We start from the raw sequence: 144,179 nt of genomic DNA, 5'->3' as shown, positions 1-144,179 counted from the left end.
GTGATATTGTACCTATAATCGTGTACTGATTTGACAAATCCTTGTTGATCATTCCACTTTCATACATGAATATCTACAATCAATAGCTATATTTCTATCAGCCCCAATCTTATCAGAACTTCATTTGTCACATGCACACAAAATATGTCAGTGTAACATGAAAAGACCAGACATGATATTTTTACTACATTGAAATTGCGATCTGACATTACAACACTTACTTTACGAAGGATTACCCCCACTCAATTGATGCATGACACTCAAGTGGAAGTTAATTGTTTTGTTGCAATGTAATGGCTTCATGTTAACTGAGATCCAACGGTGTCGAAAGAATGGGATATTTGGACATCCTAGCTAGTTATAATAAATATTTTCTCGATAGCTCACAATGCAATTTTCTCACTCAATATCTTAACTAAGGGTGTAATAAACGCATCAAGTAAAATATATTTTTGCAGGTAACATCACGTCCTCAAAGTCATTTAAAAACCAAAATTGTCATCTCCAAATAAGACCCATTTCAATTCAATCCCTCCAATTCAGTTTATTCTCTGTCGCAGCACAGGATTACTGCAGAAAGTTAACTCGGAAAGACATCACGTGGCACCTGTGAAGACAGTGTCCTTTCACACACACATATGTCCTTATCCTGCTGTTTTGGACTGAAATGGGAAAATAACGGTTATTCTACAAAAGATAAAAGGAAAAGTATTGATGAAGGGTTGCTGAAATTAAAGTGACTTACCTAACTCTGGGTGTAAGTGCTTGGCACACAATTCCTTGTTATTTTAATGGTTTATAAGGTTTTATTCAGGAGTGGTGGGATTAGGCCAGGTGGGCGGGTACCAAGTAGCTGGTTGATTTATGAACATTTATTAATAACAATGAACTACTGCTTTTTTATACTGTTGGAGTTCCACTTTTGGAGGAAAAATGAATTTTGGAACAATGAGTAATATATCAATTAATTTCAATAGGCTCTGTATAATCAGATAAAAATAATACAGAGAGGTATAAATTCACATATCTTAGTCAATTTAAGAATAAATCAACATCTGTCATATGCAATTCTTTTATACACCACTTGATTAGAGTTCAGGACTGGCTAATTCTTCTGAAAATGAAGAATGGCACGATTCCGGAAATTTGAAGGTCAAGTGAAATTGTGAACACAGACAAAAATGAGGCATGTATAAGTTTGAGGAAGCAGATGACAGACAGAGCTAACAAATAAAATAGCAGGAAACAATTTAAGCAATGCATTAGGAAGGCTAAAATGAGTCATGCATCATCCTTGGCAAACAGGATTAAGGGACACTGCAAGGAGGCTTACACGTGTATCAGGAGCAAGATGGTAGCTAGCTATGAGTAAGTCCACTCCAGGATCAAGGAGGGATTTGTGCCTGGAGCAAGAGAAAGTGAGTAAGATTCTTAAATTTTGCTTTGAATTAGTATTCATAAAGATGGACATGGTGGATGCCGGGTAGAGAGTGGTATTTGTGGACTTTCTAAGGCGGGTTGAATTAAAATGAGAAGAGATATGGAGTGTTTTTGAAACGCGCTAAGTCAGACAAGTCTTATTGGGATCTATCCCAGAATACTGAAGAAAGTGCCTGGCCTGCGGGGCTGGATGGTGGGGGTGGTCGTGGTGCAGTGGACTTGTTGCTTTTGTTTGTATGAAATCGTTGTATCCCCTTTAGTCACAGAAGATGTTGCAGAGGGCAAGAGCATCGCCCATATTGTCCTGTCACTTAAGAAGGGCATCAGGTTTATTCTGGAAATTACAAAACATTGAACTTTATGCCAGTGATGCCAGGCTTTCACTTCAACATCGGAGTTTGATGGGTGCCCTGAGAAATGCTAACAAAATGATGAAAGGCTTGGATACCCGGAATCTTTTTCCCACGTTAAAGAATTGTCACGCACTGAAGGACATAGTTTTAAGGTTGGAGGTGGAACCTTTAAAGGAGATGTGAGAGGCACGTTTTGCCAGAGGAGGTGATAGAAACAGGTACAACAGCAACGGTTAAGAGGCTTCTTGACAGGTGGACGAAGAGATAGCAGTCTCGGGATGCGAATCATGTAGACGTAAAAAAAAATATGAAAAGGCGTTATCAGTCAAAAGAACTTTGGTGGGCTGAAGGGCGGGTTCATGGGCTGTGCTGTTCTGTGCTTCTCGCTATTTTTAAGAACTATTAAGAACACCTCACATTAAATATTCTAAAATCGTTTTACGAAAGCCGCATTTCCACCAAACTTTTCACCTCACACTCATGGTGACTAATCAGAATATAATCATACATTGGATTTTTTTTTCAACTGAACAAAATTCGTGAGCTTCTTTCGTCCAGTCTGTTCCATTGATTACAATCAACGTTCGCCCGATTTAAATATAAATACGTCATGGGCTGTAAATATTAGCTATCTAACGGGCATTGTCATACAGGCAACGGATTTCCAATTCGTGTCCATTTGTCAACAAACCAGCGCATAATTATTCTGCAATATCAGAATGTACTCACCCTTCACATTGTTAAGTCTGCTGAATACTGTGAAAAGTGGAGAGGTGAAAACTTTGGCAAAATCTACTTTTTTCACAATTACATGAAGGAATATGATAGCAAAACACTTGCCAGACCAGAGAGAACTTAAGCAATATCTACAAACGGATAGGGAGGAATTTGTTGGAATAAAGCAAGTAGCAAATAATGCAAAGAACTTTCAATACTAGAAATAGTCACTGTGTCAGCCAATATATGTGGTTTGGTAAGTAGCGTACTGTCTCACACTGACAAACTTTCATGGCAACTATCAGACCTTTGAAGTTTATCAAAGTTTTAACAAAGTGTGGATGGGAAGCGTTAACAAGTGTGATCTGTTTTGCATCAGTTACATGAAATATATAATGTTGCAGCAATTGTTTAACAAGACTAAAGTCGATGTTACATGAGGACACAAAGTACACTTCATATAAAAAAAGTGGGAAGAAATAAAGGCAGAAGTAGATAATTCCATCAATCATACCTGCTCCACCATTCATTTATGATCTTTTTGTGGTTTTACGTTGACATTCCACACTTCTTGATAGTGTCTTGATAGCTTTTTCAATTAAAAAAAACAATTACAACCACTCAGAAAACTCCGACAAAAAATAGTTTCACCTCATGCTCCAATTCACCTGGGCTAACCCCAGTTTTTAAACAGTGGCTCCTAGATTCTCCGCACATGGAAACATCCTATCTATGTACGAATGCTTCAGTACCCCAGTAGTGAACTGAGTCGGTATTGAATGTGATGGATGGGGTATTAATCAAAGTGCTGATCTGTCCTGGATTGTATCAAGCTACTTGAATATTGATGGCGCTGTCCATGACAGAAAAGTGGAAAGTTATCCAAGACATTTATGACTTGCGAAGTTTAGATCATACACAGACTGCGGTGAGAATGAAGATTATCTATTCACTGCAGCATTCCCGAAGTCAGAACTGATCTTTCAGTGAATCTGTTTTCCTGTCTGTGGTCAAGAATAGTTCCTATATAAACGAGGTGATGCAAGGATGCTATTGACATCAAAGGGTGTAGATACAGTTCTTTTTTAAAATAATTATCATTGCCTATCATTTTATAACGTAAGCATTTTATTTTTGGAGGACTGTTCTATACCATACTGAATCAAATGCTGCCTTGATGTCAAATGCAGTCTTTTGTAGCTTTGAAGTTTAGCACCTTTGTCACAGTTTAAAGCAAGGCTGAAAATTATATCAAGTGGGGAGGGATATTGGCGGAGCCCAAGCCGAGCGTCAACGAGCAATTGTGCAATTGTAAGTGTCATTTTACAACAACTTTAACAATATTTTCTTCAGAGCTATCTGATATGTACATCTTTTCCAACAACGCCTAGTTTAACTTTTTAGTTTGTTATGGATTCTACTTTTCCCTGAGCCACACTTGTTTCTCATTTTTCAACCAAAACATCTTAGGGCTTTCAAACGTCTTGCCAATATTAATTCATGTCTTCTCTTTGCTTCCTGATTTCTTTTCTAATGTGAGGGCACGTTTTGTTTTAAATCTACATTTCTGCAATGACAAGTTCCCTTTGTTTGATTCAGCTTTTTTCTTGTCTTATCTCGCCTTATAACAGCACTTTAGACCAGGCCACCCCTTCTGTTTCCCTCATGGGAAAATGTATAATCTGATCGAAAGGATCTTCGTTTTCGAAATATCCCACGACTCTTTCCCCGATTTAGCTTCCCTTCCCTGTCCCCAGCCATCTCTGTTAAATCATTATTGTATTTTTTAAACTTGGCATTGCACAAATTGTCTGCGACAATTTTGATCCATCTCTTATCTTTTTTCTTAGTTCTTTTAAAACAAAGCTAAATGTGACCAATTATTAATGAAATGCACCATTCTGTCCACTACCATTAATTGCGTACCCCTGTAAATACTCACATTAACCTTGAAGTGAGAGTCTCCACTGCTTTACTTGTCACAAATTAGTCATATCAATTCCTGCTGCATGAAAGCTATCTCATTTAATATTGGTGTCGTTATGGCCTCCTAAGCTTTATCTTTCTCAAAGTCAGCCATCTCTTTATTCTGACATTTCTGCGTGACTGTTGCAGGTCTATAAAGTGTCAAATGACTTTTGTTTTTCTCCTTTTGTCAACTCGCATCTTCTCGCCAGCGTATCAACACTTCTCAGCCGTTTTGTTTTTGTTGTTCAAGTTTCCCACCAACTTCCTCTTTTATCCATCTCTCTATCAGGTCAGTCAACACTTTTATTCAGGAATATTTAGCTGTCATTTCTAGCCCTACTGAGTCTTTGTCTATAACACAGGATGGCTATCCTTGTTTTATCAGTACTCCTCTAAGTAACAGCTTGTTATTATTGACTGCAGTAATTTATCCACGATTGAAAGTCGACTGACTGTCTGGAATTACTCAGGCTATCGAATTAGCATTCTTGAAAGAGGAATAGTCACCAGGGGCTTATGGTCTATAACTCAAGCTAAAAGAAACGTCAGGAATCTGCGTCCTCATCTAGTCTGTTTTAATTTCTATAATTTCAAATTGAAGTATATTTAATTAAAGGCAGCCATTTATTTGGTGTGTTTTCTCAGCTTTGAATCTTCGACTTTTCAGGCACAGACTATAATTTCTTGCCCTCTATTTCGTGTCACTTTTGTTCCAAATTCATGAAGCCTCCGGTTCTAGTCACGTGTGATCAACGAGTCTTTCAAGGAAATCACTCCAACTCTGTTCAGAAGTCGTTCGTGTAGCTTCTAACTGCTCCATGTCCCTCACACAAACGAATGAACATCTATTAAACCTTCTCCTGTACCACTTTGCAAGTCCGGCAATTATCTGACTTTTTCTTTTACTTAAGTATTCAGCCGTACACAAGCAGCGTTGTAATCTGGACAATACCACTTTGAGGTCAGGCTTCTTAACTTATTTTTTCCAGCTAGTTTCCTGAGTACTGAGTGCGTTATCACATCCTTCATTCTGATAATATCATTCGTAATGTTGTGGAATACATTAACTACTGTCTGCCCACCATTAATTGTCAGATGCTCTGCAGCCATGTCGTTACATCCTTGTACAGAAAACCCGCACGCAAACAATTGTTGCATTATGTTTCGGAGGTAAATTTCCTTCAGTTCAATTGATTTTTGTGCGAAACATGACCAGTAAATTATTTAGTTTAAAAATCTCAATGATTATTTTTTGCAGTTCGGGTTGTTCGTTCGATCGCCGAGCCAGTTGCGCCCTGGCGTGCAGTCATTTCATTACCATTCTATGCAACATCGTTAACACGCCCATTAATCAAAGCCTTAGTGTTCGGCTCCATTCCGTATTTAAATGATCGTCTGGTGTGGTGGGTCTTGTCACTTCCTGTTCTGTTTGTTTTTTAACAGCGGTATACGTGGCCTATATCTACGCCTTTGTAAATTGAGTCGGGTGTTGAGAAGCAGGCTTCCAGAAATTCTTTTGCATTTCTGTTGTTTGCTTGTCCCAGTATAGTCACGTTGTCCCAGTCGGACTGATGGCCTTCATTGTTGTTGTGTATCGGGACAAGTGCCTATTGGTCGTGCCTTTTTACTGCCAGCTGGTATTCTGTGTGCTGGTCGCCAGTTGCCTTCCTGTTTGTCCAATGTGATGACTGTTGCGCTTGCTGCATGGATCCCTCTATATCACGTTACTGATTCATTTTGTTCATTTTAAAATAAAGGCAGATCTTACGACAAATATCACAACTGCAGTATCCAACAGATATAGGCGCAAAAAACGTTCTGCAAAGCAGTGGCATAGCTGCATTATTTTGAACACTTCTGGCACATGCCACTGAGAGTCATCTTTATGGTCAGCTTTAATTGAATGATGCAAACTTATACCCGTATCAATGAAATGAACAGCTCTGAATCGGAAAATGTGCAAGGTAATCACAACATGACTTACCTTTCTGAAAAAAGTCCATGTTGTTAATAGAGACAAATCGTCAAATGCACCTTAAAAAAATAAACTGGGTTGGTTTGGGAAGGAACGTTGTTTCCAGAAAAAATTCAAAGAGTTGGAAAAATACAAATCACTTCGGAGTTCAGTGTCAGTGTCAATGTCTCGGGGGAATCGGGGAGTTACCTTTTGAAAAGAGGTTTGGTAGTTTGAGACTGAAAGATATGGAGTTTAGAAGAATGAGAACTTAACTTCTGGCAATATATAAGATTCTGTGGAGGCTTTACAGAGGGGATTCTGAAACTGTGCTCCCCTTTCATGTAGATAATAGAATTAGGCTAATGCAATTTAAATAGAAAAGGTCACCATATAAGAATGAAATGAGTAGAAGTGCATAATGTCTAATGGTACTTTGATTTTGTAGAACCAAAAGGCAGAGAATTAAATTTTCTACAGACCATGGGCCTGTAGAAAAGGAAATTGGGCATTTGAATATATTTTATAAAGAATTAGGTTGACCATTAACTAACAGGTTAGCCGAATGTCGGGGCTTGGTGGGACGGTACCACACAACATCAACAAATTGCTCTTGACATGTTTGATTTGCAGAGGAGTTTTGAGGCCCAAATAAGCTAATCCTGAACCTCACGCGCCAGCTCTTATCTTATTCTGACAGGAAAAGTCGGTTGCTGTTATTTTGAAAGGAATGTATGTGTTACTAATATGCATATCATTCATTGGTGTTCTCTATTTGCTCTGGCTAAGACAACGGTGAACCCACAACTTCATAAAGTGGTAGGTTCTATATGGTGCGGACAGACCTACAGCACAGTTAAGGAGGGAGTATTTTATTGTATTCGTTTTAAAGAAAACACACAAGTAAGTTATCCTAAACCCACAATTGCTATCAAGTAATAAGACAAGGGATAAGTTTCCTGCATGCTCTGCTTCTCGACACACAGCACCCTGGCCTGCAGCTATACCCCTGTTCCCTTACATTCTCTGGTTCAATAGTACTGGGTGTCTGACTACACTTGAATATCTACAATACTTTAATGGCATAATTTATGTTAATAAATAAGTTTTGAAAATCATGTCCTATGAAAAATGCAATTTGTAATTTTTTAATCAATAATAGTTATAGATATATACCTCAATTAAAATATTGTCTTCCATTTAGTACTTTATGAAGTGTACCAAATCCTTGAATGTTATGTTGAGATTTAGTGGAAGACAGGGTCGTCAATGGAAGAAAATAAAGCCTGGGATTACGTTTTAGAAAGAAGTAATATCTAATGGAGATGTAATTGATTGCTCATAATGCTCTTAGATAACTGATTAAGATTGAACTGCTTTCAATTTCAGAAGTTCTATAATCAAAAGCCACATTTGGAAGATTGATTTAAAAATTATGAGCTGGAGCAAAGGATCCAGAAAACATTTTGGGCCCTGACTTGCCATTTGTTTAGCAAGTGCTGCTTTAAGACTGCTGGAACCAAATTATTCAGTGCCAGTGCAAGGAAGTCTAGGTATGGAGTTGTAAAGGATTATCTGCAGGATTGTCTAAGGGACAAATGAGTTGTAACTCCAAGACAATTTTACTTTTTATTTGCTGACTTGTTCATGAGCAGCACAATTAACAATCCGTATGGGCATCTTTCAACTGATGAATGAGGATGGGCTGACAGCTATCGATTCATTTCCATTATGTCAGATGCAACTTTTCTCAGGGATGTGAAGATCAGTCCTTAAGAGACGTGGTCTGCCACAAACGCCACACATGAAGTTTCTTATTTGTGGCCTGCTGTTTTCACTGTTGACACCAGTTGCCAAACAGCTAGTGTGAATGAGCAACACGGGCCTGTGCTTCAGTCCATAACAGCTGCTACTGTTTTTCACTTTTGGCAGCTGGTGTCTGAGATGCATGAGAGGTGCTATTCAATGTCCACATATCACCTTTGTAAGCATCTTTGAAGTGGACTCTCGTGCATCCACTCGATCTCTGCCTGTCTGGCCATGCATGAGATCCTTGTATCTGTGATCAAATTCTAACTCGTGCAAGTGCTCGCACATTGACACCACACTTCCTTAATTTGCGACTTCACATTCGGTAAATAGATTTTGAAAAAGTCGTTTAATATGCCAACCATGATCTGCATCTAATATGTCAGTGACAAGTATAGTATTCATGCAGTAAGGAATCACACTGTAAGGTCGAAACTATTGTCATTTTGGCTTATTATTCTTCTTATTCTTTTCCCAAACATGTCTCAAGTCTGTTCAAGATATTGGCTATTTTCATTATCTAAACATACAATACTGGGGGAATTAATATTTCCTGTATGGACAAAAAATCAGACAAATCCGCTTGCACTTTTATCAGAAGCAAATATCACTACTTTGGTCCTGACCACGCAGTTTAAATCATGATTCTCTTACAAAAAGGAATTCTAATCATACCTAAATGGAGTGAACATTTTGATTTAATGCAATGTTCAAATGCATTAAAAAAAACACCCATAACTCTATCAAAACACAAACAACAGCACAAGAATCAGCTGCACTGATCTCTTCATTCACCAAAATATATTCTTTTTTAAATGCTGGCAATTATCCCCCGGATACAGGCATCTGTTATAATTATAATTTTCTTACACTGTGTGACAGAATAGTTTTGAATCAACTCGTCAAAATTCATATAACACCAACAGGCCTCGTGTATGTTATTCGCTATCCTATCCTTGCAGTTATTGGTATTCCAGGTAAGCTGCTTTATTGAATAGTTGTGCCCGTTCATCATTACAAATATTGCCATTTTAACATCAGTGCGAACAGCACAAAGTTTCATACGTAGCAGGGTGTAGAGCTGAATTAACCAAGCAGGCCCAGCAGCAATTTTTGGAAATATCTGAAGAAAGGTCCAGGCCCAGGAGGTTAGCTTTCCCGCTCCTCTGATGCTGCTTGGCCTGCTGTTTTCATCCAGCTCTACACCTTGTTATCTCAGATTCTCCAGCATCGGCAGTTCAGGCCGTCTCTAAAGTTAATATACCTTTTTTTTCAATGAAAAATGCATTTCTTTTCGACTTCTCCCTTGCCCTTTCACATTTAACTGTTAAAATATTATTTTTCTAATATGTTGCATTTGTTGCTCTTACAATAGGAATGTCATATTTCAACAATAGAAATTGTGCTCTTAAAGAGCATAATCTGTTTTTCCTAATTTTATATCTTCGCAATTCTTTTACCGCCTCCAAAATGCATTTCCTTTCCATTATCTGAGTAAGAAGATGCATCAGCTTTAAAGGGGCTGTTGATTTTTCTTTTTCTTATTGTCGATCTGGTGGCATGTCCTTAATTATTTAATTCCATCATTTGCTATAATCATCTCACGAGGTCAATGTGTTCTTACTGCTTTCATTTCTGTGCATAAAGCTGCATTATATTGTTTCAACATTAAAGAGGGCTTGCAATTAGGATATTATCGGATTGCTTCTGTGGGTGAAATGACATGAGTGCGTATAAACGTTGATGGAATGCACTGGTGACACTCGTACCATGTATTTTGTTGCAACCAGGAATGAAAAAGTTCTTGTGTTGACTTACTGCCATTATCACTGTGAATGCTTTCTTTGAAACAAAATTAGCTGGTACGCCATAACCAAATCATCCTTTATTCACGTGTACACAGTACAGCTCCCTGCCAGCGCCGGATGTGGGGAGGTTCTGAATCCCCCGTTTATAGCTATTAGATTTTCCCAGAGCATCCATGTTTTCTCAGAGTGTATGTGCAGTCACTCAGTGAAGACACCATTGCGTGAAAAAGAAATTTATTCTATAATCCCATCTCCTGGAAAATGTCCATATGGCCAGTGAACTGGTAAAAAGCAACACCTCATAAGTGCAATAATTGTGTGAAGAAACGAGAAGGGCAAGATAGAGATTAAACTAAAATCGAAGTGAAGGTGGAAATGAACCAGTCCATTCCAGTGGTGCCCACCTCTGTGGATGCGTTAGTATATTGTTGTGACAGCACAAGTGAGGATCTGTTGGGTGTTGAAATGCAGAATGCACAGAATATTTCAGACTACTGAGATTGTTTGAAAAAATGATTATTTTCCGATTGAATTTAATTAATGTATTTATTTAAGCGATAGAATTAAATTCAGAGGTGTTTACAAGCATACATGCATTGTGACGGTTACCATTTGCAGAATAATTATCATTAGACCTCATCTTAGCGCTTTGGTTCTGAGCAGCTTCATCATTGTTGGACTTCCAACAGTGTATACATTTATATTAGCTGAGTGGGCATATTTTTACACAAACTGGTGGAACATATTTTTTGTCATTTATTCCCGCATTTCTGTTTGTGTTGGTCCAAACTAAAGTGTTTTCATTTGCTGTTATGGATTATGAGTACCATCCGATGCGAAGGTATAGGTTTGCATGTATTTCCGACAATGTGTCATTCTCTCCTGGTTGCTATAACTTATTTCACTTTCTTTCACAACATACTGTGGCTTCCCTCCAATGTGGGGTGTTGTTGTTTAAAATATAAAAACCCATTTTTCATCGTCTAAAGTGAATTTCTCACTCAATATCAACATACAATGTTTTAAATTCAATAAATCGTCTAAAACTGATGACTGTCTTTTGTGTGAAACGACAATGTTTTGATCTTGCTCTCACTGAAACACAATTCCCGACTTGCTGTCTCGATCTTTCTTTCCATTACAGCTAACCTGGCGATACTTGTCATCCTATCTCGAAGAAGATGCCGTCTGTCAGGATGTAGAACCTATTACTTGGTGTCCATGGCGGTGACAGATCTTCTGGTCATGATCACAGCTGTAATATTGAGCCAGATTGTTGGGATTTACATCCCATCCAGTTTCCTTTCCATCACACCACTGTGCAGTCTCCGTTCTTCCTTAATTTATGCAGCTATTGATAGTTCTGCCTGGTTAACTGTTGCCTTTAGCTTTCATCGATTTGCTGCCATTTGTTGTCAGAAGCTTAAAATTGGATATTGTACCCAGGTGACAGCAGCTCTGGTTATAGCTATCGTTTCCATTTCAAGCTGCATAAAAAACACATTCATGTATTTTATATACGAGCCTGTGTGCATTGTTAACAACGTTCCCTGGTACTGCGGCATAAAACTTGAATTTTATACATCGATTGCATGGGCTGCATATGAGTTGATTCGTAGTATTTTAACACTTTGTTTCCTGTTTATTCTGATTTTGCTGCTCAATGCTCTCACCGTCAGACACATTCTGGTGGCGAATAGAGCCAGAAAGAGACTTCAGACTCAGAGCAACGGAAAACGTCAGTGACACGGAAATGGAGCAACGAAGGAAATACATGATTTCACTCTTTTCTGTATCAGGAAGCTTTATTCTCTTGTACTCTGTATTTTTTTTTTGCCACGGTTCTCTATGTCCAAAATATGAATGTCGCATATTCTTCAGGTTCGGACTTTTCAGAATCAAAATTTATTCTCGAGGAAACTGGGTGTACGCTTCAGTTTTTCAGTTGTGCATCAACCCGTTTATTTATGCTGATACCCAGGGAAAGTTCAGGGAGGAATTGAATGAAGGAGTGAAATATCCATTCAGCTTAACTGTTAAATTATATCAGTTCTCAAGATAAGGAAATGAAAATCTATCAAATTCAACTGTATAGTTTCCCGATAAGAGCAGCTCAAAGGCTCGGAATCCTTGAACCAGCAAATTAGTTGCTGATGCCCAAAGCCAGCTCAAACACTGAATAAGGTATAGTCTGGACTGAGGTCGAATTTTCTCCACTTGCCTCAATGAAAGCAATCTGAAATAATTTCAAGAATTTTAACAGCATCTGGGAGAATAATCCACACTTTTTTGGCAACATATTCACACGTTCTTTCCCTCACTACAGCAGCAGCGCAGTTGGACGTCTGCAAAATGCATTACGGACGTTCCATGGAAGCCGTTTTCATATTCACGAATGTTGCTGTTGAGATCCACGTAGGGGTCGTATTTTTGAGAACTGCCACTGCAATTTCGTCTTCATACCGTTGAACAAAGTGCAGTCTGAGGTAAGAATCACCATTCCTTCAGTATCTCTGGGTCAAAATCTTGCAACTCTCGCCCAACCAACCCCTTTTGATATAACTTCTTCACACGGACATCTGTGTCTCAAGAAAAGAGCTCGAGTTCAAACACATGAAAAGTTTTTTCAGCTGTTCTGTTTTCTACTCAAATACCTCAAAATGCATTTAATTTACACTGACGAAACGATATTTCTCTGTGTTAGTCTAATTGAACAATTTTCACCAGCTGGATGTTTTCTTTCTTTCTTTGGGGTAGCACGTTTGTTGTCTATTTCCCAGTCAATGATTTTCAGTGGCCAGGCAATAGAAATCGTGAATAATTTTAATGCATGAATAAAACAAATTGTCATACACAAAATTGAATTTAGATGTCGAAAACGGTTTAAATTCTCATAAATCTTTTCCCAAGAATTTCTGCATGTTGTCTTCTTAAAATAATGGATTACATCCCACATTTGGCATCTACATGAGAATATGAAATCTCTTTCTCGATTTGACTCACTTAGAGTAACATTGCTCTTTCTTTGGAATGTGCAGCTGCCCAGAGACAATAACATAGTGGTGCAAGTGTGTCTGGATTTGTTGGAGTTTTATTGGAAATGATGTCTATGTCACTACCAGGTCAATCATGACAGACAGACTCCCAGGTGCATCTGTCAACGTCAGCATAATGCAAAGTAGGGAGGACTTGTCTCTTAGCCATTTTGCTCCAGCAGTGTTCGACCAAGCAGGAAGCCTGGATTACCTCTGGTTCAAGATGAGTCAGGTGATAGTAGGGGAGTCATTTTTTTTCTTTAATTATGATCTGCTCTGAGCAAATGAAATGTGCCATGACTGTAAGCCATGTCTTCAGTTAAAGAAGCAACTGAAATTTCACTCAATACCAAATGGTCCCAGTTCCTGTTTGATTATACAGCAACAAAGGCAGCTCCTGCCGAGTTCCACATGGAAAGAAGACTCCACACTGTGTGAAATCTGATCTTCCTGGGGCTGGAGCAGAGGGTGAATTTGCATCAGAAATGCCAATGACAGACACAAACTGCTCTAAGCTAGAGAGGCCGTTTCCTTCAGAGGACGAAGTTTGGTATCAAAATCAAGGAAATCCATGTGAGGATCTTTGACAAAATTAAGGCAGATGCATGTGACTTTGGTTTAACCCTAAGTAAGGTGCTGTGTGAACGTTTAGTATGTGAGATTAATGATGTGGCCATGCAAAATTTCCTACTAGCTGAAGCCCAGCTGGACTTCAAACAGGCTTTTCAACTGGCTTTGTCACTAGAAAATGCGGCAAATGGAGACAATGAGTTACACGATATGCCAATGGAAGTGGACAACATCACCAGTCTGACGGAGCTTGGGGAACACTACCTGAAAGAGGCAATTGCATAGACTCACTCAAGAAGTATCCAGAACAGAGGGTCCCCTCAGTCAGCCCACAGTAAAACCCCAAAACAAAACCAAGCCCCTGTCAAATGGTTAATAATTTCACGATTGAGCCGGGCCAGCATGCCATTGTAGTTGCTGCTCGTACGCAGACTCGAGACATCAAAAGAATCCCGTTTGTCCAGAATTAAGGAAGTGAACTCATAGGTCGAAAGAATCCACCTGTTTGGTTTTGGACATTTAAATTGGTTAGTAACATCCAAATCAGGGAGGGATAATGGCCTATACGTATTTTTTTTTCATTCATTCACAGGATGAGGGTGTCGCTGGACAGGCAGCATTTGTTGCCCAACTCTAATTGCCAAGAAGGCAGTTAAGAGTCAACCACATTGCTATGGGTCCGGAGTCACATGTAGGCCAGATAAGGAAAGGTTGGCAGGTTTCATTCCAAAAAGGACATCAGTGAACCAGATGGTTATTTCCTGACAATCAGCAAGGGTTTCATGACTATCACTAGACTCTTAATTCCAGATTATTATTGAATTCAGATTCCACCATCTGCCATGTAGGGTCTGATTCCAGAGACCTAGCTAATGTTCTGAGGACACAGGTTTGAATCCTGCTACGACAGATGATGGAATTTAAATTCAATAAATATCTGGAATTAAGAATCTCATGATAACAATGAATGCATTGTTGATTACTGGAAAAAACCCGTTTGGTTCATTGGCTCACCTAAGTCCTTTCGGGAACGAAACTGCCATCCTTTCCGGGTCTGCTTACATGTGACTCCAGACCCACAGCAACATTGGTTGACTGTGAACTGCTTTCTGGTCAATTAGGGATCGGCAAGAAATGCTGCCGAGCCAGCAGTGTACTTGTCCCATTAGTTTTTTTTTTAAATATCAATCATAGAATAGGATGGAAACAGGTCCTTTGTCCAACCAAGTCCACACCGACTCTCCGAGCACCCACACAAACCCATTCCCCGATAACGCACCTAATCTACACATCCCTGAACACAGCACAGAATAATGCACAGAACAGAATGCACAAATACGCACACATAAATGCACAACCAGAAGTGTAGAGACGTGAAATCAAATCAGCAGAGTTACAAAAGGGCACAGAGAAACACAACTAAATGTTCATTTCATCGGTGGTCAAGTCTTTTTTTCTTATTTTGCTGTAAATATGTTATTTTTATTAGAAGCTAACGAATCATTCGCACATATTATCAAACAAATCATGTCGATTTCAAGTCAACCTGAACGCACACACATGAACAAACATGCATGAATGTGTTGGACACGCATTAACAAACCCAAATGCACTCAGAAAACACAAAAATGAACAACAATATCATCAATAAAAGTACAGAAGAAATCAAAATCAGTATCATGCTCATACTTTTAAGAAAATAAGCACACATAAACAAATGCACATGCAATTACTAAAAGCAGGCGGTGAAGTACACAGATGGATACGTAAGTATGCATACAAACATACACAGAGGTAGTAGGAATTGCCGATGCTGGAGTCGGAGATAACAAGATGTGAAGCTGGATGAACGCAGCAGGCCAGGCTGCATCAGACGAGAAGGGAAGCTGACTTTTTGGGTCGGGATCCTTCTTCAGAAGAAAACACCGACAAATGTATACAAATATCACAAACACAGGCAATTTCGCATGCAAGTACACGAATGCATGAATACAACAGCAATTTTGTACTTGCGAATGCAAAAATGTGTACACAAGGACACAGAAACGGACATCAAAGTATACATATAAACGTCAATAAATGTATATATTCACAAACTAAAAAAAACTTGTTGCTTGAACATATTTACATTCTCGTGCCTGCAAGGAAAGCCAACTTAGCGAGTGTAAATTCATAAACACAATTAACATAGAAAAGAATGCTCAACCAAAGACCATAAAACTAAACACAGGCGTCAATATATGCACGCATACACTTGAAAACTTGAATTAAACAAACACACGTTCACAACTACAGAGGAAACACATTGAAATTAAATCACTCATGATTTAATTGATTTACCTGATTGGTAAGTAACAAGTTAATTTTTATTCTTTATTTTTTAACAGTCTTGGGAATTTAGAATAAGGGGAACGGAGGTCAGGGCAGTTGAATGTTCCTCCTGCAGAATGTGGGAGGTAAGGGTCACCACTAGTGTCCCTGATGACTACATCTGCGGGAACTCCAACTCCTTGAAAACCGCGTTAGGGAACTGGAGCTGGAGCTGGATGAACTTTGGATCATTCGGGAAGCAGAGGGGGTTATTGAGAGGAGTTATAGGGAGGTAGTCACTCCTCAGGTACAAGAAAAAGGCAGATGGGTTACTCTCAGGGGGTGGAAAGGGAACCGGCAGGCAGTGCAGAGATCCCCTGTGGCCATTCTCCTCAACAATATGTATACCGTTTTGGATACTGTTGGGGGGGCCGACTTACCAGGGGAAAGCAGTGGGGCACAGGTGCCTGGCACAGAGTCTGTCCCTGCAGCTCAGAAGGGAAGGGGGAAGAGGAGCAGAGCAGTAGTCATTGGGGACTCCATAGTTAGGGGGACAGATAGGAGGTTCTGTGGGGACGAGAGAAACTCACGGTTGGTATGTTACCTCCCAGGTGCCAGAGTGCGTGATGTCTCTGATCGTGTTTTTGGGGTCCTTGAGGGGGAGGGGGGGCAGACCCAAATCGTGGTCCATATTGGCACCAACGACATAGGTAGGAAGAGAGATGGGGATTTAAGGCAGAAATTCAGGGAGCTAGGATGGAACCTGAGAGCTAGGACGAAGAGAGTTGTTGTCTCTGGTTTGTTGCCTGCGCCACGTGCTAGTGAGGTGAGGAATGGGGAGAGTGAGGAGTAGAACACGTGGATAGAGGGATGGTGCAGCAGGGAGGGTTTTGGATTATTGGATGATTGGGGCTCTTTCTGGGGTAGGTGGGACCTCTACAAGCAAGATGGACTTCACCTGAACCAGAGGGGTACCGATATCCTGGGGGGAAAATTTGCGAAGGCTATTCGGGTGGATTTAAACTAATTCAGCAGGGGGGTGGGAAGCAAAATTGTAGTTCAAGTACAGAAAAGGTTGAGAGTAGGGTGGTCCGAAATAAAGTTTAAGGGGCGTAAGATGGCACCAGCAAGCAAGAAGTTGGTTTGAAGTGAATCTACTTCAATGCCAGGAGCGTCCGGAATACGGTGGGTGATCTTGCAGCATGGCTTAGTACCTGGGACTTCGATGTTGTGGCCATTTCGGAGACATGGATAGAGCAGGGGCAGGAATGGTTGTTGCAGGTTCCGGGATTTAGATGTTTCAGTAAGAACAGAGAAGATGGGGAAAGGGGGGGGAGGAGGTGTGGCATTGTTGGTCAAGGACAGTATTACAGTTGCAGAAAGGATGTTTGGGGACTCGTCAACTGAGGTAGTATGGTCTGAGGATAGAAACAGGAAAGGAGAGGTCACCCTGTTGGGAGTTTTCTATAGGCCTCCGAATAGTTCCACAGATGTAGAGGAAAGGATAGCAAAGATGATTCTCGATAGGAGTGAGAGAGACAGGGTAGTTGTCATGGGCAACTTCAACTTTCCAAATATTGACTGGGAACACCATCGTTCGAGTACTATAGATGGGTCAGTTTTTGTCCAGTATGTGCAAGAGGGTTTCCTGACACAGTATGTAGATAGGCCAACAAGGAACGAAGCCTCATTAGATTTGGTACTGGGTAATGAGCCTGGCCAGGTTTTAGATTTGAAAGTAGGTGAGCACTTTGGTGATAGCGATCACAATTCTGTTATGTTTACTTTAGTGATGGAAAGGGATAGGTGTATACCACTGCATAAGAGATATAGCTGGGGGAAAGGCAATTACGATGAGATTAGGCAAGATTTAGGGACCATAGGATGGGGAAGAAAACTGCAGGGTATGGGCACATTAGAAATGTGGAGCTTATTCAAGGAAAAGCTCCTGTGTGTCCCAGATAAGTATGTACCTGTCAGGCAGGGAGGAAGCTGTAGAGCACGGGAGCTGTGGTTTACGAAGGAGGTGGAATCTCTGGCCAAGAGGAAGAAGAAGGCTTATGTTAGGATGAGATGTGAAGGCTCAGTTAGGGCGCTTGAGGGCTACAAGGTAGCCAGGAAAGATCTAAAGAGAGAGCTCAGAAGAGCCAGGAGGAGACATGAGAAGTAGTTGGCGGATAGGATCACGGTAAACCCTAAGGCTTTCTATAGATATTTAAGGAATAAAAGAATGACGAAAGTAAGATTACGGCCAATCAAGGATAGTAGTGGTTAGTTGTGTGTGGAGTCAGAGGAGATAGAGGAAGCGCTAAATGAATATTTTTCAACAGTATTCACTCTGGAAAACGACAATGTTGTCGAGGGGAATACTGAGATACAGGCTACTAGACTAGGTGGGATTGAGGTTCACAAGGAAGGGGTATTAGAAATCCGACAGAGGGTGAAGATAGATAAGTCCCCTGGGCCGGATGGGATTTATCCTAGGATCCTCTGGCAAGCCAGGGAGGAGATTGCCGAGCCTTTGGCATTGATCTTTAATTCGTCATTGTCTACAGGAATAGTGCCAGATGACTGGAGGATAGCAAATGTGGTTCCCCTCTTCAAGAAGGGGAGTAGAGACAACCCTGGTAACTACAGACCAGTGATCCTTACCTCAGTTGTTGGTAAAGTGTCGGAAAAGGTTATAAGGGATAGGATTTATAATCATCTAGAAAAGAATAAATTGATTAGGGATAATCAGCACGGTTTTGTGAAGGGAAGGTTGTGCCTCACAAACCTTATTGAGTTCTTTGAGAAGGTGACCAAACAGGTAGATGAGAATAAACTGGTTGATGTGGTGTATATGGATTTCAGCAAGGCGTTCGATAAGGTTCCCCACAGTAGGCTATTGTACAAAATGTGGAGGAATGGAATTGTGAGAGATATAGCAGTTTGGATCGGAAATTGGCTTGCTGAAAGAAGACAGAGGGTGGTAGTTGATGGGAAATGTTCATCCTGGAGACCAGTTACTGGTGGTGTACCGCAAGGGTCAGTATTGGGTCCACTGCTGTTTGTCATTTTTATAAATAACCTGGATGAGGGTGTAGAAGGATGCATTAGTAAATTTGCAGACGACACGAAGGTTGGTGGAGTTGTGGATACTGACGAAGGATGCTGTAGGTTGCAGAGAGACATAGATAAGCTGCAGAGCTGGGCTGAGAAGTGGCAAATGGAGTTTAATGCAGACAAGTGTGAGATGTTGCACTTTGGTAGGAGTAACCAGAAGGCCAAGTACAGGGCTAATGGTAAGATTCTTAGTAGTGTGGATGAGCAGAGAGATCTCGGTGTCCATGTACGCAGATCCTTGAAAGTTGCCAGCCAGGTTGACAGGACTGTTAAGAAGGCGTACAGTGTTTTAGCTTTTATTAATAGAGGGATCGAGTTCCGGAACCAAGAGGTTATGCTGCAGCTGTACAAAACTCTGGTGCGGCCGCAGTTGGAGTATTGTGTGCAGTTCTGGTCACTGCATTATAAGAAGGATGTGGAAGCTTTGGAAAGGGTGCAGAGGAGATTTACTAGGATGTTGCCTGGTATGGAGGGAAGGTCTTACGAGGAACGACTGAGGGACTCAAGGCTGTTATCATTAGAGAGCAGAAGGTTGAGAGCTGACTTAATTGAAACATATAAAATAATCAAAGGGTTCGACAGGTTGGATATGAGAGCCTTTTTCCTAGGATGGTGATGGCGAGCAAGAGGGGGCATAGCTTTAAATTGAGGGGTGAAAGATATAGGACAGATGTTAGAGGTAGTTTCTTCACTCAGAGAGTAGCAAGGGAATGGAACGCTTTGCCTGCAACGGTCGTAGATTCGCCAACTTTAGGTACATTTAAGTCGTCATTGGATAAGCATGGAATAGTGTCGGTTAGATGGGTTTGAGATCGGTATGACAGGTTGGCACAACATCAAGGGCCGTAGGGCCTGTACTGTGCTGTATTGTTCTATGTTCTATGAATGCACAAATTCACATGTGTAGACACCCATGAGCAAAGAAACGCAGGGTTATGAAAAGCAGCAGACAGTCCTGCTAAGATAATAAAATGTGAGGCTGGATGAACACAGCAGGCCAAGCAGCATCTCAGGAGCACAAAAGCTGACGTTTCGGGCCTAGACCCTTCATCAGAGAGCTGACATCAGACAGTCCTGCACATACTTGTAAATATTGAAGCACATATATAAATGCAACATACAAAGTGATAGTTTGCCCTTTCAGGATGTATTCCCCAACAATAGTTTATAAAAAGTGTAGATCTGGAACGTTTACTTAAGTTTTCTTACAGAGAAGAAAGTTATTAAGTTGGATCCAAACCTGGCTGAATGGCAGACTTGTGTGACCTAAGGCCACTGTCCATTGGCTTAACAGTCAGGGAATGGTACGTGTCATGAACAGACAAACCATCTCAAAATATATTAAGAAGACAGCCTAGACACGAATCTGCTTCGAACCTCTGAACAAAACTCTCCCCATGAAAAAAGGACAAAATGCACTTATTTAGCCATAGCTGCTTCACACCACCCCATTAAAATTGAATGATCAACCTATAAAATGGCTTCATTTTTTGAAACTTGTAACATTATGCTATTAATACACCAAATTACATATACATTACGTTGACTCTAAGCATGCAAACATTCAATGGTGCAGCCTATTACTGGTCGCATAAATGTTGAAATGTTGCATTGCCAATACCAAACTCAAGGAGGTCTCTTTCTCAGTTGTAGCGTGTTGTTGATGATGAATATTCAGCTAGAAAAACCAAATTGGCCTTTCTATTTTCTCGCTGTTCCCTCTTGCAAGGGAACATCACTTGCATTGATACCCTCCTTTGTGTAATGAGCTGTTGCTGACACTGGGGCAATGGTTATTGCAGCTTTCAGATTCTCAAATTCCTGCTGACACTCTTCCATCCACTGAAATTTTCTGCACTTCTTCAAACGGTCAGTTGGTGATGCAACCATACTGCCAATATTCAGTCCAAACTTTCAATTAAAAAAATTCAGTTTCAGAAATTGCAGTCCAAGTAAGCATAGTCATTCCCTTTTTAGTCGATTGTATGGGAAACTTCCAATAGCCTTTGTTTTCACATCCTGTGGTTCCATCTGCCCATGTCCTGATGTTTATAGCTTACAAAACACCCTCCATTGCTGAGTCAGTAATTCTCGTTTTGAACAACACATAAAGAAATCACTGAGGGGTGCAATGTACAATGGTGGAAGATTTTAATGTCCTCAAAGAGAACACCACAGCAGAACTATTGATCAAGCTTTCAATACTGAAAGACCATCTTGGTGAGACTGAGTTAGCGGTAGGTGGTGAAGGAATCAACAAGTGGGATAAGTCGATGAATGCCTGGACCAGTGGGACTCTGATGAAACTTGACAATCCATTAGACAAAACAATTTGACTGATGGGCATCTCAGCCATAAACACACATTCCCTCTACCTGCGACCTGCACGAGCATTACTTACCAGATGCACTGTGGAAAATCACCATCCTTGTACAGCATATTTCAAACTCACTACCTCTTCCAACTTGAAAGGCAATAACAGCAGAGATGTAAAAGCACCGCCTCCTGCAAGTTCCCCCACAGCACACTCACCAGCCTGACTTGGAAGTACATTATCGTTCATTCAGTATCATTGGATAAACATGTTTGAACTCCCTCCCTGACAAGGTTGTGGTCTACCCAACCCACATTGACTGCAGCAATTCAACAAGGAAACTCCCCAACACCTTCTGGATGGTCAGTAAGTGCAGGAAAGCCCACGTTTCACAAGTGAATAATAATAAGGAAACATATGTTTGGCCTCATCTTCATCAATCTGACTGATGTAGATACATCTATCAACTGTTATTTAAGTCAAAGTGACAACTGCTCACAATGCAGTTCTATCACTGTGCTCAATAGGGTAGATGTGAACAATTCTCGAAGTTGAAGATTGGGCATGCACGAGGCACTGGGGGCATTTGCTGCAAAAATGTGATCCTCCAACACGATATGCACTAGCATATTCTCATCTCTCTTTATCAACAAGCCAGGGGACCTACCCAGGTAAAATGAAGAGTACAGAAAGACATGATAATGGCAGCATGAAGCATAACTAAAAATGAGGTGTCAAACTGGTGGAGCTACAAGAAAGGACTGTGGCTGCACCGTGGCACAATGTTTAGCACTGGTACTTCACAGCACCAGGGATTTGGGTTACTGTCTCACGTTCTCACTGTTTCTGCATGATTTCCACACGGTTCTCTGGTTTTCACCCACAGTCTAGAGATATGTGGGTGATGTCAAATGGCCATGTTAAATTTCCACGCATTATCCAGTGAAATGCAGCCTAGGTGGATATGCCATGGTAAATGAAAGGTTATAGGGATATAAATCGCGGGGGCGGGGGTGGTGTGGTGGAGGGGAACGTTATTCAGAGGATCAATGTTAATTTGGTGGGTTGAAAGGCCTCTTTCTTCATGGAGCTCATGAAAACCTGAGAATGTGGGTATTTAAGGAATAGTTCTCTGCTGGTTGACTTTATACATTGCAATTGTGGGGAGTCAGCCATTTCAATTTCAGGACACATCTGCATGAGTTCCTCAGGATAGTATAATGAGCTCACCATTTTCAACTGCACCATGAAGTATCCTCCCTCCACTATAATGTCAAATTGGTAATTTTTTTGACAATTGTGCAACATTCAGCACCAAACACAACTCCTCAAATACTGAAGCACTCCATGCCCAAGTTCAACAACAGCAGGCCAAAAATCAGGCTTGGGCTGACAAGCAAAACAAAGCAGTCATGAAGCACAAATGCTAGAAAATGACCATTTCCAACAAACACAATCTAACCATCGCCCCTTGACATTCAATGGCTTTACCATCAATTAATCCCCTACTACAAACATCCCACTGTATTCCTGTAACCAGAAACTACTGATCTAGCCATATAAATGCAATGGTGACAAGAGCATGACAGAATCTCGGACGACTACAGCAATAACTCACTTGCTGAGTGCCCAAAGCTATTGTACCATCAACGAAGCACAAGTCAGAACAGTGATGGAATATTCAATATATATCTCAAAGAGTGCTGCTCCAATAATATTCAAGAAGCTTGAGTCTTGATTAAATGGGCCAATGTTCTGAAAAATGGCAGATGGAGTTTTATATGGATAAATGTAAGGTACAACAAACAAGGGTAGGACTTGTACAGTTAATGAGAGAGCCTTGGGTAGTGCTGTAAAACAGAAGGAACTAAAAGATTCGGGTACATTATTCATAAAGATTGCATCACATAAAGACAGGATGATTAAAAAGCACACTTGCATTTATTCTTCAATCCTTTGACTGTTGACTTTGGTAAGTCCTGTTGAGGTTGTAGAGGACATTGGTAACGCTTCTTCTGGAATACTGTTTCCAGTTTTGGTCACCCAGTTCTCAGAAACAAATTATTAAGCCAGAGACAGTTGAGAAGAGATTTACCAGGATGTTATCGGATATGAAAGATTTGATTTATAAAGAAAGGCCGGACAGGCTGGAACTTTTTTCACTGGAGTGTTGGGCTTTGAGAGGTAACTTCATAGAAATTTATAAAATAATGAGGGGTATAAATAGAATCAGTGGTACTTGTCTTTTCCCTAGGATGATCGAATTCAAGACTAGGGGCATATTTTTAAGGTGAACGAGAGAGATTTTGAAAAAGTATATAAAGAACTTTTTTTACACAGAATTGAAATGAGCTTCTGGGGTGGTCGGGGGGAGATGTGTCACGTCATATGAAAGTAATGAGCTGATGGTCAGGTAAGAGTACGTCATTAAGAATTCTTTCTCATTCACAGTCATACAAAAAGTGCAAAACAATTTAGGGATATAGTTACATTTAGCTGGTAGGAGTGAAGGAGATATCGGAAGACAATAGAATTGCGTAAGGAATTGTAAATCATGATAGACGAGGGAAACCAAATGGAATTTATCTCCTGTGATATGTGAAAGACCAGGTACTACTGGATCCCAGGTGACCAAGTGTGCAGGAAGTGATTCCAACTGTACAAGCAAGAGTTTTGTGTTTCAGAGCTCGAGCAGAGGCTGGAGACACTGTCACAGAGGCTGACACTGTGACACATTCGTGAAGCTGACAAGCACATAGACAGCACTATTAGAGAGGTTGTCAAACCGCAGCTGAAGGGGCTGAAAGGAAGAAATGAATGGTCCACCACAAGACAGTGAAGGAGAAACAGGCAGGTAAAATGGGAGACCCTGTGATCCCCCTGACAAATAGGTTTTTCACTCCAGGCGCTGAGGATGGTGCTGGCACCTCAACAGAATGCAGTCAGGGTCATAACCAAGCTTCTTGCACCACGTTTGGTCAGAATGGATAAGAGGGACTGATGAAGGAGACGCAATTAATAGGGATAGGGCATTCATCATTTTGGGAACCATACAGGCTTTTTCTGTTGTCAGAGACGTAGGTCCGGGATGGTGCGCTACCTCCCAGGAATGTCACTGCGAGGCTCCAAGCTACCCTGAAATGGCAGGAAGATGAGCCAGAAGTCTTTATTTTCCTTGGTACCAACCACATAGTTATTACAAGGTATGAATACTTGTATCAAGCAGTCTGGAGGCTAGGCAGCGGATTCAGTAGCAGTAATTCAAAGGTTGTGATCTCAGGCTAGCGAGTACAGAAATAAGAGAATAGAGTGAAAGAAAATTCTCATTAATTGGTGCAGAGGGAGGGTTTTTGATTCCTGGATTATTGAGACTGTTTCTGTGGAATGTGACACATTTACAATTGGAAAAATCTGCACCTGAAACAGAATGGGACCAATATTGTTTTAGAAGAGTTTGCTGGTGCCTCTAGGGCGATTTTAAGCTAGTTCAGTAGTGGCAGCAGTCGCAGAGGTTAGTCCAATAGTAACATGGCACATCTTAGAAAAGGAATCAGTACAGAGTAAATTCAGCCATACAGTTTCTCAAGGGAGTAAGCAATGCTGGATAGCCTTGACATTAATAACAGGATTGTTGGAGATAAGTCAGATAACTCAGGGGCGTGAATTGACACGTAGAACGCCAATATTTCGGCCGTCACAGAGGCGTGGTTGAGAGAGGGGCAAGACTGTTAACTAAATATTCAGGGGGACAGGATCTTCATTCAGGACAGTGGAGGGTGTAATCGTAGAGGCTTCTGTCTCATTGTTAGAGGGTCAGGCACTGCAGGAAGGAGAAATGGTAGCCTGGAAGAATCGTCAAATGAAGTCTGTGTCAGTAGTACTGAGTAATAAAAAGTGTGCAGTTGCAGTGTATTATGGGCCTCCAGACAGTCAGCGAGAAGTTGAAGAGTAGACTTGTAGTCAATTCACTCATGTGTCCGCTTTATTCATTCATGGGACAAGGTCATTGCTGACTGGACCAGCATCTGCTGCCCATTCCTAATTGCCCAGAGGGCAGTTAAGAGTCAACCACATTGCTGTGGGTGTGGAGTCACATGTAGGCCACACCAAGTAAGGAAAGCAGTTTCCTTCCCTAAAGGGCATTAGTGAACCAGATGGGCTTTTCCCCAACAATCAACAGTCGGTTCATGGTCATCATTAAATTCTGAATTCCAGAGATTTATTGAATTCAAATTGCAGCATCTGCCATGTCAAGATTCGAACCCAGGTCCCTAGAACATTATCTGGGTGCCTGGATTAATAATTCGGCCATAATACCACGAGGTCATCGCCTCCCCTGTACAAGTAATAATAGTGTAAGTACATCAGTAGATTTAAATTGCCACAATATTAATTAGGATCATCATTGTATAAAGCATATAGAAAGGGACATTTTCTTGAAATATGTGCGGGGAGTTTTTTTTAACGTGTGGATGGTAGTTCAAGGACCTGGTATGCTGGAACTAATTCTGAGAATATAACCAGTCACATGTTCGAGATGACCGTAGTTGGGCGGGTGGGGCAATGGGAGGCTGGGGTAGATAAAGGCAGAGCGGGGAACAGCATTTTCATAGTAACCAAAATGCCAAACCTTTAAAGTATGCTTTGAAAAAGCAGAAAGATGGAGTGGAAAGGGGGTTTTTGGGCTGTACTAAGGCAGTTTTTATTAAAATGAAGCAGGATCTGGCAAAGATCGACTGGATACAGATAATTCACAGTGATTACGAAGCAGAACAATGAGAGGCTTGCAAAAAGATATGGTGGGAATCTCGGCTCACCATGTTCCCTTCACGGTGATATTTAGGGGCAAAAGCCCTGAGAAACATAGGTGTCTAGAAATAGACGGGATAAAAAAGGAAAAGAGAAGTGTCTAAGAAGTACAAAGTGAGCAAAACAATGAAGGTCCTACATGATTGTAAAAAGAGCAGGGTGAGCTCAACAAAGCAATCAGAAAAGCAAAGAGGGACCATGAGAAAACACTATCGGGCAAGATAAAGGAGAAGCCAAAGATAGACTACAAGAATCTTAAGGGGAATAAAATAACAAGGAAAAGAATAGGGCCAATGGGGTACCAAGTGAGGGGGAGCAATCAGTGCGTGGAGACAGAGTACGTTCGTAAAGTGTTAAATGAATACTTCATATCTGTCTTTACTCACGAGAAGAATGATGCAAGTACACAATGTAACAAGTTGGTTTTTGAAATTCTTGAGCAGAGTGTTATATTATGTGAGTAGGTTTTGGTGGATTAAAAGGGGGATAAATTCCCAGTTCCAGATGAATTCAATGCCAGACTGTTGAGAATGATGATGGAGAAAATTACAGGGGATCTGACCCAAGCTTTTTTAATTTTCTCCAGCCACAGGGGTGGTGTCAAATGACTGGAGGACAATTAATGTGGTTCCAATTTACAAACAAGGTCTCAGTTTAATGCTAATAAAACAATTGGTGGAATTAACGAAGAAAAGTGTCTCATTCGGACAAGGCTTGATCAGGGATAATCAGTCTGGCTTTGTCAAAGGATATGGCCATATAGTTGGATGATGGACTTCAGCAAGGTTTGTGAAAAATTCCACATGGGAACCTGAAAAAGAAGTTAAGGTTTCATTCGATCCAGGGTAACGTGGCATGATGTATCAAGCATTAGTTTTATTTTTTGTTTGAGACAGCGAGTCGGAAAAGATGTTTATTTGTGTGAATAAGGCCAAGTGTGATGTGGCATACCACAGGTATCAGTGCTTGGTCCCTTAATGTTTGTGATATTCTTATATGAGAGTGCAGGGAAGATGGTTAGTAAGTGCACCAGTGACGCAAACTTTGGTTGGGTGGTTGAAAGAAGGAGAAAACTGTTAGGTCACAGGAAGAACCAAACAAGTTGGTCAGGTGAACAGATCAGTTGTAGGTGGAATTTCAACCTTTAAGTGAGGTGGTGCACTTTGGGAGAAGCAATAAGAAGTGACAAGTAATTCACTAAATGGCAAGACACAGGGCAAGTTGGGGGAGCAAAGGGACCGAGGGATACATACTTACAATCAACTGAAGGCAGCGGGTCACTTTGAAAGGTAGTTGAGAAGTCAAATGAGGTACCTGCCATTATAAGTAGATTGCAAGTATGGCAGGTTTTGATGGTTTTGTATAGGTCTTTGCTTTGGTCAAAAACTGGAGTACTCTGTGCAGTTCTGCTATCCAGACTACCAAAATGATAAACTTGCACTGTAGGGGCTGCAGACTCGATTCACTGGGATGTTCCTTGGTGTTGGGCAGTTTAACTGTGAAGACAGGCTGGAAAGCTGAGGTTGTCTTCTTTGGAGCAGAGAACTTTGAGGAGATCCTGATAGGGTTGTATAAGATTGTGATAGACATGAACGGAGTGAATAGAAAGTGTCTGTTTCAGTGAGTGGAAGAGACAATAACAAAGGGTCATTGTGTTAAAACGAAAGTGGGTTTTTGAGGGTTAGATTCCATTGTCTCTGAGGGGAATATAGGTGGGAAACCTCACAAACTTAAAAAATGCTTGGGTAAACACTTGTAATATCGTACTATTGAAATCTATGAATCTTTGTGAGAAAGTGGGATACGTGCAGTTCGCTGTTAAGTTTTGGCAGGACAGTCTTGGTGGATTGAAGCCCTCCTCTGCACAGTAGTATGATTCTACGATTGTCTGACCACTTCCAGCATAAGGATAAATGCAGCCGATTCATAGGTACACCACCAACTGAAAATCCCCTACGAGCCACTTCACAGCCTGGCTTGAAGCTATATACCTTCCTATATTTGTAGTTGGATCAAAATTCTCGAACTCCATTCCTAAAGGCATGGGGGGATCTACCTGTAGGGCGTGAACTGGGGCATTTCAAGAATGTGGTTCAACAACATCTCTCTTGTGCACCAATAGGTGGACAATATATTCTCAGCCAGCCAAGGATGTCCATGTCCCAAGAGAGAGAAACGGAGGACTGGCACTATGTATACTAAATACATGTGTCTATAACTGGGCTTTGCTTCACAGAATGCAACAAAAACATAAATATTGGAAAGGCCTGGAATGACTGACAGCTTCTGTGGGAAGAAGACAGAGTTAATATTTTGAGGCTGGTGACACTTCTTCAGGTCATATTGCCAAACCTGTTGAGTTTTTTCCAGCAATTTCTGCTTTTGGTTCAGATCTCCGGCGTCCCCAGTTCTTTGTTTTATTTGTGCGTAACTTGGCCACGCCATTATGAATGAAATTATTGGACTATGTCACATTGAATATAGTTGTGATTAAATAAACCTTGCCGCTACAAATGTAATTATATTTAACGAGGCCATGCCACACTGGCAGCTTATTTTTAGCCAAACCTTATTACGCTGAAATTCATTAGGCCTCCGTCAGCTTTGCTGCAGCAAGCTTATCTGAGCCATGCCAGACTGAATGCAATTGTGTTTAAATGCCTTTGACATACTTAATGCGAAAAATTATGATGAACTTCATTCACAATCTTAGAAAGATGTGGAATGATGTTCCACACCACCCGTGGACATGGAAACTGAATGAGGAATCGGCTGTGTTCACGTTTACAAACCGTCTATTTCTTATTAATTGCTGTCTTCAGTTGAAACCAAGGAAATGAGCCCTTACGACGGAGGGACCTGTCAACTGAATTTTGTAATATGCCGCAGGATGTTTGATTTTCAATTTTCTGCTAGTTCAGATGTTAATTTTAAATCTAAGATAGCTTTGCTTTGTTAAGCAAAGGTATTAGATGATATGGCCAAAGCAGGTCTATGGAGTTAGGCCACTGATCGGCCATGATTGCATTGAACCGCAGCATATGTTTGAGGGACTGAATAAATTATTCCCGATTTCATTTTCGACCTGTATATTTTGAAGAGCTTCTATTCCACCAAAACATAAACAGGATCCCAGGAGTAGCTGTGTTTTTTTTTCCAATTAGTGTAAATTGTGTTTTGTTTTCGAAAATGCAACAGGCTAATTGTTCCCCTAGAGCCTGCAATTATGGATAACCGTGGCTTGCCTTCTACACATTATAGAACTTACGCAGAGCAGCTGGTAGATATGCACGGAATACCAAAAGGTTTGCTGTTTGCTATTTACTACCCTGTCATTGCAACTATCGGAGTTCCAGGTAATGCATTCAATTATGGTGAAGGGAATCATGCTGAGCTGTATGAATGTTTCAAGTTACCAGTTGAATTTCCTTATGTGAGCGACATACCGTTTAATTGAAAACTTTCTATTCTATGATGTGACAGTTTCACCTCATTCCAGGAATAAGTTATGCATTACGAACATCTTAAGTTAAACTCCACAGAAAAGAGTTTCCAACATTAGTGGTATAATTTCTTCACTTTCAAAGTGGCCATGCTCCCTTTCAGTGATTTGGATTCTGTGCATTATCAATTCCATCAATTCAACCATTGGGTCACTTCCTACATGGGCACTCGGCATTGATCCAATTGTTTTATGTTCGTGTTCTTACTGAAAGTGAGGGTCATTGAAAACAATATAATCAGCTAAAAAATGTTGGTTTATTGTGATATCGGCACTGGGATACTGTAGTGGCATATCACAGTATAATCATTTTGTAAACATGTGAGTGAAATATCATTGGTGTCATCAAGTCTGGAGAATTTTAACATTGCAAACCAAGTGTGTTATTTTTTATGTTGCTTCTGCCGGGAAATTCGAAATAGCAGTGTAGTGTAAATGTTGTTCTAATTAACTACTGGCACTTTCCATTTGAAAATTTCACATGACAATCACACTGATGTTATTATTCAATTGGCATTCGTGATGAGATTAATTTTAACAAATAGTTCATTGATCGAGCAATAGGAGATATGGGATATTTTCTGAATTAACCCACTGATTTAATTTATTTAATAGATAATATTTAAAGTTGAGTGTTTGATTTAAAAAAAAACACGAGAAAAAAATTGTCATGACCATTTTGGAAGTGAACTGCATTTCTTGGAGTTTCTGTTCTCAAACCATGATGCTCGCAAGCTCATTTTAATTCTGAATAGTTTCGAAGGCATTAATGATCATTGTTGAGTATTATTATAATGCTGAATCTTACCTTCAACTAATTGGTTACTATGAACACAGAAGCAAGTGTATAGTGAAAACAAAAGGTTTCAAATGCAAGATGATGGCTCAAAGTAATGATGCTCACAAAGATCCTTTATAAAGGTTAATCCTTCTGGGAGTCAACTTCCTCTTCCTCTTTTTCTCACACCCAAGCACATACATTTTTGTCTTGACCCCATGCATCTCTTTTTCCCTATTTCCTTTGCACTGACTTTGCTGACTGCTTTGTGATCGTGTTTGTGCCACGGTCTGGTTCACAGAACTGTCAACCTCTAAATGAGTAACCACTGACCATTCCACAGAAAGTTCTGCTGTCACAGATTTTTCATTTCATTCCTGCTGTGCTCAGGATTATCTCTTTGATATTGTATGCCTTGCATAATTCATGTTGAATCTGGTATCTGAGGCAAAAGTTCTGATTTAAGCATCTAGTGTTTGACAATGTCCATTGTCACTGTTCACATTTCTGAATAATAATGAAGAATCGTAGAGTCACACCGAATGTAAGCACGGAAACGGACCCATTGGTTCAACTCATCCAAGCTGACAAGTCATTTATTCTGACTTAGTCCCATTTGCCAGCATTTGGTTCATCTCTCGCGAAACCGTTCTCATTCACATACCCGTCCAAATGCCCTTTGAATCTTGTAACAGTACCTGCCTCTACCACATTCTTTGGCAACTTGGTCCATGTGCAGATCACTCTCTGCATGAAAAAGTTACCCCTCAGTTCTTTTTTTATATACAATCCTCCTCTCACCTTAAACCTATGCACTCTAATTTTAGATTCTACCACTCTGGGAAATTGCCTATTCACACTGTCCATGACCTCTTGATTTTATAAACATTGATAAGGTCATCCCTCAGCCTCTAACGCTCCAAGGGAAAAAGTCCCAAGCTATTCTGCCTCTCCCGATGATAAAAAGCCTCCAGTTCCAGCAGCATCTTGTAAATCTCTCCTGCACGTTTAACAACATCCTTCCTATAGACGGGCGACCAGATTGGTATACAATCTTTTATAATCATACTCTCACCAACGTCCTGTTCAGGTGCACATGACCTTTCAGCTCCAACACTCAATGATACGACCAATGAAGGCAAGAATATCATCATCACCATGTCTACCTGCAACTCCACTTTCAAGGAAATATGCACCTGCACCTCTGAGTCTCTTTGTTTGGTAATACACCCAGGGCCCTAGGATTATCTGTGTAAGTCCTGCCCTGGTTTACCATACCAAAATACAACACCTCACATTTATCTAAATTGAACAGTATCTGCCACTCCTTGGCCCTTGAGCCATCAGGTCAAGGTCCTGTTGTACTCTGGGGTAATATTTTTCACTGTCCACGACACGACCTACTTTGGTGTTTTCTGAAAACTTCCTAACCGTGCCTCCAATATTCACATTCAAATAATTTATATAAATGACAAAAAACAGTGCACCCAGCATTAATCCTTGTGAGGCCTTTAATTTCTCGGCATCCTTTCTCTGAACGGGTTTCTACCTTTACCTTTTTTTTGTTCAAATTTAGTCACAGTGAGAACAAAAACTCAAATGATCAACAGAAAAAAAGTGAGTTAGTGTTGCAGGTTAACAAACTTTTTTTTCAGAACAATGATTGCCCAATTCCTCGTGAAGATGAGATATATTTTACCAAAAGCTCAGTGATCAGCACTACTAAATCACAGAGCCAGGAACGTAAGTTTTATTTCATTCCCATTTGTGTAGAGTTTGCATACTCGGCACGAGTTTCCACGCAGTGTTCAGGTTTCCTCCCACAGTCCAGGTGGATTAATCATAGCATACAGAAGTTGCCATCGTAGAACCCCTACACTGTGGAAACGGGCCATTCAGCCTGATGGATCCAGGCCAAGCAAGCCTCCGAAGTGCATCCCACTCAAACTCATCCCCATCATCATTCCCCTACCCTATCCCTGCATTTACCATGACTCATCCATCTAACCTGCATGTCTTTGTTCTGTGGGAGAGCACTGGAGTGCCCAGCTGAAACCCACGCAGACTCAGCTCGAGCAAGCAAACCCCACACAGACAGTCACTCGAGGCTGGAATCGAACCCAGGTCTGTGGTGCTGTGATCCATCATGCAACCAGTTGGTGGGAAATTGATGGCTCAAATGGCCGGCTTCCACGCTGTCGGGATTATATGATTAAAGTGATTGCACAATTCTCTTAAATGGAATGATTCTCACAAATTTTAATAGGTGAGGGCATGTTCTTACCTCAACATTGTATTAACCATATTTGTTTTTATTTAGCTATACCACTTATATATTGTATTATTATTTCATCTTTCCTACTTGCTGTCATCATTTTCTGATTCACGATTTTCTTGAAGACTTTGATTTGATTTAATTTGACTTGATTTAGTTTCATTTATTATCGACAGATGTACTTAGGTAATGAAAAGTTTTATTTTGCAATCAGTAAGGCTGATCACAATGCTGTGTATCATGGTAAAAAAAAAGTTAAGGAATAAAATGTTACCACTGCAGAGAAAATGCACAAAGATCGACATTAACATTAAATTTAAGATTTGAAGGGTCAACTTGTTAGTCTGTTAGTATTAATATTTAAGCTTTCGTACATTATGCCTGAAGGAAGAGATTGTAAGAGATTATAACTGTGGTGGGAGGAGTCATTCATCTATCACCAACGAAGATTTCGACCTGCTTCTGGTGCAATATTGATCTTTGTTCGATTTAATTACATTGAAGTATCATAGTTTCATCTCACGGCTATTATAAACAGAGAAACAAGGTTGTACAGCAAAAAGGACACTTTCTAACGCTCTGAGCAAATTTCAGTCAGATACTCTCACAGAGCCAATCAAGTTTTTTTATTTCTGATATTGCTCCCGTGATCTCACGCGCAAACAGTGAACGTTCCTTTCTCCACAAGCTCTTTTTCTCTGTATCTTACAGCGAATTTTGCAGTTATTGTGATTCTATGTCGAAGCAAATGCGGTCTGTCCAGATGTATCATTTACTACCTGGTGTCTATGGCAGCCACAGATCTCTTGCTTATTATCTCTGCTGTAATATTGAACCGGATCACTGGAATTTATTTCCCAGCCAGTTATTTTTCTATCACACCAATATGTAGTCTTCGTATTGCTGTAATCTATGCAGCTATTGACAGTTCTGCCTGGTTAACGGTTGCTTTTACCTTTGATCGTTTTGTGACCATCTGTTGCTCGAAGGCAGCAATGCAGTACTGTAGAAAGAAAAGAACGCCATGGGTAATAGGAACAATTTGCATATTGAGCTGTCTAAGAAATTCATTTTTGTACTTTATATTTGAACCTTTGCATATCATTAACAATGTTGGCTGGTTCTGCAGAATAAAATTAACGTACTATACATCAACTGCATGGGCCATATATGACTGGCTTCTTGTCATTTTGACTCCTTGTTTTCCATTCATTTTGATTTTGTTGCTCAATGCTCTGACTATCAGACACATTCTAGCCGCCAACAGAGCACGAAAGAGACTCCGGACCCCAAATAACGGAGAGAAACAGAGTGACACGGAGATGGAGAAGCGGAGAAAATCTATCGTTTTACTCTTTGCTATCTCTGGCAGTTTCATCCTGTTATACACCTTATATTTCATGACCATAGTTTATGTACGAATTGTAAATGTTTCTTATTTCACAGGTTCTGACATCAGTGAGGCAACATTTAGTCTCGAGGAAATTGGATACATGCTTCAGCTTTTGAGTTCCTGTGTAAACCCATTTATTTATGCAGGAACTCAGAGTAAATTCAGAATGGAGTTAAAGAATGGACTTACCTATCCATGCGGTTTAATTGTCAAACTGTTTGAATGCTGTAAAAGTGGTGTGAAAATGTAATTCTATGTTACATTCTGCATTTTAATCTTCTTTCCATCTCATATGTGGAATCCAAACCCACGTGCATAATTTGAAAATATTAGCCTTTTTTGATGTTAACAATATCTTTAATCCTCCACAAGTTCCCTCCATAAGTCATTCCCATTTAATTTCTGGTTTCCTTCTGCACCTTGATTCAATTCTGATGCAAACTCATGAACCGAGAGGATTTAGTTTTGTGGTGGTAATAGTCAATTCAATCGGATCGGTTACGCATAACAAGAAATAACGAAAGTATAAAAATTTCGACCCATCGGAGCTTTGATTTAATCTTCAGTGCTATGTATGCTGTGAAATGGGAAGGATTTCTTTCATATCAAAATATCCTTTGTTCAATAAATTTGCCCAGAACCACAGGACTGTCCACAAATAACAACGAACTGAGAAAATAGTGGAGGACAAATATACGTTCGTTTCACTCCTCACCTTTCTATCTGCAATTAGTAGGTTATCTGTACTGTTAACAAGGGTGATAAATTGGATTTAATAAACGTGTTCAATTTTAAATGGCAACAAATGATAACGAACGTCATGATAGTGAATAAATTCTCTCTTCCAATTTCTTGAACGTGTGATGCCCACCAGTGACTTTGCAGTAATTGAATTTCGTCGAGAAATGACTTGAGGAAATAAAACGTGGTGGACAGGCGTAGGAATGAAAAGGACACTTTTTTGTAGGTCAATACACAGTAGTGTACTGCTTCTCTGCCGCATGCTATTATTTTACACGCCTCCTGCAGGGTCTATTTCGGAAAACACGCTAAAAAAATTGATCTGCGACGTAGGACAAACACTGTAAAACAGGCTGACTCAAATTCACTCTAATGTGACTATAAACAATGTTTGCTACTTAAACGTTTTGGAGATTTAATGATTTAGGATTTTTTTTAATATACGCTGTGAAATCTTCCACATAGGCTTCTTACATTCTCACAGGAAATGCAACATATTTGAGATCAGTAACGGATAAAGGGAAATGGTTGCAAATTGAGCATCCTAACAGACAGAATGGATGAGCGTTTCCAAAGAGGAACATATCACGTCACGCTCTGACAACTTGGAAGAGAACGTGTCGGTGCTTTCTGACAATAAATGTGCTTGACTGGCAATATATCAGATTGATGTCAGTACGAATCAGAGAGCAAAATGGGCTATTATATCAATGGTGCAGAATTGCAGCATGCCACTGAGTGCCCGTGCGCATGAATCACAAAAAGTTGGTTTTACAGGTGCAAAAATAATTAAGAATGCAAATGATACATTATTGTTCATTGCGACAGAGATGGAACTTAAAAAAGAAAGGTTATGCTGCTACTGCATAGAGTGTTGGTGAGACCACACCTGGAGTACTGTACACAGTTTTCGTCTCCTTCCATGAGAAAGGATTTACTGGCAAAGGAGGAAGAATAGGGGAGGATCACTAGCTTGATTATGAAATTGTGAAAGTTTCCTTATAAGATAAATTATGTAGACTGCAACTGTACTCATTGGAATTTGTAAGTATTAGGAGGGATCATATGGAAACATATAAAATTAGGAAAGGAATAGCTAGGATAGAAGCAGGGAGGTTTTTCCACTGGGCAGTTGAAACTAAAACTAGGGAGATAGGCTCAAAATAAGGGTAAGCAAATTTAGACTAGATTGAGGAGGAACTTCTTCGCCCAAAACTTTGTGAATCCGAGGATTTCCCTGCCCAGTAAAGCAGTTGAAGCTAACGAGTGAAATAGGTTTAAAGCAAAGATAGTTTTTTTTAACCGAGGGAATTCGAGGCTATAGTGAGCAGATGGCTAAGTGGACCTAGGTCCACAAAAAGATCACCCATGGTCTTAATGAACAACAGAATGGGGTGTGATAGGCCAGATGGCCAACTCCTGCCCCTATTTCTTCTCTGATCTTATATGTAAATGGATTTACACAGGAATACAGAATAAATTCAAACAGAAATGACAGAATAGAATGAAATATCCACTGAGGCTAATTGTTGTATCTTTCAAAACAAGAAAGCAGTAAAAAATCAATGTGAATTGAACATAAAGTTTTATACCTTACTGTTATTCCTGAAATTATTCATACCCTCCCTTCCAAGAGGCATTATTTTACATTTTCAGGTCCATTTTTACTGTGAACTTAAGAATTTTAAAGGAATGTTTCATTGGCGGGCCATTCAGTTTTGTTCCTATTTGGCACAGTGGCTCCGCAGTTAGCACTGTTGTCTCTCAGTACTAAGGACCCACGTTCAATTCCAGCCTCTGTCAATTCTCTGTGTTGTGTTTCCATATTCTCCCCAAGTCTGTATACCTTTCTGTCAGTTTTTTTGCACAGCCCAGATATGCATAAGGTAGGTGAAATGGCCATGCCAAAGTGCCCATAATGTTCAGGCATGTCTAGATTAGGTGCATTAGCCATTGGAAAATGTAGGTTTGGGGAATGGGTCTGGGTGGGATGCCTTGGACGGTCGGTGTAGACTTGTTTGGCTGAATGGCCTGTCTCCACACCGTGGGATTCTATGAAGTTAGATTCAAGTTCTCTTCCCTGCTGTGACTCAGGCATGATACTTTTGAATTATCAAAAGATATTGAGGTACACTGATCTCCCACAGAACTCCAAGTTTCACTTTTTAATCAAGGACCATCAACATACATCCCTCATGGTATTGTTTGGATTTTGAAAGTGGGAATGGATTTTTCATGAAATAACTTAACATCCCTACAATGCAGGACTTTACAGCATAAACACATTCCTGTAAACATCACAATAGGAACAGAGGAATACTGGAGAGAAATGTACATAATAATTCTCACCTTGTACTGCAGCACAAAGGAGATGTTCATGAAACACAAATGTTAGCGCCATAGACACAACAGGTATTCATAAAGGCGAATGGATTGTTTGCCCTTACTTTAAAGGAGCTGGAGCATAAGAATAGAGAAGCCTTACTATATCTGTACACATCTGGAGGATTGTGACAGTGGGGATCTTGTATTTAAGGCAAGATGTCACTTCATTGCAGGCAGCTCAGAGGTTTTTGATGAGAATGATCCATGGTATGGAGGAGTTGCCTTTTGAGCAAAATCTATATCAGTGACATTCTGCTCATTGGAGTTCAGAGATGATCACATTGAATAAGATTCTTACAGAGCTTGATGTTAATTGTTCCTCTTTTGGTTGCAAACATTTCATCACCCTGCTAGATAACATCATCAGTGTGCCTCCAGTGAAGCGAAGGTGTTCTGTCCCACTTGTTATTTATATGTACCAGTTTATTGGGGTACTTGGGACCACCTCTGGTTCTGTTTCTCAATGGTTTGCACGCAGTGTCGAAATCAATGGGTTTTTTTTGATGGAGTACCAGTTAGAACACAGCACCTCCAGGAATTTAAACAGGTATCTGTTTGGCCTGTGTAATTATGGATGGGTTTTCCCAGTAGAATTCATTTCAGAGATAGTAGGAACTGCAGATGCTGAAGAATCTGAGATAACAAGGTATAGAGCTGAATGAACACAGCAGGCCAAGCAGCATCATAGGAGCAGGAAAGCTGACGTTTCAGGCCTAGACCCTTCTTCAGAAATGGTCTAGCCCAAAATGACAGCTTTCCTGTTCCTATGATGCTGCTTGGCTTGCTGTGTTCATCCAACTCTACACATTATAATCCCAGTAGAATTCATGTTCTTCATTGTCCATGTGCAGGCCTGGTGTTCTAGCCGGAACTACATCAAAAAACATATTGAATTAGATACTGTGTGCAAACCACTGAGAAACAGAACCTAAAATGGTACCAAATGCCACATCAAACTGAGGCATATAAATAACAAGTGGGACAGAACACCGATGCTTCACTGGAGGTGCACTGATGACGCTACCTGGCAGGGTGACAAAATGTTTGCAACAAAACCCACTGGTTCAGCAAGCATGCCTACAACCTCAGGAATTTCTTCTCTCAGACGGGAATGAGGCTTGCAACTCCTTGCCACAGACAGTTGCGTGGGCAGAGTCCTTATGTACATTTGAGGCCGAGATAGTTTCTGGATCCATCGGGGAATTAAAGTTTATTGAGAACGTGCAGGAAAGTAGACATGAAAATGGTCGGATTAGCTATGATCCTATTCAATAGTGATACAGGCTTGAATCTTTGAAAGACCAGCTCCTTTGTGGATTTATTGCCTTATCCTAATTTCTAAAGATTATCTAAGACCTGCTACTGTTCTTTTTTTTGCGTGGTTTTATTGCAGTATCATAATTTCCAAAGATTATTTTAGATGGTGAGTTTACTGACTCAAACAGGAGGAATATTAATAAGTAAGCTAAACTGTCCCAGAAAAAATCAGGTTAATTCAGTTTGAAAATCAAATGGTACACAAAAGCTTGTCAAATATAAAGATGACATCACTTTCATAGTTGACTCTGAAACATCAGTCAGCTCTCGCAATCCTGTCTTACTCCATCCATTGATAAGTAGTTTGTTGACTAATTGCACTCAGGCATCCAAAGCAATTATTGTGCGATAAAAGAAGACGTTTGGTCAGCGAAATCCAATTGGTGGAGACAGATAGCGACTAGAGCCAGAAGATTAGTTTAGGGCTTTTGCAGCATGGTGATAGAGTGTCAACCCCCAAAACAAGAGACACAGGAAAGTGTGAGGTATTTCACTTTGGGAGAACAAATGTTAAGTGAAAGTATACCATTCTTGGCAGGACCCTGAACAGAATTGTGCAGAAGGATCTTGCGGTCCTTGTCTGTAGCTTCTCAAAATTGGCCGCACACGTAGGTAGGGTGGCAAAAAAGGCATATGGTATGCTTGCCTTTATTGGTCTGGGTAGTGATGTCATGTTACAGCTTTATAAGTGTTCAATGAGTGTTCAATTCAATTTGCTGCACTACAGGCTGTGGAGTGTTTGGAGTGGGTACAGAAGAGGTTTACCATGGTGCTGTTTGTATTTGCTGAAATATGAATGTTTATTAAGTAATAATAATTATACTTGTAATATTAAATGATTACAGTGGTATTAATAAATGGAAGAGAAAAGAGAAAAAGCAACTCATCTCATACCATCCAGGGCCCCTCAATCGATGGCTGGTCTGAAGGCTTAGGTTCATTCCTGGCACTTTTCGCAATTCCAAGTTGAGATGAACAAAACTCTGTCTCTCTTACATACAATAAAAACAAACAGCCAGCACAAAGAAAGTAGATACAGAAAGACAAAACTGCTCACTGATATGGCAAAAGCAAGATGGGAAAAGAAACTGCAGGTGTCGTCTTTGGCTCATAAAGGAATGTTCACAAGGCTCATTCAAAATCATGTGGCTCATCGAGTATCATTAACAATTTTAGCCCATCAGCCCATCCTATACAATTTATTTTCTCATCCAGCTGTCGAATATCTTCATTAACTTTTTAGCCCTTTGGCTACACAGTAGCACAACCAATATGCTCCCACGTGCATGAGTAATACTTTCCAATAGTGCACTAAATCTTGAAATCCTTGTTCATCCATGTAATTTGTAAAGGTTGTCAGTTTTCCCGCCTCTGAGGCAATGTATTCCAGACCCCATCAGTCTCGATGTGAAAATCTTATTTTTTTTCTCTCAAGTTCAACTGTTTTCGATTGATCATATCCAGCCCTCTCGTAATTTTGTACACCTCTATCAGGCTCTCCCTCCAACTTCTCTGCTATAAAGTTGAAATACGCCATGCTAGACACCATTCTAGATACATAGTTCCTTCCTTTTTAATTTTGCCTCTCCCTCGATTTTACTTTTTATTTTCTTCTGCTTGTTTTCTCTCTGAAAATCAATACCATTGGGTTTGTTAATTAGCATAGAAACTTCACGACTGAAATAATTTTCAAGAATTTGTGGTTTCCTATATGCTTACTCTAATAGTTTCTCAGGTCCTATTTCCATGCAAACACCATGTTTCTTGAAAGATAGAGGCACTTTCCTTAGTGGAGATGCCACCTGTTTTTCAAGTTTCAATCCTTCTCATAGTGTAGCTCAAATGTTGTAAAAACTGATATTCACCAGTTTATGACACAGAAGAGGAGGAATTGTTAGAATCATAGAATGGTGCAGGCCATTCGACACAGCATGTCTGTACTGGCTCCCAAAAGATCTACCATTCACCAACTACATCTCCATAGCCCTCCAATTTCATCACTTACAAATATATATCCAGATCACTTTTGAAATTTTGTATGAAATCCACTGCTAGCATTTGCCCAGGCAGCGTATTCCATATCCTAGCAACTCTCTATGTAAAATGTTTTTCTTCATCTCACTCCTTACTCCCTTGCTAACAGTTTTGAAATTGTCACCCACGTTGCTGAGATGCCAACTGGTGGAAATGGAAAGTCCTCCTTTATCCTGTCAAAAATTGTTCATCATATTGAACACCTCAATAAGGCCACCTCTTAATCTTCTCTACTCCAAGGAGAATGAGCACAATATGCCTTAACCTCCATTGCATCTAAAATTCCTCATCCATGACATCATTCTAGTAAATCTCCATTACACTGTCCCCAGAGCTTTATCATTTTTAAATAAGGTGCCAATAACTGAACACAATATTCCAAATGTGGTCCGATCAAAATTTGTGGAGCTGTAGCGAGTGTCGTTGCTTTTATTCTCTATGCCTCTATTTAAAAACTCAAGGGTCATTTTAACCTTCTTAAGAGCGGTTTCAACTGTCGAAGCCACATGACAGCATTATGCACATGAAACCCAAGGTCCCTCTGTATCATTGAGCCTGTATGGTCCGTGCTAGTTTTGTTTTTCTACAGAAATGTGTTACCTCACATTTCTTTGCATTAAACACCATCTTCCAGGTCTCTGCCCATTTGGCCAACTTGTCAATGCCTCTCTGAAGTTGCTGCGCATCATCTTCATAATTCATTCTTCTCCCTACTTTAGTATAATTTGCAAATTTAGATATTTTGCCCTCAACACCAATCTTCAAATCATGTATATATATCAGAAGAAAGCAAGGGCCCAACATCATCCCTAAGAAATACCACTTCCAATTCGGTTCCAATATGAAAACTGCCTATCCATACTTATCTGCTGCTTCCTATTTTTAGTCAATGTCTACTCAATACTGCCAAGGACCCATCAATCCTCCAGCCTGAAATATGGGCATAATGAATCTGGGAAATTCTTGCCTGTAGAGGGTCATCAAGGCTGGCTCGATAAGTATATTCCATACTGAGAGATATTTTTGTGATTAAAATAATCAAGGGCTATTGTGAAAATGCCTGAAAGTTCAAATTGGGATTATCACAGCAACTATGAGCATATGAAATGCTAGAGAGCAGGCTCATTGGTTTGAATAACCTACTGCAGCCCTTACATCTTATGGCCTAATAGGAAATTAGCTGAATTAAAGAATGCAAGACGGCATGTCCTAAACTGTCTGCTACATTATAACTTATTGAAGGATATTTCTGCTTCTAAATTAATTTTGTTTCAATTACCATCCATAGAGCTCAATGACATTGAATTTCACCTGCATTAGGCGAGCATTGTTATAAAGGAGTTATGCATAATTTGGAATCAGGTAATGTCAAAAGTAGTGAGAGTGCAGAATTATAGAATGGATTAAGGTGAACTTAGTTTGGCCATTGCACAACAAATTACACTAAATCAGGTGAAGTTCTGCACGTATGTCTATGAATTCAAAGCAGTTGACTCGGTCACATGGCTTTTTTATGTCACTGATTACAATGCAATTGGACGTAAAACAGTTTTAAAAGTATAAAGGTGAACAAAGGGCAACATGTTTGTACTGGATAAAGACCATACATCATAGAGTCATCAAAGTCAAAACACATGAAAAAAGACCCTTTTTCACATCAAGGCTGAGTTGGCCAAAAGCAAACCACTTAACCATTCTAATTCCATTTTCCAGCATTTGGCCCCATGGCCCTGCATGCCTTAACATCGAAGAGTAGATCTAAATACTACTTAAATGTTGAGGTTGTCTGCCTTACTACCCTTATCTGCAGTGACTTCCAGATTCACACCACCCTCTAGGTGAAAGAAGTATTCTTCACATTTCCTCCAAACTATCTGCTCATTACTCCAGTCATTCAGTCTTCCACCAAGGGAAGAAATTTCTTTCTATCTATTCTATTTGCAAATGTTATACATCTCAATCATTATCCTCTCTGTCTACATTGTTCCAAGAGAAACACCAATATCTCTTCAAAACCAAAGTGCACCAGGTCAGAGAGCATCCTGGTGAATCTCCTTTGCACCTTCTCCAGTGCTGTCACATCCCTCCTGTACTGGCTTACAGATTGGCACACAGTATTCTAGCTATGACATAATTACTGCCTTATAGAGGTCCAGCAACATTTTCCTGCTCCTCAACTTCATGTTTCAGCTAATAAAGGCAGGAATGCCTTGTGGCTTCTTAATCACTTTATGCTCCAGTCCCATCAACTTCAGAATATCCTAGATATGAATTTCCCTCTGATCCTCAATGCTTTCCAGGATCCTACCATTAATCATGTATTCCTGAGTCAACTTGAACTGTTGAAGTCTGTCACCTGTAGGTAGACCCACAACAGGAGGGAATTCCAGGATTTAGACCCAGCATCAGTGAAGAACAGAAATACTTCCAAGTCAGGATGGTGAGTTGGAAGTGAACTTGGAAGTGAAGCTGTCCACATGAACTCGTAAGTGTTCACGGGTTTGGAAGGTGCTACCTGAGGATCTTTGGAGGATTGAACATATGTGGTAGTTCACATAGCTGCTCCTGAGCAGTGGTGATGGGGAGAATGGATGCTTGTGGTTGTGGTGCCAATCAAGTGAACTGCTTTGTCCTGGATGGTGTCAAGCTTCTTGTGTGTTGTTGGAGCTGCATTCATCCGAGCAAGTGGGGAGTATTCCATCAGACTTCTAACTTTTGCCTTGTAGGAGAGGCTTCAGCGAGTCAAGAGGTGAGTTACTCACAAGTGTATTCCTAGCCTCTGACTTGCTCTTGCAACCACTGTATTAGCAAACATTCCACTTCTGACTTTATGAAGAAGGGAAGGTCATTGATGAAGCAGCTGAAGGTATTTGGGCCTGGGACACTACTCCTGCAGAGACGCCCTGGAGGTGAGATGACTGACCTCCAACAACCATCTTTCCGTGATCATGGTTTAACTCAGTGGAGAATTTGCCTCCGAATCCCATTGATTCCAGTTTTTCAAGGAACACTTGGTCGAAAGCAATGGTCAACTATGGTCATTCCTTGGCATATGTGAAATGCGAATGCCACTCAATTCAGCATTTCATTTGCAAACTATATTTTTATTTTTATTCAACATTCTATACACTCCAAAAAATGCGAATCCAGTTAACTGTATTTGCACCAACAGTATGAGGTGATATTATATGCAATATTTCTTCATACGAAAAAGTAAGGGAGAGCAAGAGCACACAAACCTGTTAATATCGTTAAGTCAACTGGATGAGGGACCATACTGAGCCATATACTGGCTAATGAGCCTGGAGTGGTGACTGATCTTTCAGTGGGAGAAGCTCTTTGGAAACAGTGATCACAACTCCTTAAATTTTAAGAAAGCTATAAATAAGGATAACCCAGGACATTGTGACAAGGTACTAAATTGGGGTAGGGCAAATTATGTCAGTAACTGGCAGGAGCTAGGGAGTGTTAATTGGGAGGAGCTTTTATCAGGCAAATCCACATTTGATATATGAGAATTGTTTAAAAACCTGCTAATGAGAGTTCAGGACCAGCACGTTCCAGTAAGGGGGAAGGGCAAGTTTGGAAAGGTCAGGGATCCTTGGATAATGAGGGAGGTTATGAATTTAGTCAGAAGTACAAACGGACAATGTCTAAGGTTTTTGAAGCTAACATCAGACAGAGGTCATGAGGAATATAAAGAAAGCATGAAGAAACTCAAGTGGGGAGTTAGGAGAGCAAGAAGGGACCATGAAATGACATTGACAGTTAGGATTGAAGAGAATCCCAAGGCAGTCTATATACACATTAAAAACAAAACAATAACCAGGAAGAAAGTAGGATCATTCAAGAAGAAAGGGAGGAACTTGTGCTTGGCTGCAGAGGATACCAGTCAGATCCTAAATGAGCACTTTATGTCAGTATTCATCCAGGGGAAGGTTATAGAGGATGGTGAGATTTGTGTGGAGCATGCTAACATAGTAGGGCATTTTGAGATCAAGAAAGAAGTGATGTCAGGTCTCTTGAAGAGCTTTAAGTTGGATAAGTCCTCATGGCCCAGTGGTAGCTATCCCATGTTATTCAGAGAGGCAAGAGAAGAGATTGCAGGGGCCTTGACCAAGATCTTTGTATCTTCATTAGCCACTGGACTTGTCCCAGAGGACTAGCAAACAACTAAACCTGTTCCTCTGTTCAAGAAGGGAAATAAGGATACTCCAGAAAATGGCAGGCCAGTGAGACTCACACCTATGACTGGGAAGCTATTGGAGAGAATTCTCAGAGATGGAACTTACATGCATTGAAAGAGTATGGCCTAAGTAGGGACAGTCACCATGGTTTTGTGCAGGGTAGGTCATGTCTTATTGTCTTATCAACTTGATTGACTTTTTTTCAAGGAGGGAACAAAGGTAATCAATGAGGGCAGTGGATGTTGTCTCTGGTGATTTTAGTCAGGCTTTCGATAAAGTATGCTCATCCAGAAGATTAAAATGTGTGGAATCCATGGTGACTTGACTGCGTGGATTCAGAATTAATTTGTCCATAGAAGGCAGGGAGTATTGGTGGAAGGTTGTTTTTCAGGCTGGAGGTCCATGACGAGTGGTGTTTCACAAGAATCCATGCTGGGACCTCTGCTGTTTGTGATATATATAAATGACTTGGATGAAAATGTAAATGGATGGGTTAGTACTTTTACAGAAAACACAAAGATCAGTAGAGTTGTGAATAGTGCAGGGGTGTTGTCAAAGGATACGGCGAGATATAGATCAGTTGCAGGTATGGGTGGAGAAATGGCAAAAGGAGTTTAATCCATGTGCGTGTGCACTGCTGCACTTTGGAAGATTAAATGTTAAGGAAAAGTATACAGTTAATGGTAAGACCCTAAAAGCATTGATATACAAAGAATCTTGGGGTTCAAGCCCATAGTTCACTGAAAGTGACCATAAAAGTACAAGAAACAAAGAACAAACCAGCACAGAAACAGAACCTTCATCCCTCCGAACCTGCACCAACAAATTTTTCCCTTCCATATTAAAATTATCTTCATGTACAGGATCTATATTACTCTATTCTCCTCCTATTCATGTGTTCATCCAGGTGTTTCTTGAATGCTACCATTGTGCTGGATTCCACCAGCTCCTCTGGAAGCACATTCCAGGCACTCACCACCCTTTGTGTGAAACAACTGCCTCACACACATCTCTTTTAATCTTTCCCACTCACACCTTCAGCCTGAGTCCCCGAATGATTAAACCCTCCACTCTCGGAAAAAAGACTTATACTTTGCATTCTATCCATGTGATTCACAATCCTTCTTTCAGGTTGCCCTCAACCTCCTGCATTCTCGTGAAAAAAATCCAGTCTATCCAAACTTTCTTCATAGCTAAAATCCCCCATACCAGGCAACATCCTGGTAATCCTTTTCTGTAGCTTCTCCAAACATCCACATTCTTCTGGTAGTATGGTGACCAGTACTGTACACAATATTCCAAGTGTGGCCAAACTAACTTTCTATTAAGCTGCAGCAAAACTTGTTTATTAGTCCCCCTTCCAGACAAGCATGCCTTGGCCTTTTTTACCATCTTATCCCCAAGTGCTGCCACCTTCAGTGATCTATGGACCTGCCTACCCAGGTTGCTCTGCGTATCAATACTCTTAAGGATTCTGTCTTTCATGGTGTAAGTAGACAGGGTAGAAAAGGAGGTGTGTGGCATGTTTGCCTTTATTCGTCGGGGAACTGAGCACAAGAATAAGGATGTCATGCTGCAGCTTTATAAGACTCTGATTAGACCACACTTAGAGTATGGTGTTCAATTCTGGTCACCATATCACAAGGTGTTGGACAGGATGCTACCTGGGTTAGAGGGCATGAACTATAACGGGAGGCTACAAAACCTTTGGTTGTTTTCTCTGGAGTGGCAAAGGCCACAGCGTGATTTGGTAGAATTCTATGAAATTATATAAAAATTGAAGGTCAGAATCTTTTTTCCCAGTGTTGAAATGTCTAAAACTAGGGAGCACACATTCAGGGCGAGAGGGAGAATGCTCAAAGGAGATGTGAGGAGCGTATTTTTATTTACGCAGGGAGCAGTAGGAGTCTGGAATGTACTCAGGGGTTGTGGTTGAGGCAGATACAACAGGTGTGTTTAAGAGGCTTTCAGGCAAACACATGAATATGCAAGGAATGGAGAGATGTGTACCAAGGGCAGGAGGAAGGGATTATTTTAATTTAGCATCATGTTTGGCACAACATCATGAGCCAAAGGGCCCATTCCTGCGCCGCACAATTCTATGTTCTAAGTATTAAAGTTGTCATAACTGTTTGGGATCAAAATGTAAGCAAACTTTACATTATTCCAAAGTTTATAAAGAAGGAAATTAAGTTCAAGAGCATGAGGTCATGCTGAATTTTCAGAATGCACTATTTAAGCCTCACCTCGAGTATTGCATCCAGTTATGGGCTTTACATTTTAAGAAGTAAATAAAGTTATTTGGAAGACTACAGTTGAACAGGAGAGAGGCAGGAATCATAATAGAATTTAAAATAGTGTATTATCTGAATGTTTCCATGATTGAAGACCTTTAGCAATGAGGATACAGTGGAGAAGTTGAGATTGTTGTCTTCAAAAGAAGAAAGCTCAGAAGAGGCCTAATGGAAGCTTTCAAAACCGTGAGTGGGCTCAACAGAATAGATGAGAAGAAACTGTCTCCAATCATAAAAGACCAAAATCAAGAGGATATTAGCTTCAATTATTCTGCAAAATAATCAAGTCTGAAGTGAGGGAAATATTTTCACTCTGTTAGTAGCTACAATATGAAATGTACTACTGCCTGTTAGTGTGGTGAAGGCAGGTCCATTGGAAGCATTCTGGATAAAAATATAGTGGAAGGATATCGGAAATAGCAGGAAATCCAAACGAGGTAATGGTGCTCACTTAATTAGCCATGCAGGCACAGTGGGTCAGATGGGCTCTTCTGTGTTCCAACACTTCTGTAATTCCACCAGAATGCTGCAGTTTATCACAAGGAAGCTTCAGAACACAAGTAGGGAGGGTACTCTTCACTTACCCAGGGCACTGGTGAGACCACAGTCAGAGTAGTGAACACTATATTTCTCACACGTTTTAAAGGTAGGCTGTAAATTAATTGGACCCAATGAAGAGAAGTTTCCCAAATGATTGGGTTGTCTCATGAGAAGCGACTGGACAGTCTAGGAGCAAAAGAACAGCATGAAGGTAACTGCAAGAAATACATAGATTTTATGGGCATACTGTTTGGAACAAAGAATTTGAAAGAATAACATAAAAACAAATATACAACTCAAAAGACAGAGGAGGAGCAGCAGCATGTGGATTGAATGTGAAAAGCAACCTTCAGCTGCAAATGCTACATGGATGATCATCTCCTCCAGTTATCCCCAGCAATATAGATACTAGTCTTCAACTAATTTGATTTAACTCCATATGACATCAAAAAAAAGTTTCAAAGTATTGATTACTGGAAAGGCTTATTGGCCCTGAAAACATTCCAGCAATAGTAATGAAGAATTGTGCTCCAGAACTTGCTGCTCACCCAGCCAAGCTCTTCCAGGACAAATGATAACATTGGCATCTACCGAACAATGTGGAAAATTTCCAACCTATGTCCTGTACCCAAAAACAGGAAAAATCTTACCTGGCCAATATTGCCTCATCGTCCTACTCTCAATCATCAATAAAGTGATGGAAAGTGTCATCAACAGTGCTATTAATCATCACTTGCTCAACGAACCTGCTGAGGGATGCCCAACTTGGGTCCCACCAGGGCTACTCAGCGCCTGGCCTCTTCGCAGCTGTGGTTCAAACCTGGTCAAAAAAGGCTGAATTCCAGAAGTGCGGTGAGAGTGACAATCTTTGACATCAAGGCTACATTCAACTGAATGTGACATCAAGGTGCTTAGGCAAAAAAGAAGTCAATGAGTATCAGAGCTAAACTCTGTTGTTTGGAGTCATAGTTGGCACAAGGGAAGGTTATTATGTTGTTGGAGGTCAGTCATTCCAGATCTAGGACATCTCTGCGGGAATTCCTCAGGATAGTGCCTGAGGCCCAGTAAAGTCAGAAGCAGGAATGTTCACCAATGATTGCATCATTCAGCTCCATTTGTGACTCCTCAGAAACTGAAAAAGTACATGTTCAAATGCAACGAGATCGAGACAATATCCAGGTTGGGCTGAAAAGTGGCAAGTAACATTAACACCACGTAAATGCATGGCAATAACCATTTCCAATAAGAGACAATCGAATCACCACTCCCTGTCATTCAAAGCTGTTACAATCACTGAATACCCCACTATCAACATCCTTGACCAGAATCTCAACTAGACTTGTCACATAAGCGCAGTGGCTACAACAGCAGGTCAGAGGAATACTGCGGTGAGTAAACTTCACCTCCTGACTCCCCAAAGCCTCCCCACCGCCTATAAGGCACAAGTCAGGAGTGTGATGGAACACTTCTGACTTGCCCAGATGAGTGCAGCTCCAGCAAAACTGAAGAAGCTTGGCAAATCCATGTCAAAGCAACCCAAATGACTGGCACCGAATCCACACAGATCCATTTCCTTCACCATTGAGCAGCAGTCTACTATTCACAAGATGAACAACACAGAAATTCACCAAAAATCCTTAGTCATCACCTTCCAAACCCGCAACCACTTCTATCTAAAAGGACGAAGGTAGCAGATACATGCAACATCATCAACTACAAGTTTCCTTCAAAACATTCAACATCCAGACTTGGAAATATATATCGCAACCCTTTCATTTTACTGGGTCAAAATCCTGGAATTCCCTCCCTAAGGCACTGAGTCAACCTGCAGCACGCAGACAGCATTGGTTCAAGAGAACCAATTATCACCACCTTCTCAAGGGCAACTAGAGATGAGCAATAAATGCTGTTAAGCCAGAAGTGCTCACGTCCCATGAGTGAATACAGTTTTTAAAAGATTCCTCAAATGGGTGATGTAGAATGTGTATAAATCAAAGGATGCCCATTTAAAACAGCTATTCGTTGTATTCTTTATTTTCATCTCAGAAATTGGTGATTCTTTGGAACTCTTTTCCTGAAAAGTGGCTGAAATAGAGGTCTTGAATAATTACAAGGCAAAGATAATTGGCTTTGTGTTATAGGTGAAAAATTACCACATGTAGATAGAAATACAGATTTGAGGTTTTGATCAGAACAAGTTTGATCTTATCAAAAGATGGAAGCACTCAAAGGGCTTAACATCCCACTTTTCTTCCTTATTGATATGTCTTTATGTTCATATATTTGCCATGTTAACATAGAACATAGAAGTGCAGTATAATACAGGAACATGCCCGTTGACCTACCATAATGCCAGAAATAAAGCTATTTTAAACTAATCCTATCTGAATGCACATGGTCCATATCCATCTGCTCCCTGCCTGTTCATGTGTCTTTTGAAATGCCTCTAAAACATTGCTATTGTATCTGCTCCTAATACCACCCCTGAAAGTATGTTGCAGGTACCTACCACCCTCTGTATAATAAAAACATGACTCACACATCTCCTTTATTTGGCATAACCTCTATTTCCGCTTCAGTCACTCCACATGTTGACTTACAACTCTGGTTCCCACCGCCCAGCCACACCAGTTAAAACTATCTGGTGGCACAAGTAAAATTCCCTGCACTAGTTAAGGTGCAACCTGTCCTTCTTGTACAGGGCTCATCTATCCTGGAAGAGACCCCTATGATCCAGATATCGATGCCCTCCCTCCTCCAACAAACTTTTAACCACGCATTCAACTGTCTTATCTTTTTATCTCTGGCTTCTCTAGCTCATGGCACAGGGAGTAATCCCAATTACTCCTGGGGCCTTGCTTTCCAACTTTCTACCAATCTCCCTAAATTTCTTTGCAAGACCTCATCTCACTTCCTGGCTATGTGGTTAGTACCACTGTAGACGACACCTCTGGCTGCTCACATCTATCATGATACAATGGCTTAAAGAGGTGTACTTTGTCCCTTTTTTTCTATGAAGGAAGGTTGAGGCCAAGGAGATTATCAGTCTGCTCCAAATCCCATAAAGTAAACAGCTTTTTTTTTTCAAACTTGGAACAACAAAAGCAGCCTGAATGGGCGGGGTCAAACTCCCACAGATCTAAGATTTTTAGTTTAGCTTTTAATAGCAGTTTCTGGACTCTTGAAGCTAGATATGGCAGTTCTTTTTACTGTCACAGGTAAAAGCTGGGGTTCTCTTCTTCTGTTAGAACTGCTGGTGACAGAATCTATTTTATTGATATTGCCTTTGCCAATGGTGTGCTTATGGAGTGTTAGTATATTGGAACAGTTAATGAGCTGTTTGTTATTTTGTTAAGTATTTCAATACAGTTACAGTTCAGACAATTATTTTATTTTGCTTTGATTTTTTCTGTATTTCATTTTGTTGTTTTATTTTGTTCAAAAAGCACACAATTTGTAAACATTCCACACTGTAGGTAATCGAATCTAAAAAAAATTCCTACTTTGGAAACAAAACCAGTCTGACTCCAAGTTAAAATATGGACAGACTGTCAACAAGGCCTCACACCTAAAATGCATTGTCTGACCTGAGATGATACCTCTGGTCTACTAATAAAACCTTTAGTTATCGCGGGGTAGTGACTTGAGCAAAATTCTGGGATTTATACATTAATTGATCAAAACCTGCATTTCCTTCCGAACTGATGAAAGATTTAACAGACATCTTAGGTTTGCTCAATAAAAATGCATCAGTTCTATGAGTCTTTGACCTTCTACTTGTAAAATCTGTACCTGACGCCACCTCTCCCACTATGTGATTTTTGACGCTGTCTAGTCCAGTTAGTTTTACAGGTTTATATATGATTACCACTCCTAACTCCCACACCCTCATCATTCTTCTAAAGCCCAGTGAATACAATACCAAGGGTCAATTTGGTAAACCTTTGTTGTGCTACCTACATATCAAGAACATCCTTCTTCAGACAAGGGGACCAAACAACACAACATTCCAGGCATGACCTCACCAATACCCTGTATAATTGAAGCAAGAAATCCTCTTCCTGCACTGAAAATTTCTTGCTATAAAGGCCAACACGTACTTCGCTCTCTTTACTGTCTGTGACACCAATATTGTTACTTTTAGTAATTTGTGTATGAGGGCACTTCGGGCTCATTGAAAATGCCCCTCTTTCAACTTTCAGCTATTCAGTTAATAATCTGTCTTCCTATTTTTGCCACCAAAGTAAATAACCTCAAATGCATCCATATTAAACTACATCTGTCATGTATTTGCCCCCACAGCCTTTCCAAATCACACTATAAGATCTCCACATCCTCCTCACAGTTCATCCTTCTATCCAGCTTTGTGTCATTATTCCTTAAGTATTGCAATAATACCAGTGTAAGATGGCCTTATCACTGCTTCTTCAATGTATTGATCGTGGAATCCATCCTTTTTACACTCTAGAAATTCCTTATGTATGGTATTGTGGCCAATTTGCTTTGTCCACTCGATATGAGGATTGAAATCATTCATAATTACAGATGTTCTTTTAATGCATGCATCTCTGATTTCCTGTTTAATGCCATTGCCAACATCACAAATTCAGTCTGGTGATCTATGCATCACCAACTCTCTTCTTTGCCCCTTAGCATTTCTCGGTTCTACCTAAGAGATTTTACATTGTCTAAGCTAACATTTTCCTCAATATTGTGTTTATGTTCTATTTAAACAGTTATATAACTCCACCATCTTTTCATTTTTGTCTGTCCTTCCTAAATAAGGAATAGCCCAGGATGTTTAGTTCCCATTTCTGGTCACCCTGAAGTCATGCTTCCATGATACGAACTCATCTATTTGCATGACTAATTCATCCACATTATTTTGAAAGCTCCATGCATTCGGGCACATAGCTTGAGGGCTTGTCTTTCTAATGTTGCTTGTCCTATCCCCATTTTTATTTTTACCTTGGCCTTAAATTATCCTGGCCTTTCACTCCTCTGCCTATCGTTCTCTTACTCCCTTTTCTCTCTTTTGATCCTGTCCTCTTTTAATCCCCTTCTTACTCATTGCCAATTTAGATATAATCAATACCTTCCCCTCCTCCCAGCCAACCACTCACGCAAATATCCTAGTCCTGATCCTGCCTCAGTGTAACACTTCCAATCCTGGCCCCAGGATTCTGAAATCCATCCGTTCTCACAACATCTCTTCAGCCATGTTTTTATCCAATATATCCTGTTTTATCTATTCTGACTAGCAGTAGCATTAGTGATAAACCCCTATATTCTGCTTTTCGAACCTCATCATTTTTTTTCACCTATGTCCGCACCACCTCCCCCCCCCCCCCTCCCCCGCCACCTCCATTGGTACTGGTGTATCATGACCACAGGCTGATGCCCCTCCACTCCAGAATATCTTGTAGATGCTCCGACATAGTTTGATCCTAGCATCAGGGAGGAAACATACCATCTTAGTTACTTCTGTGTGCACAAATGATACCCTATCTATTCCTCTTGCAATTGAATCCCCTGTGACTATTTTATTTCCATACTTTTTGATCCTCCCCTTGCAGCAGAGCCAACTGTGGTGCCATGAATTTGGCTACTGCTACTTTCCTCTGACAGACCATTCCAGCTAACAATCTGCAAAGCAGTATATCAAAGGTTTCTTTATTCATTCATGGGATGAAGGCATCACTGGCCAAGCAGAATTCATTGCCCATCTCTAATTACCCAGAGGGTGGTTACACGTCAACCACATTGCTGTGTGTCTGGATTCACACTTAGGCCAGACCAGGTAAGGATGGCAGTTTCCCTCCCTGAAGGGCATTAGTGAACGAGGTGGGTTTTTCCAACAATCAAAAAGGGATTCATGGTCATCATTAGACTCTTATTTCCAGATATTTATTGAATTCAAATTCCTCCACATACCCTGGCGGGATTCAAACCAGGGTCCCCAGAACATTATCTGGGTCTCTGGATTAACAGTCCAGCAATCATACCACGTGGCCATTGCCTCCCCATCAGTTATGGGGTTAAAGGGAGAAGGTTATGGGGGGAAGGCAGAGGAATAGGCTTAAGAAACATATCAACAATGAATGAATAGTGGACCAGGCTCAATATGTCAAATGGTCTAATCTTGCTCCTATATCTTATGGTCTTATGATTTTTCAGTGGAATGGGCACAGGGGGCTCCTGCACGTCTGCATAGTGGTCACTCATTCCCTTCCTGCCTGTGGAATTTTAGCCTGCCATATGCCCACGTCTCTGTATATGCAATCCACAAACTATCCACCTCACAGATGCTCCCAAGTGTCACCAGTTGTCACTCTAATTCTGAAACCAGCTTCCAGGAGCTGCAGCTGGAGACACTTCTTTTAGACATGTTAGTCCCGGGCACTGCTTCCCAAAGAGAGGAGGAGGAGAAATTTACAGCTTTGAGCTCTCCGATCATGACTTACTCTTTTAACTTCAACCTTTTGGAAGATGCTTAATATGAAACAGTACAAATTTCTATAGGGTGCTTTGTTACTGTTGCACGTTACTACAGAATACAGCTGTTAGAAACTTTAAACCACAAAAAAGACCTTAAGAAGTATAAGGATAAAAGTTGAAAACATTTACCTGACCTTATCAATTATTTACCAACACGTCCTCTCCTTTGGATCCCGACTATTGTTAAGAGGTAAGACCACTTTATTTTTTCTGTGATGTCACTCTTCCAATCAGCTCTGAGGAATAGCTGAGATCTTATTCTCCAACGTTCAATAAGCTGATAATGGGAAGATAACCAGGAAGAAATCAAACCTCCATCCTGCATCTTTCTCAGGTATAATCCTTTTGATTTAAACATAGTTTAAAACCCACTACAAACTTATTTTTCTTTGTTAGACTGGTTGTCTCCTAACATGGCACCAGTTAACATTTAACATTTGGGGTGGCACAGTGACTCAGTGGTTAGCCCTGCAGCCTCACAGCACCAGGGACCCAGGTTCAACTCAATGTGTGGGTGACTGTGTGGAGTTTGCACATTCTCCCCATGTCTATGTGGGTTTCCTCTGGTGCTCCAGTTTCCTCCCGAAGTCTAAAAATGTGCAGGTTAGATGGATTGCTCATGAAAAATTGCCCATAGCATTGAGGGATGTGTAGATTAAGTGGGTTAAAAGGGGGATGGGTCCGGGTGGAACGCGCTGACAGTCAGTGTGGACTTTTTGGGCCAAAGGGCCTGTTTCAACACTATAGGGATTTAATGATCCGTCACCTGCTTCAGCATAATGCCTTTATATATTACTTTAAAATACAATCAACTTCCAGACTTGTCTGCATAAGCAAATATCAGTTTGTTTATTCTCCTCTCCTTTTCCTTTAAAAAAAATTTCTGTTTGCAGTTAAAGGCCACCTTCAGCTCACAACTCACAGCTAAACACTCCCAACCAAACGTCTTGCTACTGAAATGAAATAATGAAGGTCTCAACACCTTATACACACAATTATTTTTAACTGGTCTCTGTGCAATTTGGGATAGACAATAAATAGTTAGCAACACCCTTATTCAATGCATAAATTCATATATTTTGAATATATGATTAAGTTTTCAGCATTGCTACCAAGAATTTTAAGCTGGAAGGCAGGAAGCTGTGAAGGGATTTCAGGACATGTTTTCCAGCAGAGGGCAGTGAGGATTTTGAATGCACTGCCTGGGAGGGGAGTTGAGGCAGGTAACTTTGCAAGCTTTAAAAAGCACTTGGATTAGAAATGTTATAACATTCAAAGTCTATGGACCTTGTGCTGGAAGTGGGACTACTGTAGATTTAACACTGTTTTTGGGGTACGGGCTCTTCTATCCTGTAAGAGTCCATGAACAATACATATTGCCAAGCCCAGATCCCAAATTGTGTGCACATAAACATAATGTGACAGGAATTACTGGATTTCTCACCCTGCAAACAATGTGGCCAATATAACAAAGTGACTTTGCATTTATACAGTGCCATTCACATAATAAAAATTATAACTCATTTCTTGGGACTGCTATAAAAGCAACATTTGACACTGAACCACATAAGCCAATTTTAAATTTGCAGCCAGGAAATCGAAACCAAACATCACTTCAGCAGCAGATGGAATTACCAAAACTATCACAAACTGAATGTAAGAAGTGACTCACAGTAAAAGTAGAATTTGCTCAGTAGGTCTGGCACCATCTGGATTTAACATTTCAAGTCCAGTTCTGGACCCAAAATATTAACTCTGCTTTCTCTCTCCAGATGCTGCCAGACCTACTGAGTTTCTACAACAATTTTTTCTTTGATTCAGATTTCCAGCATCTGCATTTCCTCATTTTGTTTTACGTAAGAAGTCGTTGACACTAACTTGTTCACATTGATAAGTGACCATTTATATATTCTGAGTTTGAGAACAGCAAAGAGACCAAAACACAGACAGCAATGAGTGGCTTCTTACCTGTTTCATGCACGAGGATGGACCAATCCTTCGATTGAAAAACTAGCAGGTTCACAAATGACAACAGGAGTTTGATTCTGCTTTAGTTGCCTCTGTTAAACATCTTCTGTGTGTTGCATCCAGGAACATAGAAACATTAGCAGGCCATTCACAATGTTGAAATTGCACTGCCATTCATGACAATTATGGTTGACTGAATACTTAATGTCTTTTACCCACCCTCTCCTCAAATGCCTGTACACCACTGATAATCAAAAATCAACTGTGAACGTACTGTAAGACTGAGAATCTGAAGTTTTACCAATTAAGCTATATTTTGCACATCTACTAAACTCTGAATTCCTACAAAAATGGATAATGTGTCACTTTCCACATCATTTTCAATCTTCAGTGTTCTTGCTCATTCACTGAGCCTGACTAAATCCCATTGGAGTTGCTTTACGTTTTCCTTCCAAAGCAAAGTGGGACTGCATGTTTACATCATCCATGAATTTCAAAGTGTTATATTTTTCCCCAACTTCCAGATCATTGATATACACAATGAACAGCTAAGTTCCAAGTTTCATTTCTTGAGGCACCCCACTTGTCAAGGTGTGCCAATGCAAGAATGATCTATTCTGGCACAGTTAGTTTACCCAGTTTATATGCACATTAAAGTATCCCATGATACTACAATCTTCCTTTATCTCCCCACACCACCATTACTATTTGATGGCTCATGAATAATACCAAGTGCTTGCCCCTGCTGTTTTTCCCACCCAAATAAATCCACGCACCATTCTTCTGATCTATGATCCTCCCGCACCAATGGAACAATCCTGTTCCTTATTATCAACACAACTCCAACTCCTTTTCCCTTCCTACGTGTCAAATATTCGTGAAAATTCAATTCCTAGTCCTGATCGCTATGCAGTCTTGTTCTTTCGATCATTCGGCAGAGACAATGACAGCACAACTGAAAATAGGGGAAACGTTAAACAATTATGTAGATTCATGGAGAAGACCAAGGGGGAATGTCACAGATAGCTTGACACATTAGACCAGAGGAAGGGAGATAGCAGAGGGCACTGATCGGACTGCCTCAGTCTCAATTACTAAAAGCAACAACTCCCTGAGCTCCTGCTTGTTTCAGGAAAGAGGGTATGGCAGAGAAGAGTCATTTGAAAGAAGCTAAGTTGTCTTAGAAATTCCACAAAGACTCAACACACTGTGTTTAACAGAAAGTTGATTTATTTGATTTGTATCTCAAATACATAATCAAACTGGAGTTTAAAAACATCACAGACAGGCCCCAGAAAACATGGTTTAAGAGCTGGATGGTCACTCCGACAGTGACTCTGGAAATTTCACCACTTCAAAATGAATCAGGAAATTTCATACACCATACAGGTGTTCAGTTCTCTACTCAGTATAAATTCATTAATATACTGTGAGTTGGGATTATATTCTCCACTTCATCCTGTAGATTTATCTTTATATTTGAATTGTATCTACATTATGATTTAACTCATCCGTAGAAACAGATCCTAATGGCTGACATTCATTACTGGGTATGCTTAATGACAAAAACTGCAGTTACTTGTGAACTCGCTGGTGTTTCAGCAGGTGGGATGACTGAGTGAACCTCTTCCCACATTTGGTGCAGCTGAATGGCCTCTCCCCAGTGTGAACCCGCTGGTGTTTCAGCAGGTCAGATGACTGTGTGAATCCATTCCCGCACAGCGAGCAGGTGAAGGGTCTTTCCCCAGTGTGAACTCGATGGTGTTTCAGGAGGTTTGCTAACTGAGTGAATCCCTTTTCACAACGAGAGCAGGTAAATGGCCTCTCCCCAGTGTGAACTCGCCGGTGCGATAACAGGGTTGATGACTGAGTGAATCCCTTCCCACACACAGAGCAGGTGAATGGCCTCTTCCCAGTGTGAACACGCAGATGAGATAGCAGTGTGGACGATGCAGCAAAGCCTTTTCCGCACTCGGAGCAGATGAATGGCCTCTCCCCAGTGTGACTACGCTGATGAGTTTCCAGCAAGGATGGATATTTAAATCCCTTCCCACACTCCTGACATTTCCAGACCTTTTCCATAGTGTGATTACGCTGGTGCATGGACAGATCAGATGAGTGATAAAAGACGTGTCCGCAAACCAAACACGTGTAGAGTTTCTCCCCATTGTGATCTGTGCTTTTTCCTTCCATGGTCACAATCGTATGATAATCAGGTTACAAAAAATTTGAGTGACTCTGTCACAACCAGGAGCAACGTCTGAGTTGAGTCTCCTGACTGAAAATCCACCCCTCTAATTTCCTGCAAAATTGATTTAAAACAGAAGAGGACAAAAGTGAGAGAGAACCCACAAAAAACACACACAGGTTGTGAAATCGAGGTTATGAATCTAGTAACGTGGAGTCATGAAAGAAGCCCAGCTCCTTTATGAATGTTCTTCAGGGAAGGAAACTAGTCTATGGGTGCCAATGACTATCAGAGGAGATAGTGAGGTGAAAGAGGCAGGTGATAAAGGGTTTAACGTATCAACAACTAGGCCAGACCTTCAACACAATCTTCCAAAGGCTCACTCCTACCATCTAGATGGACCAGGGTAAGTGCATGTGAACGCCCTCACCGACAAGTCATACAACACCCTGGCTTGTCTGCCATCTGCATAAGCAGAATCTTTCTGTATTTCAATACTGGGAGGGCTGAAATCACAGTCTTCAGTCCAGAGATAGAGGGTGCTGATTTAAAATTATAGTTTACTCTTTCAGGGCAGTTGGCTCTTATTTTCTCCCAGATGGTTGCATAATTGTGGAACTCAGTGGAGGCATAGTGTTTGAATATTTTGAAGGCAGAGGTGGATAGATTCTTGGCAGACAACAGAATCAAGGGTTATTTGGAGACACATGGGAATGTAAAATTCATAATACAAACACATTAGCCATGACCGTATTGAATGTTAGAGAAGGCTTGAAGAGTCAAACAGTCCACCTCTGCTAGTAATTTTTATGTTCATATGGACCTTGGAATGAACATGAGGCCATCCAAATAAATCTGCAACACCCTCTCACACAAGGTTCCCTTCATCTAACACCACACAACTCACTGAATGACACAGAACCCAATGTCACTCAGCTCACTGAGTTTTAGGGTTCAAAAATAGGTGGAAAGTCAAGTTACAAAAAGATGCAAGCAGTATACTAAGAGATATTGATAAGTGGGCAAAAAATTGGAAAATGGAATATAATGCGATTCCATAGAATCCCTACATTGTGGAAACGGGCCTTTGGGCTAATGAGTCCACACCGACCCTCCAACAGCATCCCATCTAGACCCACACCCATCCCCCTACCCTATTCCCTGAAACCATGTATTCCCCATAGCTAATGTACCCAACCTACACTTCCCTGAACACTATGGGTAATTTAATATGGCCAGTCCACTAAACTTGCACATCTTTGGACTGTGGGAGAAAACCAGAATACCTGGCAGAAACCCACGCAGATGCGGGGAGAACGTGCCACCTCTACACAGTCACCCGTGGGTGGAAACAAGTCCAGGTCCCCTGCGGTGAGTGAGGCAACAGTGCTAATCACTGAGTCGCCATGCTGCCCATTCCTTTTGGAAGGTAGAACAAAAGGAAAGATATTATTTAATGGAAAAAAAGACTACGGAAAGCTGTGACACAAAAGGTACTCGTGCATAAAACAGAAAGCTAACACACAAGTGAAGCAGGTATTCAGGAAGACTAATGGAATGTCGGCCTTCATTTCAAGGGTGTTGGAGTATAATAGCAGGGAAGTCTTACTACCGTTGTACTAGATGCTAGTGAGGCCACATCTAGAGCGGTGTGAGTAGTTTTAGTCCCCTTATTTAAGGGAATATATCATTTCATTGGAGCTCAGGGAATTTTCACGAGATGATTCTTTGTATGGAGGGATTATCTGATGAGCAAAGGCTAAACAGCTTGGGACCCTACTCACTAGAGCTCAAAAGAATGAGAAGCCATCTCACTGAAACATTTAAGATTCTTAAGATGCTTGGCAGGCAAATGCTGAGAGGATGCTTCCCCTCATGGGAGAGTCTCGAACCAGAGGATAAAGGAGCATCAATTTAAGACTGAGATGATGAAAAACTTCTTTTCTCTCAAAATTGAGAGTCTTTGGAACTCCTTGCCTCAGAGAGCAGTAGGTCTGTGTCCTTGTGCATGTCTAAGGTTGACATAGATAGATCCTTGATCAGCAAGGGAATCCACAGTCATGAGTTAAAGGGCAGGAAAGTGGATGTGAGAAGCATCAGATCAGTTGTGATCCTATTGAATGGTGGAGCAAATTCAAGGGACCAAATGCCCTACTCCTGCTCCTATTTCTATCATGTTATGAGTTACACAGACCTGTTCATCCTACATCACTCTGCTCACTGTGTGATACAGGCTTTTGATGAAACAGAGCTTCAGTTTGAAAATACCTTTCTTTTTCCCCAAATCCTTCAATGACCTCAACACTCATCATCTCTAAATTCCTCAAAGCCTAAGTTTTGGACCACTGATTTTAATTGACCCATTATTGGTGACCATGCTGGGCTATAAGCTCTACAGGCAGTTCCCTCCGAAGACTTGCCCTGTCATTCTTTATGATTCTCCTTTGATGTTGTCTCAAATTGCATAAAATCACTTCTTGTGAAATACATTTGGACCTTCTGTTAAATGCAGGGCAGTAGAAAAATACAAACTGTTGAGGCTATTCCTTCATCACCTCTTTATCCATTACACCTCAGGAAATACAGTGATTCAAGATGTGGTCCTATCTCACCTTCTCAATGCGAAACCTGGCAATAATGTTTGCTTTGTTAGCCCTACCCAAATCCCAAGAATTGAAGTAAATGATCTATACATGAAAAATGGATTAAAATCTTCTATGAAGGTATTTGTGATCAATAAGAATATGGTTTACAATGTTTTGACACTGTCTGACTGGATTTCTAAACTTGAAAACCTACCTACCTTAATTCTCACATGGGAAATCAACAGGTCAAACTAATTTAAAATTCCTCCCGGAGACACCCAGCAATTTCTCCTCTGCTTCCACTCCAGTTCAAACTGAAATAGCAAGAAGACTGACACAAAGTGTCAAGGACTGACCTCCTCACCCAACACCCATGCAGATTCAAACCACCTCCTGTTGTGTACAGCCGTATGTCTGTTCTATTAAACAAACAAACAAAACAAAACTTGTCAAAGGCAGGATCTGAAACAAAACATAAAATACTATGAACATTCAACAGATCCCGTGCCACCCATGGAGTGAGGAAATATTTAAGGGTTCATGTCATTGACTGGTCGTCAGCCTGCAATAAGAAACTGATTAACAGCTGCTGTTATAAAACAGAAACAGAAAGTATTATAGAAGCTCAGAAGATCTGCGTTCACCTGCAGACAGAGAAAACAGTGTTAACGTTTCAAATTCAGCATTCCCTCATCAGAACATTCTCCCTACAGATGTTGTCAGACCTGCAGAGCTTTCCAGCACTTTCCGTTTTTATTTCAGACTTCCAGCATCCACAATTTTATGGAATTTTTAACAGCAGCTGAATATTGGTCAATAGATTTTCCACAATTCTCTGCGTCTCAGCCAACACTCACCATCATTTACTAGCCTGCCAAATCACATAAGTGTCATGGTGCACAAAAAAGGCTGTTTGACCCATTAAGTCTAGGCCACCCTTCGGAGCATTTTAACTTATTGCCAATACCTTATCTTTTCCCTATGACACTGAAAAGCTCTTCCTCCTGAAATAATCACCCAAAGCACTCTTGAATGCCTCACTGAACCTGCCTCCACCACACTTCCATTTAGTGCACTGGAAATCTGAACCATTTTCCATGTGCTAAAAGTTTTCTTTCCTCACATTTGCTATTTTTTGCAAAACACTTTGAAATGACTTCACCGATGCTGGTATCCTGTCACCAAGCCTCTCTTTATTGATACGTAGAGAGTCCTTGACATTGAGGCAGCTCCGTCAGAACCTGCTCTAAGAGTCAACTGAAGTTCTGACACTCCAGGTTAACAGCCCCAATCAGGAAACTCATATCTATGAGGTCCACCATTGCTGAACTCACGACAGCTTTAAAGTTCTAAAAGGAAATTGAGAAGCAAATACATAGAGAAGTCTCAAATGTACGTAGGAATAATACCATTGTAATAGTTCGAGAGTTTAATTTTCGAAACATCAACTGAGACTGCCATAGTATTAAACGTTTAGGTGGTGAAGAATTTGCTAAAAAGTATTCAAGATAATTTTCTTTATCAATATGTAAATGTTCCTACTTGAAAATGAGCAAAACTTGGTCTTTTCTAGGAAAATAAGACAGGGCGAGTGACTGAAGTGTTAGTAAGGGAACACTTTGGAACTGTTAATCATTACACTATTAGCTTCAAACTAGTTATGCAAAAGGATAAGCACACCATAAAAGTTAATGTTCTGAATTGGAGTAAGCCAAATTTTAAGGGTAGGAAGCAAGAATTTCAAAAGGTAAAGTAACAACGGACAAGTGGGAGGCCTCCGAAAGTATGTTAATGAGAGTTCAGAGACATTGTCTTCCTCTTTGAGAGAGAGGAAGGCTGGTAAGATTGGGGAACAGTGGATGAATAAAGATATTTAGCTTCTAATCAGGAATAAAAAAGGATTGTGTATTACATAAAGAACAAAGAACAACACAGCACAAGAACAGGCCCTTTGGCCCTTCAAGGCTGTGCCGACACATTTTGCCCTTCTGTACTAAAACTGCCTTCACTTACAGGAACTGTATCCCTCTATTCTCTTCCTATCCATGCATTCGTCCAGGTCCTTCTTGAATGCTGCTATTGTGTCTCGTTCCACTGGCAGCACATTCCAGGTATTCATCACCCTGTCAGTGGAAAAAAAACTTGCTTCGCACATCTCTTTTAAACATTCCCCCAGTTGCACCAAGAACCTTTGTCCCCTAGTAATTGACCCTACCACCCTGGGAAAAAGACTTATACTTTCCACTCTGCCCATGCTATTCACAATATTATAAACTTCCATTAGGTCGCTTCTCAACCTCACATGTTCCAGCCTTTTCCAACATTCCTTCAGAACTAAAACCTCCATACCAGGCAATGGTAAACTGTAGCCTCTCCAAGGCATCCACATCCTTCTGATAATGTGGTGACCAGAATTGTACGCAATATTCTAGTGTGGCCCAACTAACGTTCAATAAAGCTGCTGCACAACTTGCCTATCGTTACATTCAAAGCCCCTTGCAATGAATGCAAGCATTGATAGGCCTTTTGGACTATCTTATCTATCTGTGCTGCCACTTTTAGTGCTCCATGGGCTTTCATACCCAGATCCCTCTGCATATCAATAATCCTGAAGGTTATGATTTCTACCTGTACTTGACCCTCCAAAATGCATTACCTCAGAATTGTCCGAATTAAGCTCCATATGCCATTTTTTGGTCCATGCCTCCAACTGATCCATACTGTGCTGTATCCTCTGACAATCCTCCACACTATCTGCAACTCCACCAATCTTGGTATCGTCCACAAACTTACTGACTAAACCAGTTATATTTTCCTCCAAATCATTTATGCAGACCAAAAACAGCAGAGGTCCCAGCACTGATCCCTGCAGAATAACGCTAGTCAAAACTCTTGCCCTGAAGAATCTTTTCCAAAATTTCCACACCACCGACATGGGGCTCATAAGCCTGTAATTTCCTGGGTTTTCCCTGCAACCCTTCTTAAACTATGGAAAGGCTTAAAAACTAATAGCATTGTCTTTGTGTTAAATCTCAGGAGATGGGAGAGATAATAAATGAATAATTTGCATCAGTTTTTACCGTTAAGATATGGAGGTTAGAGAATTCAGGAAAATAAATATTGATGTTTTGAAAACAGTTCACATTACAGAAGAGCAAATGTTGGAGGGCTTTGAAAACAAAGGTAGATAAATGTCCAGGACCTGAGCAAGGTGCAGCATGTTGGCTCAGATCCCCTTTCAGGGGAGGCAACGGCCTAGTGATAGTATTGCTGGACTGCTAATCCAGAGACACAGGTAATGTTCTGGGGATCCAGGCTCGAATCCCACCATGGCTAATGGTGGAATTTGAATTCAACAAAATGTCTGGAACTAAGAATCTAATGATAACCATGAACACATGGTCAATTGTCGGGAAAAACCCATCTGATTCACTAATGTCCTTTAGGGAAGGAAACTACCATCCTTACCTGGTCTGGCCTACACATGCCCCCAGACCCACAGCAACATGGTTGACTTGTAACTGCCGTCTGGGCAATTAAGGACAAGAAATAAATGCTGTGTGGCCAACGACACTCTCACCCTGAGAATGATTTTTTTTAAATCACAATGCTAGGAGATTCAGGTTCAATTCCAGCCTCAGGCATCTCTGTGTGTGGTCCTTACACATTCTCCCTGGTTTCCCCTGGGTGCTCTAGTTTCCTTCCACAGTCCAAAGATGTGCAGGTTAGGTGGATTGGCTGTGCTAAATTGCCCATGATATTCAGGGATATGCACACTAATGAGAAATGCAGCGTTACAGGGATAGGATAAGGTAGAGGGGGCGGGGGGGAACGCAGGGTGGGGTGCTCTTTGGATGGGAGGTGGGCTTGATAGGCCAAATGGCCTGCTTCCACATTGCAGGGATTCTATGGAGTGTATCCCAGGAAGTTAGGGAGGAAATTGAGGGGTGATTATCAGAAGTATTTGCATCATCTATAAACACCGGTGAAGTACTGGAAGTTGACTAATGTTATGCCATTGTTCAAGAAAGGTTGTAAGGAGAAGCGTGGAAACTACAGAACTGTGAGTCTGACATCAGAGGCAAATAGGTTATTGGAGGTGATTCTGAAAGATGCGATTTGCATGGGCAAGGATTGTTTAGGGATCGTCGGTATAGTTTTGTGTGAGAATATGGGACACATGGTTAGTAAAGTCTGCAGATGACACCAATTTTAGTGGTATGGTGGACATCGATGAAGGCTGTCTAAGATTACACAGATCTTGATCAATTGGGTTGGGAAGTGGCAGATGGACTTTAATTTGCATAGATGTGAGATATTGCATTTTGGTAATACAAATAAGGGCAGAACTTATACAAATAATGGCAGAGCCCTGGTTAGTTTGTAGAACAGACAGACCTAGGTGATGCGGTATATAATTCTTTGAAATTTCTGTCACAGGTAAATAGGATGGTTTAGAAGGTGCTTAACTTGCTTGCCTTCCTTGCTGAAACCTGGTGAGTGTAGGAGATGGGAAGTCATACTGAAGTTGATAAGACCTCTTTTGGAGTACTATATGCAGTTCTGTTCACCCTTTCTTGAAAGGATATTATTAATCTGGAGAGGGTTCAGAAAGGATATTTACCAGGATATTGCCGGGAATGGAAGGTTTGAGATATACAATTACACTGGAAAACTGGGGCATTTTTCATTGTAGCATAGGAGGTGGAGGGGTAACCTGCCTGAGGTTAATAAAATCATGAGGGTCATAGATTAGGTGAATGTCAAGGGTCCTTTCCTTAGGGTGGGGGAGTTCAAAACTAGGGGGCATGTTTTTAAGATCAGAAGAGAAATATTTAAAAAGGACACAACGGGCAACTGTTTTATACAGGAAGTGGTTCATGTGTGTAATAAACTGCCAGAAGAAGTGGTGGATGCAGGTACAGGTGCAGCACTTTAAAGACATTTGGATAAGTTTACGAAAAGGAAAGGTTTGGAGGGAAATAGGCCAAGCACAAGCAAATGGAACAAGTTTAGCTTGGAAACATGGTCAGTATGGACTGGTTGGAAGGTCGGCCTAGATTGGCTGGAATAAAGGGTCCGTTTCCATGCTGTATGATTCTATAACTCTAACCTGTTATTCTCCAAACATCTTTGAGTGGGAACTGTTACTCTCTAGACATTGTGTCCAAACCCTTCATAACTTAAAAACTGTCATCAAACCTCCTGTTCGCTTTCTTCAATCCAGACCAAACAGTCCCAACTTCTCTGACTCATTCTTACTACTGAGGTAAATTTGAAGATTCTTTTTCCTCAAAAATTTCCTCAACCAATTAGATGGTTATAACTAAGAATGTGGAGAAGAGTAAAAAAAAAGCAATAAAAACCAAATGAACTGTGGATGCTGTGAATCAAAAACAGAAATTGCTGGAAAGGCAAACAAGATTTACCAAATTGGTACCTGGAAAGGAAATTTACTTACAAAGTTAGATTGGAGAAATGTCTGTTCTCCTTAAAGAAAATATGATGAGAGGAGGTTTGATTGAGCTGTAAAACATTATAATAGATGGCGATAAGGGAGACGAAGATAAGGGAGACAAAGAAACCGCTGTGTCCAATTTAAAAAAAAATGATACTGGGAGGAGAGGAGTTAGACCTAAGGTTCTGTAAAAGAGATGGCTGAACAAGAGTTTTTGTTAAAATGGTGATGGCTAATATGGATAAAGCTCTGCCTGTGAGGGTGGTGAAAGTGGAGATGATCAGAGACAGGTCAAGGAAAGAACGATGCATTAGGGATTTAAGTTGCAGGATTTTGGCGATAGAGCAGGGAATTAAATGGACTCTTTCACAGAGAGTCAGCAAGAATTTGAAAAGGACAAATGGCCTCTTTCTGTGCTGTAAAAAAGTTCAATTATCCTTCTTTTTAAAAGAACACTCTGATCATCCACTGCTTTTTGTCATTTATATCAACGATTTGGCCGTGAATGTAGAAGGATCACAATTCCTTGCAGATAGAGTCGCAGATCGACAGGATAGTGAAGGTGTCGTTGGGTACACTTGCGTTCATTTGTCAGTGCATTGAGTTGGGATGACATGTTGCATTTCTACAGGACATTGGTTGGGCCACTTTTGGATTGTTGTGTTCAATTCTGGTCTCTGTGCCATAGTAAAAAGATTGGTAAATTTGAAAGGACACAGAAAAGATTTACAAGGATGTTGCCTGGACTGGAGGGTTTCAGTTAAAGAGACAGACTGAATAGGCTGGGGCTATTTTCACTGGATAGTCAGAGGCCCAGGGATGACCTTAGAAAGGTTTATAAAAATCATTAGGGCATGGTTTGGGTGATTGACCAAGGTCTTCTTCCAAGGGCAGGGGAGTCCAAAACTAGAGGGGCATAGGTTTCAGCTGAGAGGGGAAAAATATCAAAGGGATCGAATGGGGCAATTTTATCCAAGCAGAGGGTGGTGGATGAGGGGCCAGAGGAAGTGATGGGGCTGGTTCAATTACAATATTTAAAAGGCATCTGGATGGATACATGAAAAGGAAGGATTCAGAGGGATATGGACCAAATGCTGGCAAATGGGACTAGATTAATAAAGGGCATCTGGTCGGCATGGACGAGTTTCGATGATGTGTTTCTGTGCTGTATAACTCTATGGATCTATGACTCTGTTTAACTCTTGGAGCCAAGATATCATTGATGTAAATATGTTCTGTGCTCCCTGTTAGGTTAGTACCACCTCAAAAGGTGTCTAACCAGGATTGCGAATATCTTGCAGCGTTTACAGCCACGCTAATACCTGAAATCTTTTTTTCCCACAAACAGAGCTAACGATTTTCTTTTCCAGTCAAAGGCCGATGATTTTCAAGTCCGAACGAAACGAGACTATCAGATCTTGACGCTTACTCCGAGTATCCAGTCTGCAGACTGTTCCCATTTCATACGCCTGTAAAAGGTGATTGCAAAAACATCCATCGCAATCAGAAGAGACAATAATTTTTCTTGGTTTGAGTTAGCTGGGCGCAAATCCTCCCTTCCGATCCCTGTCAAGCAGGCTACGCATGCGCCCTGCTACAAATTGACGCCGCGAAAGGTGACGGCCGCGCATGAGTCCCTCGGACCATTACCCTCAATAAAGATGGCGACAGTAACCTGGGACTCTCCGCTCCGTCGCCGTTTTCCAGATTGCTGCCCCCTTCGTATCAAGTGTTTCTATTCTTTCCTGGCACTATACACCAAGTGTTTATGAAAGTGGGATTCCACGCTGACTCCATTTCATAATTCTACCGTTTGCACCAGTTCCGGCAGCCACCCAGAATACAGCCAAAACGGCAGTGCGCCTGCGCGAATGACACTAAACTGAAGGAATATTTACGTTGCTGGTATCTGGCCGCCAAGTCCCACCTACACAACTCTTATTGGTTGGGAGCTGCCGAGGCCGATTGTGAGCTGGTCCACGCGCAATGCTTTTCCTCTGCTCTTCGGCTCATCAGAAACATCAGCTCCTCTGCCATGGTTCACAGCTGATTTACAACTGGGTTCAAAGTCAGCAAGAACATTGGAGAATACTGCAAACGTACTATCAATTCAGAGACTGGGGTCAAGTCGGATCCGTTCCTGGCTGAAGGTCAAACGGCACGTCTGAGTTTCCAGCCGAACGAATACAGTCGGTGGATTTATATGTATGTGAGAAATTCTTGATGCTGTCAAGATGAGGCAACAAAACCATCTTGCTTTCCTGTAAAACCTTTCACATTGTAAAAGTCCAAAGCTAGAATCCCTACAATGGAGGTAGGAGGCCATTAATCCCACTGAGTCTGCACTGGCTGTCTCGAGGGCTGCACACTGGCGCACTGAGTTAGCAACATCTTTCCTAGAGTGGGGAAACAAGAACGAACGCAGTATTGCTAACCAATGTTGGGATGCCACAACATGACTTCCCAACTCCTACACTCAATTCACTGACCAAAAAAGGCGTGTACAAAATGCCTTCTTCACCATTGTGTCACGCCATTTTTAAGGAATCTACGCCCCATGGTTTCTTTGGCAACACTCCCCAGGACCCTACCACGAAGTGGAAAAATCATGCCCTGATTTACCTTGCAAAATGCAAAAACTCAAATTTATCTAAATTAAACTCCATTGCTGCTCCTCCACTCTCATGAGCAAGGTCCCATTGTGCTCTGAGATAACCTTCTTCACTGTTCATGACACCACCAATTTTGGCATCATCTGCAAACTTACTAACCATTCCTCCTGTATTCACATCCAGATCAATTATGTAAATTTCCTCCCTGATGGCATTGTGGGGCAACCCACAGCAGGTGGACTGCAGTGGGTGAAGAAGGCAACTTAGCACCACCTTCTCAAGAGCAACTCGAGATGGATGACAATGCCAGTCAGCAAGCAAGCAATGCCCACGTCCAACAAAAATGAATGAATAGAGTAAAATATAAATGACAAAAAGCAGTAGACCCGTGCAGCACAACTGCTGGTCACAGGCCTCCAGTCCAAAAGCAACCCTCCACTCTTAACCAAAAGGTGTAAACAGAGAAAACCAAGGCCCTCCCATCATTGTGCATGTCAGACAACAATCCTCCACCACCACCCCGTCTCATTCCTTGAAGCTAACTTTATATCCAAATGGCTAGCTCTCCCTAGATTCCATATGATCTAAACTTACTAACCAGTCTACTGTGCAGAACTTTGTTGAATGTCTTGCTGAAGTCCGTATAGACAACATCCATCACGCTTCATCAATCTTCTTTGTAACTTCTTCAAAAAGCTCAATCAAGTTAGTGAGACACGATTTCCCATGCACCAAGCCATGTTGACTCCCAAGTCAGTCCTTGCCATTCCAAATTCATGCAAAATACTGTCCCTCAGAATCCGTTGGAACTTGTCAAGTTTCCCTGAACTCCATGTCCTTTAACCTTCTCAATCAGTCTTCCACGTGGGACTTTATCAAGAGTTTTGCTAAAATCCACAAACTGAACCTTCCCTTATCCACACACTTGATCACATTTTTAAAAATTTCTAAAAAATTAGTTAGATGTGACCACTCTCTGACAAAGCCATACTGCCTATCCCAAATTAACTCATGCCTTTCCAAGTGGGTATTTATTCACTCCTTCAGAATTTTCTCCAAAAGACTCCATACCACTAACATGAGACTCACTGATCTGTAATTCCTTGGTTTATCTCTACCACCCTTAACGAAAAGTGGAACCACATTAGCTGTGCTCCAGTTCTTTGGTACTTAACCCATAGCCAGACAGGAATTAAAAATGTGTATCAGAGCCCCTGCAATTTCCTGCCTCACCTCCCACAGCAGCCTGGGATACAATTCATATAGACCAACCCCAACAAAGCCTCCACTACCTCCCCATTTCCTATGTCAAACCATACAAGTTCCTCACAGTCCTCTCTCCTGAATTCCACACGCAAGTTCTCCTTTTACAGAGTGAAGACCGAAGAGAAGGATTAATCGAACACCCTTCCAATTTTTTTTTAATATTATTCATTCACAGGATGAGGACATCACTGGCATTAATTGCCCATCCTTAATTGCCCAGAAGGCAGTTAAGGGTCAACCACATTGCTGACAGTCTGGAGTCAGACCAGACCAGGTAAGAATGGCAGTTTCCTTCCCTAGAGGACATGAGTGAACCAGATAGGGTTTTCCCTGACAATTGGCAATGGTTTCATGGTCATCAGTAGACTTTTATCAGTAGATTTTTATTGAATTCACATACCACCATCAGCCATGGCAGGAATCCAACCTGGGTCCCTAGAACATTACCTAGTTCCCTGTATTAACACTCCAGTGATAACATCACTAGGCCATCATCTTCCAGTATTCTACAGCTTGACATACAGGTTGCCCACTTAGACCCTAATGTGTCCTACTCTTTCCCTGTTTAACCTCTTCCCTTGAATGTATTTATAAAATATCTTAGGATTCTCCCTAATACCAGTCCTTTCTCGTGCCCCCTCTTTGCTCTTCCAACTGCTCTCTTAAATTCCATCCTGCACTTCCTGTATTCCTCTAGGGCTGCAGCTAAATTGCTCCTTTGGACTTGCTACCTTCTGTTCTTCCTCATCCAGTCCTGAATTGTCCTAGACATTCAGGGTTCTCTGAACTTATTGCTCCTACATTTTACTCTGAAGAATGTTGGACCTGTACTCTCCCCAATGACCCCACTGCTCCACTATTGACTTAACCGCAAGGAGCAGCTCCCAGTCAACTGTGGCCAGATCCTGCTGTATTTTAATAAAATCTGCCTTCCTTCAATCCAAAGCCATCTTTTATCTTGTCTAGAACAAATTTGAGCTGTACCGCATTGTGGTCACAGTCACTAAGATGTTTCCCTGCTGCCACATTGAACATTTGTCTGGCTTCTTTCCCCACAACCAGATGCAGCACTGTGCCTTCCCTCGTTAAACCTTCCACATATAGATACAAAAAGCTCCCCTGGATACATTTTAAGAAATTTACTCCCTCTAAACCTTTAACATCATGCCTATCCCAATTTATCGAGGGAACGTTGAAAACCCTAAGTATAATTGCCTGATTATTACTCGTACACACTTCTGAGAATTGTCTACGCATTTGCTCCTCCGTTTTCTGCCGACTCTCTGGGGCCAATAATACACTACTAGTGAAGTAATCTGATGGAGGTAACCAGCTGAGGATGGTTGGGCCTTGGACCTTACCCTATGGACCTCTTGCAGTGGTGTTCTAGAGCTGAGATAATTGGCCTACAGAAATCACAATCATCAGTTTGTGTACTCCAGCCAGAGGAATGTTTACTCCCTGATTCTGATGGACTTCAATTTTGCACTTTGATGTCATACTCAGTCAAATGTTACTGCAACAACAAAGGGTGGAACCAAGACAGGAGAATCCTGAATGTCAAGAGATGGAAATGCAAGAATTAAGATAAAAAGAAGTCCCAAGGGAAGTACAAAAAATATAGGGGGAACTTAAAAGAGGAAATTAGGAAAGCAAAATGTTCATGTAAAAGTACTGATGGCTAGAACAACAGAAAACCTGAAGTGTTTTTTTCTAAAACATAAAAAAGCAAGGGAAAGAGTATGGCCATTTGGGCAGCAGAGGTATGGAAGATGTGGGCACAGTCCTCAATGAATACTTTGCATCAGTCTTCTCAATGGAAAAGAATTACAAAATACTAGATTATATTAATATAAGGAGAAAGATACTTGTGGATTTAACAGCATGAAAAGTGGATTCATCAGCAGCCCTGGATGAGACGTATCCAGGCTATTGAGGGAAGGAGAAAGGGAAGGGAATAACAGGGGCCCTCTCAGTAATTTTCAAAGCATTGTGGGCACAGGCGAGGTGCTTAAGAATTCGAAAACTGATACTGTTCCATTATTTTTAAAAAATGCCTGGACCAGGAAATTACAAGCAAGTCAATCTAACATCAGTGGTGGACAAGTTAGAAAGTTATCGCAAAGAATTTTGGGGTATAAATACATCTGCACTTGAAGAAACATGGATCAAACAGAGATCATCAGCATTGATCTGTGAAGGTAAGGTGATGTTTGACAAATTTGATTTTTTTTAGATGAACAGGAGTTTTGATGCAGATAATGCATTTTATATGAGGTCTGCCTGGACTTCAGTAAAGCTTTTGATAAGGTACCTCATGGCAGACAAGTCAAGAAAGTGACAAACGAGATTCAAGGCAAAGTGGCACTTTGGACCCAAAATTTACCAAGAAGCAGGAAGCAGAGGGTGCTGCTCAAGGAAAATTTGATTCCAGTAGGATTCCACGGGTCTCAGGCTGGAGTCATTGATGTATATCAATGATTTGGACATAAACATAGGAGTACATTCAAGAAGTTAATAGATAGCACAAAACTTAGAGCAACAGTAAATCGTGTGAATGACAGTAACCTGGAGGAGGAGGATATCAACAGACCAGTCAGTGAGGGAAAACAAAGATAAATGGAATTCAAACTGTAAATGCAAAATAATGCACTTGGGGAGGGCACACAAGACAAGGGATTGCACTAGGAATGGGAGTACACTGGTAAGTACTGAAGGTCAGAGGAACATTGGTGTATATATCAGTATCTTCCTGAAGTTGATAAGTTGGCTAAGAAGACATCTTGGAGTAGATTTGTAGCTTGGGTTGTGGATGTTGAGGTTGGTTGGCTCGCCAAGCTAGTTTCTTGTATTGCAGGTGTTTTGTTGCCATGCTGGGTAACATCCACAGTGCAGCCTCCACTGAAGCATCAGTGTGTTTTCCCGCCTGGTTTTTAAACTCTGGGGTCCGTTGAGATGGATTGCCTCACTTCCAGGTTTCCTACATAGTGGAATGTGTATGGGGTCAAGTTCAATGTGTTTATTGAAAGCATGCTTCATGTAGTGCCAGGCATCTAGGAATTCTTGTGCCTGTCTCTTCCCAGCTTGTCACAGGATCTTGGTGTTGTCCCAGTCAAAAAGGTAGTTCTCTTTGTCCATGTGGATTGAGATGAGTTGAGTATTGGTCGTGTCTTTTTGTACCCAGTTGCTGTTCATGTACTCTTGTTGTTAGTTTCCTTCCTGTTTGTCAGATGTAGTGTTTCTCACAGTCTCCGCAGGGGATCTTGTAGATGACATTGGTCCTGTCCATGGCAGGGAGTGGATCTTTAGTTCGGGTGAGCAGTTGTCATAGGGTTGAATTGGGCTTGTGTGCCAAGCGCTCGTAGAAGTCTTTTGGTGAGTTCTGATGTAGGTTAGTGCGATGAGTGTTTCAGGGCATGTAGTACTCACAGACAAAGCTGCATGAGATCACTGTTTAAAAGGACAACAACACGGAACTACACCAAGAGGAAGAAGAATACCTCTTCCAGGCTTTCAGAGATGATGGATATCCAACAAACTAGGTCAGAAGATGCCTACACGAACAACATAAGGAAGGTCAGTGTGACGAGTGTGTCAGGATGTGTAGTACCTTCCTTGTGTTGTTCGTGTGGGCATCTTCTGACTTAGTTTGTTGGATATCCATCATCCCTGAAAACCTGGTGTAGTTGGTGTAGTTCCGTGTTGCTGCAGTGTGTTGTTGCCCTTTTAAACAGTGTTCTCATGCAGCTTCGTTTGTGCGTACTACATGCCCTGACACACTCATCGCACTAACCTTCATCAGGAACACATTGGAACTCACCACAAGACTCCCATGAGCGCTGGGCATCAGAGTGGCACACAGGCCCACGTCAAACCTACAACAACTGCTCACCCGAACTTAAGATCCACTCCCTGCCATGGACAGGACCAGTGTCATCTAAAAGATCCCCTGCAGAGACTGTGAGAAACACTACATGGGACAAACAAGAAAGAAACTAACAACAAGGGTACATGAACAGCAACTGGGTACAAAAAGACACGAACAATCCTCACTCATCTCAATCCACATGGACAAGGAGAATCACCAATTCGACTAGGACAACACCAAAATCCTGGGACAAGCTAGGCAGAGACAGGCACGAGAATTCCTAGAAGCCTGGCACTCCACAAAGCATGCTATTAATAAACACATTGAACTTGACCCCGTATACATCCCACTACAGAGAAAAACTAAAAGTGTGGCAATCCAGCTCAATGGACTCCAGAGTTTAAAAAACAGGTGAGAAAACACACGATGCTTTATCAGAGGCTGCACTGATGATGTTACCCAGCATGGTAACAAAACATCTGCAATACAAGAAACCAGCTCAGCGAGCGAACCAACCTCAAGAAGGCATATTGTTACAACACAGGGATAGTATGCCTAACCAAAATCAGGCTCCCAACTGCTATAGTCACAACACAGTGATATTAAAATATTCAATGCCGCTGAGAAATTTCTCAATTATTCCGAACCAAACTTCACAAATAATAGATCTTCAACACAGAGTTTACAACTTAACTGAAGTCTAACAATTTAGTGTTAAGAATTAATTTTAGCAGACACAAGGCAAACTAATTAGATCTACAACATAAACTCAATCTTCTTTGATCACAAGCCCATGATTCTCACACCAACAGACACATAATTGAGGGAGAATTTTTTTTTTCCAAAAGTCAATGTGCCACTTTCAACAATAAATACCAGGCCTTCATTAAATCGTTGGATAATGGGGTGTGTCACAGGCACATAGGACTGTGCATCTTGCTTGAATTCAGAAGTCACTAACTCATACAAACAGCTTGTGCAGACCTCTGGAGACTTTTAACATGTTTCTTATAAATTCAGATTCTTTTGTTCGAACTTTAGTCAAGTCAAAAACTGGCGAATAACTTGTCAGAGCAACTACAAAAACAGCTTCCCAGTCTGGCAGCTTCTAAAGCAAAGCTGCCTTCTGCCCAAAGGCCTTGTCAGAGTGAGTTCACTTTTTGCATTTGCTTTCTTTCTGCCTGGTTTAACCAATTCAACATTGAACCAGCTGCCATTTATTTAGCATAGCAACATCTTGATACTGAATTGTCTACAATGTCCTTAAACTAGTAATTAACCTACATTATCTTTCAAGGCCAGTTCCCAGAAGCAGACAAGAGTCAATTTTTAAAAACAAGCTACTGTTCAAAGTTCAGTTCTCAACTCCGAATGAAAATAAAAGTGATGTCCCTAACAATTTGGGATACTTGTCTTTATTAGCCAACGCGCGGAACAGAAATGTAGACAAATTAAGCCAGAACTATACAAAATACAGGTTAAACCTCAACTAAAGTGCGGCATGCAATTCTGGGCACAATTTTATAGGAAGGATGTGATTTCACGAGAGAGGTACCGGAAGAGATTTACCAGGATGCTAACTTGACTAAGGAGTCCGAGCTGCAAGGAAAGATCGTTTAGGTGCAATTGTTTTCTTTGGAGCAGGAATAGTTTACAGGGGACATAATAGAGATTTATAGAGTTGGGTAGATAGGGAAGGCATTTTTTTTTCCCTTTGTGTAGAGGGATTAATAGCCAGGGGCAGAGATTTCAGGTCATAGCAGAAGATTAAGGGGTGAATTGGAGAGAACTGTTTTTCATCCAGAGTTTGGCAGGAGTCTGAACCTCATTGAAAGGTTGGTTGTCTCATAACATGGAAGCAGTATTTAGATATTCACTTGTGTTGCCATAACATACAGGGCTGTGGATCAAAAGCTGGAAAATGGAATTAGTATATCAGATCAACATAGAAAGTATGAGCAAAATGGCCCCCTTCTGAACTGTAAACATCTAAGTCTACAATGTCTCAGCCTTGGATGCACTGGTGCCCTGTTCAAGTTCGATGAACCTTCGGCTCTTGTATTCTATTCCCTGCTTAATACAGCACAGGATGTGGTCTGTTTTCCTTATAGCTCTCTCAACCTATCCTGCTACCTTTAATGCCTCATGCACACGTACATCCAGATCTACCCTTGAGATGTACCATTTACGTTACATAGCAACTCCACGTTTTCTCTCCCTAAAAGAGTCACTTCACACTGTGCCCATACTGAATTTCATCCGTCATCTATCTGCCCACTCCACCAAATCTGTACCCTTTCAAGTTCCACTCAAATTGACCTCACTCATTATGGAGACCTGCGCACAACGTCTCGATCATTTTTCTATATCAGGAAAAGCAAAAGGTCCAAATACTGACACCCGAGGAGCTCCACTGCAAACCTTCCTTCAGCCTGAAGAACAATGATTAACCATTACTCTTGCCACTACACACCCCATGTTGTTCGTCACTAACAGTCCCCATTAACAATAATTCACCCTCCCACCCGATCGTTGGCAACTCTTTTGTCTGTCCAACTGTCTTTCTCTCTCTTTGGGCTCTATCCTATCATTTACTCCCTGCCCTACCCAGCTCCCTATTTTCTACAAATAAACTGACATTTTCCCAGCCACCATCAGTTCTGAGGAAGGGTTACCGGACCCGAAACATTAACTCTGTTTTCTCCTTCACATATGCTGCCAGACCTGTTGAGTTTTTGTAGCTACTTTGTTTTTGTTAACCATTACTCTGTTGCCTGTCACTCAGTAAATTCTGTCTCACTGTTGCTTTTGTCTCTTCTTTCCACAAGCTTTAACTTTGCTCACATTCCCTGTGTCAAATGCCTTTTGGAAATCCATGTCCATCACATCAAAAGCATTACCCTCGTTTACCCTCTCTTACCTTAAAGATTCTAGCAAGTTAGCTAGTCATCATTTTCCCTTAAATTAACACTAACTTTCCTTAATTAACCAGTGTTTATACACGGAATGATTCATTTGTCTCTGAATATCGTTTCCAGAAGTTCCAAACCACCAAAGTCAAACTGATCGACTTGCAGTTGCTGAGCTTATAATACCACATTAAGTACAAAGACATGTGGCATGACCCAAGCTGATGTTACTACTGGACAACTCAGATTGGAATCTGGTTTGATAATAATTTTTGTGTTATTTTCATTCAACAAGTTGCTACTTCACTGAGATACAAGTATGCAGGGCTGCAGATTTGGTTTGAACAATAAAACAAAAGTTTATTATGCAAAAGAAGTGAAGGTAAAAGAGAACAAACCAAACATTTTTACATTTAGCACAATTTGAAACACACAAAGTACAATTCCATTTATTCCAACACCACCTCTTTACAGAGTTCAAAAGTTCTCTTCCCTATCACAACTGGAGGTTTGACTTAACCAGTTCTTTCAGTTCTCAGTCTTGGGAGTTTGATGGCCTCTTTCTTGATGATTCACACAACTGAAGTTAACTGTCACAGCTTCATATTACCCCTTCAAGGGTTCAAACAAAACACTTCTCATCTGGACTTTCAAATGAAAATCTATTTTCTAACCATTCACAACTAACTCCTTACACAGGAGAAACTATATCTAACTTCATACAGAATTTTTGAAAATTGAAACCAAAAGTCTCCTGCTCTATAGGTTTTTCTCCTGAGCAAAAGAATTAATTCCTGCTGCTGCTAAACCAGAAGGCAGTTCATTTTTTTTCAATATTTACTCTGATTACAGAATTTTCACAATGCCAACAAATACCCATTATCATTTCAGGAACCTCCAATTCTCACACTGGTTTAAGGAAAAATCACAGCTCTAGAAAATCTGACTAGTCATTTAAAACATACCTGCGACTAATCTAATTTATTTTGCATTTTGAACTAATGCGTACATATAAAACATGCACTATTGCACCTAACATTTTCAATTCTCCAGTCCTCTGGACCACACCCGAGTGTAACGAAGACAAAAATCATGGCCACCGACTCCATCATTACTACCGTCACTTCCCTCCATATCCTTGGATGCAATTTAAATCATCTGGCCACAGCGCACAAAACAAAAAGCAACCTATCCAATACACCATAGCATCAATTCTAAACCCCTCTGGTGCCCGAATTAACCAGAAAATCCAATCACCGTAGTCACTTGTGAATTCTCTGGTGTTTCAGCAGGGTGGATGACTGACTGAATCCCTTCCTACACTTGGAGCAAATGAACGGTTTCTCCCCAGTGTGAATTCGCTGGTGTTTAGTAAGGTCAGAGGATCGCCTGAACCCAGTCCCACAATCAGAGCATCTGAACGGTCTCTCATCAGTGTGAACACGTTGGTGGGACATCAGTTCCTTGGAACATTTAAAGCTCTTGCCGCATTCTGGACATTTGAAAGGTTTGTCTCCAGTGTGGATTCGTTGGTGTACCGTGAGGTCAGAAGATTGCCTGAACCCAGTCCCACAGTGGGAGCACCTGAATGGTCTCTCATTGGTATGAATACGTTGATGGGACATCAGTTCCCAAGAACTTCGAGAACACTTTCCACAGTCAGGACATTTAAAAGGTCTCTCATCAGTGTGAACTCGCTGGTGTCTCAATAGGTTGTATGACTGTGTGAATCGCTTCCCACAACAGGAGCAGGTAAATGGTCCCTCTCCATCGTGAACTCGGCGGTGTCTCAGCAGAGTGGATGACTGAATGAATCCCTTCCCACACATAGGGCAGGTGAATGGCCTTTCCCCAGTGTGAACTCTCTGGTGCACAGTGAGTTGAGATGATCGTTTGAACCCAGTCCCACAGTCAGAGCACCTGAATGGTCTCTCATCCGTGTGAACACGCTGATGGGACATCAGTTCCCCGGAACTCTTATAGCACTTTCCACAGTCTTGGCATTTAAAAGGTCGCTCCCCAGTGTGAACTCGCTGATGTATGAGCAGATGGGATGGCTCAGTAAATCCCTTCCCACACACTGAGCAGGAAAATGGTCTCTCCACAGTGTGAACTCTCTGGTGAGAGAGCAGGTGGGATAACTGAGAGAATCCCTTACCACATTTGGAGCAGATAAATGGTCTCTCTCCAGTATGAATGCGCTGATGAGTTTCCACTTTTGATGGTGAACTGAATGCCTTCCCACAGACCCCACATTTCCATGGTTTCTCCTCAATACAACTGCAATTGTGTCTTGACAGGCCAGATGATCGGCTGAAACCTCGTCCACATAGAGAACACGTGTACAGTTTCTCTACATTTTCAATGGTGCTTTTACTTTCCATGTTCAAAATCCAAGGATGTTCAGCTCATCATAAATTGGGCAACATCGGATGCTTGTTTTCAGTTTTCCAACTGCAAATACTTCCCACCTAATACCCTGCAAAACTGATTTAAAGTAGAAAAATAGGAGTAAGAGAGAACCCACAAAATCACAAAGGCAGGGTGTGTGTTAGCTGAATGAATCTGGCAATTTGAGAGGCTGGTATGAGGAAACAGAAAAACTACGACCATAAAAGTTGTTGTCCTGTCATAAAAACCTAACTGTTCAGGGAATGTTCTTCAGGGAAGAGAATCTGTCACCCAGTCCAGACCTACGTATGACTCTGACCTCAATGAGAGAGAAAAGAAGGAGGAGAGTGTATGAAAGAAAGAGGCAGCTGAAAGACAGGGATTTTATGCTTGGCTAGTACTTTGTCAGAATCTCCAAAACCCTTAACATCCACCACATTGAAGGACGAGAGAAGCAGCTGTCTGTGAAAATCATCTTGTTCGAGTTTCCTCCAAAACACACACTGTCCTGCCTTGTCTCAAACCCTGTACAGAATGGTAATAAGCTTGCTCTATTTAAATAATGCGAAGACTGAATCCACGGACTTCCTGCTACAAACCCAACTTCCTCAACAAGTGACTCCACCCCTGGCAACTGTCTTGAGGCTGATCCAGAGAGTTCAATAATGTTCCCCCTAGTTTTTAAAATTGAAATTAAAGTTCCTTCACACTGCCCCATCAAATGTTCACAGGACAGGTACAACATAGTGTTAGATACAGAATAAAGCAGACTCAATTCTTTTAAACTGAAATTTAAGCTCCCTCTAATCTTTTAACCTGACAGTAAAGCTCCCTTGTCAATGTCTCCATCAATCACCCCCAGATAGCATGGGATTAGAGTAACAAAATACAAATTAACACACGCAGAAATTTAAGGAAATGGAAACCTACTAAATTAAAATAGCATTTTCTACGGTGATGATGGAGTGCCCATTGTTCTCTATAAAGGCCTCTATCATGCCAGTGAGTACTGCACACTCGCTCTCCAGGAACACCCAAGGGGGAACATAACTGCCGAATATTCCCGCTAACCTGAGAAGTTGTGCATGTGTGCAGCTACTCCAATGTTCTGTGCGCAGCAATCAGTGTCAGCACACTTAATCACGGCAATGGCTTCTGATTCCTCAGAAGCCCACCCCGCTGGTAAAAAAAAATGCAAGGGCACACGGGTGTTCACAACACAGGGAGACATTTCACTCCAAGATGAGTTTCCATCCACGTATCTCCATCATTAGAGCCACCGATTTACATCACCCACACCATTCTTGTATCACAGAATAGAATCCCTGCAATGGGGAAGTAGGTCATTCAGCCGATCAAGTCCCCACCAACCCTCCAAAGAGCATGCCACCCAGACCCTGTAATCACCACCTCCCCCTGCAAAAAATATCTATTCCTGTCACTTCCATGGCTAATGGACAATATAGACAATTCAGCGTGGTCAATTCACTTAACATGCACATATGTGGACTGTGGGAGGAAAACATACTGGGAGAATGTGCAGTCACCCTAGGGTGAAATCAAACCCAGTCCCTGGCACTGTGAGCCACCTTCCCACCCAAATTCTCAGCTCATCTTCTGATGAAACTCTCATCCATTCCTTTGTTACCTCTAGTCTTAACTATTCTAACAAAGTCCCACCAGCCTCCCACATTCAACCTCACTGTAACTCATCCAAAACTCTGCTACCCATACCAAGTCATGTTCACACTTCACCCCTGTGCTCACCAACTTATATATTTGTTGAGTGAAGAAGCACCAAGTTATTGAAATTCTTATTCTAAAATGGTTTTTTGGCTCCTTTTTCTCTTGGTAGTCTCCTTCAGCCTCACAACTCCAAGTTATCTGCTCTGCCTAAATTCCAACCCCCTTAACCTCCTGATTTTAACTGTCTTAGCTCTAATACTGTCCTTTCAGTTTATAACGCTATAAGCGGTTCAATCTACTCCCTAAGCCTACCTGATTTTCAACCACTCATTCTTTATTTAAGATTGTCCTCAGAAACTTCCCCTTAGATCCAGTTTTTCACTTGTCCTAATATGAAGTCTGGTGTCAGATGCTGATTTATGACATTCCTCTGAAATATCTCAGATCATTCTATTGAATTACAATTTGGAAAAAATACCAACTGTTGCTTGTTTTGGACATCTATCACTGTTTCTTCATAACCATTTGTTGAATAACCTGTAATTCCTTACCTAACAGCACTGTAGGAGCACCTTCACTATGCAAACTGCAGTGGTTCAAGAAAGTCAGACATGTTCTCCATTGGCAACTAGGGATTACCAATTTTATTGACATCTGCAGAGAGAGATAGAGTTAATGCTTCAGGATATTCAGAATGAGTTACAGGGAATAAACATGGTGCAGAATTTGATGGTTAAGATAAGCAGAATAGAAAAGAACTAAAGTGCAGAAAAAGTAATTCCTGACTGAAAGATATTATGGAAAGATGAAGCTTTTAAGTCAGTAGCATATGGTGAAGGAATGGGCAGTGATAGAAATCTCACTGATACACAGTTGGCTAAAGTAGCGAGAAATACTAAACAGCCAAGTATTATTAACAAAGGGGAAAGATGGAAGTAAAACAGAGAAATGTAACAAAATCAATTCAGCACCTGTGTAAAGGAGACCTGTTGGCCCTTAAGTAACAGAACACTCACAGGTAAGAGAGCACAGTGCTAGAAGCTCAAAACTGTCGATGAATGGTCAAAAATGCTCAACTCTGGAATATACTGCTGGAAACTTCAGCTGGAAAGATATCAGAAGAAATGCCCGGGAAGAGGGTGATATCACCTTGCAATTGTCAGGAACAAAGAGCATCTGGGTACATGCAAACCAGAGACTAACACATTGTGAAGGACAGGAGGATGGCTAAGAGAGGGCAGACTGGTTCAGGAATGAGGGATTTTAGTTGCGAGCGAAGGTGGGAGATTTCACAGAGTACAGGTTTATGATTAGTTTAGATAAGGTAGATAAAGATGGTGACTGGGAAGCCCGGGTTCAAGTTTCATCACTGTTGAATAACATCTCTGAACAGGTTGATTAAGGTAAAGATGATGTCTACATTAGTTGATAAGAAATAGATATTTGGATACAGATTGAAGATTTTAGACAAGGTCCTGGGGTGCTTCTCCTCAAATCCCTGAAAGTGGCACAGAAGGTTAACAGGATAGTTAAGAAGGCATATGAGTCACTTACCTTTATCAATCGAGGCATAGATTATAACAGCAGCAAGATTACGTTGGAGCTTTACAGGACTTTTATTATGACACAGATGAATTACTGTGTGCAGTTCTGATCTCCACATTATAGGAAGCAGGTGATTGCAATGGAAGATGCAGAGGAGTTTCACCAGAATATTGCCTAGGCTGGATCGTTTTAGCTATGGAGAGAGGCTGGATAAGCTCTGGTTGTTTTCTTTTGAGCAGAGAAGACTTAAGGGAGACTTGATAAAGATGCTTCAGATTATGAGGGGCTTCAACAGGGTGATTAGAAAGTAGCTGTTCCCCTTAGTTGAAGGGCCTGTAACAAAAGGGCATAATTTTAAAATGAAAGGCTGGGAGGTTTAAGAGGGGATTGGCGTATTTTCATTTTCACCCAGAGAACGGTCGGGGTCTGGAACGCCCTGCCTGTGAGAGTAGCTGAGGAGGGTAACCTCACGAATATTTAAAAAGTACTCGGATGAGCACTTTAAATGTTATAAGACTCAATGCTATGGGCCTAGTACTGGAAAAAGACTAGTGTAGATTTAGGGTAGCTTTGGCTGTATAGACACGACAGGCCTCTTCTGTACTGTATAATACTGTGATCTACAGGAGAATACGATGAAGAAATTAAATGTAAGAGTGGTAACATAAGGGAGCTCAATACTTACACTCAAAAGCCAATATTATCCAGGTTCTAATGACTCAAGTGACAGTAGTACAATTTCATGTGAGGTTTGTTTGGGGTACATGACTACATATCTTCTTTAAATATCTGTTAAAAAGTTTAGAACAGTCAATGTCAGGGCACATTAGAAATTCAAACATACAAATGATTCCTTTTGAGTTTTCTGTGCATACATCCACCCTTCCATGCCTCAGTAAAAGAAGTTTCCAAAATATATTATTGTTAATACAGGATAGAAAAGAGTCATAAATGTTTCTAAACATTAACACGAGATTTCTGTGACCACAGAGGCTGCCCAACCGATGGTGTTTCTCCAGCACCTTGTGTTATTTTAGAAATTCACATTGTTCTGCACCCCCGTACCAGGATAACCATGCATGCTCCCTGATCCACACTGCCACTTATAGTAGTCCCTCAATTCGAGGATGATGTCTACTTTCTGCACTTGATCTTCATGTAAGTAAACAGAGCCGCATGGGGCTCACTGGATACATGGGACAGGACATTCTGCAAGGTAGTGTATTGCAGAAAGCAGGATTTTCTTCCCTGTCCAATAAGACACTGGGTGTGAAATAATACACCCTTCTGGACAAGTTGTCTCCACTCTGAACAACGAGCAACATATTCTTCCGTGTAATTCCAAACATTGCCCTAAACAAACATGACGATCGCAAAACACAGTCTGCCCATAGTAAAGATGGCGTCTGCTACCGGGCCTGCTATTAAGAGGAAGCCTTTGGTTGCGTAGTGATCCCGCTTGGTTCAAACGGGGTAAACAAGACGTTTTTATTCGGAATTTGCGATGTTTACAAGATGTTCGCAGAGCCTCTCCCTGCACCCGCCGGATCTATCGCTCTCGCCACATTCCCTCAATCTTACCGTTTGCAGAGCCGAAACGAAACCAAACAATCATCGCCATATCCCACTCTGCTCCGTTTACCTTCGGTATCACGCCTGCGCACTGCTCTTGTGTTCTGTGGATAGATGAAATTCTCCACCGCGCGGAACCCTGGGTTAACGAACCGCCATGGTTCCGTTTCTTCCCCCCGAATATCTTACTGTTGTACTTTGAGTGTCTTTTGTATCACCCACATGCCATGCAGTAGAAGAATGGAAATTTAAACCTTGGAATGGTGTCTTCTCCAGAGTTTGGTGAGCTACTGCTTCCAACTTTGTTATTCCCCTACAACTCACTGCCTGCTTCACATGCAAATAAAATGTTATAACTACATTACCATTTTAAATGTCAAAATCATTCCCAGTGCAGAGTAGAGGATTTTAATAATAAAGTGATAAAATGACGAATCTTTTGGAACCTTACGAACAAGAAACTTTGCATCTCTCAGTACCTTCACAGTACAAAGCAATAGATATTTAATTTTTATTTTAAACTACTCCCGATTTTCTATCATATTTTTACTGACACAACTTTACACGGCCTTCAAACAAATTATTATTTAAAGATGTGTTAACATTCAATATTTATATATAACACTTAAGATTCTGAAATGTGCAAGGGCCTCAGGTTTCTGAAAATGCAAATACACAGCAAGCCCAGAGAAGGGTTGGAGCAGATCCGGACTTTACTTGTTGAGAACAAAGTTGGACAGTGGAATGGGGTGTTTTGTACTCACCCAATGATTCCCAGCATGGTGCTTGATGCATGACTCCCACCACGCCTGCCCTTTTACGCACAATTCTCCCTTCGCCCCATTCCTCCCTCTCAGAACTATGATATGGTTTCCTTCGTCCTCATTTTCTACACTATCATGCTTCATATTCAAAGTCGTGGCGATCTGCAGCACAGGGAAAAGACCTTAAGATCCATCATGTCTGTGCCGTTCAAAGCAACCATCAAACTATTCCAAACTCATTTTCCCAGCACTGGGTTGACAGCCTCAGCATCGCAGTTGCACATTTAATACTTCTTATAAATTATGAGTTTTTCAGCATTGACCACCCTTACAGGTAGTGAATTCTTGTTTCTCAACACCTTCCGGATGAACAAGTTACTCCTTACATATTCTCCAATCCTTCTGTCCCTTACTTAAATAAATGCTCCTGGTCATTGATCCCTCCATCATGGGGAAAAGTTTTTCCTGTCTACCCTATCGGTGCCACTCATAATTTACTACAGCTCAATCGTGTCCCTTCCTTGCTCGAATGTTAACAATGACAGTCTGTCCGATCTCTCTTCATAACTGAAACTCTTCAGCCCAAGCAACATCCTAATAAGTCTCCACTACACCCTCTCCAGTGCTATTAAATCCTTCCTATATTGTGGATTCCAAAACTGCAAATAATACTCCAGCTGTGGTCTAACCAATGGTTTATATTGTTCCACCAATACCTGTAAATCTTAAACTCTATGCCTCAATTAATAAAGGCAAATGTACCATTTCCTTCTTAACCACTTTAGCCACCTCGTGGGATTATACCTTAAGGGACCATTTTACATGAACACCAAGGTTCCACTGATTCTCAGTGATTCCCAGGGTTCTATCATGAATCGTGTATTCCCTTGCCTTGTTTGTCCTGTCCAAGTGCATCACCTCACATTTATTCATACTGAATTCAATTTGCCACTGATCATCCCATCCTACAAGCCTGTTTGTATCCTCTTGTAATCCAAGGCTATCCTCCTCACTATTTGTCAACCCATCAATACTTGTATCATCCGCAAAAATTAACAAAAGACTTACTGAAGTCCAAGTAGACTGTATAAAATGCATTGTGTTCATCTACACACTCGATCACCTTTTGAAAAACTCAATCATGTTGGTCAAATATGACTTACCCTTAACAAAATCGTACTGTCTGTTCTTAACTGATCCCTACCTCTCTAAATGCAGTTAAATTTCTGAGAATTGCTTGCAGCAATTCTTTTCACTGAGATCAGACTGACTAACGTGTAGCTTGCTGGTTTATCCTTTCCTTCTTTCTTGCATAATGTTATCTCATTGATTTTCCTCCAGTCCTCCAACACCTCTCCTGTGGTCAGAGTGGAATTGTGCCCCTGCTGTTCCGTCCCCTGCCTCACTCAACCTGGGATGCATTTCACCCAGCCCATCAGACTTATTTTGATTAAGACTGCCAGACTGCTCGGAACATCAAAAAATAACAGAAGAACTACAGATGCTGAAAATCTGAACCAAAAAACAGTAATTGCTGGAAAATCTCAGCAGGCCTGGCAGCACCAGTGGGCCCAAAATGTCAACTCAGATTTTTCTCCACAAATGATGCCAGACCAGCTGAGATTTTCCAGTAATTTATATTTTTGTACAACAAACACCAACTCTGTCTGTACTAATTTGTTTAATTCTATTATGGACCTTCTCCCTGATTCCTATACAAAATTGTCCCTCTCACTAGTGAACACCAACCCAAAGTATTGATTAAGAACCCTACCTACTTCCTCTGGCTGCACGCATAAGTTACCATTGTAGTCCGTAATGGTTCCTATTTTTCCCCTCATTATTCCTCACCCTCATTGTGACTGTAAAACAATTTAGGATTTTCCTTTATTTTACCTGCCTGTTTTACTTTCATATCCCCTTTAATACCTCCTAATCTTTCTTTTAAGCTCCCTTATGCGCATTCTACATTCCTTGTAGCTCTGCTGTTTTGAGCTTTTCTTTAAAACAAACTCCCTTGTGCCTAAGCTGACATAAAGGCTGTTGCTCTGCTATTTCTAAGATGATGCTAAGGTCACATATAAATTTTCATACCTGCTATAAGCGTCCCTTTACTGGAAAAATATTGGAGCCACATGTATATATATATATATATATATATATACAGATCAAAGCCGGAAATGGTAATAGTCATCATAATGGACCAGGCAGTATAAATTCCAAGCAGAGTAGAATAACATCACTCCTTTGTCAGTTCCACTGATGATGTCATCTAGCATGGTGACGAAACGTCTGAAAAAAACACAAGCCAACTCAGCGAGCAAGTCAACAACCATATTTCTCAACGACGGATCCTTGTACCTCTTTTGTATCATTTTAAGATGCCAAAATCATAATGTTCAACAAATGTTCCCATACTGTCGCAGGAGGTAAAAGGTTTGTGCTTTTATATCCTCCTTCCTCACTGTGCAAGTCCGCAAATATTTCTTCCATGTAATTTAGCCTATTATATTTGCAGTCACAGTGCAGTCTCCCGTACACTGGTGAGCTGAAATAGATATTGGTAAGTACTTTGCAAAGAACATGGACTGATATGCCAGCTTTCTTTCCAACAACCAGCTGCACATTTCCAGAATTTTGTTTTTACTTCAAATTTCCTTTACCTACCATTTTTTATTTCAGCAAACATCATGTAGAAAGATACAAAAAATTGCATCTACCACAGTGTATGTTTTGACAATGTGAGTTACAGTTACAGTTATTGGAGGTATGGATGGAGCAGATGAGAAGGAAAGCCCTTCAAAAAGAGTTAACTTGAGTAAGAGATATCACAGGCTCCACCCGTCGTATGTTGAACAAAAGACTAGTTTAAATGAATTAATAACCAAGCTTCAGCCTATTAATAGTAGAATAAACAAAGCCCAATGAACATGAATCAGTTTGGATTTCATTAACAGCTAAATCCAACACTGCAGTCAGTGATGAACTTGCTAATCTTTAAACTGGTAGGATGATGGAGTGAATGACAGAAGGACAAAGGCGATAAGACTTCATATATCTTCAACTTTATCATAAAGTTGTCAGAATATCCCAAGTCAGCAAATACATCATTTATAAATAGCTGATATCCAGAAAACCCATCGCCATTAAGACTATGCACCAGCAAGTTTGCCAGCAACTATAACAGTTGTATATTGCTGTTAATCAAATCGATGACTGGATCAGGATGAGATTTATTTCTGCTGATGTTAAAAATCCCCGTACCTGTGGTAGAACTCAATATTTTCCCAGCCGGGCTGTGTGGCAATTCTGAAAAAAAACTGAAGAACCATTTATTTGCACTTGTTGCAATATATTTTCTGTATTTACTGTTCGTGATTCAGTCTGATCTGCATTGGTGACTGAAAATATGTTTGAGCAATCGCTTTGTGAAACAACCTCCACTCAGTTTGTAAGATGTTTTCTATTCGGAATCAGGCTGCCACGAGAGTGAGTTTAGAATGGGAGGGTAGTTTTGCTTGACCAGCACACACACAATGGACTAAATGGCCTCTTTCTGTGCTGTAACTTTTCTGTGGGTCTATCTATTTCTGCCTTAAAAACAAACAAAAGCAAATGATTCAGCCTTCAACACCTTCTGGGAAGAAAGTTTCCAAGCCTCACCATCCTCAGAGAAAATCAACTCAATTTTCACCTCAAATGGACGAACCTGTACATTGATATATGTTCCCACTTCTAGTATCTCCCAAAAGGGAAAGCATCTTTTCAGCAGCCAACCTAATACAAGTTTGTTTTAAAGTGAAGAGATTGGAATTTCAAGCGACAAGGGAAGTCTCAGAATGCAAAACTTACCAGTGCTATTGCCACAGGGTCTTCCACCAAACATCTTTGAAGACGTGTGAAAGATGTTTCCACTTATGGATAAATGAGAATTAATCACCAATAAATATAATGTTCATTTCACAAGCAACTTCTTTAACCAAATTTTAAAACAGAAAATCTTTGCTTGGCATTGTTGATTTCAGAAAGGGTGTATTTTTTTCAGGTTTGGCCATTAACAGTGAATTTCTGTAATTCTCCACAATCGCTGGCAGATCTGTTAAATGCTCCTACAGTTTTTTTTTTAAATTTAAGATTTACTGCATCCACTTCACTTTAACTGGAGAATACTGAGAATGTGGGAGCTATTACTAGAGAGTTTAGCATCCCAAACTAACCTGGAAACACGTGTGATGGTTCATTTTGCAAAAGTGGCAAGGATTTACCCAGCCATTGTATTTGGTGACCACGCATTGCAGTCAGATGGCGAGAGACCATTCAAAAACTTTACGCATTTGAAAGCATTTAGTCATTTCCCCAGCTGTAAAATGTCAAAGTGTTTGAAGGTGGCCCTCCCCTGAACCACGATATCCAAGGTCAAGTCCAACCAACTCCAGAGCTGTGTAATAGCACCTCTGAACAGGTTGATTGGGAAAAATGGGTTAATTAAGAAAAAAACAAAGCTTCTGAGATACTATCAGTACTTTTGTAATGGAAAGTTACAGCTTTGATGCTAAGCATATAGATAAAAAATGATTTCAGAAATAGGACTAGGGGTAGGCCATTCAGTCTGATAATCTAACTCCGTTCCCTGACCTCGCTTTCTTCCCTGCCCTCCAACCCCAACCACATCCCTACTCCGCCTATACACTTCGGTCCTTTACCCCTTAGAAGTACATATAACCCCTTCTCGAAAAAAAAATCAATGCAGCCACTTTCTATAGCAGAGAATTCCACAAGCTCACCATTCTCTGGGTGAAGAAATATCGCATCTCAGACTCAGTTGGCCTCATCCTAATCTTTCCACTGTAACCCCCTGGTTGTGAACTCAGAAAACAAGGTGTAGCGCTGAATGAACACAACAGGCCAGGCAGCATCAGGGGGGCAGGAAAGTTGACGTTTCGGACCTAGACCCTTCTTCAGAAATCTGAAGGGCCCGAAACGTCAGCTTTCCCGCTCCTCTGATGTCGCCTGGCCTGCTGTGTTCATCCAGCTCCACACCTTGTTATCTCAGATTCTCCAGCATCTGCAGTTCTTACTATCTCTGGTTCTGAACTCCTTGGTTTTCGGAAATTTATTCGCTCCACCTACTCGCTGCGTCAGTTCTTTTGCTAATTTTACATCTTGATTTGACAACAATTTTTTAAGCAAAAAAAATGTAATTTTCCAATCTTCCACAGTGCAATTCAGTATCAGACTCCCCACTCGCAACGAGCGAAGTTATTCTCTGTGCGTGGCGGAGATCCAGACGCATGCGTATTGGGGAACACTGGTGGAGCATGCGCGTTGCCAAACAGCGCGTGGAGCTGCACGGAGCGGGGGAGAAGATAGCTGCTTCAACACAATAACGAAGTCGGTGGTGGCTGAGAGGAATAGAGTGAGCGAGGTGGGCCAGAAAGCTTCATGAAGATGCATTGCAAGCTGCAGATCCAAGTAAGAAAGTAATAGCCTCACTTTGAAGTGAAAGGCTACAATTGCTGAGTTTGCCCATTTGCTCGAGATCTGAGGAACAGCTGCCATCTTTATTTGGGGCCACGAGGAGCAGAACGCATGCGGAGTCGCCATCCTTGTAAGAGGCAAGGAGGAGGTGCATGCGCTATCGTACTGGGCCGGCAGTAGAGAATATTTTGAATTTATATCCTGGATTGACAGAGGGCATTTTGACAGGGGGTTGGAAAGGGAGGATTTACACACAGCAAACTCAAACCAAGAGAAAAATTGGTCTCTCTTGATTGGCTATCCCAGACTGACAGTGATGAACTTTGTTGTTATAGGATTCTGCAAGTGGAAGATTAAAGGTTCAATCCAAATATCGCATCAATCCCTCGATTTATTAGGATCTGAATCAGATGGACATCTGAATATGGAAGGATTAAGGTTAGTCTCTTGTGTCAGCAAAGCTTTTAGGTATCACTGACTGGAAAAATACTGAGATTCACAAACCCTGGTTAGACCACTGCTGGAGAACTGCAGTTAAAAAAGACAGAAAATGCTGCAGAAACTCAGCAAGTCTGTTGAAAAAGTAACAATTAATATTTCAAGTCCAGTACAACTCCCTTTTGGAATCTGGAGAATTGCGTTCAGTTCTGGACAACAAATCTCAGGAATGATCAATAGGTTTTCAATGAGTGTAGCACAGGTTTCCTAGAGTGATATCTGAATTGCAAGAGTTACATGAGATCATGCAAAAAAGGCAGGGTCATTATGACAGAGAATGCCTTTCAGCCTTAATTACACACCAGCTCTCTAGACCAATCCAGTCTATCACATTCACCTGCCCTATCCTCAAATTCTGGTCAAGTTATTTCCTTAAAGTGCTGATACAGTTTCCTTTCAACAATGATCACTTCATCTGTTTCTACTTCCTGGTTGGCAATAAGTTCTACGTTATCACTACTGTCCATGTGAAAATGCTCTAATCACATCCACAACCACTGATTAACTCAAAGCCTTTGATCCATCCCTTGCCCATGTATAGTCAGATAATGAGAACAGACTATCTCTCCACCCTATTTAGGTTTGTCATAAATCTCACACATTTCAAGCAAATTTCTCAACCTATTTACTGGAACAATTCTAAGAAATAGTTCTGCACCTTCTCAAGAAGCCTCACATCCTTCCTGAAGTCTGGTCACAATACTCGAATTGCAGCGTAACCAGAGCTTTATAAATGTTCACAAGACATCCCTACTTTTCACCAATTAACAGTTATTCATGAATTTCAAGATTCAATTTGTACTGCTTACTACTGTAGCTCTTAATATAGCTTGTGACTTGAAGGATCTGTGCACATGAAGTCTCCGGTCCCTCTATCGCTGAATATTCTTTAGAATTGTACCATTAATTATAAATTTTCTTTTCTTTCCGTTCCCTTCAGCTAAAATGAATGGCCTCACTGCAAGGGGGGTATTCTGTGCAATTTAAGACTAAGAGCAAATGTCATCAAAATTTTCAGGATATGAAATGGGAACTGATAGAAAGGACCTATCTCCAGCAGATGGGGGATCATGGCATGTAGGACACAATCTAAATTTGGAATCAGGTTTCAGAAATTATTCAGCTCTATTCTAATAAATTTCCTGTTCACACTCTTGAGGACTCTCACACTGTTCTTAAAATGTGGTGACTAAAACTGGACACATCACTGGAATTGTGGCCTTACAAGAGCTTTATAAATGTTCAACATGACTTGCCTCCTTTTCTTTTCAATAGCAACATTTATTAAGTTTGAGATCCAATTTGCTTTGCTGACTAACGAATATATTTACCTACCTTCAAAGTTCAGAACACAAGAAACACAAATTCCTTGGCCTACATTCTCTTTTGGAATTGTACCATTAATTATATATTATCTTTTCCTTTATCTTCTGCTTAAAAAAAATCACCTCGCTATTAGAGAGGTATTCCCTTGAACTCAAAGACTAAATGGTGATTTTGATAGAAGCTTTTTGGAAGCGATTGGCAACTGATATGGGAGTTGGAGAGGAACTATTTCACCTGGGTCGGGAATCTCGGATGAACAGGTTAAATGTTGAATCAGGTTATAGCACTTTTTCAGGCCAAGTATTCTGGATCCTGACAACTATACTAGTGCACATGCTGGTAAACTGTATGTTGAGTTTGGAAGGTTTTAAAGAAAATTCATTCTCTAGCTACGTCTCTTCGGGAAACTGATTGAGGCAGAATAGCGAACAATCCCTGTCATATTTGACTTTGAGATGAGTTTCAGATGACTTGACCACATAATCACTGATACCAAATAATTCAATTGCCATGTCACCATCTCCACCCAACCCGAGCTAGTCTGATTGTGGAACCATCATGCACTCCTGTGTGACCTTTAGATTCCAATACATTCCTCGCCAGCCTCTCTCATTCACCTAATGTTGTGTATGGAAGGTTTTGAAGTGCTGAATTGAAAGTTGAGCTGTTGATTTTCAAGTTCCCATTGTGCTTCTTTGGAATAGTGCAGTAGAGTGATGACAGAAAGGTCACAGAGGGAATGATGTGGAGAATTAAATTGACAATTGAATGGAAACTCGGGATCCAGCTCACAGACTGAACAGAGGCTCTGCCACACTGTGTTGACACTTCTCAATGTAGACTACATCATGATCAGCAAATGCAATAAATTAATTGCAAATACAAGTAAATAACCATTTGTGTGCTATCGTTAATAATCTTGAGAACAGCCCGAATAAACATATTTTTATGGATGTGTAAATGTTGCATAATAAACTAATTGACAGAATTCCAAATTCTAGTCTAATTGTAGAAATCTTTAACATCAACATCAACTTTTAGAGTATTGATGGTTCAGTTCTGGATGTGGTCAATAGCAGGATACAAAGCCTGCAACTCCTGGCAAACGCACCAATATCTGAGCAACTGGGTAAATCGATTCAATCCCTTCTGCCTCTGAGCCACTAATCAGTCTCTTCCTAGCATGGCCTCATTAGTGTTTGCCTTAGAAGGGATGGTTTTTCATGTGCAGCAGCTGGTCTTTCCAGGTGGTGGGGATTTTGGGTTTTGGAGATTCTGGTTGAATTGCTGTGAAAGATGTCCATCTCCTGTTTCATTTCTCCCCCCACGCCCCTCTTTGTCCTCATTATGTCCTTCTCTTCTTGCCTAGACAGGCCAGTATGACAGCAATCACGGATCACTGAAGGATATGACTAAACCAGTTGGATTTTTACAGCTCTTATGACCACTATCTCTTGTTTGAAATATGTTTTATAGGGCATTGAAAAGGGACGATTTTCAGATAGGAAGCTCAAAGCAAATACCACGTCTGGACCTGACCGAGACACTCAATTCATCAGGACCTGAACGTCATCAGATTTTGAACATGGAAGGTAAAAGCAGCGTTAACAGTGGTGAGAAACCATACTCGTGTTCTGTGTGTGGACGAGGCTTCAACCAATCATCTGGTCTGTCGAGACACAAAGTTAGTCACAGTGAGGAGAAACCATGGAAATGTGGGGACTGTGGGAAGGGATTCAATTACCCTTATGAACTGGAGACTCATCAGCGAGTTCACACTGGGGAGAGACCATTCACCTGTAGTGAGTGCGGGAAGGGATTCACTCAGTCATCCAGCCTTCTAACACACCAGCGGGTTCACACAGATGAGAGACCTTTTAAATGTCCAGACTGTGGGAAGTGCTTTAAAAGTTCTTGGGAACTAATGACCCATCAACGTGTCCACACTGAGGAGAGACCATTCAGGTGCTCTCACTGTGGGGCTGGATTCAAGTACTCATCTCAACTCACTGTACATGAGCGCAGTCACACGGGGGAGAGGCCATTCACCTGCGCTGAGTGTGGGAAGGGATTTACTCAGTCATCGATCCTATTAAAACACAAGCGAGTTCACACCGGAGAGAGGCCATTCACCTGCACTGAGTGTGGGAAACAATTTGCTCAGTCATCCAGCCTGCAGACACACCAGAGAGTTCACACTGGTGAGAGGCCATTTATTTGCCCTGATTGTGGGAAGGGATTCACTACCTTATACAACCTGCTGATACATCAGCGAATTCATACCGGGGAGAGACCGTTCACCTGCTCAGAGTGTGGGAAGAGATTTATTAACTCATCCCACCTGCTGAGACACCAGCGTGTTCACAAGTAAATTCACAGATTGGATTTTGTCGTTAATCACATCAGGACTGAACCACGTTCATTGGGGTTTGTTTCTGCTGCTGTTAATAGATACCACTCCAGTAATACATGTCAACATTCTGGATAAAAGTAGAATAAACAAGTTTCAGACACTGCGTCAAGTATTTTCTAATATTTCTGACACGCATTAGTTACTTCTTAAGTGACCACCATCCCCATTTCCTCCATCTTCACCTCCAACAAGTGCAAGAAGTTCTTGGAATTTCTTTGTCACTAAAATCTCTGCCTCGGTTGCACTAGCTGACTGGACAAAATATCCTCTAATCTTTGCCCGCCTCCATTCCTGGGCACTCAGTCTCTCTCCCATTTCACTCCTGATGCCCTGTCAGTGCTCAGCCTGTCCACTGAGCTCCTGCATCCTCCACCCAATTCGCAGAAAACTACCTATGTTTGCTGCTGCTGTTAATGGTTCACACTCTGTCTCTTCTGGTTCTGTCCCTCTCACTTTTACATCCATAATCCATTCTAAAATAAAACTTGAACCACCGTCCTTTCAAACCTCTGCTCCTTCTTCACCCTCTCTTTCTTCTCTAAGGCCTTGATGTCCCCCAAGGATCTATCCTTGGTCTTTCCTATTTCCCATCTTCATGCCATCACTTGTGAAACCACTGTGTTAGTTTTCACGTGTACACTGAAAGCCTCCAGTTCTCCTCATCAACATCCCTCTCCATTCCTCTGCTGTTCCAAATAGATCAAATGGCCTATGCCACATCCAGTACTTGAGGAGATGAAATTTCCTCCAGTTATAAATTGGGATTATCAAGGCCATTGTCTTTGTTCACCCCTAAAAATTCATTCCCTCGGGGTGTCTTGGAGAAAGTGCTTGAGGCTGAATAGCACAGCGAGCAATCTGTCCTATTTGACTTCAGGATGAGACTACACGCCCACACAGCCATCGGTACTAAATAATTCAATCACCCCTCTCCACCCCACCCTAGTTAGTCTGCTACTGAAATCTTCATCCATGCCTGTGTTATCTTTAGACTTGATGATTCCAGTGCATTCCTCGCTCATTCATCCCTCCTGTCTGGAAATACAAAATCATACAAAATTTTGCTGCCTGTGTTCTTTTCTGCACCAAATCCTGTACACCTATTTCCCCACATTGCAACATTGCCTGTCCTGGAGCCAAAGTTCAAAATTTGCAAACATTTTTTCAAATCCCCCATGGCCTTGTCCTTCCCTATCTTTCTAATCTCTAGACATAGAACCCATAAAGTGTCTAAACAGGCTATTTGGCTCTACAAGTCCACTGACTCTCCAGAGAGCATCCCACCCAGACTCACTTCCCTACTCTATAGCTGAATTTGCCGTGGCTAATCCATCTGACCTCCTCACTACGGGAATTTAGCATGGCCAGTCTGCCTAAAGTGCACACCTTTGTACTGGGGAGAAAAACAGAGATTTTGATGGAAACCCACACAGACATGAGGAGAATGTGCAAATTTCACATAGACAGTTGCCCAAGGTTGGAATTGAACCCGGGTCCATGGTGCTATAAGGCAGCAGGGCTAACCACTGTGCCACCGTGCTGCCCCCAGTCTCTCAATTCTCTTGAGAAATCTGCCCACTCCACATTCAGTCCTCTTGAGTCTCCCTGATTTTAATCACTCCGTCACTGGTGGCTGTGCATGGGTGGGAAATTCTGATATTCAGTTCCTGAACCTTTTCATTTTCTCTCCTGATTAAAGATTCATCATTAAAACCCTCTCCATTTAAGAATGTCCTTCATGTTGCCCTATCTAATTGTCAAATGTTTATTTTAAAACATTTTCTCTGAAGCCCCATAGGACATTTTACTGCATTAGGCATATTACATAAATACACGTGGTTACTGGTTCACAACACCAGTTTGTGCACAGTGATACTCCACAAAGAACAATTAGATGAGTGACTAGTTAAACCAGGTTTTGTTGGTGCTAATAGTTAAGACACATGTGCTAGTCCTGCTGCATCAGAATTCCTCTGTGAACAGTCTGTGAAGGAGCTTTGGACTCCTGAGCTGAGAGTGGAGCTGAATGAGTTGTCAAACCTGCAGTGAACCTTGAAGAACCACTATGTGGGATCTTTCCTTTTTATTCACCAACTCCCAGGTGAAGTTGACTGTGCAGTAAAACAAATCAGTTTGAATCTCTGTCCCCACGTAATCCTCAGAGAAAAAACTACAACATTCTTGCATTCATTTCAAATCTTTCTCACCCTCAGAACATACCAAAATGATTGACAATCAATGATGAATTTGGAAAGGATAAATGAGGTAGAATAAACTAAACTCTACAGTTTTAAAAATAAAGAGTGCAGAAACACAGTGACCTGTAATTGTATGAACACTATTGTTTGTTTGTGACAGGATAAGTTGATCAAGCTGTGTTTTGTAAAATCTTAACAGGTCCTTAATTTACATGAGATGTACTAAGACATGAAGTTCTCCTAAATCTTTCTAAATCACTTAAATCCTGAATTGAATTACTGTATTCATTTCTAAGCACCAGACTTTAGGAAAGATGTCAATGCCTTGGAGAAGTTGTGGAGACAATTTCAGAATAATATCAGGGATGGGTGGTTTCAGTTCATTTGAAGAGACTGGAGAAGCTGGAATTTGTTCTCCTCACAGCATAGAATGTAAAAGAGTGATTGACCAGAATGTTTGAAACATCTGTAGGAGTATTTTCTCCACCCAGGGAGAAATGATTTGGGTGTTCGGGATGGTTGATGCCCATTGAATATCATTGGCCTTTGACCATGGAAGGGAAAACGTTTCCTTGTAGCAGAGGATTTCAGATATGGGTGTGACTGTAAAAGCACAGAAATTCAAAATATTGGGCAGACCACACCTTGAAAGTGCACTCCATTCTGGACATCTAACTGAAGAAGGATGGACTTTATTGGCCTAAGAGGATGCACACAGCAGACTTACTTGTATGATAACTGGGACCAGAGGATGACTTATGAGGGAAGGCTGCCAAAATGAGTCAGCATTATTACAGCATAGAGCAAGGCTAGTTGATTCATTGATTGGTATAGCGCAAATAAAGTAAATGAGTTAACTACACCACCGAAACATTAGTCGAGGAGGAATGGGGCAATATTATCAGTACTGGGGCATAGGGAGCTGCTGTAGTGAAAAGAACTTCATCTGAACTGTGCTGGGAGCAGCGTCTGGGCAAATTGAATAACTAGGTTTGTAGACTACAGGGCTTTAAAGTAATGACAGGGTGCAGAGGGGAGTTGTTAGAGGACGCAGGAGGAGGGAAATGTAGGCTGCTAAATCACAGCAATATGGTAGCATTTCAAGGCAACAATTTTGACAATCACACCAAAATGTGACAGGAAGGGACAAGAGTACAGCAAGCATATAATAAAAACAAATCAGCAAAATGAGACAAAGAACGAAAGATAATAAGACAAAGGTTAATGACTCTTTACTTGAATGTGTGTAGCATATATGCAACAAAATAAATAAGTTAATAGGATAAAATTGGGTTAATGAATATGAACTTCTAGGTGACTGATTAATTATTACTGTTGCCAGGACCTGAGTTTGATTCCAGCCTTGGGAAACCGATTGTGCAGAGTTTACACATTCGCCCTGTATCTGCATAGTTTTGTGCTGGATGCTCTGGTGTCCTCACACAGTCCAAAGATATGCAGGTTAGGTGGATTGGCAATGCTAAATTGTCCTGTAGTGTCTAAGGTTGTGTAGGTTAGGCAAATTAACCATAGGAAATACAGGGTTACACGACTAGGTTAGAAGGGTGGGTCTGAATGGATGCTATTCGGAGGGTTAGTGTAGGATGCAGGAGGATGCTATTCAGTGGGTCAAATGGCGTGTTTCTGCACTGTAGCAGTTCTATGATTCTTGATTCAGTTATTCATTACAGATACACGGGAGACCAAAGCTGGAAGCTATAACATTCAAGTCATGTGACCTTTCAAAAGAACAGGCAGGAAGGCAAGGGTGGCAGGTTGGATTTGTTGTACAAGATGGAATTAGTACTTTAAGTGAAAAATGCTCTTGAATTCGGTGGTATAGAATCCATAAGGATGGAGCTAACAAAACGCAGATGCAAGTTATCGAAAGACCCCTGAACCCTAGCTTCTCGATAGGTCACAGAATGAATCTAGAGATAATGAGGGCTTTTTGAAAAGGCAACACATTAATCATGGATGATTTTAATCTTCATATATCTTTGGAAAAACAAATTGGCTGAGTCAGCCAAGGAACAATTCATTGAGTGCATTTGGGACAGTTTCGTTATCCACAATATGTTGTATGTTCTCTGACTAAAAGATTCTCCTAGAGAATAGTGATCATAAGTTGGTAGGATTTAGCAGTTTGAGAGTGAGAAAGCTGAGACAATAACAGTTGTGTTGAGCTTAAATAAGGATAATCACCTGGGAATGAGGAATGGTGCTTGCCTGTGACCTAGGAGCCCTAAGTACTCATCCCACCTGTTCCAGAGACATGCAATAACATAGACCAGTATAACACAGGAACGGGCCGTTCGGGCCACGATGTTGTGCCAAACAAAGTGCTAAATGAAACTAATCGCTTCTGCCTGCCCTTGGTTCATATCCCTCCATTCTGTACGTATTCATATGCTTATCGAAAAGTCCTTGAAATGCCCTTATCGTACTTAACTCAACCACCATCCCCTGCCAGCATGTTCCAGACTCCTACCACACTCTGTTTAAAAAAAAATTGCCCTTCACACCTCCTTTTTACTCTCCCCACTCACCTTAAATTCATGCCCCCTAGTATTAGACGTTTCAACTCTGAGAAAAAGACTCTGTCAACTGTATCCACACATCTCTTAATTCTATAGACTTCTATCAAGTCTTATGTCAGCTTCTGCTGCTCGAGAAAACAACCCAAGTATTTTTTAGCCTTTCCTTATAACTCATACCCTGTAATCCTGGCAGCATCCTGGTAAACCTCCTCTGCACTCTCTCCAAAGCCTCCACATCCTTCCTGTAAAAGTGGTGACCAGAATTGAACGCAGTACTGTAAGCGGGGCCTAACCAAAGTCTTATAAAGCCACATGATGTCCAAACTTCTGTATTCAATTCCCCAACTGATAAAGGCAAGCATGCCATCCGCCTCATTTACCACTCTCTCTACTTTCAAGGAGTGGCCACTTTCAAGGAGCTATAGACTTGAAAACCAAGATCCTTCTGTACATCAGTGCTGATCAGAGTCCTGCCATGAACTCTATTGTTTGCCTTAACATTTGATTTCCCAAAGTGCATCACCTCACACTTATCCATTAAACTCCATCTACTATTTCTCCGCCCTTGCCTGTAACTGATTTATATCCTGCTGAACCCTTTCACAACTTTCTACACTATTGACAATTCCACCAATCTTTGTATTGTATACAAACTTACATCTGCAAATAACATCTCTGAACAGGTTGATTAGAAAATGTCTTCGATGGGAATGGGCACAGAATTGGCTGAAGTAGACTGGGAATGGAGTTCAGAAACAGGTAACCATAGGACAGTAAGATGAATATAAGTCCTTCAGAAAATGTTAAGAATCTATTTTAAAGGATGTTGTTGCAACGCATTTAGAAGTACATAATATAATCAAGCAGTCAACATGGCTTCATGATGGGGAAATTGTGCCATTCAAATTTATTACATTTTAATTTTTGAAGACATCACAAGCAAGGTAGATAAGTAATATTTTTGGATATCCAAAAGATATTCAACAAGGTACTGCATAAAGCTACTTAATAACAGTCCATTGTGTTGGCAGGAGTGGAGGGGGGTAAACAGCATATTAGTATGTATTGCGAAAACTTTTGAATAGCACTTTCAGCATGGCAATCTGTAATTAGTGCAGTGCCACAGGGATCAGTGCTGGGGCCACAAATGTTCACTAAATATTAAATGGTTCAAATGATAGAAGTGACTGTACTACAGCCGAGCCTGCAATTGATACAAAAATAGGTAGGAACAAGTAGTGAGGATGACACCTGTCTATATCTCTAGGGAGTGGATAAAACCTTGGCAGATGGAGTATATGTGGGGAAAACGTGAGATTATACATTTTGGTGGGAAGAATAGAGTATTGTTTAAATGAAGAAAGACTGCCAAAAGGTTCAGTGCGGAGTAATTTAGGCATTCTAGTGCACGAATATCAAAAGAAAACTGGTATACATGTTCAGCAGGTAATCAAATGGAATACTGGCATTTATTTCAAAGGGAACGGAGTATAAAAACCAGGATGCATTTCAAAAACTGTACAGAGCATTAGTTAGACTACAACTAGAATACTGTGAACAGTTTTGGTCAACTTATCAAAGGAACAATATACTGGTGTTGCAGGCAATCCAAAGAAGGTTCACTAGGTTGATCACGCATATGGCCAGATTTTTTTCTGTTCAGTAGTTAGGCTTATACTCATTGAAGATCAGGAGAATGAGAGGAGATCTTAGTAAAACATGGAGGACTCTTAGGGGGCTTGACAAGGTAGGTATTGAAAGGTTGTACAAGAGGGCGTAATCTCAGAGTGCTCATTTAAGACAGAGATGAAGAACCACTTCTTCTGAGGGTAGTGTGTCTGTGTAATTCTTTACTACAGAGGTGTACCTGCAATGGCAAGGCATACAAGATTATGGACCAAGCATTGGAAAGTGGGATTAGAACAGTAGGTGGTTGTATTTGACCGATGAGGACAAGAGCTGTCAAGTCTCGGTCGTTAAGTATATTCAAAGATGAGACAGTTGGAGTTCTAGGCAGAGGGCAAATTAAGTGTTATGGGGAAAAGGCAGGAAGGTGGAGTTTAGAATTGTCAAATCAGTCATGGTCTCATTGAAAGGTTGAGTTGACTTGATAGGCAGACTAGCCTACTTCTGCCCCTTACAAATTACAGTCTTGAAAATCACTCATTTACCACAATTTCTGGTTTCTTGTTGCTAAGTTATTTTTGTATTTGTGTTGCTACTGTTCCTGTTATGCAATGAGCTATACATTTTCTGAAAAGTCTGTTGTGTGCCACTGTATTAAACGTCTTTTTCAAATGCCACAAACTATAACATTATCGTTATCGTCACCAACCTGTTACCTCTTCAAATATTTCCAGAAAATTAGTTCAGCACAACTTTTCCTTGAGAAATCCATGCTGCCTCCTCTTAATTAACCCACTTTTGTTCATGTGACTATTAATTCTGTCCTGAATTGTAATTTTGAGAAGTCAACTGTTAAATTGACTGGTCTGAAACTGCTGGGCTCATCCTTATACCCTTTTTGAAGGAATGCGTAAAGCCTGCAATTCTCAAGTCCTCTGACAACTACCCTAAATGTAAGGAAGCCCCATCAATAATGGCCAGTACCCCTGCAGGTTCCACCGTTACTTGCTTCAGTATTTTTGGGTGGTTCTCATCTTGTCCTGGTTACTTTGCAACTTTAAGGGACTGATCGTTTATCCTTCACTTGCTCCTTAAAATTTCAAACACTACTAGTGACTGAGTTACTCATTGTCATCATGATCTGGGTAATAGCAAATACAAAGTATGATTGAATATCTCAGCTATGCTGTTTGCCACCATGTGTGAATCCCCTTTTTGATGACATTTTTTAAATTCAGTCATGGGACATGGGCACCACTGCCTGGCTGGCATTCATTACCTATTCACAGTAGCCCTCGACAGGTGTTGAGTTGCCTTCTTGATCCATTGCAACATATGTATAGTTAGACTCACAATGCTGTTAACAAGGGAACTCCAGCAGTGAAGGAACGGCGATAAGCTTCCAATTCCAGCTGGCAACTCGCAAGGGTGGTGTTCCTGTGTATCTGCTGCCTTTGTCCCTCTAGTTGAAAGTGATTGTGGGTTTGCAACATGTTGTTGAAGGGGCCTTGGTGAATTTCTGCAGTGCATCTTGTAGATAACACACTGCAGCTGTGGAGCATCGATGGTGGAACAAGTGGATGTTTATTGGATCTGGTGGCAATAAAGTGGGCTGCTTCATCCTGGATGGTGTCAAACTTATTGAGTGTTGTTAGAGGGACACTCATTCAGGCAAATGGGGAGTATTCCATCACACTCCTATCTTGTGTCTTATAAATGGTGGACAGACTTTGGGGAGTCATGAAATGAGTTACTTGCTGCAGTATTCCTAGTCTCTGGACTGCTGTTGTTGACACTATTTATATGGTGAGTCCAACTGAGTTTCTAGTCAATGTTAACCTCCAGCATGTTGACAGTGGGGATTCAGTCATGGTAATGCCATTGAATATCAAGGGGCAATGGTTAGATTGTCTCTGATTAGAGATGGGCATTGCCTGACATTTGTGGCACAAATATTAGTTGCCACTTTTCAGCCAAAGCTTGGACATTGTCCAGGTCTTGTTGTGTTTGAACATGGACAGCTTTGGTATCTGACAAGTCATGAATGGTGCTGAAAATTGTGCAATTGTCAGCAAACATTCCCAGTTCTGACCTTACAAAGAAGGAAAAATCATTGGTGAAGCAGCTGAGCATGCACTATCTTAAGGAACTCCAGCAGAGACATCCTGGAGCTGAGAAGACTTGGACCTGAAATGATTGACATCCAACAAAACAACAGCCATCTTTCTTTGTAGCAGGTATGAGTTCTCCCCCACTGATTCTCATTGACTGCAGTTTTACCAGGGCTCCTTGCTGCCACACTGGGTCAAATGTGGCCTTGATGTCAATGGCAGTCATTCTCACCTCACCGCTTGAAATCACCTCTTCTTGTAATGTTTAAACCAAGCCTGTAATGAGATCAGGAGGCTAAGTGGTCTGGAAAAACCCAAACTGGGTATCAGTGAGCAAGTTATTGCTGAGCATATGCTGCTTGTTAGCACTGTTGATGACAGCTTCCATTACTTTAGTGTTGATTTGAGAGTAGACTGATGGGGCATTAATTGGCTGGGTTAGATTTGTCCTGCTTTTTATATACAAGACATATCTGGGCTGTCTTCCACATGATCCTACACCTCTAGGCATGTGCCTTACGTCGTCTGGCGAGCATGATATCAATCAGTACAGCAAAACACCAGAGGTTTTCTAATCCATCACCTTAACCTTTTCCACTCTTTCTGTCAAGAAATTTCAACAATACTAATTTGTAAACAGAGGAAATAAACTCACCATCATATGATACAGTTCAGATTTCCCTGAAACCATCTGTTATTGAATTAAATGTAATTAATGGCTCAAAGTGTTTATGATTAATTTGATTAAAACAAAAAGAAATTTCACCAGTAGGCCATTCGGCTATTTGAGTCTTCTCCATTATTCACTATGTTCATGTCTGATCAGCAAACCAAGCATCCTATTCCTACTTTCTCCATGTATCCTTTGATCCCTTTAGCCCCAAGATCTATATCTGACTCCTAACAGCACAATCCGAATCACTGTAGCTACTCATGAACTCGCTGGTGTCTCAGTAGGTTGTACGACTGTGTGAATCCCTTCCCGCACTTTGAGCAGGTGAACAGCCTCTCCCCTGTATGAACTTGCTGGTGTCTCAGCAGGGCAGATGATGCTGTGAATCCCTTCCCACACTCTGAACAGGAGAACGGTCTCTCCCCGGTGTGAACTCGCTGGTGTTGCAACAGGGCTGACGACTGAGTGAACCCCTTCCCACACTCGAAGCAAGTGAATGGCTTCTCACCGGTGTGAACCCTCTGGTGTTTAGTGAGGTCAGATGACCGCCTGAACCCAGTCTCACAGTCAGAGCACCTGAACGGTCTCTCATCAGTGTGAAGAATTTGATGAGATATCAGTTCCCTAGAACATTTGAAGGACTTCCCACAGTCTTGGCAAGCAAAAGGTCTCTCCCCTGTGTGAAGTCGCTGGTGCCTCAGCAGATGAGATGACCGAGGGAATCCCTTCCCACACACAGAGCAAGTAAATGGTCTCTCCCCGGTGTGTACCCGCCGGTGAATTTCAAGTGCAGAAGGGGATTGGAAACGCTCTTCGCAATCTCCACACCTCCATGGTTTCCTGCCACTGTGAACGTTTTTTCCTTCCATGCTCCAAATCAGAAAACATTCAGATTTCTTCAAGTCTGCAGACCTGGTCAGATGCTAGTATCACCTTTAGTTTCAGTTTCCTGATTGTAGATGCTGGTGTTCTAACACCCTGTACAGTGAACTGAAATAGTAAACAAAAAAAAGGTGTGAAAGAACAGCCACAAAAACAGAGACAGGTTTTGAAATGAGTTGAAATGAAGGTGGTAATCTGTAGAGCTGATACAAGGGGAAAATTGACAGTAAAAACTGCTGGATTGTCATTAGAAATGCAACTGATTACTTCATGTCTTTCAAAGAAGGGGACGTGTCACCCTGTCTGGACCTGCACAAGACTCCGATCTCCATGGGTGGAGAGAAAGTGACAGAGACAGGGACTGCAATGAGATAATTTTTAATAGCTACAACCTGAACAGAAGATTGACAGAATCTCCCAAACCCTGTCCCTCCAACACCTCAAAGTACCAAGGTAGCAAAAATTTGTGAAGACCATCATCTCCAAGTCACGAACCATCCTGGCATATCTGACATGCAGTATTGGGATGAGCAGAAATTTCCACTATTTAAGTATGGGGAGACTTCAGTCCTTACTACAAATGCTACTCCTCTCCCATGACTATCCCTCTCCTTCATAACTGTGAGCCAGACTGTTCACAATCATCGTGAAGTAATTCCCTTCAAGATGATCTACCAACCCATATATTCCATCATCACAAAGACCACCTATTTACACCTCAGTAACATCAACTGACTCCACCTCAGTCTCAGCTTCATCTGCTGCTGAAATTCTTAACCATTCCTTTGTCACCTCCAGACTTGACTATCCTAATATACTGTCACCTTGCCTCCCACATTCAACCTCCCTGTAATCTAGAGGTCATCCAGAATTCTGATGTTCGTGTGCTTACTCACACCTAATCCCATTTACACATCACACCCGTGCTCCCTGACCTACCTTGTGAAGCACCAACACTTTAAAATTCTCCTTCCTGATTTTCAAGTTCCTCCACAGGCCCTGCTAAGCGCTGTTATCCCCTTCAGCCTCACAAACGTTCCTATCTGTAATCACCTTCAGCCTCACAATTCTCTGAGTACTTGTGTCCTCTTAAGCTTTTCTAATTTAATTGCTCCATCAGTGTTAACTGGGTCTTTCTTATACCAAGGCCACAAACTTTGGTCATTTCCGCCCTTAACCCTTCTGCTTCTGACCTTATTTTCCTCATTTACAGTTATCCTTAAAGCCTTTTTTATCTCAGCTTTGGTCATCTGTCCTAATGTCTCCATTTGTGGCCCCACATCAAATGTTGCTTTATAACATTATCTATGAATGAACTGAGCAATTTTATTCTTCAATAGGTCCCATCTAAATACAAACTCCTGTTGGTTTCGACACCTACCGCTCTGAGAATGCCTGAATTAATATCCTATAACTCCTTACCTATCAGCATTGCAGGAGCACCTTCACTAAACAGATGGCATTTGTTCAAGCATTGACAACTGGAGATGGGCATCATTTGGTTTTTCTCTCTTCTGAAACCAGCAGAGTTAGTATGTCAGGGTGAAGTATGGAATAAAATTTGTGCAATTTGTGAAAAATATTGTGCAAAGATAAAGCTGATAAATAGGTAGCAAATGGTCAAGGGTGGAGTTAACCTCATTCAGACACAGCCAGCAGAAAAAATGACAAAATACAAAACAAATCTCAAATACGAAAAGGATGTTAGACATAAGCAGGGAGGGACAGAGACGAAACAGAGCGAAGGATGGACAAATTCAGATCCACAGTAAGCTCCACAGCCATGGAACCTCTCTCAGGTAACAGAGAGCAGCACAAAAAGCTCCAAATTATACATGAATTTCCAAAAATACTCACCTCCAAAGCAATTGTTCTGTTTTCAATTTTAAAATATCCTACTGGAGCCTGTCAATGAAATCATATCTAAAGTACTTGTTATGACATCAGATGATGTTACTACAGGACAAAGCAGATCCAAGAATGGATTTGGGCTGGATAGAATATACGATGATTGTTCTTTACTGTGGTGGCCATTGACTGAAACATCAGCAGACAAGGCTGCAAGTTTTCTTTTACAATAAAACAGAAATTTCTCCCACAGAAGGAAAATAAATAAAACAAACCAAGCTATCAAATATAAAAGACAATTTGAATGATTTAAAAAAAACTCCACCTCAACTTTACAGTGATTCAAATCCAGGTAAATTACCCTTCCCTATTAAATCTACTTTTTGACTTCATCACCTCTCACAGCTCCGTCCTGTGAACCGTAAAATCTGACATGAAAACTCACGAAAGTAGAAGTTCAAGTCTTCTCAGTCTTCTAATTGTATGCAGAATTCTGACTAAGCATTGACTAAGTCTGGAAGTTTCACAAGCTAAGTTTTAATATCAAGATAACTGCTTTCCCTGAACAGTCCTATACTCCTTCGTAGGAGACAAACTAATTTTACTGCTGACCCCAGCCACATGACCACCAGAAACTCTTAAGATCTTTCACTCTCTGAAGTTTTCTGAACTAAAATAAATCCTTGACTAGACTAAACTAAAAGCAAATCATATCATCATACAGTACAGAAGAGGCCCTTTGGCCCATCAAGATTGTACTGCTAAAAATACACTACTACCTACATTAGTCCAATAATTTTAAATTTATGTCCCTGTATTATTGGCGCTTCAGCTAAGGAAAGATGCTGCTTTCTTTTCACCCTATACATTCTACTCATAATCTTACATACCTCTATCAGGGCCCCTGTCAAATTTCTCTGCTGCAAAGAGAATAACTCAAGCTTATCCAACCTGTTTCTATACTTAAAATGCTCCATCTCAGGCAACGTTCTGGTAAATCTCCTTTGCATCCTCCCCAGTGCAGTTACATCCATCTGACATTGTAGTGACCAAAACTGCACACAGTACCCTAGCTGTGGCCTAACCAAAGTTCTGTCCAGCTCCAACATGACCTCCTTTCTCTTATAATCTATGCCACAACTGATGATGGCAAGAATTCCATTCTTAACTACCAAAGTAACCTGTCCTACCACTTTCAGGGATCTATAGACAAGGACCGCAAAGCCCCTTCCCAAGCTGCCTAGTGTCTTGCCACTCATCGAGTACTCCCTTGCCTTTTTCCTTGTTCTAAAGTGCATCACCTCACACTTATCAGGGTTAAATTCCATTTGCTACTGATCTGCCCATCTGACCAATCCACTTATATCCTCCTATAACCTAGTACCTTCTTCCTTACTGTCAGTCACCTGGTCAATCATTGTGTAATCTTTCTTACTCATCATCTCCCTCACCCATATTCTCACTTACATCATTTATGAATGTCAGAAACAATAAGAGACCCAACACTGATCCTTGAGGTTTGCCACTGCACATTGGACTCTAATCGCACAAGCAGCCTTTGTCTTTGATCAATAAGCCAATTTTGGATCTAACTTGACAAGTTACCTAGACCCCATGAGCTTTGATCTAGTTTAGAAATTTCCCATGTGGGATCTCATCTGAAGTCAACTCTATATATACTACATCAATGTCCCTACCCTCACACTAATAGTTGGTCACAAACACAAAAAGTTCTGAGATTTGTAAGGCACGACCTCCCTCTGACATGCTGACTGTCTGATCAAATTTTAATTTCTAAATGGAGATTAATGTTGTCCTTCTCTATCTTCTCCAACATTGAGTGGATAAAAATTCTTATCGATGTTCCACTCGCTGGTCTATCTCTGGCACCCTTTCTAACCATCCTCCATTTGCAATCACCTGATGGACTTTTTTTTTCTTAAATCCTTCACAAAAAAGTCACGAACATCCACATGTCACCAGTTTGACATCAAGATTCTACAAATGATTTATATTACGCACCTTTCAGCCCACACTGGAGTTTGAGAAAAATCTCACAGCTGAGGAAATATACAGGAAACATGACGACGTCATTACATATGAACACTGAACACCTGGCTTTGTGTAACCCAGTGATCATCACACACTAAGAAGGATATGAAAGTCTGAGAGGATGCAGAGGAGAGTTACTGGAATAGTTCAAGGGATGAGGAATGTTAGATACAAGGAAATAACAAGGTTATTCCCCTTGAAGTAATGGAGATTACTGGGAGATTTGTCACAGTTAGACATGGTTATGATTGATTTAGACACACTAGATTAAGAAAGCCTGTTCTTATTAACTGGTCATAGAAGGTTTATAGGACAGGGATTTAAGATTTTCAGCAAGATCCATGGGGAGAAATGTTAGAGCTCTTTCTTAGGCAGCAAAGACCTGGAAACTCAAACCTTACCCTGAGATACCACAAATATCCAGGTCCTGGTAAATTAACCAACCCTGTTAGATCCCGATGTGACAATTAGTTTGAGTTTCCCAAATGTAAATCCTCCATTTGCAATAACCTGAAAAACGAGTTTACAAAGCTTTTATTCTTAATCCGGCATCAAAACCCTCTCTTTTCATATGGCTGTACCAGCTGGAAAAGCTATTCCTGCTATGGCTGCAACATAGAGATCTCTCCAAAATATGGATAATTGTCCAGACATGTACTGTCCACAAAAGTCAAGATACATCCTACTGAACAATTTCTGCCCAATCTTTTCTCTATGGTCAGCAAAGGATGTTTGTCAATAGAGAAATGAACCAGCACTTGTACAATACTAACTCACCTCCTGTCTCTCCAAAATCTGTCCACCAGCAAGAAGGCCCAGGCCAGGAATGTATCGGCATATTCTTTGCTTTCCTGAATGAGTGAAACCGCAAACTTAGGTGGAAATACAAGGATAACTGGGAATGCATTGTAAAGGCTGAACACGTACACCGCAAAATAAGATGGACAGGTTAAGTGTGTTGTCTACAACGTGATAAGATATTGAATGCGACACCAATGAGGAAACCCAACAGCACCGAGGACAAAGCTGCATTTTTGACCAGCGCCATACTCCTCATCCACTCCTTCCTGTACACAATAGCTGGACTGTGGCCTATGTCCAAGACGAGCGACAGCAACTTGCCCCCTAGTAAGATGGTGGTCCCGTTGCCATTGACCCCAATAAAGATGGTGACCATAAATCCGGGCCTGCGCCCAGGAGAAGCACGCCGATCGTAAAATCGGTGCCCGGGAACTTCTTACTCAGGATTTGTGGAGGGCAGCGGGTGTTCATACAGCCTTCCCGCCCATTTCACAACTCCATTTGCCCACACCGCTGTCACTATCCCTCAATGCTCACCTGCCTGATGAGAACCGACAGCCCAGCGTTTCCTGCCTCTCTGGCTCTCTGATGAAGGGTCTAGGCCCGAAACGTCAGCTTTTGTGCTCCTGAGATGCTGCTTGGCCTGCTGTGTTCATCCAGCCTCACATTTTATTATCTTGGAATCTCCAGCATCTGCAGTTCCCATTATCTCTGAGCCAGCGTTTCCTGTCAGAGCCGGCAATGCGCATGTCCCCAGTCAGACAGTACGCATGCGCAATATCAGCTGGTAAAGAACTGGGACATTTTCTGCCTCTCGATTAACTGTGGGTAATGACTCCGCCATTGTTTGTCTTTCTTGGTGTATACAAAACCGTGTTGATGACCTCATAACGTTTCAAGACAAACATATAAAATTATTATATTTGATGCAGCGACCAAGTATTCACCGGAGTATTACGACTTGGTCTAGCAATCCAAATGCCTCTGCAACTCAATCGCACCATTTACAAAAGTTCAAATAAAACAAATAACAGCGGGTTCTGGACGTCTGAAACAAAAACAGAAATTGCTCGAGAAAGTCAGCAGGCCTGGCAGCACCTGTGGAAATGTTTCGGGTCCGTGACAGCAGTACTAAAGAAGAGTTGCCGGACCTGAAATGTTAACTTTTTTTTCCTCCGCAGATGCTGCCAGGCCTGCTGATTTTCTCCAGCAGTTTCTGTTCTTCTTTTCAGAGCATGTCACACTATGAATTTGCACGACGTGCATGGAGCAAGTGAACAGGTGCTTAGGAACTCAAAAAGGCTAATTTAATAAGGGATTTACGCATCAGACAAGGTTTGATAGACTCAGCCTGCATCCATTGCATATTAGAAGAATGAGAGTTGATCTTATTGAAATGTATATGATTATCAGGAGTTTAAACAGGGTAGACGCGTGAAGGATCTTTTGCCTTGTGAGAAAGACTAGAACAAGTTTAAATTTAAAATATCGCTCATTTAAGGGAGGGATGAGGAAGATTTCCTTTTGTCCATTTCTAAAGAAGAGTCACTAGATTTGAAAAAAAAACTGCCTTCTCTCCGCAGGTTCTACTACATCTGCTGAGTTTCTACTGCAGTTTCTGTTTTTGTTACCTTTTCTTTTAGTCAGTCTTTGGAACTTTATTTCCCACAGAGAATAAAGTATATCAATGAATACCATTAAAGCAAATATAAACAGATTTTTGACTTTTAATGGAGCCAGTGGTTATCAGGCATAGGTATTAAAATGATTTGAGGTCACAATTAGATCAGACATGATCCCATTGCACAGGTGGAGGCAGATTTGAGGCACTGAATGGCTATAAGTAATATGTTAACATGTTCACAACACCACCATCTCCACATTTCCATCTAAGTCACATACTTTAGACAGAATGTTAGTACCCTTTGACTAATAGCTGAAAATGCTGGAAGTTTGGATTGCACCAAATTGTGTTGTGGCAACACCTTCACCAAACTGTGGTTCAAGAAGAATGTGGTTCACTATTTCACTCTCAAAAGGCAACTATGGATTGGCGTATACTGTAGTCCTGTTAAATTATTTTTAAGTTTCTTTGAGAGCTCCCTCATTTTTCTAAACCCCAATGAATGCAATACTAACTGACTCAATTTCTCCTAGAGTCACAGAGTCATACAGCATGGAAACAGACTAACCAGTCTAACTAGTCCTGCTATCCGTGTTCCCAGACTGAACTACATATAATACACATATGTATGTGTGTATGTGCATGCCTCAATCTAATGCCTACAAACACATTTGTGCAAAACAATGAAGTTATTTTCCTGCGAATCTAACAGAAATCAAACGTCAAACCTTCCTCAGTCAACAAAGTGAGTAATAAATTTCAAGTGTTATATAGGAGCTGGAAATGTCAGACGTACAAGAAAAGATTCAAGAACAATTACAGAAGTAATGACTCTGAAGAATAAAAGAAAAGGTAATTGCTGAGATGATGTTTTCCCTCACAGATGGACCGAGGACCAAAAGGCACAGTCTCAGAATAGAGGGACACCAAATTAAGACTGAGTTGAGCAGGACTTTTTTCTGTCAGCAGGTTGAGTGTCATTGGAACTACTTGCTATTGAAAGTTGTGGAGCAGAATCTTTGTATATATTTAAGGCTAAGATGGGTAGAGTTTTGACCAGTAGGGGAATCAAAGGTTCCAGGGAAAATACAGGAAAGTCAACATGAGGAATGTTAAATTAGCCATGGTCCTGTTGAATGGAAGAACAAGCATGAGAAGCCGAATAGCTTAGCCATGTTCCGATTTCTTACAGTCTTAAGGAGAACCCAAATATGAGGTAAGGCATGTGTATAAATTATCTAAAATGATGGTCATTCAATGATACATAGAAACACAGAAAATAGGAGAAGTAGGACACTTAACCACTCAAGCCTGTTCTGTCATTCATGATCATCACAGCTGATCATATAGCTCAATATCTTAATCCAGCACTCCCCATTGCATCCTCCTGCCCCTATATTCTTTGATCTCTTTGGTCACAAGAGCTATACCCACCCCCTACTTGAAAATGCACATTGTTTTGGCCTCAACCACAGGTTCAACAATCTCTGATAATGAAATTGCTCCTCATTTCAGTTCTAAAAGGTTTACCCTTATCCTTAAACTATGGCCCCTCGATCAGGCCTCCCCTACCATTAGGAACATTCCTCCCTGCATCTAACCTGTCTAGTCCTGTTAAATTATTTCTAGGTTTCTATGAGATCCCCCACCACCACCCCCTCCCCCATCCCCTTCATTCTCCTAAACTCTAATGAATGCAATACTAACTGATACAATCTCTCCTAGGGTCACAGAGGCATACAGCATGGAAACAGACCAACTAATCCACACCAACTGTGTTTCCAAACTAAACTAGTCCCATCTGCCTCTGCTTGGCCCATGTAACTCCAAATCTTGCCTTTTTGTGAACTTATTTCAATATATTTTAAACTGTTCTAACTGGACCCGCACACACCATTTCTCTACTAGTTCATTCCAAACATAAACCACTCTAGTTGTGAAAGAAAACTGCCCTTCATGTCATTTTTAATTTTTTCTCCTCTCACCTTAAAAATATGCCCCCTGGTTTTGAACTCTGCTAACCCAGGGGAAAGATCATGATTATCTATGCTCCTTGTGACTTGATAAATCTCAGTAAGGTCACTCCTCAACCTCTTAAGTATCAGTGAATAAAGTCCAAATCTTTTCATTCTAATTTTATATCTCAAACCCTCTATTCCCAGCAACATCATGGTAAATATCCTTTCTGAACTCTCTCCAGTTTAATAATATGTTTCCAACAGGGGGACTAGAACTGCACATAGTACTCCAGAAGAGGCCTCACTAATGTCCTGTACAACCTCAACATGATGTCCCAACTCCTACACTCAAAGGTCAAGGCAAGTATGCTTAACACCTTCTTAACCACCCTGTCTTACCTGTGACACAAATTTCAGAGAATTATACACCTGAACCCCTCGGTCCCACTGTTCTACAACACTACCGAGAGCCCTACTGTTAATTATATAAGTTTTGTCCTTGTCCATTGCTTTGGATCTGGACTTAAATGCAAGCCAGACCAAGATGGCAGATCTCCTTCCTTAAAGACATTACTGAAGCAGATGTGTTTTTAAACAACAAAATGAGATAATTTTGTGCTACTATTACTGAGACTCATCAGCTGTGCAAGCAGAATTTGAACCCAAAATCATCGGTATGGACCTCCAGAATACTGGTCTAGTTTGACATTAACACTATTCCACTTTACTCAAACCAGAACACTGCACATTGTTTGCCATCCTACACTATACTCTTAAGTAAATTAGTGCCGCCATGCTAGTGTCCTCCTTAAAACAAACAAAACTACAGGAATACACTAACTGATGATAAACCAATTGCTTAAACTAAACTGACTCAAATCCAAAACCGCAGCAACTCCAATCCAGTCTGTGACAAATGATCATTTAGCACTAGAGATAACAAGATGTAGAGCTGGATGAACACAGCAGGCCAAACAGCATCATAGCTGCAGGAAGGGCAGGCCCAAAACGTCAGCCTTCCTCCTTCTCGGATTCTCCAGCATCTGCAGTTATTATTATCTCTTATACATCATTTAGCACTATCCAGATTTTCACTGCGATGGATAGGAGAAAACCATGGTATGTAACTCACTGAGGGGTCAGCCTCAATGTTAGATGCACAGCAGAATTAAAGGGTAGCGTGCATTGGGCAGATCCCATTGAAAGCACTCAATCATTGCATTAAAGTTGATGCATTCTGGTCAATCTTGGTGAACACTCTGTAACTGTTCCCTTTTCAAAACATAGAGGAAAGGCAAATAATGAAACATTCAACATTCACAACAGAACCCCTGGCATATCCTTTCCCCTTCACCCTCCATACACCATTCCACCATTACACTTACAGTGACTGCACATTGAAGACAGAGATGTGGAGCCATTTCATCTCTTAGAGAAAGTTAATCTATGGAATTATTTACGGCAGAGGGCTTTCAAGGCTGGGCCAATAAGTTTTGTCAAGGCAGATGTGCACATATTTTTAATAAGTAAGGGAATTGAAGATTATAGGGACAAGGCAGAGAAGTGGAATTGAGGTTCATCTGATCAGCCATGATCTTATTGAATGGTAGACTTGATGGACTGAAAGGCCATCTCTGCTCCTATGTCTCATGGACTCATTATTAGATTTTGCCCCATTTTGGTCACTACATTCTCCTTCTTTATACACCCTCTTCCTCTACATCCTCAATTCAATGGCATACGTTTGCTTCACTAGTTTTGCCCTGCTCCTTCAATGCTGACACCCTTCTCCCAATTGCATCCCCAAAACACACACACAGTTACCATAGCAGCAGCACTCACCACGGTGTTCCAAACGACATGTGTGTAATGACACCCAGAGGTTGTCTCCATCACTTGGGAGTCAATACCAGCAGTCCCCTCATGTTCTTTCCAAAGCCACATTATTGATATCTGACCTCCCCGCTTCCCTTGCATTCTTCCTTCTGTCTCCTCCTCTCCATATCAGGCTTTACTCAGTGATGCTGCTACTGTTACTTATGCTGCTCACAATATCCACAGGCCAGAGCCATTGCTATGAGTGACAGAGCAGGGCTGAGGAAAATGGGGCTCTCTTGGATCAGTCAAGGCTAACGTCAGCTCTCAATACTACCATCCCAAGAATAAATTTGGTAAACATTTGCTGCACTATAGCAAGAACATCCTACCTCAAATAAAGGGACCAAAGCTACATACAGTATTCATGTTGTAGCTTTCATAGTCTGCAGTCCAACTGCAACAAGATGTTCTTGTTCCTGTACTCAAATCCTCTTGCTATGAAGGCCAACATATAATTCACTTTCTTTAGTAAGAAGCTGATGCTGAGTGACCTCAGAGGGACATTGACACATTGGCCAAAAAGGCAGAACCTGACAGATGAATTTCAAAGCAGCCTGATGCACCTGTGTGCTTATTTGCAGTCAGTTGCACATGGGGACACACAGGACCCTTCGAATATTCCCCTCTCTCAACTTATAACCATTCAAGTAATAACATGCCTTCCAATTTTTGCTACCAAAGTGGAAAACTTCACGTTTATCAACATCTGCCACACTATTACCCACTCACTCAGCCTATCCACATCACAATGCAACATCTCTGCATCTTCCTCACAGCTCACCCTTCTACTTGGTTTGTGTCAGCTGCAAATATTGAGATATTAGTTCCCTCGTCTAAATAATGAACATATATTGTGAACAGCTGACCTTCTAGTACTGATCCAAGCGGTCCCCCACTGTCTACCATTCAGAAAAAGACCCATTTATTTCTATTCTGTTTCTTGACCACTAAATGATTTTCTATCGACCTCTATATACTACCCCCAATCCTACGTGCTTTAATTTTACACATTAATCTCTAATGTGGGATCTTGTAGGAAACCTTCTGAAAGTCAAAACAAACCACATCCATTGGTTCTCCCAATCAATTTACTAGATGCATTCTCAAAGATTTCTCTTTTGTAAATTCATGCCGAGTTCATCCGCTAACTGTTATCATAGAAACTAAACGTACAGTAAAAGAGGCCAATTGACCCATCACATGTGCACTGACTTCCAAACATTACCCAGCTAGTTCCCATTCTCCAGCCCTATTCCCATAGCTCTCGAAATTTATCACCTTCAAACATGTAGCCATCTCTATTTTGAAATCTTGCATGGAATCCACCTCCACCACTCTCCTAGGCAATGCATTCCAAATCTTAAAAAGTCTCCTCTGACTTCTATTTCTCCTTCTGATAATCTTGAAATTGTGACTAGTTACTGACATACCAACTAGTGGAAACAGCATATCCTTCTTTACTCTGATAAAATGGTTCATAATTTTGAACACCTCAATAAATTCACCTTTTAATCTGCTCCAAGGAGAATAAGCCCAATTTCTCCAAATAAAAAACAAAAGAGCTGCAGATACTGTAAATCAGGAACAAAACAGAAGATGCTGTAAAAACTCGGGAGGTCTGGCAGTACCTGTGAGAAAAATACAATCAGATTTAACATTTTGTTCCAGTGACCCTTCCTCAGAATTGGAATCAGTATGTTAACTCTGATTTTTTTCTTCACAGCTGCTGCCAGACCTGCTGAGGTTTTCCAGCAACTTTTGTTGTTGTTCCCTATTTACAGCATCTGTGATGAAAAATAATCAGAGTTTCGGTTCAATCTTGATAGTGGGGAAGCTTCCAAAAATTATCATTTTGGAAAAAAAAAGTCACTTGGGGAAATGTGGCTTCATTTAATAAAGATAACATGGGTTTGTCAACGAACAATTATGTGCAACACAAATGCTTGATGGTTGGATGAGGGAACAGTGAGGGTAGATGAGGATGAACTCCCAGATATGATAAAACGCTTCACAGGAGAACTGTGAGCAATGTTAAGACCTCGGTGAATAAATGGACAGTAGCAACTTGGATCCAACAGTGGGTGAGTGGCAAGAAATGGATAGAAGAGAGTCTATGTAATTTTTAGAGTAAAACCTAACACAAAGATGCAAAACATAAATTGCTGGAGGAAATTCAGCAGGTCTGACAGCATGTGTGGAGACAAAACAGAATTAATATTTTAAGTATCAGAGATAATGGGAACTGCAGATGCTGGAGATTCCAAGATAATAAAATGTGAGGCTGGATGAACACAGCAGGCCAAGCAGCATCTCAGGAGCACAAAAGCTGACGTTTCAGGCCTAGACCCTTCATCCTGAAGGGTCTAGGCCCGAAACGTCAGCTTTTGTGCTCCTGAGATGCTGCTTGGCCTGCTGTGTTCATCCAGCCTCACATTTTATTATCTTAATATTTTAAGTGTCATGATGCTTCTTCAGAACTGAAGATTTGTTTCAGATTTCCAGCATCCACAGTCCTTTGTTTTATTATAGAATGACACAGTTTCAGCATGACAGGCAGTTTAGCTCAGTTGGCTAGTGGAAGGAAGCAGTCGATCAGATTTTCTCGATATTGGTGATGAAGAAGCTTAATGAGCTCCTCACACTTGTTGTTGGAGGTGAACACGTGGAGGAAATAACTTTTGTCAGAGAATTATAAAGAATCAACATATTTTGTGCCTAACACAAACAAAATGTAACTATCTAGGATTTAACACATATAGCTGAGCTGGAGTTTATTAACATCAGCAGAAATGGAACCCAATGAACGTGTTTCAGTCTGGATATGACAAAAAGCTCGTGAACTCGCTGGTGTGTCTGCAGTTTGTATGAGTGACTGAATCCCTTCCCAACTTGGGAGCATGTGAAGAGCCTCTTCCCACAGTGAATTCACTGGTGTGGAGTGAGTTGAAGTGATTGCCTGAATCCAGTCTCACAGCAAGAGTGGTCTCTCCGCACTGTCAACACATTGATGGCACATTTGTTCCCTGGAAGTTTAATAGTGGGCTTTTAAAAGATCTCTCTCGAGTGTGAGGTTATTGGTGGGTCAGCAGGATGGAAGATTCAGTGGCTCTATTTGCATACACAGAGAAAGTAAATAGACTGTACTCATTGGAAACTCTTATGTATCTGCGAGATAGATGACTGAGTGAATTCCTTCCCATATTCAAAGACAATAATATTGATCTTCCACACTATAATTTGAAATAAATTGTTGCTTATCCAGCACTGAATGTTGGATAGGCAATCTGATAATTTAGCAACAGCATAGGAGTTGAGAGGTGGTGGTGAGGTAGAGCTTGGTATTGTCAGTGTACATCCAAAACCTACTGGTCTGGTTTTGGATAATGTCATTCAGTGGTGTTACTCTGTCACTTGTAAGGAATTACCATTCATTTGGGGGAATAAGTGCATTCTCAAGACCCACTACTCCCAGGGTCACCACAAAAGTTAATAATTTAGTCAAACATGCAGAGTTCCTCACTGATGGAAGCCAGTGAAAAGAAAACACGAACCAAGTTCCTGTACTTAACAAGAACTATTATTAGAAATAAGCAAATTCTAATCACAAGTGAACGGCCATGAACTGGTGCAGATTCAGTAGGTGAAAGGGTCTTTTCCTGTGCTGTAATCCACTAATGACTCTAACTATTAAAATATGCCTGTACTAATTAAAACTCTAATACCTCTTAAAACCCCTATACATGCACAGAGACACAAACAAAAGATATATTTTTTTTATGTGTGTAGGTAAGTAAATTGGACAACTTAATTCAAAGCTTCAGTCCACGGATTAGTTCAAATGTTCCTTTTGGCTTGCTAGGGGTCTGTTTTTCAGTCTCCTTCCTCCATGTTCTATCTCTTCTTCAGAGGAAGGAAAGGGCAATCGATACAGTAATAACAAAATTTCTTGGTTATTAGTTAAAGGCAACAGTGTGCAGCAAGTGGTTGGAGAAAGAAACTGCCTTTTTTTCCAGGCATCATATATTTTTACTGTACAGAGGGAGACACAGAGTCCTTCCAGTAGTCCAAAGACTTTTCCCTATATCCTTCGTAAGCTATTCAGCTGCTCTAGAACCAGAGTTACCATCCATGATTAGTCGCAATTCAACAAACTAATCAACAAATTATTGCCAGCCAAATCTCACTCAAAACACACACAGTTTCCTGCCGTCTCCAAATGTCTGCCTTCGCAGCTTGAACAACGCAGCACTGTAAATAAGCAAAAAAGAGATTCAATAAGTTCCTATAAATGCATCAATTCCTTCCATCTTCCTTGGTTTCAAAACAGTCAATGTTCCATATTCATCGGCAATCAAAAATACAGAAAATAAGTGATACTCTTTTGACAGGGCAGGGGTAAGGATCGATCGCTGGGAGACGCCAACGAAATCAATACGGGAGCACAAGACTAGCTGCTGCAGAAGATTCGCTGTCTGTGGTTAGATCAATAAGAATGGAACCAAGTGAGTGCATGCCCAGGCAGCGAAGCAAGATGCATTGGAGGAGGGTGGTGTAGTCAACTTTCTGATCAACGCAAAATCAAATCACTGCAGTTACTTGTGAGCTCGTTGATGTCTCAGCAGGTTGGATGACTGAGTAAATCCTTTACCACACTCAGAGCAGGTGAACGGCCTCTCACTAACATGAACCCGCTGGTGACTTAGCAGGTGGGATGGCCGAGTAAATCTCTTCCCACACTTGGAGCAGGGGAACGGTCTCTCCCCAGTGTGAATACGCTGATGATTGAATAGGGTGGAAGATTGAGTGAAACCCTTTCCACACTCGGAACATGTGAATGGCCTCTCTCCAGTGTGACATCGCCGGTGGACAGTGAGATCAGATGAGTGCTTGAATCCGATGCTGCACTGAGAGCACCTGAATGGTTTCTCATCAGTATGAACACGTTGATGGGACATCAGTTCCCCAGAACTTTTATAGGACTTCCCACAGTTTAAGCATTTAAAGGGTCTCTCCCCAGTGTGAACCCGTTGATGCCTAAGCAGATGTGAATGTTGCGTGAATCCTTTCTCACACTCGGGGCAGGTAAATGGCCTTTTTCCAGTGTGAGATCGCTGGTGTGTCAGCAAGTTGGATGATTGAGTGAATCTCTTCCCGCACTCAGGACAAGTGAATGGTCTTGCCCCAGTATGAACTCGTTGGTGTTCCAGCAAGTTGGCTGACTGAGTAAAGCCCTTTCCACACGTGGAGCAGATGAATGGTCTTTCCCCTGTGTGACCACGCCGATGAATTTCTAGCACCGATGGAGAAATAAATCCCTTCCCACAGTCCACGCATTTCCACGGCTTCTCTCTTTTGGAACTGCATTTGTGTCGTGATAGGCCAGATGATTGGGTGAAACTTCGTTCACACACAGAACATGTATATGGTTTTTCCCCACTGTGAATACTATTTTTTTCTTCCATGTTTAAAATCCAATGATATTTAGGAACACAAATAGAAATTGCTGGAAAAGCTCACACCTGGCAGCATCTGTGGAGAGAAAGTAGAATGAATATTTCAGGTCCAGCGACCCTTCTTCAGAATATCGATATTCAAGTTGCGATAAAGCATTGAATTGTGTCAGATTCTGCTGTGCTGTTTGGTTTCCACTTCCTGACTGAAAATTCCCCTTTGTTCATACCCCTTTGCGATACTAATATAAAACAGAAGAAACACATGTGAGAGAAAAAAAAATAAAAAGGCAGAAAGGTACATTCTCAAATTGAGCTGCATGAATCTGGTAATTTGCAGGCTTGCATGAGAAAAAGTTACTGACTGTCGTTAAAACCCATGTAGTTTATCAATGTCTTTAAGGGAAAGAAAGCTGCTGCCTGGTGTGGAACTAGAGAAGAGTCTGGCATCTACAAGTGGTCATGGTCCAGAATGTTGACAAAATCTAACAAACCGTCAACCTCTGCAAGTTGAAAGACCAGGCCAATTGCTATACGTAAATACCACCACCTCCAAGTTACACACCGTCCTGCCTGTCTGACATCCAGTACTGGGTAAGCAGGAGTTTCATTTATTAAATTTTAGGAAGACTGTGGTAATTGTCTTCAGTCGCCAGTCCCACACCGTCTCTCCGCCAACTTAATCCTTCTCTCTGTCAACTGCCTGAGTTTGAACCAGACAGTTCAAAACCAGGTGAATTAACCTTAACCCCAAGATGAGCTTCCAACTTCATATCCCCACCATCGCCTATTTCCACCTCAGTAACATCACCAAACTCCACCCTAGGCTCAGCTCATCTGGCGCTGAAACTCTCATCCATTCCTTTGTTGCCGCTAAACTTAACTACACCGACATACTGCCAGCTGCCCTCCCACATCCTGTAATCTCCAGGTCATTCCAAAACATTGCCCCCGGCAAACATGGCGGCCGAGCGTGTAACCTGCCGCTCACTGCCCCCAACAAAGATGGCGATCGTCGCCGGGGGCCTGGGCACAAGCCCTCGTTCCTGGTCATTGTCAATGGAGGACCGGGCGGGGGGGGGGGGGGGGGGTTCTAATTTAGTTTTTGCAGCTGACGCAGCATGTTTCTGAAGCCCCTCCGCTCATTCACTATCGTCTCCAACGCCCCCTCTGGTCCGCCGGATTCTCACCATTTGTGCATTCAGTAAACCAGAGAATGACCATCGATCCTGATTTGTGCTCTGGCTCGTTGAGGGGCGGAGTTTGGAAAGATGGCGTCCACGCAAGCGCCTTACGAAAAGGGGTGTCCACCCGAGACTGCGCATGCTTTTACGCGATAACCTCCCAGTGATTGACGGCAATCCAGAGCCAATGGCAAGGGGTATTGAGTGCGGCTGGCCCGGTATCCAATGGAAGGGAGCGGAAGGCGGGCCGCATTTGGACAACCCGCCTTGGCTGAGAGTTACCTGAAGAGACCGATAGATCCGCGGATGCTGTAAATCAGAAATGAAGGTAGAAATCGCTGAACAAGTTCGGTAGGTCTGGGAGCATCTGGGGAGAGAAATCGGAGGAGGGTGACACTCGACCTGAAATATTAACTCTGATTTCTCTGCACAAATGCTGCCAGACTTGCTGAGCTTTTCCAGCAATTTATATTTTCGCTGAGAAGGAGTGCGTTGCAGATCCAGGGAAGTCGCGAAATTCAATAATGTGCTCATCTTCACCTGGGAGTTTCTCTTCATCTTTATAAAGCTAGCTTCGATGGGCAACAGCCATCCTGACCGTCCAAACCACTTCTCCCGCAGTGGAGAAAAACCCCGCCAAAGCACTTCAATCTCTCTGTTCATTATTCCCTCCACCTTCCCGGCTTTGAAGAAAACAATCCCAGCTTCTTCAGTCACTCCAACTGAACTGAAAGTCATCATCCCTAACACTGTTGTGAGACTGTTCTCACACCTTCACCAAGGCCTTGACATCTTTGCTAAATTCTCAGCAGTGAACAGAATATTTTCAGTGCACCCACAGTGATTAGATTAGATGCCCTACAGTGTGGAAACACAGAACATAGAACATAGAACATTACAGCACTGTACAGGCCCTTCGGCCTTCGATGTTGTGCCGACCTGTCATACCGATCTGAAGCCCATCTAACCTACACTATTCCATGTACGTCCATATGCTTATCCAATGACGACTTAAATGCACTTAAAGTTGGCGAATCTACTACCGTTGCAGGCAAAGTGTTCCATTCCCTTACTACTGTCTGAGTAAAGAAATCACCTCTGACATCTGTCCTATATCTTTCACCCCTCAATTTAAAGCTATGCCCCGTCGTGCTCGCCGTCACCATCCTAGGAAAAAGGCTCTCCCTATCCACCCTATCCAACCCTCTGATTATTTTATATGTCTCAATTAAGTCACTTCTCAACCTTCTTCTCTCATGAAAACAGCCTCAAGTCCCTCAGCCTTTCCTCGTAAGACCTTCCCTCCATACCAGGCAACATCCCAGTAAATCTCCTCTGCACCCTTTCCAAAGCTTCCACATCCTTCTTATGATGCGGTGACCAGAACTGTATGCAATACTCCAAGTGCGGCCGCACCAGAGTTTTGTACAGCTGCAGCATAACCTCTTGGTTCCGGAACTCGATCCCTCTATTAATAAAAGCTGTATGCCTTCTTAACAGCCCTGTCAACCTGGCTGGCAACTTTCAAGGATCTGTGTACATGGACACCGAGATCTCTCTGCTCAACTACACTACCAAGAATCTTACCATTAGCCCAGTACTTTGCCTTCCGGTTGCTCCTACCAAAGTGCATCACCTCACACTTGTCTGCATTAAACTCCATTTGCCACTTCTCAGCCCAGCTCTGCAGCTTATCTATGTCTCTCTGTAACCTACAACATCCTTTGTCACTATCCACAACTCCACCGACCTCAGTGTCGTCTGCAAATTTACTAACCCATCCTTCTACGCCCTCATCCAGGTCATTTATAAAAATGACAAACAGCAGTGGACCCAACACCGACCCTTGCGGTACACCACGAGTAACTGGTCTCCAGGATGAACATTTCCCATCAACTACCACCCTCTGTCTTCTTTCAGCAAGCAAATTTCCGATCCAAACTGCTATATCTCCCACAATTCCATTCCTCTGCATTTTGTACAATAGCCTACTGTGGGGAACCTTATCAAACGCCTTGCTGAAATCCATAAAACTCACATCAACCGGTTTACTCTCATCTACCTGTTTGATCACTTTCTCAAAGAACTCAATAAGGTTTGTGAGGCACGACCTTCCCTTCACAAAACCGTGCTGACTATCCCTAATCAATTTATTCTTTTCTAGATGATTATAAATCCTATCCCGTATAACCTTTTCCAACACTTTACCAACAACTGAGGTAAGGCTCACTGGTCTATAATTACCAAGGTTGTCTCTACTCCCCTTCTTGAACAGGGGAACCACGTTTGCTATCCTCCAGTTGTCTGGCACTATTCCTGTCGACAATGACGAGTTAAAGATCAATGCCGAAGGCTCGGCAACCTCCTCCCTGGCTTGCCAGAGGATCCTAGGATAAATCCCATCCGGCCCAGGGTACTTATCTATCTTTACCCTCTGTGGGATTGCTAATACCTCTTCCTTGTGAACCTCAATCCCACCTAGTCTAGTAGCCTGTATCTCAGTATTCTCCGCGACAACATTGTCATTTTCTAGAGTGAATGCTGTTGAAAAATATTCATTTCGTGCTTCCCCTATCTCCTCTGACTCCACACACAACTTACCACTACTATCTTTGATTGGCCCTAATCTTACTTTCGTCATTCTTTTATTCCTTAATTATCTATAGAAAGCCTTAGGGTTTACCCTGATCCTATTTGCCAACAACTTCTCATGTCTCCTCCTGGCTCTTCTGAGCTCTCTCTTTAGGTCTTTCCTGGCTACCTTGTAGCCCTCAAGTACCCTAACTGAGCCTTCACATCTCATCCTAACATAAGCCTTCTTCTTCCTCTTGGCCAGAGATTCCACCTCCTTCATAAACCACAGCTCCTGCGCTCTACAGCTTCCTCCCTGCCTGACAGGTACATACTTATCTGGGACACACAGGAGCTTTTCCTTGAGTAAGCTCCACATTTCTAATGTGCCCATCCCCTGCAGTTTCCTTCCCCATCCTATGCTCCCTAAATCTTGCCTAATCTCATTGTAATTGCCTTTCCCCCAGCTATAACTCTTGCCCAGTGGTAGACACCTATCCCTTTCCATCACTAAAGTAAACATAACAGAATTGTGATCGCTATCTCCAAAGTGCTCACCTACTTCCAAATCTAACACCTAGCCAGGCTCATTACCCAGTACCAAATCTAATGTGGCTTCGCCCCTTGTTGGCCTATCTACATACTGTGTCAGGAAGCCCTCCTGCACACACTGGACAAAAACTGACCCATCTATAGTACTCGAACTATGGTGTTCCCAGTCAATATTTGGAAAGTTGAAGTTGTCCATGACAACTACCCTGTCTCTCTCACTCCTATCGAGAATCATCTTTGCTGTCCTTTCCTCTACATCTCTGGAACTATTCGGAAGCCTATAGAAAACTCCCAACAGGGTGACCTCTCCTTTCCTGGTTCTAACCTCAGCCCATATTACCTCAGTTGACGAGTCCCCAAACATCCTTTCTGCAACTGTAATACTGTCCTTGACCAACAATGCCACACCTCCCCCCCCCCCCCCCCCCCCCACTTTCCCCATCTTCTCTGTTCTTACTGAAACATCTAAATCCCGGAACCTGCAACAACCGTTCCTGTCGCTGCTCTATCCATGTCTCTGAAATGGCCACAACATCGAAGTCCCAGGTACTAACCCATGCTGCAAGTTCACCCAACCTTTAGGCCCTTCGGCCCAACACGTCCACACCGCTCCTTGGAGCATCCCACCCAGACCCATTCCCCTACAACCCCCACACCGCTGAACACTACTGGAAATTTAGCATGGCCAATCGACCTAGCATGCACATCTTTGGACTATGGGAGGAAACTGGAGCACCCGGAGAAAACCGATGCAGACACGGGGAGAATATTCAAACTCTGCACAGACAGTTGCCCGAGGCTGGAATCGAACACGGGTCCCTGGCGCTGTGAGGCTGCAGTGCTAACCACTGAGCCACCATACCCTGCCCGTGATTCAGAAAGATTCAGGAGGACTTCAGATTTCGGCACATCCTGAGTCCATTAATAAAGCTTAGGGACCTGTTAGACTACTCAGAAATCAGCTTGCTCAATTTGGCCCATCTCATTCAAAGAATTGTGTCATAGACACTTAGGACACTTCTCCCTCATTCTTTTAAAATTGTACCATTTAGTTTATTCAGCTTCTCCTCATTCATCTTTTCTAATTTCATCGTTGACCATGAATAAGTTTTGGATATTCTGAGGTTGTAAATAGGACAAAATGAACAAAAGGACTTTGTTTCAACCTTTAGAGGGTTATTTATTGGACTGGAGGCCTGTAACCAGTGCGGTACCGTAGGGTTCAGTGCTGGGCCCACTGCTTTCTGTCGTTTATTTAAATGATTGGGATGTGAATATCAGAGGTATGGTTAATAAATTTGCAGGTGACACCAAAATTGGTGATGTAGTGGACAGCAAAGAAGGCTACCTCAGAGTACAATAGGAGCATGATCAGATGGCCCGAGGAGTGGCACATGAAGTTTAATCTAGATAAAGGTGCTACATTTTGGAAGCACAGTTCAGCGCAGGACTTAGACACTTCATGGTAAGGTCTTTGCAAATGTTGCCAAACAAAGAGACCTTGGAGTGCAAGTTTACAGTTCCTTGAAAGTGGAGTTGCAGTTCGATAAGTTAGTGAACAAGCCATTTGGTATGATTGCCTTTCTTGCTCAGTGCATTGAGTATAGGAGTTGGGAAGTTATGTTGCGGCTGTACAGGATGTTGGTTGGGCCACTTTTGGCATACTGGGTTCAATTCTCCTCTCCCTGTTATAGAATCCATAGAGTCCCGACAGCATGAAAGCAGGTCATTCAGCCCATCGAGTCCACACTGACCCTCTGAAGACCCTTACCCTATCCCTGTAACCCCACATTCCCCATGGCTAATCCACCTAGCCTGCAAATCTTTGGACACTATGGGCAATTTAGCACAGTCAATTCACCTAATTTGCACATCTTTGGACTGTGAGAGAAAACAGAGCACCTGCAGGAAACCCACGTAGACACTGCACACAGACAGTCGCCCAAGGGTAACATCGAATCCAAGTCCCTGGCATTGTGATGCAGCAGTGCTAACCACTGAGTCACTGTGCTGCCCCATGTAGGAAAAATGTTGTTAAACCTGAGTAGGTTTAGAAAAGCTTTACAAGGGTGTGCCTGGGTTGGAGAGGTTGAGCTGAACAGGCTGGGGATACTTTCCCTGCAGTCAGAGGCTGACAGGTGAATTAGAACATAGAACATAGAAAAGTACAGCACAGTACAGGCCCTTCAGCCCACGATGTTGTGCCGTGGAATAATCCTAATCCAAAAATAAAATAAACTAACCTACATTCCCCTCAATTCACTGTTGTCCATGTGCATGTCCAGCAGTCACTTAAATGTCACTAATGACTCCACTTCCATGACTACCACTGGCAAGCTATTCCATGTGCTCACAACTCTCTGGGTGAAGAACCTCCCTCTGACGTCTCCTCTATACCTTCCTCCTAACACCTTAAATCTATGATTCCTCGTGGCTGTCAATCCTGCCCTGGGGAAAAGTCTCTGGCTATCGACTCTATCCATGCCTCTCATTGCCTTGTACACCTCAATCAGGTCACCTCTCTTCCTCCTTCTCTCCAGAGAGAAAAGTCCAAGCTCAGTCAACCTCTCCTCATAAGACAAGCCCTCCAGTCCTTTGCACCCTCTCCAAAGCCTCCACATCTTTCCTATAATAGGGCAACCAGAACTGGACACAATATTCCAAGTGTGGTCTCACCACGGTTTTGTAGAGCTGCAGCATAACCTCGCGGCTCTTAAACTCGATCCCCCTGTTAATGAAAGCCAAAACACCATATACTTTCTTAACAACCTTATCCACCTGGGTGGCAACTTTGAGGGAGCTATGCACTTGAACACCAAGATCCCGCTGTTCCTCCGCACTGCCGAGAATCCTGCCTTTAATCCTATATTCGGCATTTAAGTTCAACCTTCCAAAATGCATCACTTCGCATTTATCCACGTTGAACTCCATTTGCCATTTCTCAGCCCAGCTCTGCATACTGTCAATGTCTCGCTGAAGCCTGCAATAGCCCTCGATACTATCAACGGCACCTCCAACCTTTGTGTCATCAGCAAACATACTAACCCACCCCTCAACCTCCTCATCCAAGTCATTTATAAAAACTACAAAGAGCAGAGGCCTAAGAACAGAGCCCTGTGGGACACCAGTCAGCACTGACCTCCAGGCAGAATACTTACCATCTACAACCACTCTCTGCCTCCTGTCAGCCAACCAATTCTGAATCCAGACAGCCAAATCACCCTGTATCCCATACCTCCTGACTTTATGAATGAGCCTGCCGTGGGGAACCTTATCAAATGCCTTGCTGAAGTCCATGTACACCACATCCACTGCTCGACCCTCGCCAATCTGTCTCGTGACCTCCTCAAATAATTCAATAAGATTTGTAAGGCATGACCTGCCCCACACAAAGCCATACTGACTCCCTTTAATCATGCTATGCTTTTCCAAATAGTCATAAATCCTATCCCTCAGAATTCTTTCCAAAACCTTGCTGACCACGCATCGAACCCTGAGGTAAGCTTTTTATAGATTCAAAAACAGTGACTCACCGGCTTCCCGACAGGCCCCTGCTCCAAGATCCCGCTCGCGCCGCTGCTGCTGCAACCAGAAATGGAAGGCACCGACCCTCGAGGTAAGCTTTTTAAAAATTATAGGGGTTTAGAAAATCATGAAGGCATGGATAGGGTGAATAGTCAAGCTCTTATCTCCAGGGTAGGGGAGTCCTAAACTAGAGGGGATAGGTTTAAGTTGAGAGGAGATGATTTAAATGTTACTCAAGGGGTAGCTTTTTCATGCAGATTGGGATGAGCTGCCAAAGGAAGTGGTGGAGGCTGGTAAAATTACAACATTTGAAAGGCAGCTGAATGGGTGTATAAACAGGAAGGATTTCAGGAGATATAGGCCAAATGCTTGCAAATTGGACTGGATTAATTTAGGATATTTCGTCAGCATGAATAAGTTGAACCAAAGGGTCTGTTTCTGTGCTATATATCTTTATGACTGTGTTTGAAGTGGCTCTCTTTGCTCCAAAAATAGACTGGGTTGGGATACACACTGACCTACTTTACAGCAGAATCAACTTCAGCTGGGAATCAGTGAATGAAAAGGTCAGGTCCCAGGTAATGGTACCTCAAAGTCTGACAGCTCAATCGGCTCTACTTTTATCTCAGGAGACCACAACTCCATACATTGCCCTCAGGGAAGTTCTCCTGGTGCAGAGAGACCGGTGTTCCTGCATTAATACCACCAAACCATCCGAATTAATCAGCCACACATTAGGTTACTATTTGTGGAATGTCACTGTGCACAAACTAGTATCATGGAATAGTAACCACTTGTATTTATAGCAATAAAAATATTCCAAGACAATTCAGAACAGTTTCATGAGAAAAAAAACATTTAATACAGAACCAGAGAGAGCAACATGAAGAGAGGTGCTGAATTGTACAGGCTATTTTCAACAATTATAATTAACTTGGAGAGAGACAGAGAGGTTTAAGAAAGAAATTTCAGAGCTTCACATCAATAATGGCCATCATAAGAGAAAACAAGGTGTAGAGCTGGATGAACACAGCAGGCCAAGCAGCATCAGAGGAGCAGGAGCTGACGTTTCGGGCCTAGACCCTTCATCAGAAATGGGGAAGGGGGTTCTGAAATACATAGGGAGAGAGAGGGAGGTGGATCGAAGATGGATAGAGGAGAAGACAGGTGGAAAGGAGACAGACAAGTCAAAGAGGCAGGGATGGAGCCAGTAAACGTGAATGTAGGTGGGGAGGTAGGGAGGAGATAGGTCGGTCCAGGGAGGACGGACAGGTCAAGGGAGCGGGATGAAGTTAGAGGTAGGTATTCCCAAATGGAATATGAGTTGCTGTTCCTGCAAACAACTGCACCTCCCAGTTGTGAACCATTTCAACTCCCACTCCCATTCCTCAGATGACATGTTCATCCTGGTCCTCCTGCAATGCCACAATGATGCCACCCGAAGGTTGCAGGAACAGCAACTCATACGCCACTTGGTAACCCTGCATCCCAATGGTATCAATATGGATTTCACAAGCTTCAAAATCTCTCCTCCCCCTACTGCATCCCAAAACCAGCCCAGCTCATCCACGCCTCCCTAACCTGCCCTTCCTCCCACCTATCCCCTCCACCCACCTCAAGCCTCAACCCCATCTCCTACCCACTAACCTCAACCCATCTCCTTGACCTGTCTGTCCTCCCTGGACTGAACTATCTCCTCCTTACCTCCCCACCTACACTCACCTTTACTGGCTCCATCTCCGCCTCTTTGGCTTGTCTGTTTCCTCTCCACCTATCGTCTCCTCTATCCATCTGCAATCCGCCTCTCCCTCTCTCCCTATTTATTTCAGAACCCCCTTCTCCTCCCCCATTTCTGATGAAGGGTCTATGCCCGAAACATCAGCTTTCCTGCTCCTATGATGCTGCTTGGCCTGCTGTGTTCATCCAGCTCTACAACTTGTTATCTCGGATTCTCCAGCATCTGCAGTTCCCATTATCTGTGATACAATAATGGCCATCACTTGTGGTAATTAAATTCATGAAAACCAAAGAGGTCAGAGTGAGAGGAGAGAAATTCCTTCATATGGTGGGCTGATTAGAGGTGAGAGATAGAAATGGACAAAGCTACACAGAGCGTTAATTTGAAGTGTTCATTTGAAATCTGAAGCATTACCAGCCCAGGAGCTGGTAATTCAGCACAGGGTGATAGACGAAGGGGACATGGTGTGAGACACAGACAGCAGAGTTCCTGGATGATCTCATGTTTCCAGGTGGGACAGTGTGAATGTGAAAGACTGGTCACAAATGTATAGGAATCAAGTAACCAGGCAACACAGATTTGGAGATAATAAAATGTGAGGCTGGATGAACACAGCAGGCCAAGCAGCATCTCAGGAGCACAAAAGCTGACGTTTCGGGCCTAGACCCTTCATCAGAGAGGGGGATGGGGGGAGGGAACTGGAATAAATAGGGAGAGAGGGGGAGGCGGACCGAAGATGGAGAGCAAAGAAGATAGGTGGAGAGGGTGTAGGTGGGGAGGTAGGGAGGGGATAGGTCAGTCCAGGGAAGACGGACAGGTCAAGGAGGTGGGATGAGGTTAGTAGGTAGCTGGGGGTGCGGCTGGGGGTGGGAGGAAGGGATGGGTGAGAGGAAGAACCGGTTAGGGAGGCAGAGACAGGTTGGACTGGTTTTGGGATGCAGTGGGTGGGGGGGAAGAGCTGGGCTGGTTGTGTGGTGCAGTGGGGGGAGGGGATGAACTGGGCTGGTTTAGGGATGCAGTGGGGGAAGGGGAGATTTTGAAACTGGTCAAGTCCACATTGATACCATATGGCTGCAGGGTTCCCAGGCGGAATATGAGTTGCTGTTCCTGCAACCTTCGGGTGGCATCATTGTGGCAGTGCAGGAGGCCCATGATGGACATGTCATCAAGAGAATGGGAGGGGGAGTGGAAATGGTTTGCGACTGGGAGGTGCAGTTGTTTGTTGCGAACTGAGCGGAGGTGTTCTGCAAAGCGGTCCCCAAGCCTCCGCTTGGTTTCCCCAATGTAGAGAAAGCCGCACCGGGTACAGTGGATGCAGTATACCACATTGGCAGATTGCGACTGGGAGGTGCAGTTGTTTGTTGCGAACTGAGCGGAGGTGTTCTGCAAAGCGGACTTCACCAGTTTCAAAATCTCCCCTTCCCCCACTGCATCCCTAAACCAGCCCAGTTCATCCCCTCCCCCCACTGCACCACACAACCAGCCCAGCTCTTCCCCCCCACCCACTGCATCCCAAAACCAGTCCAACCTGTCTCTGCCTCCCTAACCGGTTCTTCCTCTCACCCATCCCTTCCTCCCACCCCCAGCCGCACCCCCAGCTACCTACTAACCTCATCCCACCTCCTTGACCTGTCCGTCTTCCCTGGACTGACCTATCCCCTCCCTACCTCCCCACCTACACCCTCTCCACCTATCTTCTTTGCTCTCCATCTTCGGTCCGCCTCCCCCTCTCTCCCTATTTATTCCAGTTCCCTCCCCCCATCCCCCTCTCTGATGAAGGGTCTAGGCCCGAAACGTCAGCTTTTGTGCTCCTGAGATGCTGCTTGGCCTGCTGTGTTCATCCAGCCTCACATTTTATTATCTTGGAATCTCCAGCATCTGCAGTTCCCATTATCTCTAACACAGATTTGGATGAGGGTTTCAGCATCTGAGCTAGGGTGAAGTGGAGACAAATGATATTTTGGAGATTTGAGTTTCTGGTGTTAGTGACTGTGTAGATGTGTGTTTGGAAGCTCACGGTGGAAAATTATAGAATCCCCACAATGCAGAAAGAGGCCATTTGGCCCAACGAGTCTGCACTGACACTCCAAAGAGCATCCCGTCATTACCACACATTTAACCCACCTAACCTGCAGACCCATGGGCACGATGGGGCAATTTAGCACAGCCAAGCCACATAATCTGGACATTTTGGACTGTGGGAGGAAACCAAAGCACCTAGAGGAAACCCACACAGACATGGGGAGAATGTGCAAACTCCACACAGACAGTCACTGAGGATGGAATCAAATCTGGGTCACTGGCACTGTAAGGCAGCAATGCTAACCATTGTGCCACCGTGCCACCCCAAAGGTATGACAGCAAAATTATGAAGAATGTGGCTCAGTTTCAAATGATTCCTAGGGATGGGTATAAACTTGGTAGTTAGGGGTTGCAATTTCTTGATAGTGACTGGGAACAATGGTCTTCAGGACGTGTGAAAAGCAGTTTGACAGTTGTGCAATTGAGAGGATTTTGTTTTATTCATTCAGGGAATGTGGGCATCACTGGCTGGCCAAGATTTGTTGCACATCCCTCGATGCTCTTGGGAAAGTGATGGAGTGCTGCCTTCTTGACTCACTACAGACCCACAATGCATATAGAGAAGCAATTCCTGGGTTTAACACAGTCATATTGAAGGAATGGTGATAAATTTTCAGGTCTAGATGGTGAATGGTTTGGAGTGGAATTCGATCCCACACACCTGTTGCTCCCATCCTTCTAGATAGAAGTGGTTGTGGGATTGGATCTTTGGCATTTCTACTGTGCATCTTGTAGAGAGGACACACTGCTGCTGTGATAGAAGGCATGGATGTTTATGGATGCAGTACCAGTTAAATTGGTTGCTTTGTCCGGATGGTGTCAAGCTTGTTCAGTGTTGTTGGATCTGCATTCATCAATGCAATTGGAGAGTATTCCATCTCACTCCTAACTTGTAGATTGTAGGCAGACTCTGGAAGGTCAGGAGGTGAATTAATTTCTGCAGTTTTAGAAGCCTCTGACTGGCCCTTGTAGCCATTGTATTTAGATGGCAAGTCCAGTTGAGTTTCTGATCAATGGTAACACCCATGATGTTGATAGTAGGGGATTCATTGATGCTGACACCATGGAATATCAAGGAGAACTGGTTACATTCTCTCATGTTGGAAATGATCAGAGCCAGACATTTGTGCGGCACAAATTTTTTCTCGCCACTTTTCAGCCTCAGCCTGTGTAAGTTGTCCACGCCTTGTTGCATTTGAACACGGGTTGTTTCAGCAGGGAGCATTGTGAATGTTGCTGGACATTGTACAATCATTGGCACATCTGACCATGTGATGGAGGAAATATTATGAATAAACCAGTTGTAGACTGTTTGCCCAAGGACCTTTACCATGAGGAACTCCCATTCAGGTGCCCTACAGTTGAAATGACTGATCTCCAGTAACCAGAATCATCTTCCTTTGTGCCAAGTATGACTCCACCATGGGAGAGTTTGCCCCTTGATTCCCACTGATTCCAGTTTTGCTAGTGATCATTCATGCCATATGCAGCCAGACAAGGCCTTGATGTTACAGCATGATGCTCTTGCTCAACATCAGAGTTGAGCATTGTCGATGTAGATGTGAAAACGAAGAGAGGGCTTTTGGGTGATGTCAGTCCAGTGGCAGTAGAGAAACAGAAGGGATCAAAGATAAATCCTTGGAGGACACCAAGAACAAGGATATCAGAGAAGAAAGGGAGTGTGGAGGTGGCATGTGATATTTCAATGATGGTGGAGTCGAAGATTGCTTTTTCTCAGGATGTGTGATGATGGTGGATTTACAGGACAAAAGGAGAACCAGGAGACATGGAGAGAAAATCAGTAATAATACTGATTAACAGGGGCTGGGGGGCAGGGGTGAGGTGAATTTGGCATGTCAGTAGTTGAGTGAGAATAGGGTTATGTGTCAAGATAAGCTTTGATATGACATAGCAAAGGACAGGAGAACAATTGGAGTAAGATGTAAGTTTCGGACTGAGAAGAGCATGTGAGATGTTTTGGCCCAATGGACAAGTGGAAGGGAGGGAAGCAACAGAGGCAGCTGACCAGATTGTCTCAATTGTCATAACTAAGAAGCTCATGAGGTCGTCATAATTTTTGGATGTGAGGATGGTGGAGATAGGGGAATCAAACAGCCCTTCGGAAAGGAAAGAACTTATGTTATTATTATTAAATCACTGGAGTTACTTGTGAGCTCACTGGTATCCCAGCAGTTTCGCTGTCTGTGTGAATCCCTTCCCACAGCCAGCGCAGGTGAACAGCTTTTCCCCAAGTATGAACTGGCTGGTGTACAGTGTGGTTATCTGACAGAAGGAAACACTTCCTACACTTGGAGCAAATGAATGGTCTCTCCACCTTGTGAACTCTCTGGTGTTTCGACAGTGGATGACTGAGCGAATCCCTTCCCACATTGAAAGCAGATGAATGCCCTTTCCCTAGTGTGACTGTGCTGATGAATATCCAGGTCAGATGGGATTCTGAACACTTTTTAACAGTCCCCTCATTTCCACAATCTATCCCATTGATAGCTATAATTATGTTTTGAAAGGCCAGATGATCAGGTGAATCCTCATCCACATGCACAAATATATGATTTCTCCCGACCGGGAATGGTATGTGTCTTTTCATTTTCAAACTCCAATGATGTTCAGGTTATGACAAATTGGACAGTTGTCAAACTCTAATGTGCTGTTTGGTTTCAGACTCCCAACTGCAAATTTTCCCCTTCTAATACCCTGTGAAATCTCATTGAATGGAGAAAAGAAGGGAGTGAGAGAAGACCCATAGAATCACAAATACAACTTACAAATGAAGTTTGTCATTTGTAGGGCTAGCACAAAAATGGTGACAATGAAAGCTGCTAGATTGTCATTCAAAAAAAACTTGACACTCTAATGTCAGACAAACAAGTGAACCTGCCAATGTGGACGCTGCCCTCAAATCAACATTGAATATTTTAAAGGAACAAGTTGGTAGATTCTTATTAAGCAAGTGATTGAAAGCTGGGAAAGTGGAGTTCTTGTTACAATCATATCAGCCAGGATGGGGGAGAAGGAATGAAATGGGAGGAAGAATGTGGGTATGTGTGCAAGGGAAGGAGGGCAAGAGTGGAGGGAAGGAGGGCCATGTATGTGATGGAGGGAAGGTAGTGTGTGGGAGGGAGGGTTTGAATGAAAGAGGGGGATTTAGGCATATTATTAACGCTCCGTTATCACTGGATGAAAATTCGGGAAACAATATGCTGTACAATAGATTTGTCAGCAATATTAGTGCTCATTAAGTAAATGGACTGTAGCTACACAGACCCAAAATTGGCTGAGTGGCAGAAAATGAGTTGTAACAGTCAATGCATTGGCTTTGTGGTAGCACCTTCATTAGACTGCAGCTCAAGAAGAATGGGCACAGAAATGGCCTAGATGTAACCGACCGACACATAAAGAATTAAAACCCTCAACGCAAATAATTGCCCCAGAATCCAAAGGAAAACACACTGCAGATCTTTCAGAATCAGTGGATTGAGAAACAAATTACAAATTTCAACTCTAATCTGGAAATGTCAGTCAGATAGCCAGTTGTGAGCAAATACAGAGGTGACGGGGTGCAGACATGAAAACAATGAAAGGGCAGAAATAGCAGACAAGGCATGTGAGACTAAACTGATGGAGATGCAGTGAAACTGCAGTTGGTAGTGGGCAGGTTCTTCTGCCAGCTGTTTAAACGGGTACATCAGACAAATGAAGAAGGTATCATTGGACCAACCTGTTTCTACTTAAACTGATGACAGAACAGGACCAAATGAGATCGAAAGGGAAGTGAGACTGGGTTTAGGAGGCAGTACACAATTTTCCAGTTTTCCTCAGGCAAGATAATTACGTGACAAAGCTGTATAATTATAGATAAGCAAGTGAATACACAAGAAATAGAGGGGTACGGACCAAGTGCAGGCAAAAGAGATTAGCTTAATTTGGTATAACAAAGTGTGGAGCTGGATGAACACAGCAGGCCAAGCAGCATCTAAGGAGCTCAAAAGCTGATGTTTCGGGCCTGGACCCTTTGTCAGAAAAGGGAGATGGGGAGAGGATTCTGAAATAAATAGGGAGAGAGGGGGAGGTGGACTGAAGATGGGTAGAGGAGAGTGTAGGTGGAGAGGTAGGGAGGGAATAGGTCCATCCGGAGAGGACGGACCCCCTCCCTACCTCCCCACTCATACTCTCCTCTCCACCTATCTTCTCCTCTATCCATCTTCGGTCCGCCTCCCGCTCTCTCCCTATTTATTTCAGAATCCTCTCCCCATCTCCCTTTTCTGACGAAGGGTCCAGGCCCAAAACGTCAGCTTTTGTGCTCCTGAGATGCTGCTGGGCCTGTTGTGTTCATCCAGCTTCACGCTTTGTTATCTCGGATTCTCCAGCATCTGCAGTTCCCATTATCTCTAGCTTAATTTGGTGTCAGGTTCAGCACAATATCATGGGCCAAAGGGCCTGTTCCTGTTTAATACAGTTCTATGTTGTATAAATGTTATCCGTTGCTCTTTTGAGTGTAGAGATAAGCTGAGCAACAATGCACCAGTCAATTTAATCCCAACGGTGTGGTGGCTTCTGGAAATTATTTTGCATTCAATTAATTGTCAGTTAGAAAAGGGAGTTTAATTAAAGAAAAAAACATGGATTGTCTAAGGAAGAATAAATTTAAACTATTTTTGATTACGTAAGAGAAACATCCAAAAAGTATTTGATAAAGTAAGCAACATTGGAGCTCATTGAATAAATGGCCAGTAGCAAGATGATCCTACAATTGGCTGAGTGTGAGGAAATGGAGAGGATTGGTGAATATATCTCGCCAAATGGCTTTGTGGCAGCACCTTCATTAGACTCAAGAGAAATGGGTCAACCATTACCGTCTCAAAGGATAACTAGACAATGGCATTATATATAGAAATGGCCTAGATACTGGTACCCACACTAAGAGAATTTAAAGCCCTGACCCAAATAATTGTTTGTGAAGTAACACTGTTATAATGTAGGGACAATATTTGTTCAGCAATGTAATTTGTCCCAGAATCTATCAGAAATCACACAGCAGATCTTTTAGGACCAGTGGATCAATGAGTTCACCTCTTGGACAAGCGGCAGTATTAGAGACAGTTTGACCCAGTGGGCCAGTGGAAGGGAGGAAGGCAGCTGCTCAGAATTTCTCAACATTATTGACAAAAATGTTTTATGAGCCCCCTGCACTTGTTAGAGGTCAGGATGGAGAAGACAGAGGAAGGGGGTAGGGAGAGACCTTCAAAAGGAACTAACTGATGTCAAGGAAGTTAATAATTAATTTAAAGGGCCGCGGAGATACAACTGGAGACTGGGAATAGCTGGCTAGCTTTCAGGAGCCAGCACAGAAGCAATGGGTCAAATGACATCCTTTTGTACTGTATAATTCAAAACATTTCTGTGAGTTTAAAGACCAACAAATTATGTTGAACACATAACTGATAATTTCACTTTTTATTCAGAGTTTTTACATCTTTCACTGGGCTGGAGGTTATTAACACTAGCAAGAGAAATTCATGTGAGCATAGTTTAGTCCTGGATGCAACAGAAAAGTGCAATCACTGTACAGACGTGCGTACGCCCTGATGCCTCAGTAGTTCAGATGACTGAGTGAACCCCTTTCCACACATGGTGCAGCTGAATGATAGTGGATGAGACATTGGTCATCGAATCATAGAGATGTACAGCATGAAGATAGACCCTTCAGACCAACTCATCCATGCCAACTCGATATCCTAAATCAATCATATTTGCCAGCATTTGGGCCAATCTCTCTAACCCCTTCCTATTCAGGTGCCCATCCAGATACCTTTTGAATGTTGTAATTAGACCAGCCTCCACAACCTCCTCTGGCAGCTCATTCCACACATTCCTTGGAAAATTCTATAGCACTTCTCACAATCTTGGTGTTTGAAAGGTCTCTGCCCAGTGTGAACTTGATAAATCCCTTTCCACGCTCAAAGCTGATGAAAGCCCTCTCCCTAGTGTGGCCTCATTGAAGTATCTGCGGGTGGATAATGAAGTGGATCCCTTCCTCCGTGTATAGCAGGCAAATGTTGTCTCTTCAGCATGAACACACAGATGGGATATCAGTTGACCAGAACATTTATAGGATTTCCCACAGCCTGAGCATTCAAAAAAGTTTGTTATCAGATTTGTTATCTGGTGTTTCAAAAGATGAGATGACTGTTTGAATTTCTTCACACACTCAGAAAAGGTGGAGAGTCTCAATGGGGACTTGTTGGTGTGTCAGCAAGCACATTGTGTTAATGAAATTGTGCTAATCCCTACCCACACTCTGAGTGGGTGAATGGCCTTTCCTCATGAATGTACTTTTGTCAAGTGAGTTAAATGGATTTGCTGAACCCAGTCCTACAGTGAAAGCATCTGAATTAGTATGAACTCATTGATGGGTTATCAGCTCCCCACAGCTTTTATAACACTTCCCAAAATCTAGGCACTTAAAAAGTGAACTTGATGATACCTCAGCAAGTTCATTGACTGAATGAATCCCTTCCCAGACCTGGTGCAGGTGAATGTCTTCTCCCGAGTGTGAACTCACCAGTGTCTGGAATGTTGAGATGATTGCCTAAACGCAGTCCCACAGTAAGAGTATCTGAGCAGTTTCTGAAGAGTGTGAACATGTTGATGTTGCTTCACTTCCTCAAAAATGTTAAAGCACCTCAGAGTCTGAACATTTAATAGGTCCCTGATAACTGTGAGCCCACTGGTGTTCATGCAGGCTGGTTGACTGAATCAATCCCCTCTCATAATCACAGCATGTGAACTATGGCAGCATCGGTGAATTTCCAGCTCAGGCAGGTCATCAAATCCCTTCTGACTGTCCCCACATTTCCACTGTTTCTCCATGTTGTAACTGTACTTATGTCTTGACACACCAGATGATCAGCTGAAACCTCGCCTGCACACATAACACATACAGTTTCACTGCACTGAGAACAATGTTTTTTCCTTCCAATTTCAAAATCCAAGGATACTGAGGTACGATAAATTGGGTTTCAGTCAAATCCTGATGTGAGGCTTTATTTCAATTTCAGGACTTCAAGTTCACCCCTTCTAACATCCTGTCAAATGTTTTAAAAGAAGGGTGACAGAATACAGAAAAACACAAAAGCAAGCAGCTTGTGAAACTGGCCTGAACAAATGCGGTCATTTTTTAAACAGCACTAGGAAAAGGCTTAAGAAAAGGAGTGGCATGGTGGCTTTGTGCTGAGCACTGTTGCCTCACAGTACCAGGGACCCAGGTTTAATTCTAGCCTCAGGCAACTGCCTTTATGGAGTTTGCATGTTCTCCCTGTGTCTGCATGGGCTTCCTCCCACAGTCTGAAGATGCACAGCATAAGGTGGATTGGCCATGCTATAATGCCCAAAGATTGTTTGGGTTACATATAGGAGTAGGGAATGAGTCTGCATGGGATGCTGTTCAGAGGGGTGGTGTGGACTTGCTGGGCCAAATGGCCTGTTTCCACACTGTAGGGATTCTATGACTTTTCCCAACATTTTGAAAGTTGGCAACAGTGTTGCTTCTTGTGAAATAGTTCATGATGTTATCTGCCTGACATTGACACAGACTGGGTTATCACTCTGTGGAAGAATCTCTGCCAGTCTTCCAGCTGAACTCTGAGCTTTGAGCCAATTTAGTTCTCTGCTCCACTCTCATTTTGACCTCTCGGTCCTCAGCCTTCTGCACAGTTCAAGTGAAGCTTCAGGAACAGCAGCTCATCTTCCAAGTTGGTACTTTACACACCTGCAGACTCAACACAGAATTCAGAAGTTTCTGCACCAACAGAGAGTTGTTATGATCCAAAATATTCTACCTGAAGGGACGCTGGAACCTGAGTTAAAAAGGAATATTTAAAGGGACGTGGCAGGTATTCAAGAATGAGGAATTTATAGGGTTAAAATCATAAACACAACTGTTCATTCAAAGCGACAGCATGACAAAAAGATAGTGTTTGTTATCATTCCATCATTTACAATTTTATACTGAATTTTTTAAAAATTCATTCACAAATGTGGTCATTGCTGGCTCAACCAATATTTATTGCCCATTCCCAATTACCTAGCATCAGTTAAGACTCAACCATAATTTCAGGGATTTCAGGGAGTTAGGATGGAAGCTGCAGAGCAGGACAAACAGAGTAGTGTTCTCTGGTTTAATACCGGTGCCACGAGATAGCGAGGTGAGGAACAGGGAGCGGGCGCAGCTGAACACGTGGCTACGCAGCTGGTGTAGGAGGGAGGGCTTCAGATATGTTGATAATTGGGATGCCTTCTGGGGAAGGTGGGACCTGTACAAGAAGGACGGGTTGCATCTGAACTGGAAGGGGACCAATGTCCTGGGTGGAAGGTTTGCTCGAGTAGTTCGAGAGGGTTTAAACTAGTATGGCAGGGGGATGGGAACCTGAGCTGTATACCAGAGGTGAGCGTTGATGCAGGTGAGGCAGTAGCAAGAGGTAGACCAGCTAGTGGGAAGGATTTTCCTGGGAAGGAACCAAGGGATCGGTTAAAGTGTGTTTGCTTTAATGCAAGGAGTATCAGGAATAAAAGTGATGAACTTAGAGCATGGATCAGTACCTGGTGCTATGATGTTGTGGCCATAACAGAGACATGGGTTTCTCATGGGCAGGAATGGTTGCTGGATGTTCCAGGGTTTAGAACATTTAAAAAGAATAGGGAGGGGGGAAAAAGAGGAGGGGGTGTAGCACTACTAATCAGAGAGGGTATCACAGCTACAGAAGCTTCCTTTGTCGAGGAAGATCTGCCTACTGAGTCAGTGTGGGTGGAAATTGGGAACAGCAAGGGAGCAGTCACCTCGTTAGGGGTTTACTACAGGTCCCCCAATAGCAGCAGGGAGATTGAAGAAAGCATAGGTCGACAGATTTTGGAAAAGTGTGCACGCAGTAGGGTTGTTGTAATGGGTGACTTTAACTTTCCTAATATTGATTGGAACCTCCTTCGAGCAGAAGATTTGATTGGAGCTGTTTTTGTAAGGTGTGTTCAGGAGGGTTTCCTAACTCAGTACGTTGACAGGCCGACGAGGGGAGAGGCCATTCTAGACTTGGTGCTCGGAAACGAGCCGGGGCAGGTATCAGATCTTGTGGTGGGAGAGCATTTTGGTGATAGTGACCATAACTGCCTCACATTCTACATAGCTATGGAGAAGGAGAGGATGAGGCAGAATGGGAGGATATTTAATTGGGGAAGAGGAAACTATGATGCGATTAGACATGAGTTAGGAAGCATGGACTGGGAGCAGTTGTTCCATGGTAAGGGAACTATAGACATGTGGAGACGGTTTAAGGAACAGTTGTTGGGAGTGATGAGTAAATATGTCCCTCTGAGACAGGCAAGAAGGGGTAAGATTAAGGAACCTTGGATGACGAGAGCGGTGGAGCTTCTAGTGAAAAGGAAGAAGGTAGCTTACATAAGGTGGAGGAAGCTAGGGTCAAGTTCAGCTAGAGAGGATTACATGCAGGCAAGGAAGGAGCTCAAAAATGGTCTGAGGAGAGCCAGGAGGGGGCACGAGAAAGGCTTGGCAGAAGGAATCCGGGAAAACACAAAGGCATTTTACACTTCTGTGAGGACTAAGAGAATGGTCAAAGAAAGAGTAGGGCCGATCAGGGATAGCATAGGGAACTTGTGTGTGGAGCCTGAGGAGGTAGGGGAAGCCCTAAATGAGTTTTTTGCTTCTGTCTTTACGAAAGAAACGAACTTTGTAGTGAATGAAACCTTTGAAGAGCAGGTGTGCATGCTGGAATGGATAGAGATAGAGGAAGCTGATGTGCTGAAAATTTTGTCAAACATTAAGATTGACAAGTCGCCAGGCCCGGATCAGATTTGTCCTCGGCTGCTTTGGGAAGCGAGAAATGCAATTGCTTCGCCACTTGCGAAGATCTTTGCATCCTCGCTCTCCACTGGAGTCGTACCTGAGGACTGGAGAGAGGCAAATGTAATTCCTCTCTTCAAGAAAGGAAATAGGGAAATCCTCGGCAATTATAGACCGGTAAGCCTCACGTCTGTCGTCTGCAAGGTGTTAGAAAGGATTCTGAGGGATAAGATTTATGACCATCTGGAAGAGCATGGCTTGATCAAATACAGTCAACACGGCTTTGTGAGGGGTAGGTCATGCCTTACAAACCTTATCGAGTTTTTTGAGGATGTGACTAGAAAAGTTGATGAGGGTCGAGCTGTGGATGTGGTGTATATGGACTTCAGTAAGGCATTTGATAAGGTTCCCCATGGTAGGCTCATTCAGAAGGTCAGGAGGAATGGGATACAGGGGAACTTAGCTGCTTGGATACAGAATTGGCTGGCCAACAGAAGACAGCGAGTGGTAGTAGAAGGAAAATATTCTGCCTGGAAGTCAGTGGTGAGTGGAGTTCCACAGGGCTCTGTCCTTGGGCCTCTACTGTTTGTAATTTTTATTAATGACTTGGACGAGGGAATTGAAGGATGGGTCAGCAAGTTTGCAGACGACACAAAGGTCGGAGGTGTCGTTGACAGTGTAGAGGGCTGTTGTAGGCTGCAGCGGGACATTGACAGGATGCAGAGATGGGCTGAGAGGTGGCAGATGGAGTTCAACCTGGATAAATGCGAGGTGATGCATTTTGGAAGGTCGAATTTGAAAGCTGAGTACAGGATTAAGGATAGGATTCTTGGCAGCGTGAAGGAACAGAGGGATCTTGGTGTGCAGATACATAGATCCCTTAAAATGGCCACCCAAGTGGACAGGGTTGTTAAGAAAGCATATGGTGTTTTGGCTTTCATTAACAGGGGGATTGAGTTTAAGAGTCATGAGATCTTGTTGCAGCTCTATAAAACTTTGGTTAGACCGCACTTGGAATACTGTGTCCAGTTCTGGTCGCCCTATTATAGGAAAGATGTGGATGCTTTGGAGAGGGTTCAGAGGAGGTTTACCAGGATGCTGCCTGGACTGGAGGGCTTATCTTATGAAGAGAGGTTGACTGAGCTCGGTCTCTTTTCATTGGAGAAAAGGAGGAGGAGAGGGGACCTAATTGAGGTATACAAGATAATGAGAGGCATAGATAGAGTTGATAGCCAGAGACTATTTCCCAGGGCTGAAATGGCTAGCACGAGGGGTCATAGTTTTAAGCTGGTTGGTGGAAAGTATGGAGGGGATGTCAGAGGCAGGTTCTTTACGCAGAGAGTTGTGAGAGCATGGAATGCGTTGCCAGCAGCAGTTGTGGAAGCAAGGTCATTGGGGTCATTTAAGAGACTGCTGGACATGCATATGGTCACAGAAATTTGAGGGTGCATACATGAGGATCAATGGTCGGCACAACATTGTGGGCTGAAGGGCCTGTTCTGTGCTGTACTGTTCTATGTTCTATGTTCTATGTTCTATGTTCTATAATAACACAGTGTGGAGATGGATGAACACAGCAGGCCAGGCAGCATTAGAGGAGCAGGAAAGCTGACATTTTGGGTTGGGAACCATCTGCAAAAATGAGCAAGAGCCAAACATATTGCTATGAGTCTGCAGGCACGTGTAGTATTTCCTTCTCTAAAAGATGTTAGTGAACCAGTTGAGATTTCTCAACAATCAGCAACAGTTTGTTGGAAGCAATAAGGACTGCAGATGCTGAAAACCAGTCTATAGGTGTAAGGCTAGAAAAGCACAGAAGGTCAGACAGCATCCAGGGAGCATGTAAGTCAATGATTTCAGTCCTAACAAAGAGTTTCAGCCCGAAACATTGATTTACCTGCCCCTCCGATGCTTTCTAACCTGCTGTGATTTTCCAGCCTCACGCCTAGAGGCAATCAGCAACACTTTCATGGTCATCATTAGACTCTTAATTTCAGAGTTTAATTGGATTCAAACTCCACCATGGTGGGATTCAAGTCTGGGTCCCTAAGAACATCATCTGGATCTCTGGATGAATAGTCTAGCAATAATACCACAAGGCCATTGCCTCCCTTCACAAGAAATGAGAAACCAACTGCTTCAAAGTCAGGATTGACTGACGTGCTGAATACATTGAAAGCAAGTGACCCAACCCTGATTGCGAGCACCGCTTTTACAGCTTTTTGTTCAGGGAGAAACTCGATTGTAGTTTGTGGATGAACTGGAACGAGGGTGTATGTACAGATGGAGCTTTGTTTAGCAACAAAAAGTTGACTGGTTTGTAGACCATTGACCAGTTAATAATGACAAAGT

General features: G+C 41.9%; 3 protein-coding genes across 16 annotated transcripts; 1 reads left to right on the top strand and 2 right to left on the bottom strand.

Annotated features, from left to right (window-relative positions):
* Nucleotides 1–57,316: 57,316 nt before the first annotated feature.
* LOC125448868 (zinc finger protein 91-like) lies at nucleotides 57,317–121,594 on the bottom strand. The gene is made up of 13 exons (XM_059641839.1): nucleotides 121,495–121,594; nucleotides 119,451–120,546; nucleotides 109,609–109,780; nucleotides 109,038–109,103; nucleotides 104,070–104,734; nucleotides 99,067–99,123; nucleotides 90,442–90,553; nucleotides 84,949–85,110; nucleotides 82,449–82,565; nucleotides 78,312–78,807; nucleotides 73,824–73,918; nucleotides 62,148–62,226; nucleotides 57,317–58,311 (listed from the first exon to the last, which is right to left on the bottom strand). Exons 2-13 carry the CDS (start codon nucleotides 120,314–120,316, stop codon nucleotides 57,680–57,682), a joined length of 3,519 nt encoding a protein of 1,172 aa, XP_059497822.1. The 5' UTR covers nucleotides 120,317–120,546; nucleotides 121,495–121,594; the 3' UTR covers nucleotides 57,317–57,679.
* Nucleotides 77,325–110,142, bottom strand: LOC125449050 (zinc finger protein 229-like). Of its 13 annotated transcripts, none has more exons than XM_059641869.1 (9): nucleotides 109,932–110,142; nucleotides 109,371–109,444; nucleotides 88,801–88,862; nucleotides 88,213–88,268; nucleotides 87,043–87,240; nucleotides 84,194–85,110; nucleotides 83,298–83,401; nucleotides 81,619–81,721; nucleotides 77,325–79,477 (listed from the first exon to the last, which is right to left on the bottom strand). In XM_059641869.1, the coding sequence occupies exon 9, from the start codon at nucleotides 79,372–79,374 to the stop codon at nucleotides 78,253–78,255; it is 1,122 nt and encodes a 373-aa protein (XP_059497852.1). In that variant the 5' UTR covers nucleotides 79,375–79,477; nucleotides 81,619–81,721; nucleotides 83,298–83,401; nucleotides 84,194–85,110; nucleotides 87,043–87,240; nucleotides 88,213–88,268; nucleotides 88,801–88,862; nucleotides 109,371–109,444; nucleotides 109,932–110,142; the 3' UTR covers nucleotides 77,325–78,252. The 13 variants fall into 13 exon arrangements, with proteins under 13 accessions (XP_059497852.1, XP_048380601.1, XP_059497853.1 ...); XM_048524644.2 differs by having other exon boundaries at nucleotides 84,949–85,110; XM_059641870.1 differs by having other exon boundaries at nucleotides 83,298–85,110.
* Nucleotides 90,259–100,076, top strand: LOC125449053 (zinc finger protein 239-like). Of its 2 annotated transcripts, none has more exons than XM_048524652.2 (3): nucleotides 90,259–90,420; nucleotides 90,762–90,864; nucleotides 93,727–100,076. In XM_048524652.2, exons 2-3 carry the CDS (start codon nucleotides 90,851–90,853, stop codon nucleotides 94,619–94,621), a joined length of 909 nt encoding a protein of 302 aa, XP_048380609.1. In that variant the 5' UTR covers nucleotides 90,259–90,420; nucleotides 90,762–90,850; the 3' UTR covers nucleotides 94,622–100,076. The 2 variants fall into 2 exon arrangements, with proteins under 2 accessions (XP_048380609.1, XP_048380610.1); XM_048524653.2 differs by having other exon boundaries at nucleotides 90,262–90,373.
* Nucleotides 121,595–144,179: the final 22,585 nt, after the last annotated feature.

The sequence above is a fragment of the Stegostoma tigrinum genome, chromosome 43, assembly GCF_030684315.1.
Source record: "Stegostoma tigrinum isolate sSteTig4 chromosome 43, sSteTig4.hap1, whole genome shotgun sequence".
NCBI classification, from domain to species: domain Eukaryota; kingdom Metazoa; phylum Chordata; class Chondrichthyes; order Orectolobiformes; family Stegostomatidae; genus Stegostoma; species Stegostoma tigrinum.
The sequence above is the reverse complement of the archived record's forward strand: the minus strand, read 5'-3'. Positions and strand labels throughout refer to the sequence as shown.

Bases quoted from the DNA above. Each gene is read 5' to 3' on its own strand.
- LOC125449050 (XM_059641870.1), bottom strand. From the start codon at position 79,374: ATGGAAAGTAAAAGCACCATTGAAAATGTAGAGAAACTGTACACGTGT.
- LOC125448868 (XM_059641839.1), bottom strand. From the start codon at position 120,316: ATGGAAGAAAAAAATAGTATTCACAGTGGGGAAAAACCATATACATGT. The intron at 82,566-84,948 runs GTGAGTACAAAA...TGCCACTTTCAG, and splicing joins ACCATGCTGGGAATCATTGG to GGATTTGAGGAGAAGCACCC. The intron at 62,227-73,823 runs GTACTACACATC...ATTTCCTTTTAG, and splicing joins ACACGAACAACACAAGGAAG to AACTTTAAAGCTGTCGTGAG.